Source organism: Pinus tabuliformis, chromosome 3_2 (genome assembly GCF_031772625.1).
Source record: "Pinus tabuliformis cultivar Carrire ecotype Pingquan chromosome 3_2, CPIR1, whole genome shotgun sequence".
Classification (NCBI taxonomy): domain Eukaryota; kingdom Viridiplantae; phylum Streptophyta; class Pinopsida; order Pinales; family Pinaceae; genus Pinus; species Pinus tabuliformis.
Genome location: NC_142302.1, coordinates 1250124091 through 1250268269, shown reverse-complemented (window position 1 = coordinate 1250268269; position 144179 = coordinate 1250124091). Strand labels below are relative to the sequence as shown.

The 144179-nt window shown below is 40.1% G+C and overlaps 1 protein-coding gene across 1 annotated transcript; it reads right to left on the bottom strand.

The window, feature by feature from the left end:
* Positions 1-26373: 26373 nt before the first annotated feature.
* LOC149185266 (uncharacterized) lies at positions 26374-80348 on the bottom strand. The gene is made up of 6 exons (XM_089419068.1): positions 80179-80348; positions 80021-80076; positions 77323-77446; positions 77016-77122; positions 26884-26968; positions 26374-26788 (listed from the first exon to the last, which is right to left on the bottom strand). The coding sequence occupies exons 1-6, from the start codon at positions 80264-80266 to the stop codon at positions 26712-26714; spliced, it is 537 nt and encodes a 178-aa protein (XP_089275194.1). The 5' UTR covers positions 80267-80348; the 3' UTR covers positions 26374-26711.
* Positions 80349-144179: the final 63831 nt, after the last annotated feature.

Here is a 144179-nt window from a genome sequence, read left to right as displayed (position 1 = left end):
TGCGGATGCAACCTTCAGATCATGCTTCTCGTCTTTGTCCTTCTTCTTGAGAGGGCACTGCATAGCGTAGTGACCAAGTTCACCACACCGGAAGCACTTGATTTTTGAAACATCTTTCTTCTTCTTCTGCTGCTCCTTTTGCCCCTTAGATGCAAGGGTTGCATTCTCTTCCTCCTCCTTTGGCTTCTTCCCACTATTGTTACTGTTATCAAGTTTGCACTTGACTAAGTCTCTCCTCATCTCTTCCTGCTGAAGAGCGACCCACATTCCTTCCCAATCTGGCAATCTCTCTCTGCCCAGGACACTCTGGACAAACACTTGCCATTCTTCTGAGACTGAATTTAGGGTCAGCCTCACCATATCGGTAGGTTGAGGTGTTGACCCCACAACTTCCAACGAGTCTCGGATTTCCTAAAGCTTCGTTAGGAACAGATCAATGTGTTCCCCCTTCTGCATTTGCGTGGATCTCATCATCTGCTCCAAGTACATCTTCCGCTGCTAGAAGATCCTTCGTATAGCATGGCCAATGCTTCCCACATCTGCCGAGCAATATCCTTGCTGATGACATATACGTGATCTCTCACTCCATCGAGGATCAGTCGTTTGGCCTTCGCCATTTCAGCTTTGTACTTCTTGAGTGGATCTGGATCCGCGGGTACAACTACCACACTGTCGACATAGGTTTTGAAATCGTGCTCATCCAGAAGGCACGAAATCCTTGCCTTCCAGATCACATAGTTGGATGCACCTTCTAACCGATCCTGATCTCGCAACCCATTAGCTACCATCTCTGCCAATGAAATGTCAAATTACCTCCTCTCTCCTCTGCGTTGTTGCTGGGTTGGCCTACGCTCCTTGCTGGAGTTTATAGATCTATTGCTCCCTATTGTTGCTCAGCAAATGAGAAATCGAATTCCCTGGCTAGGAATTCTCTGAGGAAGAAATTCCCTCAAATAGTGTTTCCTTCCCTCTTCTGACGTTTTTTTGCCCTAGCAACTACTGCAGAAAACTACTTTGCACTGAATTTGTTGCTGCGCTGCTCCCTCTGCCGCTGACAAATCTCGATCTAGAAATCTTACTTCTCTGTTGACTCACTCAGAGAGAGATCTTCCTTGTGAATCTTACCCTCTTGGCTTAGACGGTGCAATCCCTCTTGGGATTCGATATGCTGCCTACGCAGCACTTCAATCTCCCTCCTTCTCTTCAGCGTTGGGCTCTTCTGATTTGCTCTCTTGCTTCACCTACCCTCTGATACCATGTGAAAATTTGAGAATCCCTGAATCACTACTACAACAACTAATTATATTTCTCCTACTGAATCAAGTTATTTACAATATTATAGAGCAAACATCGAAATAAATACAATTGCAGCCTTCACAACTTAAATAATATGCGAAAACAAGAATCTGAGAAAGAAAGAAATAACACACACAAGTGACACCGTTGTTTTTGGACCAGCGTCCCAGGAAAAACCCAATGTGGGAAAACTAGTGCAGCAGCTAAGGGTTTGTATTATTATGCAGTAATTTCTGAGTACAATTCTTTGGATGCCCAAACTGGCAATCACATACATAGAGCTAACTGGACAAAAAGATAGTGAGATGGTCTCACCCTGTCACTAGAAAATCTGGCACTGATCTGCGTTGCCTCTGTGCAACACTGTCACACCCATGTAATCACTATTATTGGGACTGCATTGCACATCCTTTGATCCTTTGTTTGGCTGGAAACTTCGACCCTCTGTCCTCCTGGTCTCACACCCCGACTCTAGCACTTGATCTTGATTGTTCCTCAGTAGAATTTCAAACTCCCTCTGAAGCTCTGCGCTACCACAACGTAGCTCTGCGTGGTCCTGCGCCAGCCTCTCTGTACGTCTTTTTGTCCTCTCTGTCTTGCACTCTCCGGATCAGCAAAACTTCCTCCGGAAAATTATCTCTGCCCCTCACTACAAGAAATCACCTCAATCACTTCTCCGACAACTGCTGCACTGTGCTCTTCAGAAATCGATCTCTTGATCTCTCACTCGATGTGTCTTCCAAATGTCCATCAAGCCTCTTCTCATAATCTTCTCGTTGAGAACCAACGACCCAGATTAGATTCTAATCAATGGCTCAGATCATTTTGGCTTGATCCTCGTCTTCTTCTAGAAGTTTAACCCCCAGTTTAATTAATAGCCTTTAATTATTTTAATTTCCTAAGTTTGGACTTAGGCATCCATTAAAAATAATTATTTATTTTAATAAAACCTTCTCCGGGTTGAATTTCCCAAAACGATTTATGGGTATTCCGGAATACATGTGTCCTAGCCTCCTTGCAAATTTTGAGGCTTAGAGCACATCCGATGCTACAAGATATCAACCGGCTACAGTGAAAACTCAAAGGCATATACAATCTATGTGTCTGGTCAACGAGATGTGGAAGAAAGCCATGATGTTACATTCAATGAAGACACTGCTCTTGGGAAAGCCAAAGATCTCCCCATTCCAGGAAAAGAAAATGATGATGCTACAGGAAAGCAAGAAGAACCTCCGTCCAATGAGCCTATGCCCGATGTTGAAGGTTCGATGGATCCCATTGATCCACCTTCTAGTGATCCCTCTACCCCTAAAGGAAAAGACAATTGTGGCTCAAAGACACTCTCAAAGATGTTGAGAAGCACATTGCTCCAAGAGGAGCATTTCGTGAAAGTAAGAAACCCACCAGGTATCAAGGATACCTTGTTGCCATGAGTACCATTGTTCAATCTGAGACTTGTACATCCAAAGAAGCCGTGAAACATCAAGTATGGAAGGATGCGATGAATGAGGAGTATGAATCCTTCATGAAGAATGATGTCTGGGATGTGGTTCTTAGACCCAAGGACAAGTCCGTGGTCACATCTAAATGACTTTACAAAATCAAACATGGAACTGATGGGAGTGTTGAAAAATACAAGGCCAGGTTCGTTGCTCGAGGCTTCTTTGCACCAATTTCCCAATATACCACTATTTGTTCGATTATAGCTCTTGCTCCCTCTAAAGGATGGAGCCTACACCAAATGGATGTTAAGACTACTTTCTTGCATGGCTCTCTTAAGGAGGAAGTCTACTTGGAACACGTATGCAGGTTGAAGAAAGCCCTCTATGGGTTGAAGCAAGCCCCTGAGGCTTGGTGTGAGAGGATTGATAGCTATCTTATGGAGTTGGGATTTACAAGGAGCGACATTGACCCTAATCTATATTTCAAGGTTAAGAATGATAGGCCTCTCATTCTGGTCCTTTATGTGGATGATCTCTTTCTGACAAGTGCAGACCCTCTCATTTATCAATGCAAGAGAGAGTTGGCTTACGAGTTCGAGATGAAGAACCTAAGACTGATGCACTACTTCCTAGGCATGTAGATCTGGCAAAAGCCAAGTGAGATTTTCCTTTCTCAAGGAAAATACATTGTGAAGTTGCTTGAGAGATATGGGATGGTGGATTGCAAGTCTGTGTCTACTCCAATGGAACTCAACTTCAAGAAGCTACGTGGAAGTTCTGTTGGACCCGAATTGGCAAACCCTTCCGAATATAGACAACTTGTGGGGGCCCTGATGTTCTTGGTAAACTCTCGTCCTGACATATGCTTTGTTGTGAACACGTTGAGTCAATTTATGGTCAAGCCTTATCACATACAGTGGATTGTCGCTAAGAATCTCCTGAGATATCTCCAGGGAAAAATCTATTATGGACTGAGATACACTGTCGGGAATTTGAGGCTACATGGATATACAGATGCTAATTGGGCTGGCAGTGTGGTGGATCGTAAGAGCACATCTGGATGTTGCTTCTCATTAGGGTCTACTTCAATTTCTTGGATGAAACGGAAGCAGAAATCGGTTGCACTAAGCACAACCAAGGTTGAATACACTGCAGCTAGTATGGTCTATTGTGAAGCTATTTGGTTGAAGAAGCTCTTCACTAAGCTATTTGAGCATGTCCTAGATACCACCATGATCTTTTGCGACAAACAAAGTGGGATTTGCCTTTCAGAGAATCCCGTGTTCCACAACCGCTTCAAGCACATTGATATCAGGTACCACTTTATTCGGGATATGGTACAACGGGGAGCAATAAGGCTTCAACACATTAGGACTGATGAGCAGGTCACATATATCCTCATGAAGCCCTTGGGGAAGGCCAAATTCTTAACCTTCCAAGAGAGAATTGGAGTCGTGGAAAGACCCTCCCATGACGGTCCCGCTTGAGTTGCACACTGAGCTCTGGGAGCTTCTAGGGGCTTGGGGTACTTCTTGGAGCTATGAGCAACAAAAGGGTGAGTGGTTCACCTTCCCCTGTGACACCTCATGGTAACATGTATGTCCGGTGAGTGGTTCACCTTCCCCTACGATTGACATATGCATAGGACGAGTGGTTCACCTTCTTCTATGGCATATGAGCAGGATGAGTGGACCACCTTCTCATGATGATGCCCCATCATACATCCTACCCATGTAGTCCGAGACTCATGGGAAGTACCTCTCATCTCACCAATGAGTTGGGAAACGTGAATAGGGACCATAGCAATACCAATGGACATCATCATGTACTGTCGTACTCCCTATGTCTAGGATGCATGGTGTTCAACAACTTGATCTAGGATCATTTGAGGTACTACCTTTGCACTGACTTTTGTCAGTGGAAAGTGGTAAGGTCTTGTGACTCACTCTCAATTAATTCTTCTTCATTATTACTTCATGGTTCAGCAGAGCAGAGATGAGATGACAGAGACGGTACATGACGATAGGATGACATGATGACGGCAGATGGATTGGCAGATGGGACTCTCCCTAGTTGAGAGGGAGTGTTAAAATTGGAAAATAGGGCCAAATTCCACCTTGGGACAGCTCATTTGATGGAGATGATGATTGCATTGCATTCCTCTTTTCGAGAGGTCCAAGATTGATATAAATTATCATCTCATTCGAACAAGCAAAAGTGTGATTTTCAATTTATGACCACACATATGCAAATTGTTTAGGTCAGCTTCATCATTATGTAGGCTCAAGAAGCCCAACGGATGTGTCTCTTCACCCACAATGAATGGTATAAATACAAGAGACCTCACTCCTCATTTGGCACATTCTTCACTCACACATTCTTCTCTCTCTTCATCAGATTGGTCCATACAGCTATTGGGAAACATTTCTCTCTCTCATACGTGTGACAGAGGACGATTTTCTAGGCAGAAATTACAAGCTGAATTTCAAACTTCAGGGATAGGTTTGACCAGCATTGACCGAGGCTTTTTTTACTGAGTTTGACTTCGGTTTTTTGGCCAAAAGTTCGATTTTCTCACGCTGCATTGTTGTGCACAAAAATCGAGGATTTGTAGGTTGGTTAACCTGCATTGTCTTCAGGGTTGATTGTTGTTTGATCGCAAAAAAATTACAGCAGTCTTCTATCTCCTTTGACAGAGTTGTTTTGGGCTAAACTTAACCTCCTGATCAGGCCAAGTTTTGTTGAAGAAAAGAGTAACTAGGTTCAGTATTTGTCAAATGTAATCTTGATCTTTGTATTTGTCAAGAAAAAGAAATATTATTTTTATAAAATTATATGATTGAGTTTCTTGCTCATTCCAAAGTTCTAGGAAAGTCAGAGTCAAGATTATGTTAAAGAGCTCTTTATGAGCATTCATGTAATGTACATAGGTCAACCTAGTTTCAAGAAGCCCTCCAAGACAAGCACTAATCCTCAACAAAGAAGTATGCCAGATAAACGATGTACAAACACAGTCATGTCAGCCTGCAAATTAAAAATAAGTCATGTCGGTCTGCATCAACGAACACACCTCTTCACAATATCATGTCGGCTAATTATTGTTAAAATTGGTAACTAGGGCCAAACTCCATGTGGGTCATCTTATCAATGGAAGCTGATATTTTTCTTGGATCCCTCTCATCGAGAGGTGTAGGATTGATCTAAAGATCATCCGATCCCGATAAGTATTCATGGAGATATGAATTTATTTGTATTATGGGACAATTCGTCAAGGTTGGCCAGCAACCAAATAAACCCCACTTGTGCTCAACGTTTTAGTATAAATAAAGGTGGTCTTCAAGTCATTTCAACACACTTGGGATCTCTTCCTCTCTACTTGTCTTTGGGTTTTAGTAGGAAAAGAGATCCTAAGGGATAACGCTGCCCTAATCCACAGGGCAGAAGTTGGAACTGCCGGAATTGCCGGAACTACCGAAACTGTCGGAAAAGTTGGAACTGTCGGGAATAGCCGGAACTACCGGAATTGCCAGAACTGTCGGAATTGACAGAACTGCCAGGAACTGCCATAACTGCCGGAATTGTCGGAATTGTCGGAACTGCCGAAACTGTCGGAACTGCCGGAATTGCCGGAACTGCCGGCACTGCCAGGAATAGCCGGGAAAAGCCGGAACTGCCGGGAAAAGCCGGAACTGCCGGAATTGCCAGGACTGCCGGGAATAGCCGAAATTGCTTGAACTGCCGGGAACTGCCGGAACAGCCAGAGCATCTGTCTCCGAAGGAGAGCAGCATGCAAGGGACAACTAACTAACATTGGGATAGTTGTATGGTACTTAGCAGCAAATACACCAAGCATGCAATGTTACAGCTAGCATGCAAGGGACAGCAAGCATGCTAAGGACAGTATGTTAAGCAAGGTGCAGCAAGCACATGGTGGCAAGCATGGTGCAACAAGCACATTGGGACAGCAAAGGTACATGATGCAGTACAATGATGGGTACAGTCATGATTGGTAAAGCATGATGAGATGCAGCATAGTAATGATGGGTGCAGCATGGTGAGGTGCAGCACATGGACGAGATGTAGCACAATGATAGGTGAAGGAGTCACCTTGGAGAATCAATTGAAGCAGCATGTCTTCAACTAATCTCATTTAGAGATGATCTATTCTCTTATCTAGAAAGTCAAATTGTTGACTTCTGATGTAAATGTACTATCTCTCTCTCTCTCTCTCTCTCTCTCTCTCTCTCTCTCTCTCCTGAACTATTGAAGAACATAAAAGAAGAATTGATCAAGGGTTTCCCCACATTGGGGTTTGTCCCTGGCTAGCGCCACATCTTGTGTCCTCTTGTCTTGGCGTGTCTTCTTCGATTTATTTTTATGTTCTCTCTGCAGTTTACTTTAACGCTAATGTGATTGCTAATCTGGAAAAGATATTGAGCTAACTGTGAAAATTGAAATAAATTTCTCTAAGCATAGAACATACCTAAAATTAACATGGTCTTAGAGCTAAGGTGAAGGCAATGCCCAAGCAAGACTGAAAGAGCAATCACCGAAGACAGTTGGGAAAGGAAAAAAGGATCAGTGGATTCCTCATCCCTCTTCAAATTCACCAAGGGTGAAGTCAAAGTAGAGAATATTATCAAAATGGCGCAACGGAAGTTTCTGATGGCCTACCTAAAGATCACTTCATTGGGAAGTCTGGATCTAAGGGTGGAAGGAAAGGCAGATGCCTTGGTTGCAACAAGTTCGGCCATTATGCGAAGGAGTGTCCGAATGGCAGAGACACGTCTCTTGATGAAGATAAAAATCATTCTAGGGACATCTTCAATGATCAAAGGAATGACAGGTAATGCAGGTCATCAAGGAAATGGCCGACTCTTCAAAGAAAGCAAGGAACCCTAGGTATGAAGAATCAAATGTTGTTTTTGATAAGATAAAGAAGCATTATCTTGTATTGGCCCTCTCCTTCAGATTCTTTGGGAATCTGGCTTATTGATTGTAGTCTAAGTCACCTGACATGGGGATTCGGGATTCGTAGGATTCGAGATTCGTAGTGTTGGATTCGAACACGTTGACCCCCCGGAACAGGACACGTAGGATTCGTTATATATTATTTTATTAAAAATATATATATATATATATATATATATTTAAAAATATATATATATATATATATATATATTAAAAATTAGATATTTCTTACACAAATTTTAATTAATGATACAAATTTATTGATTTCAAACATAGATCTTCATCTATAGCATGCATAGTACATACAAAATCATCAATGCTGGAGTTAATGTGGCTTGGTAAGATCATCAAGTCAAAAGGTCAAAGGAAAATTGAATAAGAAAAGTTTAATATAAATTTAATATAAGCTTAATATAGTCAAAAGTTAAAAGAAATATTATTAAAATTATATGTCCTTTTATCTTTTATATAGAAAGGACCGAGAATAATTTTATTAATATATCCAAATGTGGTTCATATCCTAATGTCAAAATCATATCCCGAGGCTTCAACCTTTTTAAATATTCAAAATAGGATTTTTTTCCTCCTCAAAAACATTAAGTCGGTTCCTTAATCCATGGCTTCAAAAGATTATATAAAGACATCATTCCTAATCTTCTAAAGCAATATGAAATGAATATCATTTTAAGTAATTGCGAGTTCTGAAATTTCACTTCGGACTTGTGGAGCATCGTAATATCAGACAAGAGATCTTTGGATTGGAGTTTCGCTTTTCTATAGGATCAAGGGTTAGTTCCTTTTATTTTTCTCTTGATACGGGACGGTTGCAAAGTCATTCAGGATTCGGGATTGGTGACCAAACCGTTATCTCCTTGCAAACAGCTCAAACAATGCAAATACAAATGACAAACAGCGTGAAAGACTAAAGGAAATGCGTGTTTTTTAACCCGCGGGAGGCACTTTTCTGGGATACGAATCCTAAAATCGGGATTCATACAAGATTCGTACAAATCCTAGTCGAACTCGTCAAATCCGGTTTTGGGATACGATTTTCCAGCGAATCGTATCGGATACGCGGGATTCAAATTCGCCGGGGTATATCAACAAATCCGGTTACTTAGATTGTAGTGCTTTGGTGCAAGGTAAGACCCGCACATACCCACAGTATGCATCAATGTGCACAAACACAACTGTCCCAGTGTTTAACTATGCAATGGAGTCAAATCTTCAAAACCTTTACATGGTTAAGGCCCTTCTACCATAGTTCCTTTGCTGTCGGAACCAATCACCCCGCCTAAACCTCCTATCGGGACTATATCAACCCTCTGTAACCTTCATATAAGACTTTATTAAAGCCTTCCTTTTAATTCCTTCTATCAAGATTTCCAAACTCCCATAAACCTTAGTCTAAGCCTATCGGCCGCATATATATATATATATATATATATATATATATATATATATATATATATATATATACCACCCTCTTGAAACATCAATTAATATATATTTAACACAGGAAACCCTTTATCGGCACTATTTTCCTTAAAACCCTTTTACAAAGGAAAATGCCCGCAACATACCTTTTTCCGCCTTCCATACGGCTTCAGCACAGATTCCAAGGCTGTACCTCTATTGCAATCGGCAATCAGCACTTCCACATTCTTACCACATATGTGTCGTATCACCCATTCCCCTCCGATATGCGACTATCGGGAGCGTTCATATAACGCATAAGCCTTAAAAGGCTCGCGCAACACTTTTGCGAAATACAAAGAATACGTGGAATTACATGAAATCCCGCTCTGAACACAGATAGCGGATTTCAAATTCTATGCACCCGCATATATAATTATCGTCGGGTCCGCTCATCACTGGACTCTCCGCCGCGCCACTCCTCCGATCTCCAATTCGCCGACACTTCCGAACTCCGATTGGCTATTGCTATATTGGGGGTTCGCGATATCGCAATATCGCTATCAGCCCTTCGCTATGCACCGTCGCCAACCTTTTACCTCCTCCGAAATGCGATTGCGATTTAAATCATGACCATTGATCTGGTCCCGATCCAACGGTCCATGATCAATCGGCAGTCGCTCGCCGATTTCAATGCCTCCAAAAGGATTCTGCCAATGTGATACGATCTGGACCATTGATCTCACAGATCTAATGGCTCCTGAGTGATTAACACTTCACTTCTCCACTCGTCCCTTTACTTAGTTTTTACGCCATTTTCAATGGTTTCTACGGTTCTTTTGGGTTCTTCAGAGGTTCTTCCTCCTTCGTTGTTTCGTTGTGACTCTTCCTCCTGGCTTCACTTCGCATGCTCCTCTAATTGTTGTCACTTCAAAGCAACTCTTGATCCTTCAAGTGGATCAATACGATTTCTCCGAATCGTTCTTCTTCTCTGCATGTCCTTCAAACTCTGCCTTCTGCTTCCACTGCTCAGCTTCCTCTGAGCTGGACTCCTTAGCAAATTCTTGCTTCGCAACTCCTCTCCAAAGCTAACTCTGTCTCTTCACTTGGATTCAATGATCCCTTTATGATTCCTCTGAATCATTTTGCTCCTCCGCGTGTTCTGCTGAACTCTGTCTGCAACCCCCTGTTACAAAACCTACAAGTTCACATAAAATCCAACACTCGAAACACGCATTCCACTCAGAATTGAGATGATTATATTAATAATATAAACAATGGTTACAGAATGAGGTCTCTGTGCCTCACACACAGGCCTGTTCTTCAATATTGTGGCCTCCCCCTTTTGACTCTGCCCGTAGGCTTACATATATGCCAGGAGTTCTGTTGAACTATCCTGGTTTGACTCCTATATCTACTGAACCGACTCCTAAATCCTCTGTCCATTATGTCCACTTCTAATTAATTCCTAAAGTCTCTCTCTTGTCCCTCGAATCATGGAATGTTTAAAGAGTTACATTTGATTTTGAACTCTTTTGTCATTACTCCCACTCATGTCCTCATTTATTCGAGAGCACTTACAATTTCTCTCACACATCTAATTAAATCACTTAAAGGCCTAAATTACATTAATTTATCATTTAGGAAAACTACTTCCTAAAAATACATGACCCCCTATGTCTACTTAATTACAATGATTTCCTCTTGGGTTTAATGCTCCTGCATCAGACTCCCAAAGTAGAAAATATTCATGATCTCCTGATCATGTGTCTTCTGGTCTTTGTCTTCCTGGATCCCACACTTTGTTCTGTAATTGTCCACATGCTTTGTTCCCTTGTTGTTGCTGCACTTCTGTTGTCTTTTGCTCCATTTTCTTCTTCTTGTCAATCAGATTCAAGTTCTAATTGATCTTTCTTCTTGTTTCTATCATTTTCCTCCATTTGGACTGCTTCATCATCAGCTCCCACATTTCTTCAATCTCTATCTCCAGTACATCTTTGGACTGGTTCATATTCTGCTTCATATTTCTGCCTCCTTCTCTTTGCTTCAGGTTGTTGTTGTTGTCCACTAGTTCTTCAATCTGTTGTTGGTTACTTTCTCTTTGTAGCTGCTGGTTTATTTTACTTACTTCATCTTTTGCCTTGGTTGCTTTGCTGACTCTTATGCTGAATTTTTCTTTGCTTGCTCCAACTTTTGGTTTGCTTTCTGCCTCCCTATCATCCTTACCCTCTTGCACTGAATCATGACTGTTCAGCACTCTCTCCAGCAATTTAACATCCCTGCTCCATGGATTGAATTCTTCCACAAAATCTCCTTCTTTCATCTTTAAGTGGCTTAGTTGTGCCAAATCTCCTCCAGCATTTGCAACAAAACCTGCACTCACAAAACACTTGTTAAAATTAAAAACACAAGGTTGTTGTGCCTTGTTTTCCTTTGGCAACAATTCAGTTTGCTGCACTATTTCTTTCTCCTCTGTCAGCACATCAGTATGCTGATTGGAACTCTCAAAAGAATTCATGAGACTGTCCATTAGTCTCTCTTCCACACCATCTGTCCTAATGATGCCTTTCTGCTCTTGTTCACCATAGTGAACTCTTTCTTTTGCAGTGTCAATCTGCTGAACTTTCATATCCATCTCCTTTTTCTTATGATTGTCATTCATGACAATTCTTTTGTCTTCCTTTTTCAGCAATCTATCTTGAACATCTATCCTTTGTCTTTCCAACTTCCTTCTTTGAAAATCTAATTTCCTATATAACTCAATAATTTCAATTGGAGTAGATTTTGGAAATTTCACATAGTTCTCCATACCTTCCTTTGTTATGGATAGATCATCAGATGTCCTTTCTCCCTTTGCTAAGTCTTTCCCATAGACTTCTTCTTCCTTAACATCTTTCAGTAGATGCTCTTCTTCTTCAGTACATTTTGCCTTATTGTCCCTCTATAACTCTTCTCCTAGAGTTATCCTTGTTTCAACATCTTCATTAACATTCTCCTGCATTTTTTTTTCATCAATAACATTAATCAAACTCATTTGATTACCGTTCTAAGACAATATTTCTTCATTCTTCATCAGAATAAGATCCTGATTCCTCATCTACATGACAGCTTCATCTCCTCTGAAAATATCTTCAAAAGGTTGCTTTTCTTCTGCGATACCTGCCATTATACAAAAACTATCAGTTTTAAAAGCATAAGACCCTGTGGTCTCACTGTATGCTTTAGCCATCATATCTCCTTGTTGTTCCAAGTTCTCCTTTTGACTCAAAAATTCTTTGATGGTCTACTCTTCAATCTCTTCAAGCCCTTCACTTGGTTGCTTGATATCTTTCTCCAACTGCATATGAGACCTATCTATCTCATCTTCTTCCAGAACAGAATTTAGATTCTGCTGGTCTTCTTCCTCCTTCATGGCAATATCAGCCAATTGTCCTTCTTTATATGTTTCACCTGCATACACACACAAATTGTCAGTTTTAAAACCATGTGACCCTTGGGCCTCACTTGAAGTTTCAGTCTTCAAGTCTTCATCTTTGCTTTCTCCCATAATTTCTCCCTGTTCGGGTTCACAAATGTACTCTTCCATTTCCAACTCAGCTTCCTTGAGTTTTCCCATCATCCACTTCACTTGCCTCTGCTGTAGCTTTTTCTACATCTCATGCCATTTTACTAGCTTCTTCCTCAAGACCCAACCTAGTCTCTGGCCTTCTTCACGTATCCTCCTTAATGCATCGAGTTGTTCTTTTAACTCTGCAACCTCTTTGTTAATCTCCTCTTGACTCTTGCCATTTTCTTTGGCATCCTTCTTCTCATATCCTGTGCTGTGGCTTCTCTTTGAACCTCTGTTGTGGCTTCTCTCTGAACCTCTGCTATGACTATCAGTAGTCATCTTCTTCTCCTCTTTCTTCATGAGCTCCTCTGCAACAGCTAGTCCTCCTCGCTGTAATCTTACCTCACTAAGCTCTCCTCACTCAGTCTTTTGGTAAGCACAGATCCTCTATCTGGAACCTCCTCTTGAGCAACACCTTTGCTCCTTCTAGGCTTCTGCAATCTCTTGAGAACACTTCAGCTGTCCTCTCTCTCTATCCAACCTCTTCTTGGATTCTTCAGGTTCACTGCCACTTTTCCTTCAGAGTGTTTTCCTTATTCCGTCTTTAAGAACACATCTGGGACTCCTCTCACAGCTTCTCTTGCTGTCACCTGTGCATTAGTATAAAAACACATATTCTCAATTTAAAACAGAACATATTACCTCACCTTCAAGATCTCATCATGATCTTGTTTCATCATTCCACCTGTGCTTTGAATGGATTGCCTCTGTCTTGTCTCTAAGTCCTCTTTCCTTCAAAACTTGCATTAAGCAATCTTGCTTTCTCTTTCCTTCAAGGAATCCTCTATTCCTGTCTACTCCAAGCCTCTGTTGGAATGCTACAATCTTCTAGAACTTCAAAAGTTCCCCTTACAGTCTTCTATTGTAGCCTTATGCACATTACCTTCTTCTGTGTGCAACCTCCCTTTCACAAAAATCTTTCCTCACTCTGATTCCAATTCTGCTCTGATACCAATAATGGTGCAAGGTAAGACCCGCACATACCCACAGCATCAATGTGCACAAACACAATTGTCCCAAGTATTTAACTCTGCAATGGAGTCAAATCTTCAAAACCTTTACATGGTTAAGGCCCTTCTGCCATAGTTCCTTTGTTGTCGAAACCAATCACCCCGCCTAAACCTCCTATTGGGACTATATCAACCCTCCATAACCTTCATATAAGACTTTATTAAAGCCTTCCTTTTAATTCCTTTTATCAGGATTTCCAAACTCCCATAAACCTTAGTTGAAGCCTTTTCTAAGCCCATCGAACGCATATATATACACCACCCACTTGAAACATCGGTTAATATATATTTAACACAGGAAACCCTTTATCGGCGCTATTTTCCTTAAAACCCTTTTACAAAGGAAAATGCCCACGGCTTCAGCACAAATTCTGAGGCTATACCTCTATTGCAATCGGTGATCGACACTTCCACGATCTTACCACATATGTGTCGTATCACCCCTTCCCCTCCGATATGTGACTATCGGGAGCGTTTATATAACGCATAAGCCTTAAAAGGCTCGCACAACACTTTTGCGAAATACAAAGAATACGTGGAATTACACGAAACCCGCTCCAAACACAGATAGTGGATTTCAAATTCTATGCACCCGCATATATAATTATCGTCGGGTCCGCTGATCACTGGACTCTCCGCCACGCCACTCCTCCGATCTTCGATTCGCCGACACTTCCAAACTCCAATCAACTATTGCTATATGGGGGTTCGCGATATCACAATATCACTATCGGCCCTTCGCTATGCACTGTCGCCAACCTTTTACCTCCTCCGAAATGCGATTGCGATTTAAATTGTGACCGTTGATCTAGTCCCGATCCAACGGTCCACGATCAATCGGCAGTCGCTTGTCGATTTCGATGCCTCCAAAAGGATTTCGTCGATGCGATACGATCTGGACCGTTGATCTCACAGATCTAACGGCTCTTGAGTGATTAACACTTCACTTCTCCGCTCGTCCCTTTACTTAGTTTTTACGCCATTTTCAATGGTTTCTACGGTTCTTTTGGGTTCTTAAGAGGTCCTTCCTCCTTCGTTGTTTCGTTGCAACTCTTCCTCCTGGCTTCACTTCGCATGCTCCTCTAATTGCTGTCACTTCAAAGCAACTCTTGATCCTTCAAGTGGATCAATACGATTTCTCCGAATCGTTCTTCTTCTCTACGCGTCCTTCAAACTCTGCCTTCTGCTTCCACTACTCAACTTCCTCTGAGCTGGACTCCTTAGCAAATTCTTGCTTCGCAACTCCTCTCCAAAGCTAACTCTGTCTCTTCACTTGGATTCAATGATCCCTTTATGATTCCTCTGAATCATTTTGCTCCTCCGCGTGTTTTGCTGAACTCTATCTGCAACCCCCTATTACAAAACCTACAAGTTCACATAAAATCCAACACTCGAAACACACATTCCACTCAGAATCGAGATGATTATAGAATGAGGTCTCTGTGCCTCACACACAGGCGTGTTCTTCAATATTGTGGCCTCCCCCTTTTGACTCTGCCCATAGGCTTACAAATATGCCAGGAGTTCTGTTGAACCATCCTGGTTCAAGTCCTATATCTACTAAACCAACTCCTAAATCCTCTGTCCAATATGTCCACTTCTAATTAATTCCTAAAGTCTCTCTCTTGTCCCTCGAATCATGGATTGTTTAAAGAGTTACATTTGATTTTGAACTCTTTTGTCATTACTCCCACTCATGTCCTCAATTATTCGAGAGCACTTACAATTTCTCTCACACATCTAATTAAATCACTTAAAGGCCTAAATTACATTAATTTATCATTTAGGAAAACTACTTCCCAAAAATACATGACCCCCTATGTCTACTTAATTACAATGATTTCCTCCTAGGTTTAATGCTCCTGCATCATGCTTCAAGGCACTTCATCGGATAGAAGGGTGAACTCTCTAATTTGGTAGAGATGGAAACATTTGTGGGATTATACTTAGAGCCGATGCCACCTATCCCGAAAAGGGTGTAGGGAATGTTACCCCTCAATTGAATGAGGGTAACTCTATTCATTTACAAGAATCTGTTTTATGTACCTAATCGCAAGAAGAACCTGGTGTCCATCTCAGAAATGGAAGTCAAAGGTTTCAAGGTGGCATTCATCGATGGAAAGGTACGTGTTAAAAAATAGAATTTTCAAAGATGCTTTTTCTCATGGGTTTAGGGTTGGCAATTTGTATCAAGTTGCAGGATGGTCCATTGGGGATCATGTCAATTGACATATGGCATCTACACCGGAGGTCTACCTATGGGGCTCTACCCGATGTGAGTCGGATGGTGATAGGGATGCCTAAATTCAAGAAGAGCATGAAGGTACATGTCTGAGATGCACTGAATGAAAATCTTATAAGGGGACCATTCCCCTCATGCAGCAGGTCCACAGGTTTGGAACAATCCAAGGAGTTTGAGATTCATGATCAGGAACCTCATGTATACAAGTGGAAGCAAGCCCTCTATGGCTTGAAGCAAAACACCTTGGGTGTAGTATGAGAGGATTGATAGCTGTCTGATGAAGCTAAGATTCACTAGGAGTGAAACCGATCCAAACCATTACCCAAAGGTTGTGGATGATAGACCTCTCATACCGACACCTTATGAGGACGACCTATTTATGACAGGTGCAGACCCTCTCATTTGCATAAGTAAGAGGGAGTTGGATTTAGGATGTGGAATGATAAACTGCAAGCCTGTGACTACCTCGAGGATCTTAACTTTCAGAAGTTATATGGTAGTGATGTCGAACCAGATTTGGAAAATGCCTTTGAGTTTCATAAACTCATTCGCGTTAATGTTCTTGGTGAACTTCCGTCCAGACATATGTTTTTCAGTTAGCATGATGAGCTCATATTTGGTTGAGCCTCACTGGATTGGTGCCAAGAATCTTCTAAGATATCTTTGGGGCACAATCTCTCATGGATTGAGGTACACTGCCAGAAATATGAAACTGCATGATTATTCGAATGCTCACTGGGCAGGCAGTGTGGAGGATCACTAGAGCCCTTCTCAGTGCTAGTTCTCTTTAGATTCTGCTTTGATATGATGGATGAGCAGGAAGCAGAAGTCTGTTGCTATAAGCACCGCCGAGACCAAATACATAGCTACGAGTATGATCTCGTGTGAAGTTGCATGGTTGCAGAAGCTCTTAAGTGAGCTGTTTGTACACATGATGAATACCACTGTGATTCTCTGTGACAACCAGAGGGGGGATTCGATTATTGAGGAATCCTGTATTCGATGATTGCTCCAGCAGATAGACATCAAATATTGCCTTATCTAGGATATGGTAAGTCGATGAGCGAGGAGGCTCCATCGCATTGACACTGATGTACAGGTCGCAGACATTTTGTCAAAGCCCTGGGGAAAGGTCAAATCTGTGACTTTCCCGAACGACTTGGAGTCGTTGAGAGACCTTATAAGGGTCCTGCATGTTGCATGCATTGAGCTCTGGGAGCTCTAGGGGGCTTGGGATACTTACTGGAGCAACATACGACCACAGGGCGACTCACCCTCCCCTGGTGGTGCGCTATGTACAAGATGATAGGTTCAACCTTCCCCTGTGATACCCCGTGGCGACTATGGAACAGGATGATTAGTTCTCTTGTGGGTCGGGATGATTAGTTCTCCCATGGCAACTGTGGAACGGGATGATTAGTTCTCCCGTGGCATAGAGTAAGGAGGATTGTCATAATCCTCATAGAAAAGAGAAATCATTGATATCTATGAAGAGGTCTATGAAAGTCAAGCATTGTTTGAATCCATCAAGAAATTCATAGGATTCATATGATATCACTCAAAAGTCCTTTCATACCTAAATAGCAAAAGATGAGACATAATGGGAGAAATATGGAATGCTAGATATACTCTCGGAAATTAAAGTAAAGAAAGTCACTTAGACCTACTCAATAGTAAAGGTATCAAGAATGAAGGAACAACTTCATGAGGATCTAGAAAAGATGATAAGAAGGTAGTCATCATTGATAAGAAAGGTAACAAATGTCAACGAACAAGAAGGTTACCTCATCTGGCAATTTGTGGTCTCTATGCTAAATAGAGAAAGACAAGTTGCAGTCTATAGGATAAAGGAATTCAACCATGTGCAAAAAGGAAAAACAAGGTTGGTCCTCAAGAAAAGGCAAAATAAGTATAATGAAGATTCAATGCTATAGAAATATTTTGGAAGCTCATATCACTGAAAGATGGAGGAAGCTAAAGAAAATGGCCAAGGAAAGAGGGAGTATCAAATCTCTCCTATGAGTAAGATGGTATCCCAAACAAAAGGGTCCTATCATAAGCTCTAAATCTTGTGTTATAAGATATGACAATGATAATAAGATGCATCATGGCATCATGGAAGCATTAGAAACAAGAGATCATGACATCACCATGGGAATCATGAAGGACAAAATCCATGGCAGACAAACATGTAGGATATATAGCTCTTGGGAACCTCAGTGGGCACTAAAGAAAAGAAAGGAGTCATCCAAGGCTCATCATACATCAAGTCAAAAAGGAAACATCTGCCAATTGGGAATATACAAGATCCTCAAAAATTCTCTGATAGAATCCTCATCGTAGGGTTCTCTAATCTAGAGAGGAAGCAAGTGTTTCAACAAGAACTCCAACTTATGGAATCCATGAGATAATGGTATGATGACATGAAGCAAATAAAGGGATTGAAGATCTCTTCAATCAAGGAAGCTGCTAGAAGAAGCCTAGATGACCTAAAGGTAAAATGATGTATGTATGCATGTATTCAATTTTATAATGTCATGTCGTATGGTTGTAGGTAATATAGATCATCACTTCTATCTTAAGAAGCGTGATCAAGAGAAAAGGTTTTCCTCCTCTGAAAAGATGCAGAAAGGCATAAGTCACACTAGATGAAATCAACAGAATATGTCCTCATATGAAGTGTGAGGCGGTTGACTATAATTAAGAAACTCTAATTGAAAGATCCTGGGAATGGAATGTGTGAGGAAGGAAGAGATCGATATGCAACCTTGATGAAGGCAATCAACATCCAAAAGATCAAGAAGACTTGACTAAGAAATCTCCCGGAAAGATATGAAGACTCTTATGAAAGTCTGAAAAAGAAGAAGACCCTTGACAATGAATAACTTTGGGAGATGCATCAACATGTATGCAAGATGTTGATACCCACAGGAAGATGTCTAGATGAAGAGCCATCCCGTAAGGTACTATTTGATTTAATGTTATACTTTGATTTCTTGAATAATATCTGGATGAGTTCATGCAAGGCTACTGGAACAAGAGTTGTAAGTACAAGTACAACTAGAATTCATGTGGTGGATGAAAATCCTTGAAAGAAACAATGATGAAGAAGTAGTCATATGACGAAGGTTCCAGATATGTATCAAGAAGGCCACTTTCCATAAAGAAAGGAATGACGTGACGAACCAAGAAGGAAAGTGATGGATGGCCTATGCCCTACAAGAAAGAAGCTCAACTGAATTTTATGACATCAAGGAAAGAAGTTGATCAAGCAGCTGAAGGACCCACGAAGAAGAAGATGCTGATGAAAAGGAGAATCCCTTGGTAAGAGGGAGCTCTGACAAGTCCCTGATCAAGAGGGAGTTTGAATTAAGATCACCCTTGATTACAAAGGAGTGACAATTGTGTTTTTCCATGTCATGTGTCATGCACTAGACCAGGACTAACAGTTGTAAGTCTAGATGAAGGCCATGAATGGAAATGTAGACACATGGTAGACACAACATTCTTGTCTTCACTTGGGAAGAAAGAATGGGAGGATTGGGTAATCATCTGGCATCCGATACTCTTTGAGGATGTGTATGGCATCCACGACAAGAGTAGGCAAAAGGACCAATATTCTTTGAGGGCTAGGAACCCAAGATAAGAATAGTCCTAGAAGGTCATACTCAATGAACACCCAACTGTGTATGTACCTTGAGAGACAATGATAAAGGTGTCTATAAATCATTGGTCTCGCCAGCATTGTAGCTCATGGTCTCATGGAGAGATGGAGTTGTTAGTCAAGGCCTTGCACTATGACAATGTTGATTGATATATACAGATGGGATTACCAATCCAATTCTTCTTATGAGAAATTCTTCAGATTGAGAATAATCAAGTACCATTGTAAATACCCCCCTAGTTAAGAGGGAGTGTTGAAGAAAAGAGTAAGTAGGTTCGGTATTTATCAAATGTAATCTTGATCTTTGTACTTGTCAAGAAAAAGAAATATTATTTTTATAAAATTATATGAATGAGTTTCTTGCTCATTCCATAGTTCTAGGAAAGTCAAAGAGTCAAGATTATGTTAAAGAGCTCTTTATGAGCATTTATGTAATGTACATAGGTCAACCTAGTGTCAAGAAGCCCTCCAAGACAAGCACCAATCTTCAACAAAGAAGTCTACAAGATAAACGATGTACAAACACAGTCATGTTGGCTTGCAAATTAAATATAAGTCATGTCATCTTGCATCAACGGACACACCTCTTCACACTATCATGTCGGCTAATTATGGAGGACGAACCACTATAAATACCCAGCTAGGGTATCCGCAAAAGTGTAAAGAAGAACTCAGACTTGTCTGATATTTTCGAAGGTCTGTGACAGGGTGACCTTCGCATGGGTGCAGGACAGGATCTCAGATATCTCTGATTTCGGATGAAGGTACAGGAGCTCTGAAATCTCAGACAAGTGCAGTAAGAAACTCGGATCTTCCTGAAGTTTAAAAGAACAGTCACATAAGGAACTTCGTAGGTCATAGTGAAGAAGTGATGGAAGTCTGTCCATCTCTCTGTTTTTGGATAGGCCTACTGAAGCAGCCTCGGATGTCACAGGGAAAGACTCGGATTTGTCTCCTTGCAGTCACAGCATATCTATGAGGAAAGGAATCTCGGTGTTCTCACAGTAAGTCTCAGATCTATCTCCTTACTGTCTCGGCATACTTGTGATAAGCTATGGTGCAACAATGATTTAAATGAAGGAGCAACTATGGTGTAGTAACAATAATCTCGTTGTGGTGAAGTCCTCAATGGAAGTAAAGCAATGGTGTTGCAGTAGTAATGAAGACCTCGTTGGTGCAGTAGTGATGGCCTCAGTGGTGCAACAATAACGATGATCTCAGCAGTAACAAAGAAGAGGATTGGTGTCTTGGTCTTGGAGAGGCATAATAGTTCAAGGGTCATGGTTTTGGTATTCGTCAATTGGAATCTCTATAAGAAGAATTACGTGCGGGTTTTCCTCTCCAAGAGGGAGAGGTTTTGGCCCTGGCAGAATGCCAACTCCTTGTGTTCTTGTCTCTTTGTTTTGGTAGCATTTTGATGAAGCAAACATACACATTAATAATAAGAAGAAGATCAAGCTAAGATAAATTGCAAAAGCACTTCACAAATTGTTATCAAGTCTAGAAGAATCACATTAATCCCACTTGCCCTAGATTCTTCAACAAGTTTGACCAAAGAAGATCGAGCTGCTTTGAGGAAGATTTGTTGTTGATTTGACTAGCATTCACTTTCTGGTTAGGGCTGAAGTTTGACCGCAGTTGACTGCATAAATTTACAAGCTTGTTTTGACTTTGTATTGGGCAAGTCAATTTGACTTTTGTACTCTCTCTCTAGCTAAACTTTTGATTTAATAATAAGAAGAATTGATCAAAGGGTTTTCCCCACATTGGGGTTTTTCCCTGGCATCTGCCAAATCTGTATCCTCTTGTCTTGGCTTGTCTTTTGCAGTTTGTTTTATGTTCTATCTGTTTTTACTGTCAATATGATTATTGTAATTGCTATTGGATATTGGAAATTGTTATTGGGCTGCTAAGGAACATTGAAGTACATTGTGCTAAGCATAGAACATACCATTGTTAACTAAAATTAACAGAGTTACTGTGCAAGTTTCGCCCCCTTCTCGATCAGTGTTAAGGTTGGTTGTTGAGGCCCTGGGGTAGGGAAATACTCGGTAAATTTTGTATGATTTGAAACCTAGACGTCCAAGGCATAGTTCTAAGGAGGCTTAGCATTATACACAAGGCATCATACATTTTGTAATGTAATTCTGTGGCCAATCTCTATGGTGAAGAAACAGGGTTGTGCATGCCATCGTACACAAATACCAGTGGCTGAGAACTTGTAGCAAAGGCATTAATATATAGTATTCGTTGCAGAGTTTCGGATTGCCATGCACTGCAAAGGACGAATGTTTCCATAACTAACGATACATCGCTTTATCATTAGACAGGTTATTGTTGCCAAAATCTGGTGTTGAATGCAACATGGATTGATGTAATAAGCACAAACCATCAGACATGGAGTAACTTGTAAGTGTAGGATTGAACCACACTCTCGCCCTTTTGGAATCAACTACGTGAATCAATCTCTCGTGCAGAGATTGAATATAATATATTATTATTGTTGCTAAAATAATCTCTACAATCGGCCAAAGGAGGAGATGTGAGTCTCACAAACGTAGAGAGATGTGATAATCAATGATGCAAAGAGCGACCTCAATAATTGTAATCAAAACATATGACTGAAAATGTTGTGCGATGTGGTGAGCTTGTGAATGGATGTATGAGGGAAACCCGTGTTTGTGAAAGGAAATGTGTACAACCTGTAATTTGGAATCGATGTGAGAGCCAAATATCGTCCTATACAATACATATAATGTTCTACGATTAAAGGTAAATACCCGCATGGGTTTGACAGTGTTGTGTAGTTGTTGCAGTAATTTATGTATATGATTCTCTGTGAGATGTATCAGTTGTCCATCAATGGCATGAGCTCTGTTTAGTGAACCTGAAGCAGCTCTCTATGGACATCTCTCTCCCTTACCTTATAATGTTTTAAAAACTTCTCCTTTGTTATCGTTTTGTGAGGGGTAGAACATTGAAGACAAGTCTGAGGCAAACATAAGGCTTATACAAATAGTGAAAACTATTTTCTCTGGACAGACTTCAGATCATTATTCAAAAGGCTTTTTTTGAAGGAAAACACTTGAGATGCATCTTAAGGTTGGAGTGATATCCACAACATAGATGAAGTTTGGTCTTGGCCTGTGAAGACAACTATTACATCATCACACATTGCAAACAGTGATTTGAGGGCATCATCAATGGCACTTCTTCACTTCAGCAAACTTGAGGTATGATACATAATGAATCAGTTGTGGTTGAGTTAATATTGAAACTTGTCAGTATACAAGAAGTTGTTCAGAAGATATAGTTGGCATCTCATTGTATATTTGGGACATACATCAGCTGAGATACAGTTGTGTAAGTCTGAGATCTAGTGACATACATGAATCTACATGTTGACATATGGATGACCAAGAATTATACAACCATGGTTTGGTGCATTGATAAGCAGTAAGAGTATCTTCATTTATGAACTGACGCTAGGGTTTGACAATGTCATTATTAAGCAGTTGTTTGATGAGTACTAGTAGAGGTTATATTATCTGATGACTACTTATGAGCCTAGATATGACAGCTACTGGGAGTTTGTCAGTTATGTATGATGCTTGAGCAAGGCGTGTTGTGACAGGGTTTTGGCAGGATTATTTTATGCAGAGACTGCCAGTGAAAATTAGTAGATTGTTGATATTTTGATATTGAGCACAGGTGGATCCAGTCTGAAAACTGTAAAACGTGGTCCGCTTGCTGAGAAGGGTGGCAGGGTGGTGCAAGGCAGGAGCTTGGAGTCTACTTCAGGGTGGCAGGGTGGTGTTAGGGCAGGTTGGAGCCTGTGCAGGGTGTTGGAGCATCCTTTCAGTCGAAGCTGATAAAACCAGGGCATTAGAGTGTCCTTCCAGTTAGAGTTAGTAAACCAGGGCATTGGAGTGTCCTTCCAGTTGGAGTTGGTTAAACCAGGGCATTGGAGCGTCCTTCCAGTTGGAGCTAATAAACCAAGGAGTTGAAAAGTCCTTCAAGTTGTAGCCTCCTTCAGTTGATGCTGGAAATCTTGGAAGTTAGAGCTTCCTATTGATGTAAATTTTTGAAGACCTATATTAAGAAGGGTTCATTGGTTTTTCTCCCAGAAGGGTTTCCACCTAAAAGTCTCATGTTTACTGTCTTGGATGTTGTGCATTGTTGAATGGTGTTGCTAATTTATGTTTTGATTTAATGCTAAGGATAATTAATGCTCTGTGTAGTTAAAATTCACTAATTGCAGAAAAAAAACAGATTCACCCCCCTCTCAGTGTTTCCAGCAGCTGCTACAAGTCAAGGATTGCTTACACTTCAACTCAGATACTTCAACAAACTTTATTAACTTCAAACTCAAGCAGCCTTAATCACCTTTTAAACTGCATCAATCTTGTCATTAATCAATCTGAATTGTGCCTTAAGAGTTCGGATCAGAGATCAGTCTTGAAAGGAGGCCACAGATAACCTTAAGTTCGGACCTGTCACAAAAAGCCCTAAGTTCGGTCTGCCTCAAGTGACCTTTATCTCAGATCAGCAGCTTAGAAAAGTTTTGGACCAGTCTCAGGATGACTACCTTAGATCAGCAGAAATAGGGCTCAGATTTGTCCTCTTGATTAGCGAGTTATCCTTCAAGAATCTGTCTTTAAATAGGTCTGTTTTATACTCAGAAAATGCCACAAATGATCTTGGTTAGGGTCTGTATTTCTCCCACCAGATAGGTCGAATGAGGTCACGAATATTCTGCCTCGGAGAGGCTGCAAGTCTACCTCAGGGATGCACAGGTCTGCCTCAGGGAGGTCAAATAGACACCCGAGGACCAGCAAAAAACCACCACAAAAAAATATAAAAAACAACTTGAATGCCCTTCTTGAATTTTGGCCTTCTTCAGATATTCAATATGACTCGAGCCTCAAATCAACTTCAGCGAGTTACTTGATTAAATCATGCCACAGGTACATGTCATTTGTGCTCCACGTTTGGGCTGTAAATATGTTGGAGGGATGCCTATTATTTTAGGGCTGAACTGAAACAAATAAGAATTTTCTTGAAAGATCACATCTATACTAGAGCCATCCTGAACCATAAAAAACAAAAAATGCCCCTTGAAGAGCCACGTCAATTTAAGAACTGACCTGAACAAGGAGGTTTACGTACATTAAAAAAATAATTCGTCTCTCATAATGTCTTCGTTCAAGGCTGACTTGGACATATGGATTTAGAAAAAATTTAATTCCAATTTTGACCTCCTTCTAGGGCAGCAATGACCTTCTTTTTGCCATGAACATGTGGGGCAAGATGTTGGTGCTAAACCCATCCATTTGGGGCATCAGACTTCAAAAATCAATATCTCCAACCAGGAGGACCCACAAAATGTGCCACCTATCAAACGAAATTGTATGACAAGGGCTATCAATCTAGGAGTTTCTTGTGTCCAAATTCATTGTTTCTCGCATGCATATCATCAAACAAATGCTGGCCCATTCACCCTTTGACATCAATGGCAAATTTTCCAACACAGGTTTTTCATTAATGACCAAACTGGATACTCCATATTAAACAAAAGGAGAAGACTCCCCTCTTTGACCAATAGTCATTTGAGGCATTGACTAAAGAGTGCCAAATGGCTTTATTTGTGATGTAGTGAGTGTGCCCTTGCCACAATTTCTGGGCCTACCTTCATACCTAATGTCACAAAACTCCTGAAAGTTTAGGGCTGCTCGAGTGGCCTGTGCGGAAGTACCTATCTGAGCTACAAACATCAACATGACAAACTGGAAAAGGTCAAAAACATAGAATGTTTAGCCTCCTTCATAGGCTAAATACAGCTGGGTAGAGACAACAATTTTCTGGCACCATTATAATGCCAACTTATGAAACTTATAGTTAGGTTGCCACCTTCCAAAATGCAAGGTGATCCTTCCAGGAAGATTCGCTAATGCATTGCAATAATGCTGCAACAAATGTGAGATCCCTATAAATCATGTTTCATACAAGCTGTTCCAACTTAACATGTTGGATTACCTTTCCAAAAAATAAAGGCTACTATAGAGAATGCTATTAATCATTAGTGGAGATCAACTTAGAAAATAAAGGAATGTAAAAAAGAAATAAACGAGTCATCAATATATAGGAATTGCACCACTGCCAATGCTTTATTAACAATTATGTCATCAGAAAATTACGCAGGATAATGCAAAAGACAAGAATATGTTTCTAAAGGTTATTAAATCAAAAGTCTCTTTGATTGGCATAATACGAAGACCTATGTTGCACGAAACTTCTAAGAACCTGACGTTTCGGGCCGTACCCGTACCTGAAACTCCGAAACTTGGCCGAAATTCGATCATCATGTAATCATCTATGAGAGTTAATATAGGCTCGTTTTTCCTTCTAAATTGTCATTTATGGGTCTTATTCCCTTTTTTCTTGTAAGATAATGTGTTATTCACTTATTTATTTATATATGTATTTTTATATATACATATATGACGTTTCGGCTGACGTTTCCATTTTTGGGAAGTGACGTTTCTAAACATACCCGTTTCGGAAACTCCGAAACATTTCGGCGTTTCGTGCAACTTAGACGAAGACTCAATTTAGTCTGTCTTCATCCATTTGCAGGGATGAAAGACAAACAAAAGATTTTTTTACTGAAGAATACCACCTTGGGTGCAACGTTCAATAAAAGAAGAATCCTCAAAATTACCTTATCAGGAAACATCACCAACTTCTATTTTCAAAAGCACAAAAACAATTTCAGTATAGCAACAGTAAAATTTCAAGAATCCCTCTTTCAAAATGTTTCAGCACAAAAAACATTGCAAGTTTTTGCAATAATTTGTGTCACCTTTGAGATGAAAATGTAGTGTCCATAAAAGTACCAGTCAAAAGAAGTCATCAGAAATAATACTTTCAAGAAGTCATCTTTGAGGACATGTCTTTCAATAAAGACATGGTTGCAAGGATTGCAAAAATTTGTACCAGCACCCCAGAGACGGAAATGAGCGCCAATAAAAATCCAGTCAAAAGAAGTCATACTACTCTTTCAAGAAGTCCTTTTTGTGGACATGTTTTTCAATAAAGAAATGGTCACAGGCACTGCAATAATTTGCACCAGCACCCCTGAGATGGAAATCAGTGCCAAAAAAACACTGGTCAAAAGAACTACTAGTACACTCAAGATATAACCATCCAAAAACCCAACTAGATGAACCTACCTGCTAAGACTCTGCATCCCTCCAACACGCCAAACGAAACCAGTAGAGTATCTGTATCTTGGTCCTGATTTGAATTGCTAAAGAACTGTTTAACATAGAAACACAAAAATAATATTTTAATGCAAAGGGTTGAAGCTCAATTCCAAACAAATTTCTAGTACAAATCATTACTGCCAGTGTCCCTGACATACAGTTAACATTCAGCCCACCAAACAATATATATGGTACGTAACATATGAAATAAAATGTTAATCAGTAATAAAAATTATGACTGTCTCTAGGTTATAACTTATATACATTGTAAGTAAAGGTCTTCTTGTTCCTCATTCCAGGATTTTCCTGACGGACTTGAGTATGTGCCCTTCATATCTCCACTATGAATTTCTAACAAGCAGCAAATCATTGCATTAGAGCTGATACCAGATGTCAAGTTCTCTTTATACAGTTGAGAAAAATTGTCAGTTATTTGCAAATTAAGCTTGAACTGACTTTTCCAGGTAGCATGCTAGTAAACCATACAGCTTGTACGGATTCGGTGAGCATTGTTTATTATTAAATTCATCAAACTAAATGCTTGCACTACATTCTTTATGATCCCCTAGAAAATGACTACATTTAAGCATGGGTAGCAAATTTTAAAAATAATACCTTATCTCACATTTTATCTGATCACTAGAGCACATTTATTGCCATAGTAACCAGATACAAGAGATATATGGACTCAGACAATAAAGGCTATGTACATATGCATAAATAAATACAGGATGTTATAAAAATGTTGAATAAGTAACATGAAGTTGTGCCCTGCCCGGAAATGACTCGATAAATGATTGAATATCCACAAAGCAGCGACACATCTATAAATCACTCTGGATTGTTAGAAATCCACACACCCCAGGTCTAATCTATGACCTAGCTAGAAACATAAACACACTGAAAGTGCCTAACTACAAACTTCTGCATAGCGGAAATATACCAGCTATCAGATCAATGGATCTCGTACACAATAATTAATGCCCAAAACTTGTTTCTTATAATTCCATTAATAAGAAAACTCATAGGGCTCCCATACCAGCAATAATGGTCTTTTATATCCCAGTACAATACCAAATACAAAGTGAATCCTTTGACCAAACTCCTAGGGCTGAGGCTTTGTCCACTAAGCCCTCTCTACCCAAACAAACACACCTACAGCACTCAAATTATACAACTGTAACAATTAGGCCTTTTATCAGCCCACATTAATTCACTCAAACGCAAAACTGTATACATGGGCCTGTTCCTTTAGCCCTCTGCCAGTCCTTAGCTGAAGCCAACCTTCTGTCCTAGCTCTGGATCACATTCAGGCTGCCCTTTAACCCCTTGGCCAGCTGTTGTAGCCTCTGTTCAGCCTGCAGTTCTTCTTTCTAGCCCTCAGACTGCTCTTACAGGCTGCTGTTCAGCCACAGCTTGCTGTTCACATCTGCGGCCAGCTTCTTCTAGGTCAGCGGCCCCTCCAACTGTCCCTTGCTGCCCCTTTTTAGGCCTGCAGCCACTTCAGACATTTCTTTAATCCTTCGCGCTGCTCCAGCAGCCCTAACCAACTTCGGCCTTTTTGTTCTAGCCTGCAGCAGGCCTTAACAGACCTTCCTTTGCCCATGGCTAGCTTCCTTTCAGCCTCAACCTGCCTTGCAGTTCCAATACTGGCTAGCGATACCTTCCTAAGCCCAGTGAGCTGCTACAGCAGCCCTGCAGCCCTCCTTTGCAGACTTGTGGCCTCCTTTTGCAAACCAAAACCACAGAAAACTCAATATTTTAGCTGTCCTACTTAAACCTGCAGCTAAATCATTTTTAGCCTTCCACACAAGAAGAAAATCCTTTATCTCCCTGTATTTATACTTTTCCAAGGGGTATCAAACCCCAAGGGCTGTGTCTCTTGGCCTTGCTAGCTGACTAGAGCTGACTTGACCCTTAAGCCGACCTATAATTAAATTAAAATTATAAATGTTTTCCTTGCATTCAAATCCCATGCACTTTAGGTCCTATTACCCACCAAAAGTGGGCGATCCCATATAAGAAATTTTTCTCCTACCATCTCTTCTAGCCGGCAGTCAGCAGCCCCTGACAGCCACTAGTAGCCAATGATGATGTGCCATTCATTTCTCTACCACCTGCATCAGTGGTATGTTTCCTCGCCCATTTGGCAGAAGCACACATTGGAAGGTGGGCTTTCGATCAAAAGGTACTTTATTAATTTTGCAATCAGGTGCTTATGGTTGTTTGTATTTTGAGCATTTGACATGGATTATGGGGTAACCTGGAAGGAAGAGGGGTTTTGACCGTCATCTTGTTCCGTCACCTTAAAATGGGCGGGGGGGAGGGGGTTAATTTTTCATTCTAGTCCAGTGGGACCTCCCCTAATGGCCTAATGGGTATAGCAGGGGCACTACTTGGGAAACCCTGATTGAGATAGCGTGGTCCCATCTCTCCCTATTCCATAATTACCACTTTTCATCTCACATTACAATCCCCATATTCCACCTCCCTTCTTCGGGTTTAACAGACCATTGGTCCTCTGGGATTTGGCACCATACATCCTCATACCTAGCTAAGGCCTAGAACTTGGCCCTGGGAGGTTGATGCAGCTAAAAGGATAAGTAAAAGCATATGATGGCCACAAGCAAAAACAAAAGAAGATAAAAATGCAAAAGATGGCCAAGACATACACATTAGCACATGGGCAAAACCCTAGCATGAGCTCTACCTCACTCATTATGGCCATCACCTAGTTCCTAAGCACATGTTGCTCTTCATATTATGAGAAGGAACCTTTGCATGTCCCAACCCCTCGTGGGTAATGAGCCGCCTCACCCTTAAGGGGTAATCACTGCTATACATCATACAAAGCAAGCTCTAACCCTTTGAGCTACGAGCAGTAATACAAAGAAAAATAAAATAAAAAAGTAAAAGGCACACAAGAGGGGTGGAAAGACAAAAGCCAAGTTGGTAACTCATGCATCCACGATTTCTCCTTCTCCACATCTATACGCTTAGGATGAGGAGCCCACCATAGTTGGGCCCTTTTGTTGAAATATGTAACTAGGTTCGGTCTTCATAATGACATGTGTAATCATGATTTTATGTAATTGATGAAAAGAAGAAAAATAAAATTATTTTGTAATGCTTGAGTCATGGGTTTCATGCTCAAGGAATTTTATTTTTAGTTGAAGCTCCCATTGTGAGCTATTAGGTTTGGTCATCAAGTCATAAAGTCTAGTGAGTCAATGTCAAGAAATGAAGACCCATTTTGGGCATGTTATACATTGTAAAAAGAAAATTTGTTTGAGTCATTAACCCTCCAAGACCTTGTCACAAGCACCCCTTGAAGTCAGCATACTAAAGGAAATTAGGATGATTCTAGAATGGCATGTCAGCCTAGGCACAAGATCAAGTCGGCCTATATCACATGGACAGACCACTATATATTGGAGCACTAGGCATCACTTCGAGGACAATTGGGTCAAGCAATCTGCAATAAGATGAAGTGCGAAAATCACAAGGAGCAGTCTCATAACCAGCAAAGTGAAAGGCAAGAAGAGCGAAAAGGTCAAACACTGTTTTTGGGTAATTTCTCTTCACACGTGTGGCATAAATTAGGGTTTCTGCAGTAGGGTCATAACAGTCCCTAGAGAAACCTTTGAGGAAGTCACCAATCATCATTCTTGCTAGCCGAAGCCTTAAGAAAAAGTCTCCAAACTAAGCGAAGGAGAAAAGCATCACAAATTTCCCTCTATCAGCTCACACGTGAGAATTTGTAGAGGTACAAATAGGTCGAAGATTGCAGGTCTATCGAAAGGAGCCGAAATTTCAGGGTAGCCAAGATTAACAGTGTAAGAAGGCAGTTTGACTTGTGCAAGAAGAAGAAGCAGTGAAGAAGGGTCTTGTGACTTGGTCTTGGAAAGGTTGTTGTGTCAAGGGTCTTGGTCTTGGTATTCGTCACTTGAAGTTTCTATAAGAAGAAGAATTTGTTTGGGTTTTCCTCTCAAGTTGGAGAGGTTTTGGCCCTAGCTGATCGCCTACATTCTGTGTCTCTTGTCTCCTTATTGTTTATGATTTGGTAGTTGTTTGATGAAAAGGAACACTATAATAATCTAAGTCAAGAGAAGAACCTAATCTAAAGAAGTAAAAAGCATTCACAAGCAGTTATCATTACAAGAGAAATCACTTAACCCTAATGCCCTAGATTTCTCAACATGGTATCAAAGTTAAGGCAACAAATCAAGGAAGGGTAGCCCATCAAGGGACACTCAAGCATTCAAGGACCTAAACTCTAGAAAGGCATCAAAGTGTTGGATGGTGTTGTCATTGATGTCAACCCATGGAGTTGATTGGGTTTGACTTTGACTAAAACCACCAGCGATTGATGTCAAATGGTGTTAATGAACGCTTCTTAGTAATTGTCAGATTACATCAAGATGGCAGTTATACTATTGGATGGTTGAAAACCCAAGTCCTAGGGTTTGGGTTCCCTGGATTGAGGATGTACCCCAACCTTTTCAAGGGTTTTTGAAGCGTCAAACCATTGAGTTTGTGTTGAAGATCTAGGTCATTAGATTCTCCTTGAAGAGATGTTTCTGTTGATATGTGGTACACCCCTTGGCTCCTTCTGGTTTGAGAGAAAATTGAGTTTAAAGTTGAAGACCCAGTTTTGTGGGCTAAAACCTCAAGGGGTTGACACGACACCTTATTCACCAACAGTTGTAAATATATGATAGGAACTCTCACCGTAATCTCACCACGTATAAGTTGAATAACTTCAAGATCCAAAAGTAGCAAACCAGCCATTGACTTCACATTCAGGTAGGACCATATGCACTAAGCGGCAAGCCAATCATTGACTTCAAGTTTTAGTAGAGCTTAAGGCAAAGCATGTTATAAATAAAATAATAATAATAAAGGTAATTAAATAAATTAATATTATTAATAAGATCTAGTCTCCTCCACCATTAGGAAGCTCTTAGTAATTTATAATTTTACAAGCCTATTCTATACATCATAAAAGGTAGCACACATTTTCCTTAGGGCACAAGAAAACTTGTTCATAACACTTATTAACATATTAAGAAATTACTTAAGACTAAAGACTCCTCCAACGTCTATCTTTTATGAAGTTCCTCCTAAGCTAAGAATTAGACTATAAAATAACACCTATCCCACCTCTCAAAACATAAACTCAACTAACTGTCATATGACATTGGCTCTGAAAATTTTGGCAACCTCAGGCTAAGACAGCGAAGGATCTCTAGGGCAGGCCAGCAAATTTAATTGTTCAACTTCAAGCATTCTTCTCCTACTCGTCTTCCAAGGTAAGTTTTCCTTGTTAATTTGTGCACATTTTGGTTGATTTTCTTTGGCATTCATTCTCTTGTACAGACCCTGCAGCTAGGGTACCCTATTAGAGCTTGGTCATAGGTCTATGATTGTCTTAAAAAGCCTCGGATTTTCTTTCAAATTTCTCTACAACTTTCGGCCTCCTCCCTGAACATTTGTGTCTATCTAGTTGGTGTCTTTGTGGTGTGATTCAACCCTTAGGGCATACTTCAATACAAAATTTGTAGTCAAAGCCTGCGGTCTTGAAGGATGAGGATTCTTTATTTGTTGTAAATTTGTACATGTGCCTTCAGCCCATAATAAAAGAGATCAAGCCAACCTAATTGTGAGATCAATCAAGTGTTCTTAAGAACATCTACTTCTACAGTCTCAACAGCTCATGAAGGTATGTCTCATAATTGACTACAGTGGTCGTGTAGTACAAGTTGTAAGGGTTTGTTTCACTTACAGTAGTATGGTTTCAAACTTGAACGCCTTTCTAGTTTTGATAACAAGCCAAATAAGCATCTCTATGCACTAATTCTGAGCGAAATTTTTTCATGTATATGTTTTGAGTAATCTGGACAAGGGTACAGTACAAGAACATTTTTTTTATTCATTTGTCAAGGCTCACACTAAATTGCAGCAGAATTGCCACTGTCATCCTCAACAGTAAAGTTTTTTTTATGGAATTCACTATCACATAACTTACAACAATTTGGAAAGGATGTTGATAGCTAGGCAAAGACATTATGATGACAATATCCTTGACTTGACAAAGTTGTGAACAGGTCTTGTAATATGACCTTGAACAGTGAGTTGACAATTGTTAGTTGTATTCCCCTTAACACGTATTTGACATTAAATGACCATGACAGCGTTTTGGACATTGGTGCATTGACATGGCCTTGTGTTAATGTGATAACTAGAGTGTACTGTGACTTGAATGCAACAACCAAGCAAATGATAAACTTGACTAGTGATATAGACCTTGACTTCACTTGACTTGCCATAACTAGGCAGTGAGACATGGACAGCAAGGTAGTAGTGAACAAGTTATATTCTTTATCCTTTTGATGTGACTTTGATTTCTTATACAGAGAGGAGATAAGCTACAGTAAGACCTTGACAACAGTTGCTTGCTTTGATGACTTTAACCTATAATGGACAGCAAGTGAAATTGACTACCAGCGATTGACTTAGTGAGCATTCTATGATGTTTAACCTTGACTATTTGTGACATGATAGTAATACCTTGATAAAACTTTAAGTTGGCATCTTAACCTTGACATAATTCCTTGAATAAGACTTAAATTTGACATATGGTTTGGGACAGTGAGTTTACATCTAGTTGACAAATCTTTGACTATACTTGACAAAGATACTATATAACAATGTTGCAGTATTGTTGAAGACATTGAAATAGAGTTCGCCTTAACATTGGTATGGCTGATTGACTTGACCTATAGACTGAAGCACATAGACATATGACCTAGGGTTTCTAGGGATTTGTGTACGATGACTATTTGTGATCTTGCAAGGTAGCAAGCAGTGAAGTAAACATCCTTCAATTATACAACCTATTGGAGAAGGATGGATAGCAGGGCTTGAACAGTTAAACAACTTGCTTACATATATGTTCGTAGCTCTTTGGGAACAGAGTTTGACAGCATTGGTAGCAGGTCATAGGGATGACCTGAGGCACCTTGGATTGTGCCATTATTTGATAGCAATACCCGATGGTTGTAGCATCGAGTGCAGCGTGATACGATGATGACAGTGATTGTGCATTGATGACTATTCATTCATGAGCAGTGACATGCAGTGATAGCCAGCAATTGTGCAGTGATTTGTAGTGACAGTGATGTGTAGTTGAACAGTGATAGCTTGATGTGTAGCATTGTGCAGTGATCAGTTTGTGGGAACAATGATCAGTGGCTACCAAGATTCGACATTTATTCTACATCTTTCTTACAGCTATTCTACATTGATTCAGAGTACAGGGGATCCAGTCTGAAAATTGTGAAACGTGGTCTTCTGGCTCATCAGGGTGGCAAGGTGGTGCAAGGCAGGTGATTGGAGTCACCTTCAGGTTGTGGCCTAAGAACACTTCAGGGTGGCAGGGTGGTGCTAGGGCAAGTTGTGGCTTGCACAGGGCGTTGTGGCGTCCATTCAGTTGTGGTTGATAAACTAATAGGGCAGCGAAGCATCCTTTCCGACAACAACTGGTAAACAAAGTGTTGGGGCACTCATCAGGTTGTGGCCTGATCTACAGGGCGTTGGGGCATCCTTCTGGTTGTAGCAGGATATTAGGGTTTAGTAGCGTCCTACAAGTTGTGGCATGTGAATCAGGGGGTTGATGCCTCCCTTAGTTGTCGTTGAAATCTTGATGTAATCAATTTTCTATTAACAGAGAGAAGACAATGATCCGGATTTAAACAGGAACGCAATAGATTACAGAGATAACCATAAATACAAAGATGCGATAACCATAAAAATAGAGATGCAGCGGAAATAATACTTCATTTCATTAATGGAGAATACCGAAATATGCTTACAAATAGAAATAACCCAGCTAGGGCGATGGTAGCTTATCTCTGAGAAGAGATGTGCCCGCTACATGCCTCTGAACTGTTTCAAACTGTATTACAATGAGGCTCGAAGGCCTATTTATTGTTGAGAAACAATGGAAAACCCTTCACATCCCGAAACCTAATCCTAGAAGATGAAACGCCAAATTGTGGGCCCCGTTTGGGTAAATTGGTACATCAATTTCCCGGGGTCGTAACTTTGGTATACGATCTCCGTTTGACGTGTACGATAGCTTGTTAGAAAGATCTATCCGAGTACTACCACTTTGGGAGGCAACATCGGTCCATGGACCCATGTTGCCCCAGATTCCCAAAAAAACGTCATTTAGGGCCTCAAAACGGCTCCGGAAGTTCAGGACCCGAAAAAAACTGCTAAAAATAGTAAACTGTGCTACAATTTAGGAAACTAAAAAGACTGAAAGAGACAGTTGTGGGGGTCCAAATGGGATAGGTGAGTGGCCACCAACATCCACCTGGATCATTCCTCCCCCCTTAGGAAGCAACGGTCCCCATTGCGTTGAGTTCCTCCATTTGCTAAACTTGGTCCCTGGTGAGTTGTTCTGCAATCTCTGATGTGTCCAGAAATGGTGGGAAGCATGGTTGACGACGGTCCACATTGAACACTCGATGCAAGCCAAGGAATGGAGGAAGGCTCTGCTTCAAAGCATTGTTGCCCGTAGCCTTGGTACTAGTGTAAGGACCATGTCGGAGTTGCCTGAGTTTCTGATGGGTTCTGGTAAGGCGTTCTCTCTGCAGATGTAACCAAACTTTGTCGCCCACCTGAAACTTGTGTGGTACCCCTGTGGGTGAGGAGAAGTTATTCCTACATCTTGTCATGACTGTATCCCTTTGTTGCTGCTGCTGCATGGAGGAACCCTTTGCGGGGGTCATGGATGTAGCAACAATCTTCCCCTTACTTTGGGAGTGAGCCAGACAGATGAATTTCCTTATCTGTGAGATGAGCTTGCTGCCTTTCTTAGCAGTGATCAAAGAGGTGGCGGTAAGTGGGGCTACCTCCGGTATCCTGTATAATGAATCACCCAAAGAAATAATGACAGCGCGAGGCCTTGACTCATAATACACAGCATGTCGCCTCCACAAGTATGGCTGGCCTAATAGTACATCACAAACATCCAGAGGTGTAACATCACACAATACCTCGTCTGTGAAGGGCTTGATGCTGTAGGGAAGGCGGCACTGCTGGCGAACTTTCAGATCTCGTCCTTTGTGAAGCCACTCGATACTGTATGGCTGCGGGTGCGGTGTAGTCGGTAGGCCCAACCGCTTCACAACCTCTGCTGAAATGAGGTTCTTTTCACTGCCACTGTCGACAATGAATTGTAGCGGCGAACCCTTCACCCACATCTGTGAATGGAAAAGACGCTCCCCCTCTTCTGGATCTGCAGAGTCATTCTTCTGGATCTTGGCAGTGGCAACAGTGGCGCTGGGATCTGCATCAATGATCTGCTTCCCTTTGCCATTCCCCTTATCAGGTTCTGGCTCAGGGTCAGAACATGCATCTGATTCAGAAGCCTTCAACTCAGCGACCAGCAACTGCTTGGTCCAACACTCACTTGTGTTATGAGTGGGACTCTTGTGGAACTCACACCACTTTCCTGTGTCCTTCTTCGGCTTTGTGGTGTTGTTCTTTTCTTGCAGCTTCGACGAGTTGTCTTGGGTCACCCCGCCTTGGCTTTGTCCTTTGGGCTTCGGATTTGCAGATCCAAAGTCTCACTTCTTCTGTTTGAACTTTTGCTCGATTTTGACAGCGTATCGGTATGCTGTGCCGAGTGAGGAGATGTTCAAGAACACCATCTCTTCCTGGATGTACTTGTGCAGGCAGCCACGATATTTGAGTACCAGATGCAGCTCAGAATCTTTGATACCCAACTGTGTGCGAAGGGTATGAAAAATGTTTGTGAACTCCGGCACATCTTGGTCTCGTCCCTGCCGCAGTGTGGTCCATTTGATGTATTTGTCCTCATAGCTTCCGACAGGGTAGTACTGCTCCTTGATAGCATCCCGGAAGTCATTCCAAGTGGGTGTGGCTGAAAATAGCGAGCCTGTACTTTCATCCTTCTGCTCGCAGTAGGTTTCCCACCAGTCCTTGACGTGGGGGGCTGCTTTGAGAAGAGCGAAAACAATCTTTTCCCGATTTGAAAATTCATGAACAGAAAAATACCCATCTAGCAGATTTAACCATTTATCTACGGCATCTGCGTCTATTTGACCCTCGAAGATGGGGATTTCAAAATTAACTTGTACCTTAAATGGTGTGGCGTTTCCAGAGTCGCTGTTGGAAGCCGATGCGTCGCCTCTGGGTAGCTGCTGAAGGATCTGCGCAAAGCTATCCATCATCGCGTTCCTTTGCCGCTCGAGCGCTTCTTCGAGCAAGATTTTGATAGGATCTCCTGCCCCCTCGTCTTTCTTCTCATCCGCCATGGGAGGTCGTCTGGATTTGCGAGGCTGGTCTTGCAAAGGTTCGACCAGTTCAAGCCCTAACTCCTTATATCCTGACCTCGTTGGGGACATGCAAAGAAAAACAGAGAAAAAGCAGACCGCTCTGATACCACTGATCCGGATTTAAACAGGAACGCAATAGATTACAGAGATAACCATAAATACAAAGATGCGATAACCATAAAAATAGAGATGCAGCAGAAATAATACTTCATTTCATTAATGGAGAATACCGAAATATGCTTACAAATAGAAATAACCCAGCTAGGGCGATGGTAGCTTATCTCTGAGAAGAGATGTGCCCGCTACATGCCTCTCAACTGTTTCAAACTGTATTACAATGAGGCTCGAAGGCCTATTTATTGTTGAGAAACAATGGAAAACCCTTCACATCCCGAAACCTAACCCTAGAAGATGAAACGCCAAATTGTGGGCCCCGTTTGGGTAAATTGGTACATCAATTTCCCGGGGTCGTAACTTTGGCATACGATCTCCGTTTGACGGGTACGATAGTTTGTTAGAAAGATCTATCCGAGTACTACCACTTTGGGAGGCAACATCGGTCCATGGACCCATGTTGCCCCAGATTCCCAAAAAAACGTCGTTTAGGGCCTCAAAACGGCTCCGGAAGTTCAAGACCCGAAAAAAACTGCTAAAAATAGTAAACTGTGCTACAATTTAGGAAACTAAAAAGACTGAAAGAGACAGTTGTGGGGGTCCAAATGGGATAGGTGAGTGGCCACCAACATCCACCTGGATCAGACAATTACTAAAGTGTTTGGGGGTTTTTGACCCAGAGGGGGTTTTCCACCTAAAAAATTTTGTGTCTTTTGTTTTATCTTTATGCACTGTTGTATGGTGTTGTCTACTGTTGATTATTGTTTATGATCATCTGACGAAGAACAATAATAATAACTGAAGATTAACTAATGCTCTGAAAAAATATTAAAAAGTGTTAATTGCTAAGAAATATTGATTCACCCCCCTCTTAGTATTTCCAACACAAAGCAGATCTAGAAGATCATCTCATCCTAAAAGCATTTTGAAGTCAAGATCTACAAGGAAGTGTCAAAACCCTAGATTGAAGAAGAAGTCTACACCAGAAGAAGTCTTGAGATCCTTGCTCAAGTAGGAAAGAGACCACAAAAACCCTACCTCTACTCAAGTTGAAGAGATCTAAGTAACTTGAAACCTACTCATCCAAGAGAAGCAAAGATCAAGGACGTTGTCATCATCATCAACAAAGACATCATCATCTTCTAAGGTGATCTCCCTCTCTTTGGAGCCAAGGATCACTCTTGAAGAAAACTATCTTCATCAAGGAGAAGTTTTCCATTATCTATATCATCATCAAGTTCAAGGAGGCAGCAAGTGGAAAAAGCATCTTCACAAGTATATTTATGTCTACACCTGAATCTATCAAAATGTCTTTTTGCAAGGAAAGCAACAAGTTGGTTGGGGCTTCAAACTTTCTTGCATGGAAGAAGAGGACAAATCTAAATCTCATTGAGAATGAGGTCATGGAACATGTTAAGGGCTCAATCACCAAACCTCCAAAAGAAGATGCTCAAGCACTTGCAAGGTTTATGAAAGGGGAAGTAAGGGCTCAAAGGATTCTCATAGAATCCATCAAGGATCCCCTCATTCCATATGTATCTAAACTTGAAACTTCAAAAGAAAATAACTCTACAAGCTAAGGATATCAAAAGAAGAAGGAAGAGCCTCATACTTTATGAGGATATCTGAAATAAGGGACCAACTTCAAGGTCTGGGAGAAATAATCTCTGACAAAGAAATGACCGCCGTAGTATTAAATGCACTACCAAAGGAATGGGGTAACTTCACATCAAGCATTTATGGGAAGAAGGAAGCTACTCCATTCAAGGATCTATGGTCACTATGCAAGATTGAAGAAACCAGGCTGAAGGAAAAAACTGATGTAGGATCAAATGAGCAAAATTAAGCATATGCTACAATGACAAAAAGAAAAGGAAAATTTGGGAAATTTGGTTTGTTACCGCTCAAACAAGCAGGGGACCTAAGGGGGATCCCTAAAGTGCAAATGCTAGGCCAAGGGCAACAAATGGAGACTTAGCCCACTGTCACCTGAGCTAAGGCTCCCTTCGATTTACGGACTTTCACCGATGGGAGGAGACCCGATATATATGGAATCACCAATGAATGATAGTCAATGGATATGAGTAACTCAAATGAACCTTTTCCCAAACAAGTTTGAAGGATGGAGCTTGCTTGCTTTCTAAGCAAGGTACTATGTATTCTAGGGAAAGGAAGAGAGGATTTGAGGGTTAGGTTTATGGGATAAGACTTGTGAAGGAGTTCCCCAATCCCTAAAATCCTTGTTGGAATTGGTATCCCGGATGGTTCTTGAAGAATGATTTTTCAAAGGAGCAAGACCACACGGGGCCAAGTGGACCCGGTCTAGGGTATGAAGAGAGTATGTAGCAACCAATGATATTCTTACCCTAGACAAGGTGGGGGAAAGGATCAAAGAAAGAACTTCACTTGAATATGTTGTTTTGATCCTATGAGGTACTAGCCTTGGGGATGGTAGGGCAAGGAATGATCCCGGAGCTAGGGCTTGGATTTTCTCCCAACTCCGTCGTTGGAATGGCTTCAAAATTGGAGAAGAGCTTGCGGAAATGCCAGCGCAGGAGACCCTAGGAGATCGAATTTTTTGGATGGCTAGCTTGTCGAGAAATTGATGCCATAGGTACCCCAACTTGGCTAGACCTAGAAGGAGGTGAAAGAATATGAGTTTTAGTGACCACCCTTGGAAGATTAGTGCCTTAATCTTTGGGATAATGGAGTCTATGATGAGTATGAGTAGGATTTCTCGGTTCCCAGTCAAGGACGCCTCAAGATCACTTCGTTAGCCTTCTAGGTCAAGAAGAAGTAATCTTGCAACTTTTATACTTCGATGTGCAGAAGGGATGGCTTATCAAGGTCAAATTCTTTGATAGAATTACCCCTAGGAGATTTCGCTCATATTAAATAGAGACAAATTCCACAATTTTAAGCAGTAAATGCACGCAGAAATTAGCCCTAGAATAGGGAAAATCCCAGTCCAACATATATGACAAAAGTAAACAAGAATAAAATTAAAAGGCATGTACTTACATGTAACAGAGTATATCCAACCATTCACAATTGACAATAGAAAAGCTCCAAGAGAAGATAGGCCAATATCCACACATCAAAACTCATCCATAAAAGCTCCAATTCATCCTCTAGAAAAAGTGTGAAAATCTCAAAAGAGATGAGAGATCCAAACCAAAGTGATGATGAGCAAATGAGTTCATTTCACTTGTATTTATACACAACTTAGGAGTTCGAATTAGCCTCCTTGGCCTACATAAGCCCCAAAAATAAAATAATGTTCTAATAATTCAACTTTTGGTGACAAGCCCACCAAACTAGTTAATAAATGAACACGTAAGCCTCTCAAGAGGTCAAATAATAATCTATGCATGTCGTAGGGCCCTCTAAGAAGCCTAATGAGATCCATGCGTGCCATAATGAAGAATAGGACCCTCAAACGCAGTGGACAAGGGGTTGACCCCTTGTAATAACCTATGGTGCTTCAAATGACATGTGGGGGCACACGAGTGTCCTCATGGGTCTCCAAACAAATCGAAGATGCCTATAGATCACCTGCAAGGGCTAAGATGATTGTGTAGATGATGTTGCATCATCATGCAAGTCCTGGATCATTTGCCAAGTGTATGGTGTAGATCTGGGGCCAACTGGGCATGATGGATCAGGTGCATCCTCCTTGTCCAATAAGTGGACCACGAGCAATCTCTGAACAGCTGTAGGAATCCATGGAGTGAAATCTGTTGTTGTGGAGGCCCATGGCTCTCTACGCTCACCCTACATGTGCCAATGTAGCCCTCTAGAGGATTAGGACCCCATATAGGGAGAGCAAACCCAAGATGGAAACCATCTGCAATCCTGCATAAGATCCAATGTGTCCCCTAGCCTTCCAGTACAATAAGTCATTAGAGAAATTGAGTAAACGAGCTTACTTAATCATGGCCCACAGATGGGGACTTCATAATGGCCTGCCCTTCCATAATGGCCTTTGGGATGTGCCAATGTCTCTTGAACTCCAAATGGGTTTAAACAATAAATCCTATTAGGTGGTTTTTGCTTCTAAAGGGGGTAATATAGTCAAGGTACATCCTTCAAAAGGTGGTGGCATGTGACAGATTGGTGAATGAAGCGGGGGATGAAAAGGGGTAGCCATGGGTCACATGCTAGGGTACAAGGGTAGCTAATAAGAGGGAAGCCCACATTTGGGTTTATAATGTATAGGAGGGAGAAATGGTGGTACATGAGGTGCCCTGGCCTTGATTTTTCCACCCTTATTTTTAATCCTTTTGCCTTTTTATGATTTTCTTTGATTAACTGCTTGGGGCTTAAGGGATTTAGAGCACGATGTATAAGATATAGCAGTGAATTCCCCTTTTTAAGGTGAGGCAATTCATCGCCCACCAGGGGTTGGGACAATCATGCACTCCTATATGATGAAGAAGGCTCATAAAACTTGTAGGAACTAGTGTGATGACCATGATGATGGGGTAAAGCTCATGTATTAGCTTTTACCCACGTGCTTAATGTATTCGTCACGGCTATCTTTTGCATTTTGTAGTACATTTTCCTGTTGAATGTGGCCATATATGCTTTTATCTTTCTTTTCAGCTGCATCAACCTCCGGCCTTCATTCCCAGCCATGACCCAAGGTGTGGGCAAGGGGAAGGGGCAAGCTAACCCCACGTGGACCCAATAGAGGAATGTGGACCCAGGCAAGAGAAATGATGAACAGGGTAATAATGAATGGATAGTGGGTAATATAAGCGGATAAGGGAGCGGGACAACGCAACCAAAATCGGGGTTTCCTGTGAAATACCATCCCTGGAACCAAATGGTCAGTAAAAGAGATCCCACGAGACTAGAATCCAAGGTTAATTCCTAAAAGGGGTCTACCAGACAAAAGCACAGACCTAGCCCATTATTTCCGCTAAATCCCCCCATTAATCCATGCCCAGCAGTGTCCATGATAAGCAAACTCCAATGCTCCATTTCCAAATGACAAGGCATACCTTTAGATTCAGGAGGCCCACCTTCAAACATATGATCATGGCAGATGGGCGAGGGACCACATGGCTGGCTTAGGTAGCAGAGAAATGGCATAATGAGCTAACTAGTGGCTACAAAGGGTTGTTGGCTGCCAGCTAAAGACCATCTTGGAGAAAAAAAATCTCCTAGGTATATTACCCACAAAATGGTGGGTAGCATGGTCCTCAGAAAAAGAAGAAGAATATGGCTAAGGTTCAATGCTATGGATGTCAAGAATATGGGCATTATAAGAGAGATTGTCCCAAGCTCAAGAAGGACAATAACAAAAGGGGAAGAGAAGAAGCCCATATCACCGAAGAAGTGGAGGAAGCTGAAAAGAAGAAATCCAAGAAAGAGGAAGTAAAAGATCTCTACTATGATTGAGATAGTCTTCCTCACCTAGTTCTTTTCAAGTTTCTGTTTTTCAAGTTTTCTGTTGTAAGATATGGCCATCATGAGTCACTAAGGAGCATGATAGGATGCATCATGGCATCATAGAAGCATTGAAAACAAGAGCTCATGACATCATCATAGAGAAGCATGAAAGATAGCTGAAATAAAAGTCTATGGCAGTCACCTATGGAAGGATATAGCTCTTGGTAACCTCATTAGAAGCATAAGTGGTACTTATGAGAAAAGGGAAAAGTCATCTAGTACAAAGCACATCATACATCAGTCAAAAGGAAACATTTGTTGAATGAGGATACTCAAGATCCTCTGTTGGAATCTTCATTGGAAGGTTCACCGATTAAAAGGAAGCAAGTGTTTCATCAAGAATTCCAACTTGTGGGAATTCATGGGATGGTGGAATGATGTCAAAAGAAGTGAAGCAGATCAAGGAATTGAAGTTCTTTCAATCAAGGAAGCTACTGAAGGAAGTCTAGATGACCTAAAGGAAAATGAGGTATGTATGCTTGTATTTGATAAAATAGAGTCATGTCATATGGTTGCAGGTAACATGGATAAATGCTCTATCTCGAGAGCATTATCAAAAGAAAGGATCTCCTCCTTTGAAAGGATGCAGGAAGGCATGGTTCACATATTGACTAGATGAAATCAACATAATATGTCCTCATATGAAATATGAGGTGGTTGACAAAAATTGGAGGAACTCTGATTGGAAGTTCCTAGAAAGGAAATGTGTGAAGAAAGAAAGAAAGAGATCATGAAATATGCAACTATGGAAAAGCAATCAACATCCAAGATCTGAAATATTTGACTATTATATCTCCATGAAAGATATGAAGACATTGATGAAGTCTGAAAAAGAAAGAGACCCTTGTGTTGAGAAATCTAGGGCATCAATAGATACGTGATTTCTCTATTATGATAATTTCTTGTGAGTGTCTTTTGCTTCTTGATTATGATCTTCTCTTTCTTATGTTATTATAATATTTTTTCATCAAAACAATTACCAATTCATGAACAATAAAGAGAAAAGAGACACAATGTATAGGCTGTCAGTCGAGTCCAAAACCTCTCTCTTTGAGAGGAAAACCCAAACAAATTCTTCTTATAGAACCTTCAATTGACGAATACCAAGACCATGACAAAGACCCTTGACACTAGAGCCCTTCCAAGACCAAGTCACAAGCCTCCTCTTCACCCTTAGATCAATGTTGCTCTTCCTCTTCCTCTTCTCGGCTTCCTTCGGAATTTTGGCCTCTTCTTGTAGGTCTACAGTCCCCCTTCTTGACAACAAAAACCCTAGATCTGTTTTGGCTTCTCAAATAGTCTCCTCCTTGAGAGAGACTCTTCTCTTTCTAACTCGGCTTCCTTTAGCGAAGACTTCACCCAAACAAGATCACCTTTTGTGACTGCAATCTTTCGACCTCCTCTTGACAACTTCGGATCTGCCACTTCAGCACATGTGAGGGTAAAATTAACCCAATATGTCACTTATTTCGCTATCCTTCCTTCTTCCTTCATTGCCTTTAAGGGTCCTTCTAAGATGATTTGCACACTTGAGATAGAGACTTGCTTCATTGAATTAATGTCCTCCAAATGAGGCTGATCACTGCTATATAAAGTGGTTGGTTCATCATTGTTAGGCCAACATGGTCCCTTGGAGTAGGCCGACTTCACCTTTCTAGAATTACCCTTTCATTGTAGGCCGACTTGAGTGAGGGCTAGTGACAAGGTCTTGGAGGGTGACTTACAAAGACAAATTTGACTTCTTACAAGGTGTAACATGCCTTCAATACATGACAATGACTCTTTAGACTTTTATGACTAGATGACAATATCCCTAAGGGCTCACAATCGGAGCCTTAACTAAAAATAAAATCTCTTTCTCATGAAACCCATGATGCAAGCATTACAATAATTTTATTTTTTCTTCTTTACATCTTTTACATAAAATCACAATTACATGTCATTATGAAGACCGAACCTAGTTACGCTTTTCAATACCTTGGCAATATACATCTTTTGGAGATGTGTCAATATGTATGCAGGATGCTGATGCAAACAGAAAGATGTCATGATGAAAGACCATCACAAAGGTAATTTTGATTTAATGTTCATTTCTTATTTTTGAATAATATCTGGATGGGCTTATGCAGGGCTGCCAAGGGAAGAACTGTGGATGTCTTTCGCAACTGATGCCCATGTAGCAAGATGAAAGATCCTTAAGGAGACATGGCATGAAGAAGGCAACATGGCATGAAGAAAGACCAGATATGGACTAATAGATCACTTTCCAATGAAAGGAATGATGACATGACTGACATGACTCATGAATGAAAGTGATGGATGGTTTGTGCCCTACAAAGAAGTCTTGAAAGATGTAGACTCTATGACAAAGAAGAAATTCATGACATCAAAGGAAGGAGTTCTACAAGTAGCCAATCATCCCATGATCTCCACTTGAGGAGCTGCTGGAAGCAAGTCCCTGGTCAAGAGGGAGCTTGGGTACATTCCTTTTAAAAGGAATGGGTACATTCCTTCAGTGGAATGGGTATGTCCTCCCTAAGTTGAGAAGGAGAGATAGACACATCATTCTTGTCTTCACTTGGGAAGACAAAATGGAGGATTGGGTAAACATCTGGCATCTGATACTCTTTGAGGATGAGTTAGGGAATCCAAGATAAGAGTAGTCGCAGTCTACAAAGGACCAATATTCTTTAAGCACTAGGAATCCAAGATAAGAATAGTCTTGGTAGAACACACTCTAAGAACCCGGGTAGGGTATGTTCCGAGAGAGATAATGATGAGGGTGTATACACATCATTGGTCTCGCCAGCATTGAGCTCTAAATCTTGTGGATTGATAGAGTTGTTAGTCAAGGCCTTGCTATGAAACAATGTTGGATGATATGACACTATACAGATGGGTTACCAATCCGACTCTTCTTATGAGAATTCTTCAGATTGAGAATGTCCAAGTACCTTGTATAGATTATGAATAACTCCCTAGTTAAGAGGAAGTGTTGAAATATGTAACTAGGTTCGGTCTTCATAATGACATGTGTAATCATGATTTTATGTAATTGATGAAAAGAAGAAGAAAAAAATTATTTTGTAATGCTCGAGTCATGGGTTTCATGCACAAGGAATTTTATTTTTAGTTGAGGCTCCCATTGTGAGCTATTAAGTTTGGTCATCAAGTCATCAAGTCTAGTGAGTCAATATCAAGAAATGAAGACACATTTTGGGCATGTTATACATTGTAAAAAGAAAATTTGCTTGAGTCATTAACGCTCCAAGAGCTTGTCACAAGCACCCCTTGAAGTTGGCCTACAAAAGGAAATTAAGATGATTCCAGAATGGCATGTCGACTTAGGCACAAGGTCAAGTCGGCCCATATCACATGGACAGACCACTATATATAAGACCACTCACCATCATTTGGAGGACAATTTGGTCAAGCAATCTGCAATAAGATGAAGTGTGAAAATCACAAGGAGCAGTCTCATAAGCAGCGAAGTGAAAGACAAGAAGAACAAAAAGGTACAAAATTGTTTTTGGGTAATTTCTCTTCACACATGGCAGAAATTAGGGTTTTTGCAGTAGGGTCATAACAATCCCTAGAGAAACCTTTGAGGAAGTCACCAATCATCATTCTTGCTAGCCGAAGCCTTAAGAAGAAGTCTCCAAACTAAGCGAAGGAGAAAAGCATCACAAATTTCCCTCTATCAGCTCACACGTGCGAAATTGTAGAGGTACAAACAAGTCGAAGATTGCAAGTTTGTGGAAAGGAGCAGAAATTTCAGCGTAGCCAAGATTAACAGTGCAAGAAGGCAGTTTGATTGTGCAAGAAGAAGTAGTGAAGAAGGGGTCTTGTGACTTGGTCTTGGAAAGGTTGTTGTGTCAAGGGTCTTGGTCTTGGTATTCACCACTTGAAGTTTCTATAAGAAGAATTTGTTTGGGTTTTCCTCTCAAGTTGGAGAGGTTTTGGCCCTGGTTGATTGCCTACATTTTGTGTCTCTTGTCTCCCTATTGTTTATGATTTGGTAGTTGTTTGATGAAAAGGAATACTATAATTATCTAAGTCAAGAGAAGAACATAATCTAAACAAGTAAAAAACATTCACAAGAAGTTATCATTACAAGAGAAATCACTTAGTCCTAATGCCCTAGATTTCTCAACACCTTTGACCATGGCACTTGGCCATGAAGTCTTCTCCCCTCCGTTCCACCATTATTCACATGACACCTATCAATTGAAGGGTGGATATAGGACATATCATTTCCCCTTAGGGCCTGGAAACACCTAATAGGGTGGTCTATTAACCACCCCTACCTAGGGAGGTAACATTCTTTCGAGTTCAAAGCCTTGATTTTGGAAGGGAATCCTCATTTGTGTTGAAGAATGCAACTAGGTTCACTCTTCATATCTATATTTGAGTCAAAGAAGAGAACAACAACAACAACAAAAAATTGTATTATTATTACAATGACTTATTAAAGCATGGGTTTCATGTTTGGGTCATCATTTTATAGGTCAAAGTCCCCATTGAGGACTTCTAGGTTTTATACTAAGTCATTGTCCATTTAATGAGACCCTTCTTGGGCTTTTGAATCATGTAAAAAGAATTATTATTGAGTCAAAAATGTAATTTGTCACCTCCACACCAAGTCGGCCCTTGCCTGATGAAGTCGGCCTACAAGAGGACAATTCGACCCACAGAAGAGGCTATATATACAAGAGCAGTTCGATCTATTTGGACATCAACTCAACAAGTTCGATACACATCAAGGAAGTGCAGAAAAAGTGCGAAGTTCAAGGAGAAGAAGGAAGAATTGCAAGTCGAAGTTTTTGGGCTATCTCTCTCTCTCTTTTATGCGAAGTTACTGGGCTATTTGTTGGATCGAAGTTCTGCTGGGAAGATCGAAATTTTGAATGTGTTGGGTCGAAGTTCTACTGCTGGGAAGGCCAAAGTTCTAGATTTGTTGTGTCAAACAGCTGTTGTTGCAAGGTCGAAGATCTAGATCAAAGTTGTTGGAAGGAAGTGCTGACTTGGCGGTCAGAGAAGGTTTGTGTCTAGGTTGACAAGTCTTGGATTATCTCGTCTTAACTACTGAAGGAAGAAGTTTGACTGGGTTTTCCCCTAGATAGGGATTTTTCCCTGGTAGAGTGCCTACATATTGTGTCTCTTGTTCTTATGATCTTCATATGCACATAATTTGGTAATTTCTTGATCAAAGATAATATAATAAATAAATAAAAGAAGCCAACATAATTCACAAGTAATTATCAAGGAAGAGAAATCTAACCCTAATTCTACTAGCATTGATTTCTCAACATGGTATCAAAGCTAAGGTCAAGGAAGATTGGAGATCACTCTATTGGCTTGAAAGAAAGGACTACTCCCTCTATGATAAGATACTTGAAAATGGGATTCAATATTGCAGGAAGCTGGATCAAAAGAATCATCTACAACTTATTCAACAAGGTCAAAAGCAAAGGGTTTTTGGTTGCACTCACAGGTTCACTCAATGATGACAATGCATGGATTATTGATAGTGGAGCATCAAGACACATGACAGGAGATAGCAAACAACTTCACACTCTATCAAAGGAACAATCTTCTCATGCAGTGGAATTAGGAGACAACAAAAGCTATGTTGTTAAAGGCCTGGGATCAACTTCTTTGAAGCTGGACAATTGAGCAAAGCTACATCTCAACAATATAATTTATGTTCCATGTTTGAAAAAGAATTTACTTTCAATTTCTTGCTTAGAAGATAAAGGTGATAGAACTGCTTTTGTAAATGGAAAAGTTTTGGCTTGGGCTAAAGATTCAAGCATTAATAAAGCTAGGGTTATTGGAATACCTAAAGGAAGTCTATATAGATTCATAACACCATCTCCTCAAGCCCTAGTTCACATGGAAATCAATCCCATTGAACCATGGCATAGAAGATATGGGCAACATTTACGTCATAAGGTTATTCTCTCTCTCAATAAATTGGTAAATGGCATTCCCAATATCAAAGAAGATCGTGAAGGAATATGCAAGGGATGTGCCTTGGGAAAGAATACAAGGAAACCATTTACAAGCAATGAAACAAGGTCTAAAGAAATATTGGACCTCATTCATTCAGATGTGTGTGGGCCTATGTTTGACAAATCACTTGGAGGTCATCTTTATTATGTAACCTTCATTGATGATCACTCTAGAAAGACATGGCTCTATCTACTCAAATCAAAGGACGAAGTATTTGAAAAGTTCAAGGAATTTAGGTCTGAAGTAGAGACCTTAACCGAAAGAAGAATAAAAACTTTGAGATCCGATAATGGTGGAGAATACACTTCAAAAGAAATAATTTCATATTGCAAAGAAGCAGGAATTAAGAGGGAGCTTATTGTTCCCTACAATCCCGAACAGAATGGAGTTGTAGAAAGGAAAAATAGAACACTTGAAGAATGTATACGAACAATGATTTTTTATCAAGATATACCAAAATTTCTATGGGGAGAAGCAGCAATGATCGTTGTATATATACAAAATAGAAGTCCTCATAGAATCCTCGATAATATGACACCCGAAGAAGCATTCACAGGAAGGAAGCCATGTGTGGACCATCTTCGAATCTTTGGATGTCCCGCCTATATCCACGTTCCAAAGGACAAACAAAAGAAGCTAGATTCTACAAGCATTAAAGGGATTTTTGTTGGCTACAGTCTTTCTTCAAAGGCATATAGAAGTAAGCAGGGACGTTATATTTGATGAAAATCATGCCTACAAAAGATCCAAAGATATTCCTATAGATTCTGATGATGAAGACATACCACTATTCGAAGAAGAAGAGCATCACGACAATCCTACTACAAATCAAGAAGAAGAAGAAGAATAAGGACCAAGTGAACCGATTCAACCTGTGATCATACCCGACACAAGGAAGAGGCCAAATTGGTTAAAAGCTACTCTTGAAGATGTTGAAGGACATGGAGTTGTGAAAGGAACTTTTAGAGAAAGAAAAAGACCAAAAAGATATTATGGATATGTTGCATACATGACAAAACCTAAGTTGCACGAAACGCCGAAATGTTTCAGAGTTTCTGAAACGGGTACGTTTAGAAATGTCACCTCCCAAAAATGGAAACATCGGCCAAAACGTTAGTTGAAATGCAATATATGTTTATATATATAAAAATAACTTTATAAATAAGTGAATAACACATTATCTTGCAAGAAAAAAGGTAATAAGACCCATAGATGACAATTTAGAAGGAAAACCAAGTCTATATTAACTCTCATAGATGATTACATAATGGTCGAGTTTCGGTCAAGTTTCCGCCGAGTTTCGGAGTTTCGGGTACGGGTACATCCCGAAACGTCGGGTTCCTAGAAGTTTCATGCAACATAGGACAAAACTAATAGAAGCCGAACCAACTACATTTAAGGAAGTTGCTCATCAAGAAGTATGGAAGAAGGCTATGCAGGAAGAATATCAATCCATCTTGAAGAATGGGGTTTGGGAAATCGTTCCTAGACCAAGTGACAAATCGGTTGTTACTTCTAAATGGATCTACAAGATCAAGCACGCTGTTGATGGAAGCATAGACAAGTTCAAAGCTAGATTCGTTGCAAGGGGTTTCTCTCAAAAGGAAGGCATAGACTATGAAGAAACCTTTGCACCTATCGCAAGATATACTACTATAAGATCTTTGGTTTCGTTAGTTGCAACAATGGGATGGAATATCCATCAAATGGATGTAAAAACAACATTTCTGAATGGAACCATCGATGAAGAAGTATACATTGAACAACCTGAAGGCTTTGAAATAAATGGCAAAGACACTCATGTTTGTAGACTCAAGAAGGCCCTATATGGTTTGAAGCAAGCTCCTAGGGCATGGTATGCAAGAATGGATGCATACCTTCTAAGAATCGGGTTCATCAAAAGTTTTGTTGATCCAAATCTCTATATCAAGGTTGTGGATAATGAGCCAGTCATTATTCTACTATATGTGGATGATCTATTTATTACAGGTGTAGAGCGAAGGATACAAGAATGCAAGAAGATGTTGGCAATCGAGTTTGAGATGAAGGATCTGGGACTGATGCATTATTACCTAGGTTTGGAAGTATGGCAGAAACCTGGGGAGATATATTTGGGGCAAGGAAAGTATATAATTAAGTTGTTGCAGAAATTCGATATGATGGATTCCAAGCCCATGACTACTCCCATGATCACCAATCTCAAGAAGTTGAGAAGCTCTGACTCAAGTCTCGTAGCTCTACCACCTATCGAAAGTTGGTGGGTTCTCTAATGTATCTGGTAAACACTAGACCGAATATATGTTTTGTTGTGAACATTCTTAGTCAATTTTAGTTGGAGCCTCGTCATGATCATTGGATAGCTTCCAAGCATATATTAAGATATCTACATGGTACTATTCATCACTGCCTAAAGTATGATAGCAAGGAAGTCAAGCTAACAGGTTTTACAGATTCTGATTGGGGTGGCAGTGAGACTGATGGAAGAAGCACTATTGGTGGATGTTTTAGTTTGGGATCTGCGATGATTTCATGGATGAGTAGAAAGCAAGATCATGTTGCTTTAAGTAGTGTTGAAGTTGAGTATGTGGTTGCATGTGAAGTAGGAAAGGAGGTTGTATGGTTGAGGAAACTTCTATCAGATTTGTTTGAGAAACCTCTAAGTCCTACTGTGATAAATTGTGATAATCAAAGCAGCATTAAGATGTCTGAAGATCCTGTGTTCCATGCAAGGACGAAGCATATCAACAATAAGTACCACTATATTAGAAGTTTGGTACAAGATGGGATCGTGAAGCTACAGTATGTTCCGACCGACGAACATGTAGTTGATGTGTTAACAAAGTCTCTTCCTAATAAGAAGTTTGAATATTTGAGAAGCATGCTTGGTTTGATTTCGTTAACGAAAAGTGTTTGGAAGAGACTTGAGGAGGCATCTTGTGTGATACAAAATTCCTAGGAGGACATCTGGCCGACATATGTGTTGATGTCTAGTTCCCAAAGTAGGGAGGGTGGCGTTGGTCATAGAGCTCTGACCTTGCATTATGCACCTAGTTCCCTGGGTTGATGGTTAGCAAGTAAGCCTAATGGTACCTAGAGAGGCTGAAAGCTTTAGTCCATCTTAGTCCCACCCGGATAGATTGCCCTAGTCAGGAATCTAGTCTATGGCACCATGTGTGCCTAAGTTCTTCATAGTTCTTGTGTTTTGAGATCTTCCTTGTACTTGTATATACGTGTGTAAATTATGAATACCTCCCTAGTTAAGAGGGAGTGTTGAAGAATGTAACTAGGTTCGGTCTTCATATCTATATTTGAGTCAAAAAATAAAAAATAATATATATATATATTATTACAATGATTTATGAAAGTTGTTGATTTGGGGTAGCATCGGATGTGCTCTATCCATGAAAATTGGTGGAGAGGCTAAAGCACATGAGATCTCCAAGACCCAAAAATGGTTTGGAAGATATTAAAATAATTAATATTTTTAATGGAGTTCCTAAGTCTAAACTTAGGAAAAATAAAATATTAATGGGTATTAATATAAAACTAGGTTAGAAGGGTCCAAAGTCATGGATCAAGCCAAATCTAATCTTAGCCGTTGATTAGAGATTTAATCTCGGTCGTTGATGGACCAATGAAAAAGGTATAAGAAGAGGCTTGAGGATCAGTTGGAGGACACACAAGAGAGATGAAGAATTCGATTTTTTGGGGCAAGGTTTGCTGAGGAAATCGAGTGAGTGATCTGAGTTACAACTGAGGGGCAGTGAATACATAGCAGAGAGGCAAAGTTAGTATCGGGAGGATCAGCGCAGAAGTCAGGAGAGGTTGACGCAGAGCCATCTAGAGGCCACATAGAGGCAGCCAGAGGCCATGCAGAGGGAGCGAGGAGCTGCGTAGAGCTAGAGAGGGCCAGTGTGTGAGACGCAGAAGCTCCAGAGGCTAACGCAGAGCCCCGAGAAGCTAACGCTAGACCAGATAGGCTGACGTTGGGCCAGAGAGGCTGATGCGGGCCCTGGAGGCAATGCTGGGAGATTTTCGTGGGATAGATTGGAGCTGGAGAGCTAGATAGGGTGACGCAATCCCTATCAAAGTGACGCGGAGCAGCAAAAGCAACAATTGTTGCTATGGGATCGTTCATTTGGTGATTAATCAGCTGGAATATCTGTCTCCGAGGAGAGGTACTACTGCTAAGGGCATTCTCTGTTGGGTGAGCCATTTCTAGCACCCTAGTTGTATTCTGAAAATTGCATAATAATAAAACCCTCTAAATAGCTGCACTGGGTTTCCCGCATTGGGTTTTTCCGGGGACATTAGTCCAAAAATAACGGTGTCACTTGTGTACTTGTTTACTTTCAGTTGATGATTTGTAGATGTTGATATTGTACTTGTATTTATTTTCAGTATTTACATAGTAAATAACTTGTTAAGTAATTGAACAAGTAGGAAGAAATAAATCAGATAGTACAAGAAGAATTTCTAACCGGTTAAACTTCAAAATTCCAACAAAAGCATGGGTTTCATGCTTGGGTCATCATTTTATAGGTCAAAGTCCCCATTGAGGACTTATAGGTTTTATATTAAGTCATTAGAGTCATTGTCCATTTAATGAGACCTTTCTTGGGCTTTGAATCATGTAAAAAGAATTATTATTGAGTCAAAAATGTAATTTGTCACCTCCACACCAAGTCAGCCCTTGCCTGATGAAGTCGGCCTACAAGAGGACAATTCGACCCGCAAAAGAGGCTCTATATATACAAGAGCAGTTTGATCTATTTGGACATCAACTCAACAAGTTTGATACACATCAAAGAAGTGCAAAAAAAGTGTGAAGTTCAAGGAGAAGAAGGAAGAATTGCAAGTCAAAGTTTTTGGGCTCTATCTCTCTGTCTTTTATGCAAAGTTATTGGGTTATTTGTTGGATCAAAGTTCTGCTGGGAAGTTCGAAATTCTTAATGTTCTGGGTCGAAGTTCTGCTGCTGGGAAGGTCGAAGTTTTGGATTTGTTGGGTCTAAGTGTTGTTGCAGCAAGGTCGAAGATCTAGATCGAAGTTGCTAGAAGGAAGGGCTAACTTGGTGGTTGGAGGAGTTTCCTCTCTAGGTTGAAGAGTCTTGGATTATATCGTCTTAACTACCGAAGGAAGAAGTTTGGCTGGGTTTTCCCCTAGATAGGGGTTTTGCCCTGGCAGAGTGCCTACACCTTGTGTCTCTTGTTCTTATGATCCTGATATACAGATAATTTGGTAATTGATTGATGAAAGATAATATAATAAGGAAATAAAAGAAGCCAACATAATTCACAAGTAATTATCAAGGAAGAGAAATCTAACCCTAATTCTACTAGCATTGATTTCTCAACAGTTTGAAGTGTCAAATTGCCCATTACTTACAAGCTTGGTTCACTTAGACGCAAAAATGATTAAATGTTCTTGATGATGTAGATGCTAGCACTAGATATTGTGTAATTGTCAGGTGGTTTCACAACATAGCTTGGGCAACTTAACTGGGGCTCAAATCCTTAAAAGGAGCATGTTGACACACACAAGTGAGGTGTTGAGAGCCATGGGTCTCCATGTTGTAGCAAAGCATCACACATATCCATGGGTAACTCCAATGCCCACAATGTTCCAACACTTTGCCCTACATTGATGACTTTTATGGGACGATCCACCTTGAGCCAGCATGCCCCCAATCAAATTAGCACTTCATGAGCGATTGGTAGTTGATCTAGGGCCTAGAGGAGGATGGCCTCACACTTTGAGACATGGGAGGGCTAGCACCACCTTGAGAGCCCTTGGAATTGGTGTAGAGACAGGCATTTTGACCACTTGGAGACCCATGAGACCACTTTTGTGCCCCAAAATGAAAATTGGGGTCCACAGAGGGAGATTGACGGACACCTAGGGGCCAACCACTAGAAGATGATTTTAGATGGCCTCTACTCACATCAAGCACCTTAAGCCATCAATGCTTGCCCAAAGCAAGCCTACGCATGGATGACAGCAGCTTTATCTCTCTTACGGCTCACATGTGGGCTAATTTGAGTTTTACTCATTGGCTACTAGGTCGACTTATGACCTAGCACATAAGTTTTTGATTTTAGGGGTTAGTAGGCTCAAATTAGAGTTCAAAATCCTCATATAAGTAGAGGAATCATTCATTGTAACATTCACCATCACACACTTGAGAATTTCGGCCTACTTGAGTAATTCGACCCTCTTTTCTTTGGAGAATTTGGATCTATTGATGCATTTTGACATTTGGAGCTAAAACGTTTGCCTTTGGAGCTATTATTTGGATCAATGGATGGGGTCTTTTGCATGTTATCTTGTAAGTGTACTTGTAGTTCAATATTTACTTTTATACATGTCTAATGTATGGAATAATGTTGATTCTAGGTTATGCTAATTGTGCCCTAATTTGTTGAAGATATATTGAATGTTATCTAGATGATCTATTGCATGCATTACTCATACATAACATGTGAATTGAATGTCCTAGTGGTGAACCTTGATTAAGCTCTCCCATGAAAAGTCTATTTTTCCATTGCATAGTCTTATTGATATGGCATCAAGATTTTGGCATCCTTAGAAAACCTTTGGTTGATCAAACGAATCATAGACTCCATAATCCCAAGGAATAAGGGACTAGCCTACTTTGTTGGTGATCAATCTCTTTACTCATCCATAAATTTTTCTCCTAATTTCAGCCTCTTCAAGGATAAGCTCATAATCTAGGGCTTAGTGTGAATCCCTAGGGAAGGGTCATTTTGGGGAATGGAGAACCTAAACATCAAGGGGAACATATTTGCGATAAAATCTCTCCTTTTGGTGGGCATCCACTTCAATCTTATCCATAAACTTTTTTGCCCTAGTTTGTAGCCCTAAGGTTAAACCCTTGTTTGTGTTGCTTCAACTTAGAGGCTTGTTCGAGGATTCATGCACCTTGGCTACATTGAAAATCAATATTGGAAACCCTTTCCTTGCATCTTGGCCTTGGGTCTCTCCATGTTAAAATTGGCAACTAGGGCCAAACTCCATGTGGGTCACCTTATTTATGGCAGCTGATATTTTTCTTGGATTCCTCTCGTCGAGAGGTGTAGGATTGATCTAAAGATCATCCGATTCTGACATGTATTCATGGAGATATGAATTTATTTGTGTTATGTGACAATTCGTCAAGGTCGGCCAGCAACCTAATTAACCCCACTCAACCTCAACATTGCACTATAAATAGAGGTGGCTTGCAAGTCATTTTAGACACACCTCTTGTGATCTCTTCCTCTCCACTCGTTTGGGTTTTGGTGGAAGAAGTCACCAAGAGTATACGCTGCCCTAGAGGAGATGCCCTAGCTCCTTAACGTTGTCATGGAGGACAACCCTTAACTCAGTCATGAAGAAGCCCTAACGTAACCATGGAAGAAGCTTTAACGTTGTCATGGAGATGACCTTAAACGCTGTCATGGAAAAGCCTTAACGCTGTCATGGAAAAGGCTTAAACGTTGTCATGGAAACAGCTTAACACAGTCATGGAGGAGAAGACCTAGACATTATCTAAAGAGACCTATTCACTGCCTTAAGACATCTAGACGTAGGCCCTATGGACGTTGTCTTGGAGGAGGATTATCTCATTGAAGAGAAGCACCTACGCTGCCCTAAAGGAGGCTCCTACGCAGTCCTAGGAGAGGCTTTAACGCAGGTAAGGAGATGCCCTAGGTGCAGTCATAAACTCGGATATGTGGAGTAGAAATACCCTCGGATAAGGACGCAGCAGGGAGTGAAGTCTGGGCTCAATACATTCTTGGAATGGATCTAACTTCTTGTTGACAACATCGGCATCAATGATACGTTAGCCTCGCATGACAGGAGCAGTATCCTGTCTCGACATACCTGTGATCTGAAGATGGTGTTCTCAGACGAATGGAGCAAAGAAGGTTGGTAATCTCGACATTTGTCTAGGCAGCATACCTGTAGGTATTGCCTTGTCTCAACATCAAACGGATGGAGCAGAAAGGCCTTAAGACCTATAACAGTAATCCCCTAAAGATGTTATTACAATCTCGGCATAGCTACAGACTTGGGTGTAGGATCTCGGTGACTAGGTGCAGTCATGGAAGGAGCTGAGATCCGTATTATAAAGGACAGTTTAGGATGTCCTTCTCGGAGGTTGGAAATCTCGGATGAGGTACAGTAAGGTACCTCTGTTACAGCATAGTGATGAAGTACAGCGTAGTGATGACCAGTGCAGCATAGTGATGAAGTGCAACATAGTGATGAAGTGCAGCACAATGACAAAGTGCAGCATAGTGATGATAAGTGCAGCATAGTGATGAAGTGCAGCATAGTGATAAAGTGCAGCACAGTGATGAAGTGCGGCACAGTAATGAAGTGCAGCATAGTGATGAAGTGCATCATAGTGATGAAGTGCAGCACAGTGATGAAGCGCAGCACAGTGATGAAGCGCAGCATAGTGATGATGAGTGTAGCATAGTGATGAAGTGCAACACAATGATGAAGTGCAGCATAGTGATGATGGGTGCAGCATAGTGATGATGGATGCAGCAAGGTGATGGAATCACCTTGGAGAATATGTTGAAGAATGAGATCTGATAAGTGTGCCTTCACTTGAGTTCAGAACTGCAGTCCTTGTTATCAAAACTATTGTGTCATCTTCATGGTGAAGATCTCAGATGTCTGATCTTCTATCTTGTCAAGTCAAAGTGTTGACTTCTGATATATATGTACTATCTCTCTCTCTTTGCTGAACTATTGGCAATATAAGAAGATTTGATCAAGGGTTTCCCCACATTGGGGTTTGTCCCTGGCACATCTTGTGTCCTCTTGTCTTGGCTTGTTTTCTGATGTTTATGTTTATGTTCTATCTACACTTTACTATCATGCTGATGTGATTGCTAATCTGGAATTGATATTGAGCTAAATGAAAAATTGAAGTAAATTGCTCTAAGCATAGAACATACCTAAAATTAACATGGTATCAGAGGTGAGGTGAAGACAAAGCCCAAGCAAGAGTGAAAGAGCAATCACCGAAGACAGTTGGACAAGGTCAAAGGCTCAATGGGTTCCTCATCCCTCTTCCCGGCTGAAGTCAAGCTCCGTAAAAAGGCTATCATGGATGGAAGATGTCTCTGAATCTGACATTGGAAGAGCAAGAAGTACTGGATTACGTGAAGGGTAAAATCCTTGAGCCTCCATCAAATGCACCAGCTGCTACAAAGAACAAGTACACTAAGGGTGGAAAGAAAGGCAGATGCCTTGCTTGCAATGAGTTTGGCCATTATGCGAAGGAGTGTCCGAATAGAAGGGACACATCACTTGATGATGATAACAATCATTCCAGGGGCATCTTCAATGATCAAAGGAAAGACAGGTACAATGGTATAAAGGAAAAAGGAATGCAGGTCATCAAGGAAAGCAAGGAACTCCAGGGATGAAGAATCAAATGTTGCTTCTGATAAGCAAAAGGAGTATTATCTTATACTGACCCTATCCACTACCTCTCCTCCGAACTCTTTGGGAAATTGGTTGATTGATAGTGGTGCCTCAAAGCACTTCAACGGATACAAGGAAGCACTTTCTAATTTGATAGAGAAGGAGACAATCGTGAAGATTATTCTTGGAGACGATGCCACCTATCCCAGAAAGGGTGTAGGGAATGTTACCCTTCAATTGAATCAGGGTAGCAGTTCTTTATGTACCTGATCTCAAGAAGAACCTCGTGCCTATGGAAGACAAAGGTTACAAGGTGGCATTCATCGATGGAAAGGTACATGTTTGAAAAAGGAATTTTCCAGATGCTTTTACTCTTGGGTTCAGGGTTGGCAATTTGTATCAAGTTGCAGGAAGTCCATTGGGGACCATGTCGTGTGACTCATCTCTTCTATGGCACCGGAGGTCTGCCCATCTTCATTATGGGGCCCTACCCGATGTGAGACAGATGGTGACAAGGATGCCTAAATTCAAAGAAGAGCATGAAGGTACATGTCCGAGATGTACCGAAGGAAAATTTACAAGGGGACCATTCCCCTCATGTAATAGCAAGACCACAAATGTGGAACAACCCAAGGGGTTTGAGATTCATGATCGGGAATCTCATGTATGCAGGTGGAAGAAAGCTCTCTATGATTTAAAGCAAGCACCCCGGGCTTGGTATGAGAGGATTAACAAGCTATCTGATGAAGTTGAGATTCACTAGGAGTGAAGCCGATCCAAACCATTGCCTTAAGGTTGTGGATGATAGACCTCTCATTCTGGTACCTTATGAGGATGACCTCTTTCTGACAGGTGCAAACCCTCTCATTTGCAAAAGTAAGAGGGAATTGGATTTCGGATTTGGAATGGTGAACTGCAAGCCCGTGACTACCCCGATGGAGCTTAACTTTAAGAAGTTATGCAGTAGTGTTGCCGGACCTGACTTGGGAAATGCCTCTGAGTTCCGTCAACTCATAATAGCATTGATGTTCTTGGTGAACTCTCGTCCGGATATATGTTTTGCAGTTAGCATGTTGAGCCATCATATGGCTGAGCCTCATTGGATTGGTGCCAAGAATCTTCTGAGATATCTTCGGGGCACAATCTCTCATGGACTGAGATACACTGTTGGAGTTGTGAGGCTGCATCCGATGTTGATCGGACAAGCAGTGTGGAGGATCGCAAGAGCACTTATGGGTGTTGGTTCTGCTTCGATATCTTAGATGAGCAGGAAGCAGAAGTCGGTTGTTTTGAGCACCGATGAGGCCAGATACATAGTTGTGAGTATGGCCTCCTATGAAGCTGTATGGTTGTGGAAGCTCTTCTATGAGTTGTTTGGACACGTGTTGGATACCATCGTGATCTTCTGTGACAATTAGAGGGGGCTTCAATTGTTGAGGAATCTCGTGTTCTATGATCGCTCCAAGCATATAGACATCAAGTACCACTTTATCTAGGATATGGTACAACGGGGAGCAAGAAGGCTCCATCACTCTGGGACTGATGTGCAGGTCGCCGATATTCAGATGAAGCCCCTGGGAAAGGTCTAATTCTTGACTTTTCGAGAACGACTAGGAGTCGTGGAGAGACTCTCTCTTGAAAGTCCAGTATAATATGGACATTGAGCTCTGGGAGCTCCTAGGGGCTTGGGGGTACTTCTTGGAGCGATGAACAACCATAAGGTGAGTGGTTCAGCCTTCCCCTAGTGGTCTGCTATGTAGGCAGGATGAGTGGTTCATCCTTCTCCTACCGAGACACAATCATAGGGTGAGTGGTTCAGCCTTCCCCTAGTGATCTGTTGTGTACAGGGTGAGTGGTTCAGCCTTCCCCTAGGATACCCCTGGCGACATATAGGTAGGATGAGTGGTTCATCCTTCTCCTATTGAGACATCCTACCCATGCAGTCTGGGACTCATGGGAAGTACCTCTCATCTGGCCAATGAATAGGGAAATGAGGATAGGGACCATAGTAGTAACAATGGACGCATCGTGTTACTACCGTACTCCCTATGCTAGGATGACATTGATCTGGGATCAATTGGAACTGACTTTGGGTTAGTAAGAGTGTTTTGACACACTCTCTTTATTTGGAACTGATTTCGGATCAGTAAGAGTGGTATGAGACACTCTCTTTATATGGGACTGACTTTGGGTCAGTAGAGAATGGTATGATACATTCTCGATCACTTCTTCTTCTTCATAGTTCAACAGAGCAGAGCAAAGCACTGCGGGGCACTAATGGCAGAGATAGTACGAATTGACAGATGAATTAGCAGATGGAGTTCTCCCTAGTTGAGAGGGAGTGTTAAAATTGGCAACTATGGCCAAACTCCATGTGGGTCACCTTATTTATGGCAGCTGATATTTTTCTTGGATTCCTCTCATCGAGAGGTGTAGGATTGATCTAAAGATCATCCGATTCCGACATGTATTCATGGAGATATGAATTTATTTGTGTTATGTGACAATTCGTCAAGGTCGGCCAACAACCTAATTACCCCCACTCAACCTCAACGTTGCACTATAAATAGAGGTGGCTTGCAAGTCATTTTAGACACACCTCTCGTGATCTCCTCCTCTCCACTCGTTTGGGTTTTGGTGGAAGGAGAAGTCACCAAGAGTATACACTGCCCTAGAGGAGATGCCCTAGCTCCTTAACGCTGTCATGGAGGACAGCCCTTAACTCAGTCATGAAGAAGCCCTAACGCAGCCATGGAAGAAGCCTTAACGTTGTCATGGAAATGACTTTAAACGTTGTCATGGAAAAGGCTTAACGCAGTCATGGAGGAGAAGACCTAGACGTTATCTAAAGAGACCTATTCACTGCCCTAAGACATCTAGACGAAGGCCCTATGGACGTTGTCTTGGAGGAGGATTATCTCATTGAAAAGAAGCACCTACGCTGCCCTAAAGGAGGCTCCTACGTAGTCCTAGGAGAGGCTTTAATGCAGGTAAGGAGATGCCCTAGGTGCAATCATAAACTCAGATGTGTAGAGCAGAACTACCCTCAAATAAGGACGCAGCAGGGAGTGAAGTCTAGGCTCAATACATTCTTGGAATGGATCTGACTTCTTGTTGACAACCTCGGCATCAATGATACGTTAACATCGCATGACAAGGAGCAGTATCCTCTCTCGGCATACCTGTGATCTGAAGATGGTGTTCTCGGACGAATGGAGCAAAGAAGGCTAATGATAATCTCAGCATATGTCTAGGCAACATACCTGTAGGTGTTGTCTTGTCTCAACATCAAACGGATGGAGTAGAAAGGCCTTAAGCCTTGTAACAGTAATCCCCTGAAGATGTTAGTACAGTCTCGGCATAGCTACAAACTCGGGTGTAGGATCTCGGTGACTAGGTGCAGTCATGGATGGAGCAGAGATCCGTATTATAGAGGACAGTTTAGGATGTCCTTCTCGGAGGTTGGAAATCTCATATGAGGTATAGTAAGGTACCTCTATTACAGCATAGTAATGATGAGTGCAACATAGTGATGAAGTGCAGCATAGTGATGATGAGTGCGGCATAGTGATGAAGTGCAGCATAGTGATTAGTGATGATGAGTGTAACATAGTGATGAAGTGCAGCATAGTGATGATGAGCGCAACATAGTGATGAAGTGCAGCACAGTGATGAAGTGCAGCATAGTTATGATGAGTGCAGCATAGTGATGAAGTGTTGCACAGTGATGAAGTGTTGCACAGTGATGAAGTGTTGCACAGTGACGAAGTGCTGCATAGTGATGATGGATGCAGCACAGTGATGGAATCACCTTGGAGAATTCGTTGAAGAATGAGATCTGATAAGTGTGTCTTCACCTGAGTTCAGATATGCAGTGCTTGTCATCAGAACTATTGTGTTATCTTCATGGTGAAGATCTCAGATGTCTAATCTTCTATCTTGTCAAGTCAAAGTGTTGACTTCTGATATATATGTACTATCTCTCTCTCTCTCTGTGCTGAACTATTAACAATATAAGAAGATTTGATCATGGGTTTCCCCACATTGGGGTTTGTCCTTGCCTGGCGCTACATCTTGTGTCCTCTTGTCTTGGCTTGTTTTCTGATGTTTATGTTTATGTTCTATCTGCACTTTACTATCATGCTGATGTGATTGCTAATTTGGAATTGATATTGAGCTAAATGAAAAATTGAAGTAAATTGCTCTAAGCATAGAACATACCTAAAATTAACACTCCAACACTCAACCAATTAATCAAACCCTAGGTCATAGATTGCCTTCCCTAGGTCTCTACATAGAAAGTGAATTGCCTCTAATTGGAGTCGTGTGCCATTGTTGTGTCTTTCTTGTAGAGTGCCTATTCAGGTCACCTTGTGCGCTAACACTTGAATATTTCTTAGGTGACCATATCACGTATCGGGACTCCCATCGGTGAAAATCCATAAAGAGCAGGGGGTTTTGACTGTGGTGGCAGTGGGCCATCACCCCACTATTGTCACTTGGTCTAGTTTTAACCTTGTTGAGTACACCTCTTCAAGCCCTGCTAGATTTTGAGGCAACATTTTTGGCATCGTTGTTGGGGAGGAGGAAAATCTACCTTCCCATATGCATCTTGCTTATTTGAAGAATTCTTTGACAACAAGATAGATCCTCTTCCGGCGACTCCTAAACTGACTGGTTCTAAATCTCCAGAGAGTGCTCCTGAAAGAACCATAGCTCCAAGAACTAGATCTGCTATTAGGAAGGGTGAGGTTAGCCTTTCTCCTACTAGACAACCAACCCCCACAACTAGGCAACTCTTTCCTAATAATCCTCCTCCTCCAACCATGAATAAGCCTTGGGAGCTTGCATCCTTCAAGCCTCTAGACTTTAGTAGATTCCTTGATGCCCCTCATCCTCTGCCTAACAAATACCATGAATGGATACCTAAATTTAGTGGCAATGACGTCACCACCACAGAAAGACATGTTCACAACTTCTATTAGGTGGTGGGTCCCAAGCGTATTGGCCATGAGGATGTTATCATGATGCTCTTTTCTCTATCATTAGATGGTGATGCTAGGGATTGGTAGTTTAGCCTTCCACAAGGAAGCATCACTAATTGGGATCAATTTCACGATGCATTCAAGAAGAGATGGGCATCTAAGTTGGATGGGAGTATGGCTCTTGATAGATTCCTAGCTATGGCTAAGACTGACAAAGAGAATGTTAAAGAGTACATTCAAAGGTTTGACAATCACCTTAGGGAAATTCCTGAGGGGCTTATGGCTTTTGATGTCATTATCCTTGGAGATTCACTAAAGGCTATTGAGGGCATTTAACTTATGTCCTTAGAGACAAGGCCCTTAACTCCTTGACTGAGGCCAAGAAGATAGTGATGTCGGTTGAACAAAACTTAAATGTAGCTCAAATTGACATGTTCATCTATCCTAGGGTCAAATTTGAGTCTAAGCCAAAGTCGAAATCTTATCCCGGTGAGCTTATACAAGCCTTTGCTCAAAAAATAGAAAAATTCACCAATGAAGGCCAAAAGACTTTCATGAATAGAATGACCGTTATAGAGAAAAAGCAAAAGTCTAGGTCAAATTTCCCTCCTAGAAATCAATTCAACAAAGACAAATCATTCCCTAACAAGGGCGCCGAAGGAGACCACACCGTGCAGCAGAATGTGCCCAACACTCTTGCTCCAACCAACTTGGTAGAGCAAGGAGGGTCACCTGGCGAGCAACCTTCTAAGGATCCTCATGAGGATAGTCCTTCTGAGCAAGAAGAAGAGGAGGAAGATACTAAGCATTTGAATGTTGTTGGTGAAACTCACCCCTTCAATATCCTAGTTGGAGACTCCTATGTTCACCCATGGGCCACAACCTAGCCAAACCCAAATCAACACTAATCATACTGAGCTTATTCTAGTTGTGGAAAGTAGTGGGAGGTTTAAGGGTCTACAATACTCAAGGAAAAACAATGACCAATCTAATTCAGGAAATCCATCTCAAGGGAAGAACACTTCCCAAGGGTCATCTCAAAGTAAGTCAAAGCCCAAGCGTAGGAATGATGAAATCAAGTTGGATGTGAATGCAGGTAATGTAGTGGTTAAACTCACTATGCAGGTCCCCATCAAAGAGATGACCAAACTCCCTCCTCATAGGAGGAAAACCAAAAAGTCTTTTTAGTCTCAATGATGAGCCTGATGACCCTCCCATTATATTACAAAACAAGAACTTTGACAAAGGAAACGGAGGTCATGAACCATTCTTATTGTCCCCGGTGATCGATAGACTTATACTTCATAATTGTATGCTTGACTCAAGAGCTTCATTAATGTCATGCCATTAAAAGTAATTCATCAATTGGAATTGGAAATCACTAGACCATATAAGAATGAGTGTGGTTTTGATTCTAGGTTGATCCCTGTATATTGTCTTATTAAAGATCTTAAGGTCTTTCTAGTTGTTAATAAGGACATTTTGGTGCTAATGGATGTGGTTGTCATTAATGTGCCTGATGAGTGGGGGATGTTACTATCAAGGAAATGGAGTGCCTCGGTGGGTGGCCAATTACAAATGGACATATCATATGTCACTATTCTCGAGCCCGATGGGACCCCCTTTATTCTCTATAGGGGAACCCCAACTCCCAAATCATGTGGAGGACATCAACCCCTTTCCATTTCCTAATCATCAACATGAGACCATGAACCAAAACCATTCAAGCAAGTCATCTAAGTTGGCCAAGCCTCCCCCTTCTCAGGAAGTCTGCCATATCAAGAAGTCAAACCTAAGGCCAACCATTCCTAAGAAACAATGGGTCCAAAAACCAAAGAAGGATTTCCAAATAGGAGATCTTGTCTTGGTTGACAAGGACCTCGTCCCCATCAAGATCCATGGGAAAGTGGGTGTGGGATACTTTTATATTTCCAAGCTTGATGGTGAACTTTTACGTTCACCGGTGAAAGGGAGTCGCCTCACCTCATTCATGTCACTTGACATTCACATGTTATGCATGGTAGTGTAGATGCATTGGATACTCGTTTTGCATGCTAATATCACCCATCTCATGTTCTCATATAGATTAGAATGCATTTAGAATAAGTATTGCACCTAGATTAGACTATACTTTTTGTATGAATTTATTACTTCTATGAAAAACATGGGCAATATCATATGCCCAGTGCACATGCTCCCAAATGGTTTGATTGTAATGTGTAGGTTATAGGTTTGCGGTCCCAGGAGATAGTTCGAGTTCTCATGAACTCCCCATTCAAGTACATGGATCATGCGCTCTACGGTGAGCTCATCTCCCAATTGGAGACAGATGTTACCCACCAAAAGTGGGTGATCCCACAACGAGAATTTTTTCTCCTACCATCTCTTCCAGCCAACATGCAACAGCGTCTGCCAACCACTAGTAGCCGATAATGATGTGTCATTCATTTCTCTGCCACCAACATCAATGATATGTTTCCTTGCCCTTTTGACAATAGTGCACATTGGAAGGTGGGCTTCCGATCAAAAGGTACTTTATTCATTTTGCAATCGGGTGTTTATGCTTGTAACTCACGTTACAAGCCCCATATTCTGTTGAAAAATGCAACTAGTTTCGGTCTTCATAATTGTTGTTGTACTCATTTCAATATGTATCCTATGCAACAAACAAGAGAAGAAAAGAAAAATTTATTATTATTAAAGTATGGGTTTCATGTTCTTTATTGATGGTCTTCTAGGTAAAAGAATGGTCTCCATGCTTCTAGGGTTTATTAGGTCTTAGGATTTATTTTCATGAGTCAAAGGAGTCAACATTATGTTTATAAGCCCCTTCCAGTCAAAACGTAACTGTAAAAAAAAAAAAAAATTGAGTCTAGAAAGTCCTGGAAACTCCAAAAGTACTAGTCAGACCTAACAGTTACAAGTCGACCTAAAGGAGGGAATTCGACCCCTTGAGAAGGCTATATAATGAAGCAGTTCAACCTCATTTAGCACTCACTCATCAAGAAGTTCGATCTACAAAGAAAGAGTTCGATCTATAGCTAGGAGAAGTAGAAGAAGAAGAGCGAAGGTCTAAGAGAAGAAAGAAGGACGAAATATCTTGTATTTGGGCTCTATCTCTCTCACACTTGCAAAGTTCTAGGGTTTTTGGTGTTGCAAAAGGACATTGAAGTTGCAAGTCCAAGTTGCAGTAGCATGAAGTACAAAATCTTGTAGCTGGAAGGAATAAAGCCCTGCCTTGACCTCATTGACCTTGGGAGGAGTTGTCTTGCTCTAGGAAGGTCTCAGGAGGAAGTCGAATTAGGGTTTTTGTGGAAGCTGCAAAGCTGAAATTGCAGGGTTGAAGTTGCAGGACGAGTTGCAGTATTGAAGCTGGCAGTCGAAGTTGCAGTATTGAAGCTAGTTGTTGCAAGATTAGGGAAAGACTTGTTGGAGGGTTGACTTGGTACTTTGAGTAGGACTTGGCCTAGGGTTTGGGTCTTTGTGTCTCAATTGAAGCAGATTCTATAAGAAGAGAAGAGTTTTTCGGGGCTTTCCCTTTGGAGAGGTTTTGCCCTGGCTTGGAGCCTAATTTTCCTGTCCTCTGTTGTTTCTATTTCATTTTGATATTTGTTTGATGAAAAGATCTAACTAAAGAACACAAGAAGATTAACTAAGCTCACAAGCAAATATTAAGGTTAAGGAAAATAAGATTTAATAAGTTGCCACTATGCATCTTCCAACATGGGATCAAAGCTAAGGTGAACAAGGAAGATAGTTGAGAGAACACTAGAAGGAATTACTTGTCAAGGGGAAGGAAAAAGGAAATTGTCAAGGAAAGAAGGATTGTCTCTTGAAGGATCTAGTTAAAAGAATGTTGAATGAATTAATTTCGAATGAGCCAACAGCTCAATCATAATACAGAGATATTTACAATAATAGAAACATCAGGTTTCTATGTAGAATATAGAAACACTCAGTTTCATCAAAGAAACTGCTAAAAGAATATAAATAGCAACAGCTAAAAGGAATGAGCATTAAATGCTAAATAGGAATATTCTAATATATTCTAATACTAGTTAAAAACTCATTGATAGAAGACCTATTAATCTAGAAGGAGGGTTTCTACACTAAAGAAGATCAAAACTACATTAAAGGAAAAACTACAAGAAGGTTAGAAGATCTATTTGGAAGGCATCTTTGAAGGAAGCATCAAGGATCTTGGAAGTTGTTATTAGAGGCATCCCAGGAAACATATTTCAAAGACATTATTGAAGAATCTTCAAGGATCTTGAAGGCATCAAGAAGGTTGAAGACATCAACAAGAAGAATATTGGTCATCAAGTAAGTATCATATTATTACATCATGTCTAAATCTATAGGTCATATGGGTTCTTTTTGCAAGGAGAGCAATAAGTTTGTTGGAGAATCAAATTATCTAGAATGGAAGAAAAGTGTTGACCTTATTCTCACAGAGCAAGAAGTAATCGAATATGTTACTAGGAAAATTACTGAACCTAGCAAAGAAAAGACACAAGAACTAGCAGAGTACAAGAAAGGGAAGTAAGGGCTCAAAGGATAATAGTTAAATCCATTAAAGATTCTCTTGTTCCATTTGTTGCAAACTTGAAAACCTCCAAAGCTATGTATGACAAGCTAGTGTGTTAGTTTTTGTAGCATCGGATGTGTTCTAGCCATGAAATTTGGTGGAGAGGGTAGAATACATGTATTCTCCAAAACCCAGAGATCGTTTCTCGAAATTCCACCTAGAGATGACTTAATTAAAATAATTAATCTTTTTTTAATGATGCCTAAGTCTAAACTTAGGAAAATTGATTAATTAAAGGGTATTAATTACGTCATGGTGAGAATCTTCTAGAAGAAAACATAGATTGAGTTCTAGTTAATCTTAGCCATCGATTATGTTTTAATATTGGTCGTTGATGTCTCAATGAGAGATTATAAGAAGAAATTCGATGGGGGTTGGAGAACACACTTGAGACACTAAGGAATTCGATTTTGCTGGGAAATCGATCTTCAGGGTAGCAGCTGTGAGTTGTCAGAGGTGATTCAGTAAGATTGAAGCAATGAGAGAGGGGCAGGGATAGTAAGGTCGGAAGGAAGATTTTCCAATCCGGTAAGTTCGTAGCAGAGAGACATAGAGTTTCACAGAGAGGCAGCACAGTGCTTCAGAGGGGAAGCCGTATTTTGCTGGGGAGAAGCAGTGATTCAGTGCCAGAAGCCGGAGTGGGAGCTCGGAGGCCAGGAGAGTCCATTTCCCATACAGCAGCTAATCAGTTAGTGAGAGAGACGCTGGTCCAAGTTGTGTGACGCAAAACTGTGTAGGTTGACACAGGGACTATGCAAAGGCAACAAAGAGCAGCTCATCTTGAGCCAAGGTCAGTGTTGGATCACCGGTGGAAGTGAGATTTTTCTCACTAGATCTTTTGTCAGTCATTTCTCTGTATGGATTGCTAGATTTGAGCATCCATAGTCTTGTACTCAGATTTACTACTGCATAATAATAAAACCCTCAGCTACTGCACCAGTTTTCCCAAGTTGGGTTTTTTGGGGACATTGGTCCAAAAATAACAGTGTTATTTGTGTGTGTGTGTTATTCTTCCAACATTATTTTTCTTCCGCAGTATTTTATTTGTGAAGGTTGCAGTGTATTAGTTTCAATTTTACCGTAGAATGTAGTAAATAATTTGTTCAAATTATTTAACAAATAGAAGAAACTAATCAGTTGTTGCAATAGGATTCGGGTTTTTGAATTTTCACATGGTATCAGAGCATAGATCGTAAGTCAGAGAGCTCAGTAGCATAAAGGAGGAGGAATTTTGAATCTCTGCAGAGGCAGAAGTTCGAAACCCTTAGAGGCGACGCAGTCCCTTGGGCCAGGAGGGTCAGTTTCTGAGGAAAATTTATTTCTTTGAGAGAGTCGATAGAGAATAGATTTTCCAGATCATAGGTTACTAGAGGCAAAGGGAGCAACAGCGTTTTCCTTGCAGAGCAAATCTTCAGTTGGGACGTAGTTATTTTGCAGCAGCTTACTAGTGCAAAATAACGTCAGGAGGAAGGAAGAGCACACACTGAGGGAATTCTTTCCTCAGGGAACTTCTAGCACAAGGATACTTGAAGGCAACATTGGTATATGGACCATGGACATTGATGGCTCTTGAAGATTGGTTCAAGAGGGAGATGATCACCTCTCATTGAAGATAAGTATTTCTTGACTTATGATGTTTCTTACTAGTTAGACTTATAGATCTAATGATTATGTTTATTGCTTGTACTTCCTACATATGTATTTGAGTATATGGATGTTTCTAACCTCCTTGATGAGATGTGATGAGTAGATCCTTCTTGAGGATCATTTTGAGATGTAGATTTGGAAAGAGATAAAGAGGTACTTGATGAAAAGATGACAAAATGCTTCAAGCGGCCTATGTCTAATAAGAAGGTGCACAGGTATTTGAATACCACAAGGTATTCTTGGTATGTTGTGTTTCAACTATTGGCTCAGTAAGCCCTAAGGTATGATGAGAATGTCTCTTTCTTTAATGGCTCATACATGCATATGAAAGTGACTTGGATCTATGTTTCCTATGATAAAATGATGCACCTGGTGTTGAACACTTTGATCTTCTTGAATTCTATGAGGCTATCTAATGTTGATACATTGATACACTTGATGTTTGGCTAACATCTATGATCTATCTATTGGATATCTTAATCCTATAAAGAAGGCTAGCACCTTGACTCTAGTAAATGATACTCTTGATACTTGTCATGATGGATTTCATATAGAAGGATAGCTCATTGACTCCTATACATGAGTCTGCTGATAATGCTTGCAATAAGCATGATGAAAGCATATGAGAGATTGACATGACCTAATTTGATCTCATTGGTCATGAAGAGCATGGTAACCTTGATGTGAGAGGTATAAGTGTAATATTGATAAGTAGATCTCTTACTAACTATGGTCATGTCTTGATGGCATATGGTTAAGTTGAATGTCCTAACTTGATGGAGTGACTTGATAGAAAGTGTTATTGTGTTCATAAACTCTGAAATATGATGTTACATCTATCTGCTGCTTTGAGTCTAAACCTTTGATGAAAGATTGATGTCATGATGTTGATAGCCATGATAGATATATGTTTATGATCTAACAAATCTATTGTTGCTTGACTCTAGTAGAGACAGGTTGATGACATGAATAAAGATGAATGAAGTAGATCCCCAGTGAGAGGGAGAATCTCTTCTCAAGACTCATACTCATATTACTATTTGCATTCTGTGTTGCTGAAGTATGATTTATATGCATCTGACAGTATTGATCTGCAGCAGTCACAGATCTGAAGCCCGTACAGAAATTAGGGTTTATGCTCTGGACACAATCACAAATCTGGGAGATCTCGTCCCTAGACACATGCATGCTAGGGCCCAGAGAGCGTCGAGGCAGCTAAAGATGCTCCCATGCTAACTTGAAGGAAGCGTCCAGAGGTTTGACTATAGTTGACCATAATCTGAAGATGTCTGAACTCTCAATCAAGATGTTTCTGACATACCTTGCCACTGTAATCTGATTTCTGAAATTGTTGGGTTAAATTGCTAATCACATTGTGCAATGAAATCAGATGTTCACCTGGAAGATGTCAGTACCACAGATGTGTTGCAGATAACAGCAAGATCTACAAGCAGGAAAAGCTTGAATGTTTGCCATAACATGAACATGCAGATTGAACTTGTGTTTGTAGGTGATCAGGACATACATATAGATAAGTCACTATGTTTGTGCTACAAGAGGTTGGCATGATTTCGCTGATTGATATAGATGAACAATGTTTTGTCATGATGCTTGACAATAACTTTGAATTGATGATTGAGATATGCTTTTACTATAGATCTCTCTATGATAGAAAATTTGGACTTGACCTGATGATCTAATGCTATGTGGGCATAACGACTTATGTGAATATTTGAAAAAATGATTTTGTATTGGCCTCCTTATTCCTAGCACAATGGTTGAAGTGATGACAGTTGTGATTCAACATAAAATTGAAGCCTGCATGACTCATCCTTGGTGTATGCATTTGCACCTAGTGACAAAAATGACTTGTATTATGATTATGAGAATGATTTGATCAAGTTCAGATTGATAATGCAAGGTTGATGACAACTTGTTGGCATTAAGTCAAGATTTGATATGAGCACCACGTGTCTCCTAGTTGAAAGAATTGATACTGTGATGTTGATGACTTTGATAATGGTTGTGATCCAACTTCTAAACTTTGATAAGCTGACTTTGTTGTTGTGATGGTACAACATTGATTTATGTAAGGCCGATTATGCTGGATTATGCAAGGCATTATTCTTAGAGCATTGCATGAAGCAAGCTCCCCGATCCAGATATGTCTATATTTGACAGTTATCTGATGAAGCCAGGATGATGAGTTCCGAGGTATGGCTTTGATATTGATTATGGTTTTGGTTTTATATACTGATGGTCTACTCTTGACAGATGATGAGCCTCTGATGATCTAAATCAGAGGGAGATGGCTTCTGAAGCCTAAAATGATGTAATATGGCATGATGAATCGATTTCTGGAATTTGGGGAAGAAATTCCATATTGCAAAGCTATTGGAAAATGTTTTTGAATAATAGAAATGCAAATCCTTGGACACTCCTATTTGAAGTTCAAAATATTGTTGAACTTGACATGACATCTGACAGTTGTTTGAAGCATTGATGTTCCATTTTGAACATCCATTTGTATATATATATACATGATGTGCATAGAACCTGAATGAATTCATGAGTGAGTTGCTTCACTCACATAGAGTTGTCGCCAAGCATCCTTTGAAATATCTACATGAGGTGTTCTATTTTTGAGAATGAGATATTTCTCCTATGATATGTGACTACATAGATGTATTGCTGACATTTGAGATTATTGTTGATAAGCACATTTGGATGTTGCTTTAGTATGAGATCTGCCATGATATCTTGGATGAGAGGTCCATAGCATGACCGAGGTTGATCATGATGCTACTAGCATGGCTAGCTGTGAGGCAGGATACAGAAGCTCCTTAGAGAGTTGTTTGAGCATGATCTGGATATGACATGGGTACATTGCGATGACAGAGAATCCCATATATATATATATATATATATATAGATAGATAGATAGTTGGGACCAGGATACTCTCATATATTGAGACAGTGCAGTTGTTCGAAACAAGCTTAGGCTTGTGGTTGGCACCTCCTTGAGAGGGAGGATGATTATGGTATCCTTTTGTGATTTATATGATTATTTATGTTCTGATATGATATTTGATTTGATGTTCTATATGAACAGGAAACAGTTGCTATTGAGACAAGCTGATACCAGATATGAGTATGATGAGAGCATCACTAATCGAGGACACTGAGACAACCCCCCGTTTGAGCTCCCAGGGTGAGGAATTGAGGGAGAAGGGCTCCTGGGGTTGAGGGAACTCTGGACAATAGGGCATGACCCCTATCTGTTACCCATAGGGTTGAGGGTGCTACTCCCTTGTCTGGTCTTTGCAGAGTATACCCCAGTTGGCATCATACCCACAAGCAGGGCTTGTTGGGAATACCGCTCCTCATCTGGCCAATGAGTTGAGAGTGTACTTGGGGTGTACAATCCAAGGCGATTATGATGCAGGTGTTCTACCACATGACTACAAGAGTCATTGTTGGGAAGATTAGTAGGCAATAGGATTCTGGGTTGAGGGTAAGATCCCCAATGAAATTCTGGGTTGAGGGTAAGCTTCCCAATGAGATTCCAGGGTCGAGGATGTACTTCCTTGTATGATGAGTTATCCTATTGCTCGATATGGGATCGTAGATGTATATCTCCCCCATGAGATTCTAGGTCAATATGTGCTCCCCGATGTGGTTCCAAGTTGAGATGTGCTCCTTGATGATACACTCTCCTATGACAATTGATGATATTCTGGGTAGCAGCCCACTGACAGAGATTCCAAGTAGCAGCCTGATTAATGGAGGGTGGTAGCTTAAGCTCCCCTCCAGTAAAAAATTCTTTTTCTTCTATATTCGAGAATGTTCAGCATACGAGCAGGAATAATCAAGAGATAAGCAAGAATAAGCAAAGGATAGATCGAGATGTACAATGATGATTTGTGATGATGAGACACTTGAGATGGACATGACATGATGTCTACATGACAAGATGATCCGTGATGATACATGATGACACTTGAAGATTCCAGAATGACATATTGATCGATGGACAGATATTGGTAGGTGGAATTCTCCCTAGTTGAGAGGGAGTGTTAATTTTTGCAACTGCGGTCAAATTCCACCTTGGACAGCTCAAATGACCGAGATAATGATTGCATTAGATTCCTCTTTTCGAGAGGACCAAAATCGACCTAAAGATCACCCAATTTGGTCAAGTGGAAGTTGAGTTATGAATTATTTTATTCATACATGTATTATGGAATGGGTCAACCCTAACCACATGGGTAACTGCTTAACCCCAAGTGGACCCTCATGAAAGCCTATAAATAGAAGAGACCTCAAGCTCATTTAGACACATTCGATCAAGCCATCTTCTCTTCTCTTATTGTCTTGGTTCACACAGGTCTGTCGGAGGAAAGTTCACACAAGGGTCCGCAATCTCAGGGTCAAAGCTCGCACTGATCTAGGGCTTTCTAGCCTTGGATGCTGGCACAGAATTGGGCATTTTAGTCCCTAGACGTTGGCACACAAGCCTATGAGAGCATCCAGAGACCCATAGACGCTGGCACAGAAGCTTATGAGAGCGTCCAGGGTTCCAGAGGCAGATCTGGAGGTGTCGGTCGAGGTCTCCAGACGCTCGCATAGAGTGGACCTGAGAGCATCTGGGAGGTCTTAGACGCATGCACAATAACTATAAGAGAGCATCCAAGGGTTTTTGAGCAGATTTGGTGAGTTGGTCACCAGACGCATGCACAAAATGGTCTGGGAGCATCCGGGCTGCCACAGACGCTGGCATACAGTTCACAGAGAGCATCCAGGTCTGCTATAGACGCTCGCACAACTCCTCCTCCCTGCGTCCAAGACTCAAAGATGAGATTTCAGTATTCCGAAGTTTCCGCTCAGTGTTCAGCAGTGTTTGACACAGTGACAGCAGTATCCAGCAGTCGTCTACAGTCAGTGACAGCATATTACAATCATCAGAATCAGGGTTTTGTTTTCAAAAATGATTAGATCTGTTTCATGGATATCATAGTTGTTTTGCTGCATTGATAAAGTTATGGATCCTTGTACTCTCTTTTGCTGAATCATTTGATGACGATCTAAGAGAAGAAGATTTGCAAGGGTTTTCCCCATAGTGGATTTTGCCCTGGTCTCGGACCAATCCTGGTGTCTCTATGTGTGTGCATGCTTTTCTGCTACTGTTCCTTTTATGTTCCACTGCATTGATGATGATGATGATGTTCTTCTTTCTATATAATTGCATATGCTGATGTATAATGTTGTAGATCTGAATAATTTAATGATGATCTGGGGTGAATTTAATGTATTAATGATGAAATGCAATTATCAAAGTAAAGAACAATGTAGCCCTATGAAAAAATTAACAGGAGGCAGTGAATTAGGCACACAGCACAGTCCAACACCAAATCTGAGTGGTATCAGTGACCTAAAGTTAGTGAAGTTTGTGTGATCAGTTGTTGAGTAACAGAACAGCAAGTAGTTTCATTTGTAATCATAGAAACTAATTGGTGTTGTAGCCCTATTGGGGAATCTGTGGAACTTGTGCTGCATAATGGGACTAGTGTTTACTGATCAAATTAGCCCTAAATTACAGTGATTGCTCATGGTTGTTTGAGAATCCTATTATACTATTTGTGCATTTAATTAAAGATCACTACTGTCTTATAGATTGATGGATATGATTATGCTGTTATGAAACACAATTCTGTCATATGCTCATTGAAGCCCTAATAGAATTGCATCCCCAAGGGAGATTCCAAGAAAGGGACATTACAAGTTAGGGAGAGCCAAGAGGAATATTTTTCATTGGGGCTTCCCCTTCAATATCTCTAATTCGAAATTCGAAAGTCAGATTAGAGGCTACCTCTTCTTCTGCCACAATGATCTCGGGGAATTCTGGTATCTCCACAACTCTTAACTCTTTGAATCCTACAGAATTGGTTGGTTCATCAACTAGGTTGTCTTGAGATTTGACCTCAGAGTTAGATTAACCGCCAATTAATTCTCCTGTCTCTCCTTGTCCTTTGCAAGGAGGAATATATTATGCTTCTGCCTCGGAAGATGAGTTGAAAGGAGAAAGTGTTACAGGTTTCTTCTTCCGGGGGTCTTCTTGTCCTCTTGGTCACTGTGTGTGAGGTAGGCTTGGTGGTTTCCCTGGTATTTTAATTTAACCCCTTTTCCATAGTGGCTTTCCTGTGTTTCTTTGACCTACCATGAAGTGCTCATGTGGAGGAACTTTTAGTGTTGGTGTGCAACATAACCATGGGTTCACTAAGGTTTTTTACAATTTTGTTCTTCTTTGCTGGTCGATGTTGGCATTTAGGACAGTTGCACTATTTATAGACCTGTTGTACTATTCATTTTTGTGACACTAGCTTTGTTTAGGGTTTCAGTAGCTGTTACCCAAGGTTTGCTGGTCAGTCTCCTATAGCCACTAATGGTCTTATTGCAACATTCATTGCCACTAATAGTTTGCCTGGTATTTAACCCCTTTTTCATAGTGGCTTTCCTGTGTTTCTTTGACCTAACATGAAGTGCTCATGTGGAGGAACTTTTAGTGTTGGTCTGCAACATAACCATGAGTTCACCAAGGTTTTTTTAATTTTGTCCTTTGCTGGTCGATGTTGGAATTTAGGTCAGTTGTGCTATTTATAGGCCTGTTGTGCTATTCGTTTTTGTGACACTAGCTTTTTTTAGGGTTTCAGTAGCTGTTACCTGAGGTGTGCTGGTCAGTCTCCTATATCCACTAATGGTCTCATTGCAACATTCATCGACACAATGTATGTTTTGTGTTGCCTAGTCAACTTCTACTTCAGATATCTTGTTTAGGGATTTCTAAGCTTTTACCGCAGCATCTAGCAGCTAGTCAATAAGTTCATCTGCTTACCCTCTGGTCTTTTTCTGATTGAGGACATGCATGTGGCAAGTAATACGGAATCCTAGCTCACCCCAGCTAGAGGTACCAGATATCAGGTAAGTCTGAATTTTATATGTTCTTTGCCACTCTAGGTAGTCAAAACCTGACAAACAGGCGTGTGCCTATTGCAACCTGTTTTTCATTCTAAGAATGGCAGCAAAATTTTGGACCCAATATGAATAGAGAGCTATTTTTCATATTAAAAATGTAAAATTAGTATTGGCCAATGTTTAAAGGCATTTTCTTGATGTAAAAATGCAAATAAATATAGATGATATAATTAAATTTATTTAATATTTTATATAATGTTGTAGTTAGAGCCTAGCACAATGGGTCAAACATAGCATCTCAATACACATCAATTCCTAACAAAAAAATAATTAGGGATAGACACCATATCATAGTTCATTGTATATCCCTTGGGCTGTGCATCTCAACTCATTCAGTGTATTAAATTTTAACTTGAATGAAGAATCACTCCATTTATGACACCATATTTAGCTCGAAGCTTGAAAAACCATACAAGCAGGGAAATTTTAAGCAAAATGCTGCTTACCTGAGCTGAGAAGTGGCCCAAATCGCAATGTATAAGTGATAGTGTCGTTGCAATAGATGATGCAAGCATGTAAAGGTTCAGAAGTTTAGGATTACTCCATCTTCGACCTTGAAACACAAATAATGGTTTCAAGTCATATAAATATGTATTTGATTGGAAGTAAAAGGAAAAGAAAAGACTAAGCAACATACTTAGTCCATAAACTAAGTAGAACCTATTAAACACAAGTAAAACACAGATATTCAATATAATATTTAAAAATTCTCCATAGAATAATTAGCATCTCATGTGCAATGCTCTCAATCACCAGTTTCTCCAGCAGATAGTGCAATAATTCCAATGGCACTTGAAAGCATTGCAATTCTGTTGACCTCTCTTCCTTTCAATATTGCCAAGGCTACCCACAGTATGCCCAACACTTGACAAGCGGCCTGTAACTCACAAAATTGAGAAATAAAAGACGGAAGAGGTCAATAAATAACCTTTTAAACCTATACATGGAATGTATTTCTGTGCTCTAAGAACTTAGTCATCAAGAATAAACAGAAAGTCAATGTAAAGTGATAAGATTAACTAATATGCAAAGTTGGCACTATCTTCCTCATATAAATCTCTTCAGCATTGACTGGAATCCCTCCAAATTCAAATTTCAGTGCACACATTCTTTCTATGTTAGGGACCCAAATGCGTATTACATCTAAAACAAAACATGCTTACTGAGTGATAGCATGTAGACTTCAAAAATTACACAGAATGTCAAGCAGTGCAGTAAACAAATAAACATAATATCTAAGTTGCAGGATACTCAATACTGGTTTCCCATTCCTATATCTAATAATCTATGAAGATACTCCTAGGCAAATGCCATCCACAATCAATGCCTAATGCCCTTGCACTAACCAAAATCTACCAAAAAATTTCCCAATTACTCCTAAAGTATCCTAAATAGTAAGGCGTCCTACTTAAAGTAGAGAGTAGCATGTTATGTTCAAACTTGATGTACAGAACCTAAGAGCTAACTTTGTAAAGTAGACCTTCGATGTTCCTTAAGGTTTATAGGTATCGTCACTGTCAAGCACATAAGAAAACTATAAATGAAAAGTCTAGACAAACTTTTGAAAGCTTACTTAGGAGTGAAGAATTAAATAAGGGACTGCCAAAACTATGAGCATAGGAAAAATTAAGTGTATTACCTTCTACACGGCAAAGTAGGAGGCAATAGCATATTAAAATAAAGCTGCAAAAATCAAGAAAATTCAAAGATCTTTATCCTATCCACTGAAGATTAAAAATAAAACCCATAATCTATGCATCTCGGGGTTTTGAAGCTAAATTTACCCTTTTAGACACATTCAACTTGGTTGATTTTGGTTTTCAATTGTCCGAGAATACTTTCAGGTCAAGAGTTTAGAGTGATAAACAGTGTTTTTTGAGTGTTTTTTCCAGGTTCTACAACTGTCTGGATACTAGAATTTCTTTGCCATGTATAAAGGCTATATTTACGGACCAGAACTTCACTTAAGAAGTGTTTCTTTAGGAGGCAAATCGGGTAACAGGTTTAGCAGCAGAGGAGATAGGGCACAAAATATTGTGGGTATTCTGAAGAATTTTATTCTCACCTATTTTTCGAGCTTTCTTTTTTACAAAAAACATAATCAACGCATTTTACTCTTTCTCATGAATCAGTGACCACATTTTTTCTAATTTCATACTCATAAAACGCTATAATATTTAAAAACTGCTAAAGGAAAGAAACTTATGTTGTGCATATTGCAACAAACATGGTGTGAGAAGGGTCCAATGAACGTTTTGCAATAGAACAATGGGTAGGGCAGTGAACTATTTAAATAACACCTTGCCAAAATCATTGGCCATGATGTTCTTCCTTATATAAAAGTATGCACAGATGTAACCTGTCAATGCCAAGTCAATTTAAATCCCATAGCTAAGAGTAATGCCAAGAGAAACAAAAATGTGGGTTCGAATAAGGCAACCACCTTTTTTTCTGCTGTTGAAAGCATTATTACCCCTACGTCTAGTAATAGTGCTTTATCTCCTCCACATTCGCATTCCCCTTCCATTCCCCCTCCTAGTTCTACAGGTAATTTTTTACTCACTCTACCTAACCCGATTCTCGAGTCAGCTTGGAGTGTAAAATGGGGGCAAAACCTTATGATCCCCATGAAATCCCTGGATAATGTTGCTAGATCCCCATGCTAACAGACTGCGGTAGATGCCACTTTTGTCTGTGGCGTAGGTTTCAACTTTCAAAGACCCTTCTTCTACGGCTCTTAGCCTTTCATGGTGGAGTTTCGATTACGGCTATTTAGTATGTAGATAAAATCCTTTCTGAGCATTGTGCTTCCTAGGCAAGGATAGTTTGTACTATTATGTCTGATGGGTGGATTGATACAAAGAACGAAGCTATATTAAATGTCCTTATTTCTTGTCTTGGATGCACGGTTTTTCTTAAATTTGTCTGTGCTCCTAACCAAATAAAGAATGCCTCATTACTGTATGACCAGCTGTAGTCAGTTGTGTTCAATGTGTGAGAGGGGACTGTTGTTCGAATTGTCACTAGCAATGCCTCTAACTATGTGGTTGCTGGTACATTATTAGTAAATAGGTATTCCACTCCTTCTTGGACCCCTAATCAGTCAAAACAATATGAAAATACAGTTACAATCATACACGGATCATCCACTTGATGAGGAAACACACTGAAAAAGCTTGTTCACTCTACTATGACCCAATTTGCGAGAAATTTGATATCTTTGCAATCCTTTTTTGTCCAATATATAAAACTTCGAAGAACAACAAATTTGATATCCTTGCACTCCACCTATCCTTCTGTCGGTGTAATCAGAATAAAATACACATACGTATGTGATCCAGTAAAAAGCTTGATATGGTAGAAACTCTGAACCAATAAAAGTCCACAATAGTTCATTTTTTTTTGGGAAGGAAACTATGGGTATAATTGAGAAGGAAAGCATGGACATTACCTGGCATAGTAACGCTCTGTAAAGCTGGCCCCTTCTTTGAGCTACCTTCTGGTACCCTGAACAACAAAATCCATGAGAGAAGAAACAATACTGGGGCAAAACAATGGAAAGATTTACACGGATAAATAAAACTGCGTGCAAATGTAAACAAAACTTACTTTGATCGACGGTCATGCGATAGGAGTAGTCAAAGCCATCAGTCCCCGATGGTCTCACCCCACCTCTGCTCTGATTTCGCTGCTGCATTTCTCAACCAAGTCCCAGGACTGATCAATGAAATGGATGTGAGAAGGTCAATTGGATCAATGGAAGGAGTGTGCGAGATATTTCATTTGAGAGAGAATTATGCAATTTTTTTATATTTAATTTTAAAGAGGTTAATACAATTATTTATAAAAAAAAAAAAATTGGAAGAGCGATAAATATATTATATTTAAATTAAGAAATCATTGTTCTAGTAAAAAGATTATTTTACCATTGCATCTCTAGTATAATTATGAATGAAAGAAAGAAAGAAATTATTTTAACATCCATGAGGCTAAAGATAGCTTATGCTTCTTCATCTACTTGATGTATTCAGCCCTTTTTCTATGAAGCTTCAAAATAAATGCTCCCAACTTTTGGACAAACCCCTCGCTAAATAGATTATCCCAAGAGCTTACTGCCAGCATATTTGCATAACTTTCCATGTTGTCTTTGAAGGTCTCACATTCTAAAATGAAATGTTTTTTTGTTTCCACTTTTCTAGAAGAACAAAAAATGCATACCCTTTCCTCCCACACTTCCTTTGGCCTTTTCCAGCGCCCTGTTTCACAACGGAGTTGATGAGAATTAGTCCTTAACTAAGCAATAAGAATTTTGGCTCTCCAAGCAATATTGGTCTCTATGTATGCTTTTGGTTGATGATTATGAGTGGGATTAAACACTTCAATATAGTAATTTTTCTTTCTTCCTAGCTCCTTATCCCAACTACGTTTGTGGAACTTTTCCATAACAAAAGCTTTTATCTCTTTGTTGTTTATGGGACACGCGTTCAAGCAAATACCCCATTTATTAAACCATTTGTTATTTTGCTGCATCCAAGTTTTTTTGCTCTTGCACAATCTATCATTAAATACAACCTTAGGCCATCTACCCTCTTCCATTTGCTCAATTTTTTTTAAATACCTTATGACTCGCACCATAGCAATTGTTTCAATAGGAGCAGTCCTTGTTTCACTTAACAAGATATCATAGGGAACTGTACTTTTAATCTTAAATTTGTTTGTAATCAAACGCTTCTGAATTTTCTCAATTTGTCTCCACTACATGTCGGAGGTACTGCTAGCCCACAGTTCACAACCATAGAGAATCACGGGAATCACTAGAAGCCCAAAAAGAGTTTGAGTGGTTTTCTAGTCCCATAACTCTGCTTCTCTACACCTATTTTGAAAAGCATAAAATGCTTTCCAACCCCCCAAAGTTCTTTTCTTTCTACAACCATTCCAGCTTAGATTTGTGTTGAAGTCAATTCCGAGGTATTTGTAATCCGCAACTTCTTCTAGAATGTTGCCTTCAAAGTAGAACTTATGTTGGTTATGTTTTCTTTTCTTAGAGAAGACCACTACTTTTGTTTTGTTGATATTGACTTGCATCACCACACTTTCACAAAAATGCTCAAGGGATAGTAAGTGCTCTTGCAAACCAAGAGCCGATTTAGCAATCAAAATAAGGCCATCTGCATACAAAAGAAGCCTTATAACAAACTTGCGCAAATAGATACCATCACCCCCTTGCGAATTTAACCACTCCTCAAGCTTGTCGATATATAAACCAAAAAGGGTAGGAGACAGTGGGAAACCTTGCTTGACCCCGATATTGTTTCCAAAACTTTCAGAAATGCTTGCTGAAGTTCTAATTTTGAATTTCACCTCTTCATACAGCCTATGCACAGCTGCTCTCAAATGTTTAGGAACCCCAAGTTCCTCCATTCTGTGCCAAAGTTTATCCCTAGGAACCGAGTCAAATGCTTTTCTGAAATCAACAAAGCAACAAAAGACTTCTTCTTTTTTCTCCCAAACTTTTTCAATGATGTGCCTTAAAGTTATGCAATGATCAACTGTTGAATGTTTAGGTCTAAAACCTACTTGCCCTTTAGCACGCTTATCTCTTTCTTTTGCCCACTTGCTAATTTTGTTTTCTAGCATGCTTCCAAATAGCTTTGCAAACAAAGGGTTACCATGATGGTCCTATAATTGGAGGGATTATTGACGTCACTACTCTTGAAAAGAGGTATTGCCAAACTATTTGTCCAATCTGTGGGGAGCCCTTGTTGTATGATGTTGTTGAAGATTTTTGTAATGTGAGGTGTGAGAATCTTTGAGCCCCACTTTAGATATTCTGCTTGGAGTTCAGCTACGTCTTTTCCAACACCCAACTTCTTGATACCCATGTCTACCTCTTGTACCGTGAAGAGTTCCATATCAGTATTAACCAAGGGGGGAGGGTCAACCTTGGGAACCTGCTCATAGAGTTGTCTTGCATAGTCAAACCATTTAGAATCTGTAATATTATTTCCAATTTGTATCTTTTTCGGTTGGAGCTCCTTCCAAAATTATTTGGGATTATTTTTCCCAAGGAAGATTAGTTCTTCCCTCCTTGAAACCATGAAATCGGCCTTTTTCTTGCTTAATAACTGCTTGTAAGATTTGAGCTTTATGTTATCCTTGTTTGACTCTTTCCACATTCTCCTTGCCTTTTTGCATTCCTTATCAAACCAAGCATTAACCAAAAAGCAATTTGTTTCAGACTTCTTAATTTTGTTCTTTTGCACTTTGCAAGTGCGCATTGAATTAAATGTGTTAATTCATGACTATGAAGGCTGTGAATTGTAATTTTCTCCTTCTCGAAGAGCCTCTCTAACGACATTTTGAAGGTATTACAATTTTCTGGGGTCAAAAGAATTCTGCCCCGTGGGAGATTTTGTTGGACATGCTGAATTTTTTACTCTAATTGTTTCTTTCCAAACAAAGAGAAACATAAATAAATTGGCTTGTGATCTGATTTCAAATCCCACAGCTGACCTCCAACCAAAACTTCTTCCATTTTCTCACACAAACCATGCGAACAAATTACATAATCTACCACACTTACTCCATTGTAAGTATTGCAAGTGAAATTACCGGACTTTGCCCATCTAGTCAAGCCATTACAAATGACTAAATCAAAGGCCCCACATAGAGTAAGCAATTATTCACCAAAGAGATTGCAGCCCTTGTCCTCTGAAATTCTTTCCCACTGATGATTACTTTCTTCTATAAGCCAAATAGGGTCACAATCATCTTTACAACAAAGAAAGCTAGCTTGCTCACTTGCAATCCTAGCATTGAAATCACCCACTATAAGGACTTCACCTAGCTGTGAATATGTTGCAATATCTGCTTTTAAAGCTACAAATGGATCTTTGTGGTCAAGCCCTCTACCTTTGTAGATTTTTGGAACCTGCGGCGCAAAATAGCGTGCTGCAATTCTGATGTGGTTTCCATTTTCTAATATTTTAAACCAAATGAATTGTTTATTTGAGTCTTCTTTTTCTAACTGAATGAGACGACCTTCTTTCTCCCTTACTAAAACCATGATACCTCCGTGCCCTTTGCCATTCCCTGCTGCCTTGTTCCGCACTGCCATCTTCCAGTATCCTTCAAACAAAGGTGTCTTACACCCTTCACGCTCATGTGTTTCTATGAGGCAAATTATGTCTCTATTTTCTGCAATAGGCCCTAACCCAGGTCCTCGTCTCCATGGGTAACCTCTGCAGTTCCAACAAACTAATCTTAAGGAAACCTAGGTATGACTTGATCGCTATTTATTTTGACATGCAAGACTCACGTTTGAGTCTTTGTCCCTGTTTTCCCATACTGACCTTGCTTTCTGATTTCCTGTTGAAGAGTTTGTTGCCTCTTCTTTATTACCATCTTGCTGCTCTGTTTTGGAAGGAGGTCCAAATCGCACTATCACAGCTTTGCCTTTATAAATCCATGCTCTCTTTCCTTCATCTCTTGCTGCTCTAACCTTTAAAATTTCCTCCCTTCTTTCTTCCTGTTGTTTTACAGTTAAATCTTCTTCTAGGAAAAAACGAGAACCCCTCAAGAGATGTTTCTTGCTTCGAATGATATATTTATCACGCAAGCTAGGCATAATGACGTTTATGGGCCTGGCTCTCTCCCCATTAAACTTACCCACCCTCCATGCTTGGCACATTTGTCCTTGCCATAGCAACTTGTCTTTCAAGAAGTCTCTTGCAAGGTCAAGAGTACATTCATTTTTCCCATAGTCTTTCACCCCTTTAATAATCATGTTTCCTACCCTATTTTGTCTTTCCTTGCCTTCACTATCTTGCATGTTGTCAACCTAAATATTTGTTTCTCCTTCCTTATTAGCAGAATTGCTAATAACTTGAGCCCAAGTTTTGGAAACTTTGGTGGAATCTCCTTTCGTTTCTTCTCTTGTGTTCTCTTCATGGTTGTTTATTTGGGCAATCATTTTCCTTTTATCCTGGGATGATTTCACATTCACCACCTCTGTACTTTCCACTACAAATTTCTTTATGTTTTGCACATCCGCCTTCATGCGTTGCCATTTTGTCTTCCCTATCAGGAGAGCTTCCTGTAGCAATGCCACTTGTTCTTTTAAAATTTTATTGCTTTCTGCTAATGCCTTGTTCTCAACCGTTATTATATGAATTTTATGATCTCTTTCCTACCCTTTAGCTTCTAAAACGTCCAACCTTTTTTTTGCATTTAACAATTCTTTCACATAAAGGTTAGATGACGAGGTGAGAGGTGTGGATGTGGGACTATATAAGGCAGAATCATCAATGACTTTTCCTTTGGACTTCTTGTTGCCACGTGATTTTACTATCTATCTTTTTCCTATGATGAACTTCAATAGGGTGGAAATTGCGGACCTTAAAACTTCAATGTGATTTATCTGGAAAAATTTTGCTTAAGATTATTATAGTATCAAAATTGAAAATTAGTTGTTATTTGTTTTTATAGTGAGAAAACTTATCATAACTTAGTGGTCAAAGTAGTACTAAGGATAGCAATCTCTTGTTGCTATTCACGAATGCAGGTTGACTCAACACCATTATTCAAGGAAAATCGCGCCACTTGGAATGACATGTTGGTGGTTCGCAAGGGAGCAGGCTTTCGCTCTTTCCAGATGCCTTTAGGTCTTGGGCCATTAGCCTATTTCCTCACATCTGAGGAAGATGAGCTCTTAGCCAAGCAGAAGCAGTTTTAGGGTAGATTAGATGTTATTTAAAAGTAAATAATTTTATTATTAAAACCTCAACAATGATAATGTATAATATATGAATGAAGACTTTTGTGAGTAGAAATGTTTAAACATATGTTTTTTGGATCCATCACATAAATGAGTTGATTATCAACGCATTTCGAACCAACTAATGTGGTTCATCATTAGGACGATTAGTTGGTCCAAAATATGTCAACAATCAACTCATTTGTGTGATGGATCCGGAAGACAGATGTTTAGATAATGTATAATTTTATTTTTTTAATATATTATTTAGTGAAAATTATTTTTTGATCTTAAAGCAAGATTTAATATTGTTTTTTATTAAATAAGAACTTGTCTTTTTTTTTACATAAGAAAATAGGTTAACAACACAAGTTTTAAAGGCATTCCATATGAGTGAAAGTTGACCCCCTTATGAGCCATTAGATGTCATTTCAAATGCCACGGCCTTCTTTAAATAATGATGATGAGTTAACTTGCTTGTAACATGCCCCTTTCACTACCCAAAGCCCATACTAAATGTAGAAGAGTGCATTACTATCAAAACCCCGGCCTCCATAGTTCTGTTATAGAAATGGGGTCATAAAATTTCTCGTTTTTCAACTCCTCCAAAACCAGAAATGCATATTATCGTAGCATTCATCTCATCGAGACCTTTTTGGTGATATAGATTTGGCCCCAATCTGACTTATGGGTCACAAGATATGGCCATTTAAAGTTAGACCCACTAAACTTGCCACATCAGTATTAACTCCCACATGTCACCCACATGGCATCTTGCATGGCACCTATGTGACTACTTTACCACCATGGACAAGTCCATGTGGAACAAGCGCACTTGTGTATAGTCGGTAGTCAGTGTATTTCGCTGAAAACACAAGGCAGAACATTACTCAGAGACCCAACCCTAACTTAGCTCATTAGTTAACGATCTCGGCTAATTACTAGCCCACCCTACTCCCAGGCTCAACCAACGTGACCCCGACCAATAGGTCCCACCAAACTAGTTGGTGAATCCAATTTACTTCCAGTCCCAGCATGCCTAGCCTAGCTGACTAACCCGGCGGGTCCCAAAGGCGATTATCGAACTGTTTGTAAGGCTTTTCACGTAAAAGGATTTACCAGATTCTTCTTGATTTTACACAGGAATTTTGCCTAGGCCCAAAGTCTTCGCGAATCGATTGCATGTTGAAGATTGACTTGCTTTCAATGAGATTGAGGATGAAGATCCAAGATCTTTCAAACTCCCTTCCACTGTGCCATGCCTATGGAAGCCATGAATTCAACGTTTTTAAGCATCACCTAAACTTTGCTTAAGCACACAAAAATCTTACTCCCAGAATTTGTTGTGACGAAAATAAAACTCAAACCATTAACTTGCTCAGTAAAATATACAGAGAATGTGCATATAAGTGCACTTCACAACATCATAGGGAATTCAATCAATCTTCCCAACTATAACATAATCATGCATTTCTTTCCATTCAACAGAATTCACATACATGGAACAAATAATGAAATAACAATAATACATGTAAGTTTTGTGTTGTAGGCTTGTAATGTTTGCCTCAACATTATAAGGGGGAGCACACGGTCGGAACCTTAGAGTAGATCCTTTTCCGTTTGGAATGGTGGTTCCAACTAGTTAAACTAGATCCAGTTACCTTCTCTCTACCTCTATTGGCTTAAAGTACGATTTTCAGCTACCAATAGAGAAGAAACATTAGTTCGACTCTTTTTGTTGATCAGGCAAGAAAGTGATCCTTAAGCTGATCTAGAGCTTAGCCAAGACACAACTCAAATTTGCCTCTTTGGTAAGAGTACTTCTAGAAATGTAATGATTAATCTAAATGCAAACTAATCCTAGAATGCAAGCAAAAGGAAAGAAATCATAAGCCTATCTCGATTAAGAAGATGTAGATCTAACCCAACCAAAAGCAAAGTAATTAAATGATTGAGATTTCAAGCATGTCTGGTTTATGATGAATATCTGGCTAATGAAATAATTCTACTAGTTGATATTATAATTACCAAAACATGTTCTGTTTGCAGATCATTTAACAATGAATAATTGACTATCAAAACCAAGAAATAGTTCTCATAATTCCAATAGTAATTAAATTGTTTTTTGATGACATATTTCTAAGTAAATAGTTACTTAGAAATCTGATTTAAATATTTGAGCAAAGAGAAATTAATAATAGATCTATGTGACTATGAATCAGATAGCTAATCAAAAAGACATTTTCCTCAAATCAAACTTGAATGCATAACATGAGCAAATTTTATACAGATCCACCATTACATAAATGAAATTTGCAATTAAATAAAAGTATTCAAATTACAAACTAATGAAACTTGGTCTCTTGCTCTGTTCCTTGAATTGATCTCCAACAATCTTTCTCAAATCATAAACTTTGTTGTTAAAAGAAAGAGTTGCAATAGTGAAAATTACGCTTCCAATACAAAGTATAGAATTGAAAAAGACCAATCCCAATTACTCAGATCTGAGTTTTCTCCTCCTTCTTCTACAACTTGAAAATCCCTTACAATAGTGCTTTAAGAATTACAAAATTGCAGAAGAGAGGAGTCACTCAAGCATTCTCTAAAAGTCATATTTATAATTACAAGTGAAAATCAAAATAGGAGAATTGTTTGGAGAATAAGTTTGCTCCCACAAATTTGATCGGCCGGAATTATTTTTTCTCTCTTGCTGGAGCAATTCCATTGATCCAAATCTTTTCTTCGTCATCTCCTCAACTACTTTCCTGCCACAACCAATCAAAAGTAAATTAAAACAGATTTCATGAACAAAATAGAAAAATCAAAATCAATTCTCAACAAGTTGTTAGATAAAATAATAAATTAAAATCCAAATAAATTTCAAGATGTGATTACTTCTGTTGGGTTTGATTGGCTTTTGAGAAACGCTGGAAGAAGAATCAGTAACAACCATTTTCCAAAACTAATAACATTTGCCCAAATCAACAAAAAAAAAAATGATTGAAATTCGTCAATTTTCTTTCCACTAGATTTCTGGGTCAATAAATGATGAGATTTTCTAAAATTAACCATCTCAGATTGTGTTCATTTGTCTTAACTTTCCAACGAGCTATTGTGGGCTTCATTTGGTTGAGTAAATCTCCAGATATGTCTCTCCAAAGATGAAGTACCAAAATAATGTGAATTCTAGAAAATGTCATGTGTGGGCTAAAATTCAGAAATTATAATAAAAAAATATAATTCTAATTAAATATACAATTAAAATTAATTAATAGCTAATTAATTACAATTTGTTAATTAATTATATACATTCTATTTAAAAACATTAAATTAAATTACAAACTAAAAAAAGTTGAGCTAATTACAAAATCCAATATAATTATCTAATTATTAATATAAAATTTGAATTAATTAAATCAATTACAATAATTGCCCACGGGGCTTTTGATTGACGGTGAATGGGTGCACTGTTAAGGCACTCCTTGCGATAGGTCACTGGTTCAAATCCCCCATGGATGCTTACCTACCAAAAAAAACATATTAACTAAAAATTGCACTAATTAGAATTAATTTAATAAACCATAAATTAAATATTGTTAAAATAATATCAAATATTATATACAAAACCTTAAAATAAATCACAAACGTTAATGAACAAACTTTATACAAATGTTATTAAACAAAAGTTAGACCAAGCTCATCTAAGTTATGAGGGACATCGGAGGTGAAGTGAAACATCGAAGATCGAAGGAATGGAGCCATCGGATATCATAAGTATTAGAGAGTAAGTTATATTGTAAGTGACATATCGGGGGAATCATACCGAGAGTTTTAGGAACAAGCTTCCAATAAAAAAAAGTTTCGATAAAGAGCTTTAATGGAAATATCAGAGGTGTCACATAATACAACTTACGATAATGCAAATGTTGATATAATAAATGATGGTTATGGGTCCAATGGATTATTATATTCATTTATATTAAGGCGCACGAGACTTGTAATAAACCTTGGTTAAAGCCCCTTTAATGTGATTATATTAGTTAAGTGGTCATCAGGGAAGTAATATCAGAGATGAGTTTTATCATAACTTTCTCAAAAGAAAAGTTATGATATAATAAAGTTCTGATGGATTTTTGACTATATGAGTGATGGCTTTATCACGGTTTATGTTTATCGTAATTTTTTAAAGGTGCAACTTCGATATATGGGTTCCGATATTGTGATGTGTGCTAAGGAATGTTGGAGTGGGGGGTATAAGGCGAAGTGGAGCCTACATGGAGTGGGTCCCATCCATAAACTACAACCACTTGGTAATAAAAGTCCTAACCTTAAAAATTATAGCCACTTTGGAGAATGAATCATTTCGGGATTTCGGGAGTATTACAAATTGAAATTTATATTAACTTCCGAGATCTTAAGCACATCACTTTAATTGTTCTACAATTTTGTTGTGGTAATTCCGTAGGATTGTTAGAAAAAATTAATAAAAAATCAATATTTACAATCAATTACTAATTTATTTACAAGAATTAAAATAATATACACTTTGTACATTTTTTAGCCTTCGCAGTAAAAATCATCAAACTTTGGTGAAGCGCCATTTGCAAACCATGTAACCAAATGGGATGAAACGAGGTCCAATGGAAAGTTTGCGAAAATTCGAACTCAATAAAGCAATCAAAATAGAAATTCGAAGAAAATAGGAATCTGGCAAAATTGTAGGACACTTAACTAAATGAAAAAATATTAAAAGGTGATTTAGCCAAAAAATTATGGAATGGGTCCCCGTTATTTGAAATAAATAAGTAAAAAATGGGGGTGTTGAGTTTCACTTCAACATGTTGGAATAAGGAATCACTGAGAGGGGGGTAGGTGAATCAGTAATAGAGAGTTTATGATAATTTGAAACACAAGTATTTCATTCTTTTCACTAATGTCAGTTACTTGAGAGTGCATCCATAATATATTACGAATTATCAACAAGATAATCCATTCACATGTACACACATTCCATCAAATGATCAACACACACATATTGACACAGGGATTTTTACGTGGAAACCCAAAGGGAGAAAACCACCAATCTATTTATTGTTATGATGTAAATTAAGCACCTTCTCAATTACATTAGTTTATTTCTGAACACCCACTCACAAGAGGCATCAACCCCCTTCAGCTAGCAAACCCCAACTTGCCTAGAGGCACCAACCTCTTTTGAATGTAGGCCACTACCTACTCTAGCCAATGTTCTCTTTTTCATACAATTTTCAAACTAAAAAACAGAGGCTAATACATTTACAAAAAATACAAATTTGATCTAACTCAATACCAGCTCCTTTCCTTCAACGGTGCAGTTCTCCTTTGAATTGTGCTCCCTACTGCTCAGCCAGCTCTGGTCACTACCCTCTGCTTCATTGTATCTCTATTACACACTTGGCCGAATCACCTTCTCCCTTACACATTCACAATGTTGCACTCATCAGAGCTCTCCTCTTCACACCACAATGCTCCATTGCAATCCTTGGTTTTGTTTTTCTTGTCACAAAAAATCGATGTTGTCTTTGTAGTCAATCTCATTCTACTAAAGAGCATACTCATCATGGCTCTCCATGCCACTGTTACATAAAATTACCTAACCATTACAACTGCATTAAATATAAGAATGGGCACCTATGTGTTTCTCCCATACCATAAATTAATTCTCAGTCAGACTATGAAAGGACAACATTATCTCTCTGTTCTATACTACTTCTCAGCCACTGCAACTGAATTAAATCTAAGAATGGGCACCTGTGTGATTTTTTCATACTAAGAATTAAATCCAAGTCAATATGTAGTCTCAAAGAGCTCCTCCCTTAATATGTGCCTCTACTCAGAACATGGATCTCCTTTGTTACTCTTGAGGGTTCATAGGACTAGAGGATAACACTACAACACACCATATTTTTCATTTAATTCAAACTAACTTGCAATAAAGCTCAGGGATGGCTAGCTATGTATCACAATAGGCTCCATTAAATTGCTCCTGCGTGTTGTGGTCCTTGCTGCCTTGAACCAGAGCTCTTGGCAATTGTATTGACTCAAATTCTCAAGTCACAGTTGTCGACTCATCCATCCAAAGCCCAAAGGCTTTCCATTGACAATGTTTCCAAACTTGATGACTTCGGCCTTTAGCTCCTTTTGCTGACACCTTTACTTGTTTTCCCTCCATGGGACTAGGTGATGTGACCACTGGCTCAAACTTTCAGGCGCTTAGCCTATTTAAGCCCTTTGTGGGCCAAACTTCTTTATTAATGGCTCCCTATCATTTATCATGCCTCTACACGAGGCAACCACCCATCAACCCAAAGGTCTAAGCTCCTTTATTTCTATGTGAAACAATAAAAAAGGGTTGGTGCTTACCCTCTCCTAGCGCCTCTACGACTCTTTATTTACTCTGTGCCCTTGGTTTCTACCTGTGGCATAGATCCATGTGTGGGCACTTAGCCCATAATGCCCTTCCTCCCAATGTATTGAGTTTGTGCATCTTTGTGAATCCACTGGGGTCATGCCGCCGGGTCGACGTGTCCTATGGGGACCACCCGACCTCATTCTCATTCAATGTCGCTCTACCGTAATGCTACCTGTCAGTCCTCCATGTCTCGGCGATTTATCTTCTGGTTGATTCCTTAGTGCCTGTTTATTAACTGACATAGTCATACCTCCGAGACGACATCACTCTTGCCACGTGTTGACCTATGAGTGGTGACATGTGTCACCTAGAAAAGGGCCATTCGGGTCACCGAAAATGCTGAATCCACCTACCACATGTCCATGCTAAGTTCATCCTCTGACATCATCTAGGCTAATCAATTTTTGCCACTTGTCCTCTCAGAGGATAGAGAAAGGGTCCTTCGAGGCCTTGTTTTGCGACCAACCTCCGTTATAATATAAAACCACCAAGTTCAAAAATCTAGCTCTTACACCACTCCTAAGTGGATTGTGGTTTTGGAAGGGGTGCCCTCATAGTAGCTCCCCATCGTTGATCTGTGTGATCAATTATGCGGGAAACCACTTCCAGGACCTCTAGGCCTGACAAGACTTCCCTCTATCGGGAAGTCAGAATGTCGTCGCATGGCCCAATGCCTATCTCCCAACACTTCCATTGTGTTCCCCTTTGCAATTTATGGGCTCACCTTCAGTGGGATGAGTTGTCAAAATGGGGACCTCCTGCTCTACTCCTCATTGGTCTTCACAATGTTGTCGTGTCCTGTCGTCCGCCACCCGACACTGACGCTTTGTGCTCCCTTTACACTCCTTTGGGCAAGCCTTTGCAGGCTTTGTTGTCACTGTGCGGACCTCCTAGCACCTTTATCATTGACTATCACTACCACCCTTACCACCACTGTCATCCCACTCACTTAGACTTGGGCACTAAAATAATTCTACCACATTGAACCCTCCAGGCCAACCTATAATGTGGGCTCCTCCAACCCAATCTGTTGCTTCCACATTTTCCCGATGCTCTCGCTTAGAGATTCTGCAAGAATTTTCGCTAAGTTTGGCATTTATACCAACTTTGGCTACACGCCAAAGGCTCACCAACCACCTTTAGCTCTACTATGGATACCTTGGGGTCACCATACTTTGACTGGATCTATCTTTGATCCAAGATGCATGTTGAAGACTTCCATATTCCTTTGGAAAGATCCATCATAGCTATATCCATATAGGTTGTCTTACACTTGCACATGAGATGATCTAATTCTCCAAAACTGGCTCGAAAGCCTCTACACCATACCTTTACCACCAGTGATTGTCTTTGCTATCAATGACAACACATTTCCAACAAATAGTAAATCATAATCAACAGATTTAATGAAACAAACACACTGATTCACCATCTCCTTATGACTAAAAGTCACAGAGGTTCAATATCTCAACATATATAGGAATTTAACCATTTTTCATAAACTTATACAGGGAATCAACATCCCTACTTCTCACAGGAATTCCACATTCCTCATTAATAGTATAAGCATGCAACCAATACAATAAACATGTACATATCATTAAATGCAAGGAGCTCAAGTGAGCACTTATCTTGTGTAGCAACATAGCTTTGCAACTGAGAGTGAGACTTCAACTCTCCACCCAACCATAGGCAAGTTGCAACTAGTTCTTTCTTGCGGTTGTCACCCCCAAGCCATATTTTAGATCTTGAGGATGAGTGATTTCAAAGAAAATATCAATAGCATCAGTTGAATTAGGGTGTACCAAGGCTACACCACCTCACCCACCAATTATACAAACAATCACGTCAAAGATAAGGAACATATCCATTTGCACACGGTAGGCATCAACACAGGAAACAACTAGTCATATCAGCTAAAACAGGGTGTCTCAAGGCTACACTAGCTTCACTCACTAGATTTTAAAGTAATTTAGAGTACAACCAGCATCAGTACCAGGATTCTAACACAGAGTGTTAAACTCACTTTCAGGAAAAGAAATTCCACTTTATTATGGGAAGACTCGTTAGCTGGACAAACTATCATGAGAGTGCAGAGATCACATTTTCTAGACACTTCCTAAGTGATTCAAGCACCAATTCATCAGGCCTAAGGCAACATCTGCCATTTCATCAACCCTCACAAATACCCAAGTGTCTATGTCTCCTAGTCAGTAGCTTCATCAATCCACAAGCTTCCTAGTGGGTTCCTCAACCTTACATAAGCCACTAATATGTGATATTCACCTAGAAAGCCCTTTGGGTTCCCCAGATGGTTATCAACAAAGTGTTCCACTTTGAATAATATTTTCACAATTGATCCTCTCAATCCCATGATGCTCTGTTTCTTACTACTATGTTCTGCTTGAGTGATTGAATCCTCTGTGCTTTTCACAAACCTCCCCAGGTCTCCACTTATCATCGTTGTTCTAACTGACTAAGGACATTTTCTCCTCACCATTTTCACAGAAAAATCGTCTCCCCTACGTGGTCTACGCAGACCCCCTTTTTTGGACAACATAGCCCATACCTTTACTAATTTTTGTCCTCTTCTTGCTCGTAGTTTTGCCCAACAGGAATCTGGGCACGCCCTTGTTTTTGGTTGAATTAATAACACAACTAGCTTCTTTAAACACAACATTCAGTTTCACTGGCTAGCATTTAAGATAACAACATTTCTCAAGCAATCTTCTTCCTCAAGCTACTAAAATTTGTATCCCTTTTTCTCGGCCAAATAATTGTGGCTAAATAATTATAAGGAATATTTACAGTGTTTAGAAGTGGGAATTTGTAAAATGCATATGTCATATACCCCACCCCTTTATAGGAACACAATCCTTGGTGTTTTATATTCAAACACATTTACAACAGTGCTTTAACCCAGCACAAACAACAATGAACTTTATATTAAAAGCTTTGCACAATTATATATATATATATATATAGCAAACATAATTGGAGACGTCGCCCGCATTTGATCAACCATTTCCCATGTGGCTTCCTCAGGCCCAAAGTGCCTCCACTGCACCTTGACTTGCTTGATAACTCGATTCTAGAGTGCAATTTGTCTCCAATCTAGGATGCATAAAGGTTCTAGCTGGAATTCTCCTTTTGGTTCCACATGTAGCACAAACCAATAATCACATTATTTGCATCTTGTAGATAATTTTTAAGCAAAAAAACATGAAAAAATCATAAACTTTTACAATAGGGGTAAGGCCAATCTATATGCCACCAGCCCCACTCTCTCTAACATCTGAAATGGACCACAAAACCATGGTGCCAACTTGGCACAAGACCCAATTTTTAGGGAACTCCTCTTGGGTTTAACTCGTAGGTAGACATGCTCTCCCACTCCGAATTATTTATAAACTCTATGTTGGTTTGCATAGCTTTTATGCCTGCCTTGAGCCACTTTTAAATTATTCTTGATGGTTACCATTTCTTATTCCATCTCTTTTAACATGTCAGGTTTAACATGAACCATGTTCACTGGATCACTCTATTTGATAGGAGTATTACATTTTCTCCCATATATAGCCTCAAACAGACTCATCCTCAATGATTCTTGGTGCCCATTATTATAGGAAAACTCCACCAGTTGAAGGTGCTCTTCCCACTTCCTTGGTTGGTGCATTATATACATTATCAACATATCTTCAAGGATTCTATTTGTTCTCTTTGTTTTCCCACCAGTTTATGGATGATATGTTGTGCTAAAGGCCAAATCTCTTTATAGACTAGTAAACAATTATTTCAAAAATTTAGAAGTGAATTTGGCATCTCTATCTGAGGTAATTCTTTTGCGTACTCCATTCAATCTTATCACCTCCTTCATGAAAACTTTGGTCATGTCACTAGTTGTATAAGTTGATTTAACAGCTACAAAGTGAACAAACTTGCCCAAATTTTCCACCATAACCTGATGGAATCATGTTGCTTGGTTTTTCATGGTAATTATGTGATAAAATACATTAAGATTACTTCCCACTTCCATTCTAAAATAGGGATATGCTGTAATAAACCAGGTAGGTGGTTTCACTTAGCCTTTACTTGATGGAAATCAATACATTTTAAAATGAAATCAGCCACCCCATTTTTCAAGTTGGGCCAATAATAAAATTTCTTAATGGTTGTTAATGTCTTTTGGTAGCCTGGGTGGTATGAATATGGCTTTGCATGAAATTATTTCAACATGATCCTTTTCAAGCCATTTTCATTTGGCACATAAACTATGTTCATAAATATGATCAAACCATCTTATGTGAGATGAAATCTTTTGTCTTTCTCACCATCAGACTCTTGTTGTAACTTTTCCCTTTAAATGTTGGTACTTTTCATCTTGTTGTCCAACTCTTTTAATTATTTCTCTAATATCATTTCCACAAGAACTAATGGATGTTATATGAACCAATTGAACTCGTTTGTTGAGTACATCAACGACTCGGTTCTCCTTCCCTTTAATGTATTTGATTTCAAAATTGATTCACTAATTGAGGCTAACTGTCGAGCCTACCTGACATTCAATTTTGGTTGGTCAAACAAGTATTTTAGGCCTTCGTGGTCTGACATTAATATAAGTCTTCTTCCTAGGAGATATTGTATCTGCATTTTTAAGGGTGAACAATCGTAATAAGCTCCAAGTCATGAGTCACATAATTCTATACATGCTCATTTAATTTCTAAGATTCAAAGAGAACAACCTACCCTTCTTGCATGAGAATATCGCCCAACCCTTATTTGCATGCAGCTGACACACCACAAATTCTTTTTTTGGATCAACAATTTGAAGAACTGATGTGTGGGTGAGTAAATACTTCAACTGCTCAAAGCAGCACACTAAGATGTCCAAATATTTTTCTTTCCCTTTCTCTGCAATGTTGTGATTGGGTGACCAATCTGGAGAAATTTCTAATAAATCTCCTATAGTAACATGCGAGACCATGAATGATCTAACCTCAACTACGTCCTTTAGTGTTGGCCATTCCATAATGGCTTTAATATTTTTTGGGTCAGTAACTACTTCCTCCTTTAAGACAATCTGTCGCAAATAATAGATTTTTGACTAGAAGAACTCACATTTATTTATATTTGCATATATCTTATGCTCTATCAATAATTGTAATACCATAGATAAGTGTTGCTCATGCTCCTCCTTGGTCTTTTAGTATACCAATATATCATCAACAAATAATACCATAATATTATCTAAGGACACAATACATTGTTCATAATGCACATAAAGGTAGTAGGCTCATTAGTCAGTCCAAATGGTACTACCACAAATTCCTAATGGCCATACCTTGTCTGAAATGTTTTCTTATGGATTTGTTCATCCTTGATCCACACTTGATGATAACCGAATCCCAAATCGTTTTTTGAGAACATTGCTACTCCTCGCAATTGGTCGAATAAGTCATTAATTCATGGTAATGGGTATCTATTCTTTATGTTAGATTTATTAAGTTGTATGTAATCTATACACAGTTTAAGTTTTCCATCTTTATTTTTCACAAATAATATTGTTGCACCCTGTTGACAGTGTTGGAAGCCATCAACATGCAAGGGGGTCTCCCCGATGAAAAGTCCCAAATAGACTTCGCAACGTTTGGTATAAGAGCCCTTTCGGAAATAAGGCTCGACTACCATTTTACTTAGAGATTTATCTTGGTGATCCAGATTGGATCATTATATTGTTTTCCATCCATCTTGATGCATTCATAGTGGAAAAAGTGGATGAATAAGCTCAAGGGACCATTTTTATCGATAGGACCCGGTTTGCGAAACAGGTTTTGAAACCTTATGGGAGCATTTTGAGGCATCAAACCATGCTTTTTGGGAGTAAAAAATTACCACTTTAGCATGCACCTTTCCATGCTATTCTACACACATAATCTTTCCAACAACGCAAGAATCGCGTCAATCAGAGTCTGTATGCAAAAGTTATGCCACTCAGAAATCGACATTCCTGTTTTCACACATATAGTTCGGGAGGATGCCACATTAGCCCCCATTATTCATGGAAAATGGGCTAGCCACATGATTGTGATGTAAAAGACTCTAGAATATTCTATATTGTAACTCTAGTAAAGAGTTGATGTAGTCAATCTTAACCACTAGTAGGCTACCACATTGTGTTATAACCGAGCCACTAGGAGGAAGAGGCATTCCATTCTTTCGAGAGCATTTTGTTCCATAGCTGAGCAAAGATAGCCAGGGGAGATTGGAGGTAGAGCACATAGAGAGGATTTGTGCACTGTACTAGCCCATGAGTCATGGATATTACTTCTTTGTACCTACAACCATATTTTCCAGACAGAGAAAGAGAGCGGAGCAACCTCACCTTCCAGTTGGGTTTTCTCCCAAAAGGGTTTCTTAGAGCATATATCACATCTTATGTGTGTTTGTGAGCTTATTTTTTTGTTCTCTATTTTTCTGCATTATTTCCATTCGCATGCATATAGTAATTACGGTTAAATTTACAGATCTAGAGTTTTAATAAAATTGTAATAGTGTATTAGAATTTTAATATATTATTATCAGATATGTTGTGATGAACTGTCCAGTGGAATATCGATGACAATTTATGAATCACTTGGCTGCGATGGTTAGCTCGAGAGAGTAATGTGCATGTACTTTTGAATGAACAAGTGAGTATGACTTGTGAAATTGTATAATGTAGCACAACTCTTTCACCGAAGGGAGACAAAAATGAGCCTTTAAAGAAGAGTAACAATACTAATCTAGTAAAGACACATGAGCATATAAGAATCGTTAAATAACTAGCGAAATAGTTCACATAGATGTAACAATCGTTAAAGCAAATACAACACACCTTCAACAAGATAAGCACTAAAGCCACCAAAATAGTTCAATTTATTTAGTACAAATGAAACAACATATATAAAAACAATCAAAGAATAGTCTTACAATGTTTACGACATATGCATGAAAGTGTCTTGGCTCAATGAGCTTCAAGTATTAAGCAAAAACTCCAAGATACATTGTTACAATGAACATCACTTTCTCCAATAGTGGAGCGTTAAAGCTACCACTTGCTCCTCAAAAGAACTATCTTCCTCTCTAATGCCTTGTTAGAGCATCCAAGCAGAAAAGTCCCTTGCTTGAGCTATGAGGGTGTATATATAACAAAATGAGGTGACTCTCCACCTCCAGTGTGACCCTTTAACTACCCTCATGGCTCTTGAACTTCAATCTAACTTTTTGAATTTACATGAGACTCTTTGAATTCTATTGACTTTTCACATTCCATAGGTGACCCTTGGACTTCCACTTTACATTACATTTCTCATATTATTGGAAATTACATATTTACACCCACAAATGATGTGGCAAATGATGACTCATATGACACCTTCCTTCACATGAGTCCAAAAATCTCCTAGTCTAGTTTGCTTCATGAAAATGATGATTGAGCTGGAACTGGGTGTTGGACTGAGAGGCAAACTCAAGGATTGCACAGTGCACAATTCCAGGGGCCAGGAGTGATAGGCTGAAGCTTGAGACTACACAATGCGTAGTTCTGGAGGCCTAGGCAATATGATTGCGTAGTTGAGGAGCTCAATGAGGCAAGATTGATCCTTCAGACTTCCCAATGTGCAACATAATAGAGAGAGAGGTTATGGGATTGCAAAATTACATAGCTCAAGGAGCCAGGGAGGCAACTTGTTGCTTGTCACTACGCAGAAGAAGGCTGGCTGGGAGGTTGAACTGCACAGTTGTGGAGGTCAAGAGGGCATGGTTGAGCATTGTGACTGTGCAATGCACAGTCCTTGGAGGTAGGAACTGCGCATTACATAGTTCCAGGAGGGAAGGGGGGAGATTGAGCCTTACTACTACGCAATGTGTAGTTCAAGGAGGCTGAGTTGGGTCAAGTTGGTTGGGTAGGGAGCTTTCCATAATTTAGCTTAGTGTGGGATCGATGAAGCAGATATGAAACCAAGGTTGGACTTGAACATGATCACACACTTAGAATAGTTGACGACACAACATCGAACACTCAACACTTAGAAACAACATGGTCCCCTTAGTGCGACAACAAAACAAGTTACTCCTCAAAGTGCGACACTTACGATACACTTGCGACAACAGTGACGACACTTGTGCGATAGTGCATGAAACTTTGGGAATGGGTCTAACACATGTCTATATGATAAATATGACCCATCGACATCAAAGTTTCCCCTTGAAATGAAACATAACTATGCTTTTGCGATGTGTGACACTTCCCATGCTAAAACACGACACTTGAGTTTCGTTAGAAAGGGACTAGAAAAGTTAGAGAATATACATGGAATGATTCTTACAACTAGAAATGACAACATGCAAGGCTAAAGTTAGCTCCAAAATTTGAATGTAAGCCAAAATTTTGCAAAGTGTTGTATCAGCGACGACACTTGGCGACACACTGGCAGAATTCCAGCTTCTCTGCCTTGGTTTAATCTTTTGTGAAAGCTCTAGTTCTTCAGGAAGTATTGATTTAAGGTGCAGATTACTCTGATTTTTCCACTTAACCCGGTTATATATATATATATATATCTATATATATATATATATATATATATATATATATATATATATATATATATATATATATATATATATGTATATATATATATGTATATGTATATATATATATATATATATATTCTCCTCCATTCCTTTCTCGGTTAAAACACATTCATAATGCTAGCCATATCACAATTGTTTTGACTCAAGAGAAGGGTAATATAGTTCACGAGCTTTAAGATATTCAAAGTACGAGTTTTCATCTCTAGTGTTGCTCTGCTGCTAGCAGGCCTATTCAGTATCGTGGCAGAGTCATTACAGGAACGCAAGCATTTCTTCACTACTAGCGAGCCTAATTAGTACCCCGATGATGTTGCTTACTTCACCTCTCTGTGCAGGAAGCCTTTCTCTTCTTTCAACCTTTATTTATTTTATTTATAGCACTGTTCTTTGAAATTTATTATTTCATGGGGTGGAAGAAGGATATCGACTTATTGAGAACATAAGAGGTTGTTCCTTCAGAGAATGATATATATACATATGATATTAGCATCCATGTTATATATTTTCCCCTCGTCCTTCTCTACATGATTGGATTAGCATGCAAAACACTGAAACATAAAGAACTGAGCATAGGGATGAGGTTCCTAGAACAGATATGGGTGTCATGGTTCTACATAGAGTTCTCCTTACACAAGGATCATATTTTCCATCGAAACATCATTGACCAAAATATATGGACCAAAAAGAATAAGAAGGACTAATTGTTATCCAAATGTTGAGTGTCACAAGCCCTTTTCGTTTCACCACATACATTGGAACCAAACACAACACTTCCACACATGGTTTTATTTACAAGAACAAAAACATGGGAAAGACTCAATGCGACAAACAAATAGAGAAACTCAAGACAAGGAAAGAAATATATACAAAGGGTAGGGCCATATCCCTTGACTACTATTGAAAATATTGTTTAAAATATTGGCCATTGATAGGAAGAGAGTCCATCTTCCCATCCAAAGATTGGAGATGATAAGTGTGGTGGCCAAGCTAGTCATGAACTAGATAAGGTTTGATCCACAGGGATTGGAACTTACTGTGATTCCTATTCTCTTTGTGGTCTTTATCACACTTCAATACCAGGTCTTCCACACTTAATTCCTTCTTCCCCACATAATTCTTGTCAAACCATCTCTTGATACGGTTTCGATGAAGAGAAATTTTTTCTTTGGATTTATTCCTTTCTTCTTATAACTTCAAGAGAGTGTCTATCCTACTCTAAACCAAAATACAAAAGTTACCCTAAGACCCTTTTGAAAGTTGAAGGGCAGGAAGGTAGATGTTCAGAGGTAGGATGAATTATTTTCCATATACCATAAAGTAAGGAGAGGGTTTGAGAGAAGGTTTAGGCGTGACATAGTCAACCCATAGACAATTCACCAAAGCATTGTGCTAATTCCTCTATTCAGAGTAAATGATCTTCTTGATAATGCAGATAAGGTTTTTATTAGTTGACTCAGCAAGATTGTTACCCTACGGATAATAGATAGAAGAATGTTTCAATACGATGGCATTTTCTAATGCAAAGTCATAAAGTTTAAGCGATGAGAAATAAGTTGCATTATAAAAAACAAGTGATTTCAGAACGCCAAACCTGGTGATGATATTCAATTTTAGGAAATTGATGACTTCCTAGTCATTCACTTGCTTAAGAGTAACCACTTGTATCCACCATTTGAAGTAATATGTAGAAGTGAGGATGTAACAGTGTTTCTTCGATGAGTGTGGAAAGATTTCACTGGTGACGTCCAATCCCCATTGTTGGAAAGGATATTCTACAACAATAGATTGTAATGGGGGACAATATAAACTGGTCTGCATAATCTTGAGTGCAGCAGTGTCACCTGTATATTTTCCACTGGCTAGTCCATCGTGAAGATTATGAAAAACCTTTTATGAATAAGGTGCTTCCATATATCTGAGCAGGACCCCATTATTGTGCTTCCATATATCTGAGCAGGACCCCATTATGGTTCTTCCAGATATCTGACCAGGACCCCATTATGGTGCTTCCTAAAAAGCACTCCATGTACTAACTGATATAATAAAGCTTTAAGTCTAATAGCCCTCTTTAAGTCTACATACCAAGAGGTGGATGCGTTAGTGGGGGTAGCTTGTTCAATGTTATACATTTTAATTTCCTACTCCCATCCAGAAGAGTCATCTTCTGGTGTATTGACCGCCTCTACTGCTAGTTGTCATAGATCATGGCCTTTTATCATGTGAACTAGCTTGAGCTTGAGATTTTACCATTGTAAGCTTGTCATCTAGTTCGATCTTCTTTCACCCAATTCTTGTTTAACAAACAATCATCTAACTGTTGGGTGTAACACAAAGATGATAACATAATTTTTTAGAAGATAAGGTCTGAAGTGTTTCACCACCTTATAGACTAAATAAGGTTTTTTGTCGATGGCAGAATAGTTTAATTCAGGTCCCTCCATGTCAACACTCATGAATGATATAGGACATTCATTACCTTGATCACCCTTTTGCGTGAGTACGATAACAAGAGAAGAATCATAAGTGAAAGTATACCACAAGAAATATTTGCCAAAATTTGGACTATATAGTGTTTGAGCTTTTGCGATTGCTTGCTTGAAATGGGAAAATGCATCCTTTTCCATTTTATCCCACCTGTAGATTGTATCCTTCTTTATCATCTCCTGTAACGGTTTCACTATTTGTGCATAGTTTCAGATAAACTTACAAAGGAAATTGATTTTCCCCAAGAAGGACTGCATAGTTTTTTTTTTTTTTTTCGGAAAGGGAATCTAAGCGATAGTTTTAACCCATTTTAGGTCCACATTAATCCCACTCTTCACGATGATGTGGGCCAAGATATTTCCCTTAGACACTATGAAAATGCTCTTCTTAGGATTAAGAGATATCCCGTATTTGTGACATCGCTCGAAAATTTTCTTTAGATGACACAAGTGGTCATATCTCTTCTTCAGAAGCACTATCACATCATATAAGAAAACCACAACGCTCTGTCCAATTACACCGCAGAATGTGATGTCCATAGTGCATTGGAAAGTAGCACCCATGTTGACAAGTGGAAAAGGAATTCTTTTGAAGGAAAACATACCCCCATTTTGTTCTAAACATGGTTTTGTGTCTATCGGATTCTACTACGAGACCTTCATTGTATCTGGAAAAACCGTCCAACAACGAAAACATTTCAAACCCCGATACTGTTTGCAAAATTTGCTCCATAGACGACACTAGGTAATTGTCTTTGTTTGAACCATGATTCAAATTGCAAAAATCAACACACATGTGTATCTCCTTGGACTTCTTCCTTACGGGAATTAGATTGGAGACCCATGTTGAATGATGAACTTTAAATATGATCCGAGTGTCCAACAATTTCCTTAATTCTTTCTAAAAGAGGTGTTCAAGTGTGGGATGAAATTTTCTCAGTTTTTACTGGAAAGGCTTGCCGCCTTCCTTGATGGGAATTACATGCTAGATATCTGCGTGTTGTACATTTAAAGATCATCGTACGTCCATGTAAAGACATCTTCGTACTACTTAAAAATCTAGATAAAAACTTGTCACTCTTGAGGTGTACAACGAGTACCAAGATTTACATTCTTCGGATCTTCTTCCATGTCAAAATTTACTTGTTTGTGCGAAAGTGAAGAGTTGTGAGTCTTTGCGTTGTCTAACCCCTTAAACCAATTTTATAGGTCGTACAACTTTTGAAGTAATAGCACACCCTTGGGCATGGAATTTCCTTTGCTTGCTAGTGCTGACCCGTGCAACGCCTTCTAGTGATTGTCTTCATCAATAACTACATCCTTAAATACATCAACGTTCATCATGAAATCCAGTATCTACTGGTCATCTTCAAAAACGTGAAAATTAGTAATATTATCAGGAACATATGGTATACAAATAATTTCAATAGAAAAACCATCCTTTAAAGGTGGCAATATAACAACAACATTTGCTAATGTATCAACAATGACATTACAAATACGAGGAACAAAAATAATATTAAAAGCTTGGATTGAGAAATCAAATGCCATACCTCTTGTTGATAATTTCTGAGATTAGGTGACACACAATTTATCGTATTCCGTACTTGTTATGTGACAATTTCTAAGTCACATGTTACTTTGAGCGCTTCAACTTTGAGGTCAATGGCTTTTTTCAAACCCAGAATGAGTGCTTCATATTCGAAAATGTTATTGGTGCACTCAAATTCCAAGTGGCAAGAGATCAAATGTTTTCTCTATTGCGTGTCTATTACAATGCAACCAACTCCAAATCCCTCCTATGTTTTGAACCATTGAAATACAATATCCAAGTGTTAGCAATATTAGAGCTATGTCCTACACTATTATTATTTACATCTATTGTACAAAGGTCATTTGCACCAGTTGGATTTTGAGGAAGGATTTCCAACTGTGTATTTGGTGGGACGGGTGAAGGATGAGCTAGATAACATCTATGATCTACTTCCAAAAAGCAATTTTCAAAAATGATGTTTGCAAAACCTACCGACTTGTTATGTACCTCAAGTGGTGTCACGATATTTTTCATATATGGTTCGCTTTCCACTTGAATCTTGTTTTTTTTAACCTTATATGAAAACCATGAATGTGTCCAATCAGTTTAAAAATATCCTTGTAATTTGTTGGGACCAATCTCTACTCAACAGTAAACAATAGGCTTTGGGAATGTCCACAATCACAATGTTTATGCACTAGTGAACACTATGATCTGATGACAAACAAATGATAACATTGTTGAGTTCACCAATAGCTTGGACAAACGATATGTCCAACTGTATGATTTGTGCATGAATTTTATCCCATTTAGCATTATTTTTCTTGGCAACAGAATATGGCACGACGTTCACGAATGCACCAGAATTAACTAAACAATTATGGAAATTATAATTAACGATTTCAAAAGTTAAAAGAAATGGAGGGCAGAGAGTGTTGGAATTCAAATTTCTAGCGTTGACTACATATTCGATAATATCTCAAGAGTTACTGGACATTACTTGAGAATCAAAAAAGTATTTACCTGTCGAAGAGTGCAATGAGAGTGCCTACATAATAAATTCTTGTTGTCCCATTATCTTTGCGAGCTCAAAGATTGAAATGTTGGATCAAGCTCTTTTCATGCCATAAAAAATATTGTAATAAAGACTTTCCATCTTAACGGGTTGTGCTGACGGATCAAGTGGCATAGATTTACTTGATGCTTTAGGAGTGATGGACTTGTTTTTCCTATTGGTGGAAGTGTTCTTGGAAGGAGTACATCAAGACTTGTTTTGTGAATTTTGAGCTGGATTAAAAGGTGGTAAAATCGTTCATAACAATTGCTTCTTAAGTTCCTGCTAATAAACAAGTCCCTTGCTCCTCAAATTGTAATGACTAGTTGACTACTCGGGAGGAGCTTCTCTCACTGACGGTTCAATAACACTCTGCTTATCAGTGTTGTATATAACATTAAACATATTCACTGAGTGTCCAACATCCACTTCTTCGATCACAACAGGTTCATTGGCTTCTTCACTCTACTCGGATTGTTCCTCCACTAATAAGGTGTCAACCAGATTAGCCATCATAGTGTCATGTTGACGGTGTTGGAAATCCATCAACCAAGGGGGTCTCCCTGATGTGAAGTCCCAATTAGACCTCACACCATTTGGAATAGGAGCCCCATCTGGGGTATCGACCCGACTACCATATATTCTTACAAATTTTCCCTAGCTCTAACTTTCAGCCAAAGAGGGGAGTGCAAATGTGCCCGCCTGGTGTGTGTTCGGTCCTATGTGTGTCAAAGTTATTTTATTATGGAGGGGGAAGAGAAGAATTTGTTCAACATCCAGCAAAATAGTCCAACGATGTGATGGCCATTGCAACCAATACAACAAGAAAGATATGTCTAATATCCAACATAACAATCCATGAGGATGTGTCAATGATAATAACCATTACAACACATTCTCAATATGATAAGTACCAAAATAACTAAAATAGTTCAACTACTTTAGCTCAAATGAAGGCAAACATGAATTACAAACATTCGCAAAATGATCTTACAAGTATCCATAATCCATGCATGAAGAACGTGCTGGCCATAAGGCTTTTGATATTAAGTAAAAATTCTAAGACACATGTATACAATGAACACCACTAGCTCTAGTAGTGGAGCATTGGAGCCACTCCTTGCTCCCCAAAAGAATTAGTCCATCTCTCTAATGGCTTGCGGGAGGAGCCAATGCGAAAAGTCCTTTGCTCGTACAATGAAGTTGTATAGATAACCAAGAGGTGATGCTTCACCTTCCTTGTGACTCTTTGACTACCCACATGATTGTTTAGCTTCCTATGACTTTTTGACTTTACATGACTCTTCATATTCTGAATGTGTCCTTTGGACTCTCACTTTACAATACACTTTTCCAATATAGAATTACATCATCCACAAATGATGTGGCACATGATGACTCATGACAAGATGAGACATGACACTGATGACATGGACTGCATGATGATGTGGCAATGCCAAGCCATTCTTTGTTGTTTCCTTCTTTATGTCTTCTCGAAAATGGTGCATGGTGTTCTTCTTCCTCCTCCTTATTACTTGAAAATGAGGAGTCTTCCATGTGATCTTGATCTTTCATCTTCCGTTATAATCTGGTGTTCCTTCGCCTTCTCGCTTGATGATCATCTTATCTCTTCAGCTCCATATGTGTCTTCTAGCATGTCCTCATTCTCCATCTCCTTCTTCATCATCTTTCCATAGCATGATAGAGTACCTGCATTTGCAATCTACTCATGACAAGACAACATCAGTTTGATAATGCCTTAGTCTAAGATGTTGCATGATAATCCACTAACTGAGCCGAAACTGGGTGGAAGGCTAAGGTAGAGGCTCAGTGATTTCGCAATTGCACAGCTTGGGAATTCAAGGGTTAGGATTGAGCCTTGAGACTGCGAAATGCGCATTTCAGGCTGGACTAAGGAAGAAAATTGCACAATTTGGGAGCTCAATGTGACAGGATTAGGGGATGGGTATTGGAACAACCTATTATGCAGTTATGGAGGATAGATGAGCCCAAATGACTGTGCATTTGCACATTTCAAGAGCTTAGGGCTGAGGCTTGAGCCTTGAGTCAGTGAGCCAGGCTTAGGGATTTTGCACCGCTTCAGCCAACTGCATAGTTATGGGAGGTAGAGTAGGCCTGGTGATTGCACATTTGCGCAGTTCAAGAGTTCAGGGTTTGATCTTGAGCTTAGAGATTGCGCAATGCATAGTTGGGGCCAGGCAAGAGGGTTGAATTGCACAATTTTGGAGGCCAAGGCTTGGGCTTGAGCACTGAAACTACGTAGTTCACAGTATTGGGAGGAAGGAAACTTGCATTGCATAGTGTCAAGATTTAAGGTTGCGGCTTGAGGGCTGGGACTGAACAATGCGCACCTCAAGAAGACCAGATGAGGCTAAGTTGTTGGGAATTTTCAGAAATTTAGCCTAGTGTGGGATCAATGAAACTGATGTGAACAGTGATAGGACTTCACTGTGATCACAAACTTAGACATTTGATGACACAACATAGATCATATAGAACACATGAGCACATACTTCCCTTAGTGCGACAACTTATGACAAGTGTGACACCAAAGATACACTTTGCGACGACAATGGCGACACTTATGCGACAATGCTTAAAACTTTGGAAATGAGTGTGATGGATATATACATGGTAAGATCAACTCATTTTCACAAAGATAATGATCCGGATTTAAACAGGAACACAACAAATTACAGATATAACCATACATACAGAGATGCAACAGAAATAATACTTCATTTCATTACTGTAAAATACTAAAATATGCTTATAAACAGAAATGGAAATACACTAGCTAGGGCGATGGTAGCTTATCTGTGAGAAGAGATGTGGCGGCTACATGCCTCTGAACTGTCTCAAAATGAGGCTCGAAGGCCTATTTATTTTTGAGAAACAATGGAAAAACCCTAAACATCCAAAAACTTAACCCTAGGAGATGAAGCGCCAAACTCTGGGCCTAGTTTTGGGTAAATTGGTACATCAACTTCTCGGGGTTGTAACTTTGGCATATGGTCTCCGTTTGACGCGCACAATACCGCGTTAGAAATATCTATCCGAGGACTAGAACTTTGGGAAGAGCAACATCGATGATAAACATCGGTCTATCACCGATGTTGCTCCCAATTTTCCCAAAAAACATCGTTTAGGGCCTCAAAACGGCTTCGGAAGTTTAGGACCCAAAAAACAAATAAAAATAGTAAACTGTGCTACAATTAAGGAAACTAAAAAAATGAAAGAGACAATGGTGGGGGTCCAAGTGGAATTGGTTGGTGGCCACCAATATCCACCTGGATCATTCATCCCCCCTTAGGAAGCAATGGTCCCCATTGCATTGAGTTCCTCCATGAGATGAGGAAACTTCTGCTAAACTTGGTTCCCGGTGAGCCACTTGCCCTGGTGAAGGAGTTGGCCTGCTTTGAGAACTTGATACAATTGGATTTTCTAGATCAGTTGCAACTTGTTCCATGCAATATGGATTTAACTCTGTGGGTGTGAGCTGTTCTGCTATGTTAGATGTGTATAGTAATGGTGGGAAGTATGGTCGAAGGCAGTCCACATTGAACACTGGGTGCAGGTCAAGGAATGGGGGAATGTTGAGCTCAAATGCATTGTCTCCCACAGCCTTCGTAATGGTGTAAGGACCATATCGGAGTGGTCTGAGTTTCCGATAGGCTTCGGTAAGTCGTTCCTTTTGCAAATGCAACCAGAATTTGTCACCCACCTAAAACTTGTGTGGCACCCGATGTTGATCATGTCGTTGCTTGTACTTGGCATTTGATTTCTCCAGAATGTCATGGACCTACTAGCGAATATGTTGGATGTGCTCAATGAAGTTGTTTGCTTTATCTATTTCGGACTGAACATGAGCTAAATTTGCCTAAGTAGATAGAAATGGCATGGCCACATCAATGGGACATAGTGGATGGAATCCCAAGCCCACTTGAAAAGGGTTGTGGCTAGTCAAGCTGTGGAGAGCCCGGTTATAGCTATGCTGAACATAGGGGAGGCTCTCATCCCATGTGTGTGGATGCTTTGAGTTGTACATGCACAAAATGTGTACGACCATCTTGTTGACAACCTTTGTCTGGCCATCAGTTTGGGGATGGAAGGTTGTGGACTTAGTGAGTTTTGTGTCTAGCATCGACCAAAGATTGTACCAAAATGTGCTAAGGAAAATATTGTCCCGATCTGAGATGATAGACTAGGGGATCCCAAAGTGTACCCACACTCGTTCAAAGAAGAGTTTAGCAGTGGCTTCTGCTGTGATATTCTTCTTATAGGCCGCCATAATGGCCATCTTCGAGAACCTGTTGACGACCACAAAAACACAGTCGTTTCCATGCTTAGTAGAAGGAAGGCTCGACATGTAATACATGGAGATGGATTCCCAAGGTTGACTAGGGGTAAGCAACGGGGTATAGAGGACTTGCTTCTTGATGGTCGGTTTGGCAATGGCGCAAGCAGTGCATGATCTGATGTACTTCCCAGCATCCTATCGAAGATTCGGCCAATAGAAATACTTCTGCAGTACTGCCACCATTTTCTCGACCCCAAAATGCCCAGCAGCCCGACTACAGTGTGCTCCCCAAATCATCTTGGCACGCTCGCTTGAAGGAACACAAAGGTGACTCAGGTGGAATAAGAGGGAATCCTGGAGATGAAAAGCTGGAACATGCTGACCCTCCAAGAGTGTCTGGTATGTGTGGCCGAATTCTAGGTCACTTTTGTAGAGAAGTGGCCAATCAGAAGTCTCGTGCCCACAAGAGTTGAACACGGTGGTTAACGTCGTGATCGTTGGTCGACTGAGGCAATTTGCAACATTATTGGTGATGTCCTTCTTATACTTGATATTCAAATGGAACTATTGCAGGTATGCGGACCACTTCTGATGGTGACCATTCTGCAATTTTCCTTGGGTCTGTATGAACTGTAGGGGTCGGTGGTCTTTGTGGATGACCGTTTCCTTCCCCAAAATGTAATGCTTCCATTGTCGGCGGGCCTGCACAATGGAATACATCTCTTTGTCATAAGTGGGATACTTCCGGACTATGTCTGAAAGTGTCTCACTGTGATATGCCACTAGATGCTCGTGTTGAGTAAGGATTGCCCCAATAGCATAGCCAAAGGCATCTGTCTCGACCTCAAACAGTTGTTGCAAGTCTGGTAATGTGAGCACTGGTGCTGAGAAGAGGTGATGTTTCAACTCTATGAATGCCTTCTGTTGAGATTCATACCAAAATAATTTTGCTTTCGCTCATCCCTTGGTGACTTGACTAAAGGGCCAAGTGATATGAGAAAATCCCAACACGAACCTGTGGTAGAAGTTGGAAAGACCCAGAAAGTTGCAGAGCTCTATCAGAGTGGTTGGACATGGCAAATCCCAAATGACTTGGATCTTGGATAGATCCAGAGGCACCCCCTATTCATCAATAATGTATCCCAGATACTGAACCTAGGTCATGCCAAAAGTGCATTTCTCCAAACTGGCACATAACTTGTGTTGCCGCAGTGTTTGGAGAACCTGTCAGATGTGGTGGAGGTGCTCTTCCCAACTTTGGCTAAAGATCAGGATGTCATCCAAGTATACCACTAAAAATTCATTGGTGAATGGATGCAAGATGTCATCCATTATCCTCATGAAGGTTGCAGGAGCATTCGTCAACCCGAAAGGCATAACCAACCATTCGAAAAGGCCCTCCTTGGCTTTGAAAGCAATCTTCCACACATCAGAGGGTTCGATTGGTACCTAGTGATATCTTGACTTCAAATCAATCTTGTTGAAATATTTTTCCGCTGTCAGTTGGTCCAGGAGGTCATCAATCCGTGGGATCAGGTACCTATTACGGACATTGATCTTGTTTAGCACCCGATAGTTAATATAGAGTCTCCAAGTCCCATCCTTCTTCTGTACCAACCTGATCGGGCTCCCACAGGGTGATGAACTCAGACGATGTGACCTTTCTATAGCAGCGCTTGAATCTGCCTCTTGTTTCATCATTCTCCAAAACGGAGTGCCGATAGATTGGTCCATTGGGCAGCGACGCACCTCAGGTCAGATCGATGGAGTGCTTGACCTGATAGTGCAGAGGAACCCCTGTGGGGGAGGTGAAGATGTCCTCGTACTCCTCCACGACCTTGTCCATCTGTAGTTGTCATGCGGAGGGGCCTTGTTTGGAGGTCGTGGCCACCGTCTTCTTCTTTCCTTGAGGGCATATCATCAGGAAAACAAATTTGCCGATTTTGGAAATTAGCTTACTACATTGTTTGGCAGTAACCAAAGAGATGGTGGTAGGCAGTGCTACCTCTGGTATCTTGTACAACTTATTTCCCAAAGTAACAATAACAGCACAAGGCCTTGATTCATACACAGCATGTCGCTTCCACAAGTATGGTTGGCCTAATAATACATCACAAACATCAAGGGGAGCAACGTCACACAATACCTCATCTGTGAGGGGCTTGATGTTGTATGGAAGGCGACACTGTTGGCTCATGCGAAGATCCTGTCCTTGGTGAGGCCACCCAATGGTGTACGGTTGTGGATGTGCTGTGGTCGGTAAGCCTAGCTGCTTCACGACCTTTGCCAAAATTAGTTTCTTTTGGCTCCCGCTATCGACAATGAACTATAGCGGCGAGCCATTTACCCACATCTGGGAGTGGAAGAGGTGCTCCTCCTCCTCTGGATCTTCAGGTTCCTCGTTCTGGATCTTCGTGGTGGCAACGGTGGTGTTGGGCTCCGCATCGATAATCTGCTTCCCATTGTCATTCCGCTTGTCGGGTTCTGAATCAGAGTCGAAACATGCATCTGATTCTGAAACATTTAGCTCGGACACTAGTGACTGCTTAGCCCGACACTCACTTGTGTTGTGAGTGGGGCTCTTATGGAACTCACACCACTTTCCTGTGTCCTTTTTCGGCTTCACAACGTTGTTCTTTGCTTGCAGCTTTGGTGGGTTGTCTTGGGCCACCCCGCCTTGGCTTTGTCCTTTGTTTTGCGGTTTGGGGGCACCTTTCCCTTGTTTCGGATTTGCAGATCCAAATTCTTGCTTCTTCTATTTAAACTTTTACTCGATCTTAATAGCATATCAGTATGCCGTGCCGAGCGAGGAGATGTTCAAGAATTCTATTTCGTCCTGGATGTACCTGTGCAGGTAGCCACGATATTTGAATACCAAATGCTGCTCTGAATCCTTGATACCCAACTTTGTGCGAAGGGTATGGAAAATATTGGTAAATTCTGGCATGTCTTGGTCCCTTCCCTGCCGCAGCGTGGTCCACTTTATGTATTGATCCTCATAGCTTCCGACAAGGTAGTACTGCTCCTTGATGGCAGCCCAGAATGAATTCCAAGTGGGTGCGGTTGAAAACAATGAGGCTGTACTTTCATCCTTTTGCTCGCAGTAGGTTTCCCACCAGTCCTTGACATGGGGGGCGGCTTTGAGAAGAGTGAAAGTAATCTTTTCTCGGCCGGAAAAATAATGAACAGAAAAATACCCTTCTAGCATATTTAACCTTTTATCTACAACGTCTGCATCTATCTGACCCTCAAATATGGGAATGTCAAAGTTAACTTGTACCTTAAAAGGTGTGGCGCTTCCAGAGTAGCTGCTAGAAGTAGATGTGTCGCGCCTGGGTAGCCGCTGAAGGATTTGGGCAAAGTTGTCCATCATCGCGTTCCTTTGTTGCTCAAGGGCCTCTTCGAGAAATATTTTGATAGGATCTCCTGTCCCCTCGTCTTTCTTTTCATTCGCCATGGGAGGTCATCGGGATTTGCGAGGTTGGTCTTGCAAAGGTTCGACCAGTTCAAGCCCTAACTCCTTATATCCCGACCCCGTTAGGGACATGCAAAGAAAGACAAAGAAAGAGAAGACCGCTCTGATACCACTAATCCAGATTTAAACAGGAACGCAAAAAAATTACAGATATAACCATACATACAGAGATGCAGCAGAAATAATACTTCATTTCATTACTGTAAAATACTGAAATATGCTTACAAATAAAAATGGAAATACACTAGCTAGGGCAAGGTAGCTTATCTCTGAGAAGAGATGTGGTGGCTACATGCCTCTGAACTATCTTACAATGAGGCTCGAAGGCCTATTTATTGTTGAGAAACAATGGAAAAACTATAAACATTCAAAAACCTAACCCTAGGAGATGAAGCGCGAAACTATGGGCCCCGTTTTGGGTAAATTGGTACATCAACTTCCCGGGGTCGTAACTTTGGCATATGATCTCCTCTTGACGCGCACAATACCTTATTAGAAAGATCTATCCGAGGACTACAACTATGGGAAGAGCAACATTACTCTATGGACCCACGTAACTCCCAGTTTTCCCAAAAAATGTCGTTTAGGGCCTCAAAACAGCTCTGGAAGTTCAAGGCTCGAAAAACTACTAAAAATAGTAAACTGTGCTACAATTAAGGAAACTGAAAAACTAAAAGAAACAATGGTGGGGGTCCAAGTGGAATTGGCGGGTGGCCACCAATATCCACCTGGATCAGATAACCTCTTGAAACCACCAAAACAAGCTCATGTACAATCATCTGACACTTAACATGCGAAAAGTTGATGATTGCTACAATGCGAACGACACTTGTGATATGTGAACGACAGTGAAAGTAACACATTTCAAAGTAAATATATCATGAAAACAACACTAATTAGAGTGAAATCAAGTGAAAATGACAACAAAAACATGAAAATGACACTCATGAAAAAAAAGGTGCGTAGAAGCGACAATTTGCAAAACTCACCGAAATATAAATACAAACGTAGTAGAAGTGAGAAACTGTCGATGTCAGTGCGCACTAACTGTCGACATGGATTGGACATCACATGGGCACAATCTTGATGGATCGTGCTATGCTCGTTCAAGCTTGTGTAAAATAATGCGCTCATGCACTTGTTGCAGACTGAGCATGTGTGAGCAAGTGACTTCGACACTTCCAATCCAAGAAGGGAGCCCAAAAACATCACTCACCAAGTAGTGACAACATAATTACCAATCGCAAGATCCACAGTAGGCTCCAAAATTTGAGTGTATGCAAACTTTTCAGGGTGTTTGTCGTAGCGACAACACTTGGAGACGCACTGGTAGAACTCCAACTTCTTTGCCTTGGTCAATTCTTTCATGCAGGCTAGTTCTTCAGGATGTATTGATTCATCATTCAGATTACCATGGATTTCCCAATTACCTCGTGCATAAACATAGTCCCCTTCATTCCTTTACTCAGTCTAAAACAAACATGAGATTAGTGATCACACAATGTTTCGATTCAGGATAGGGTAATGGAGTTTGCGAGCTTTAGATTTTCAAAGTATAATTTTTCATCTTTGATGTTGCTCCACTGCCGGGAAGCCTGGATAGTACCCTGACGGAGTCGCTTTAGTAACAAAAACATTGCTCTGCTTCTAGTGAACTTGAACAGTACCCCGGTGGAGTTTCTTGTTTCACCTCTCTGCGCAGGAATCCTTTCTCTTCTTTCTCCTTTATTTATTTATAAAGCATTGCGCATTCGCACTTATTTATTTATGGACAGAAGAGGGACCCTGAATTATTGAGAGCACGAGAGGTTGTTCCTTCAGAGAAGCATATAGAGACCTCTTATTTAAGTTTTCTTGTTTAGATTTTTCCCTTGTCCTTCTCTACTTGATTGGATCAACCCGAAAACACTGAAACATAAAAACCCAAGCGTAGGGATGAGGTTTCTAGAATAGACATGGAGGTCATGGTTCGACGCAAGGATTTCTTAATGCAAGGATCATATTTTCCATTGGAACATAATCTATCGAAATATGTAACCAAGACAAGGAAGAAGGAGTCACAAAGTCCTTTTCTATTCTGCCACATTCATTTTTGAGCCAACATGGCATCTTCATGCAAGGTCTCACAAAACAAAAGGAAAGACAACACACAACAAGGAAACAAAACCAAAAGACAAGACAGAAAGTGGTTAAACCAAAACATGATGTGAAACCAAAACAAGAAAATATAAGACAAACCATAAGAAACGAATGCAGGATGAATGTGTAGGTAAACTAAAATGCAACTATACCTACTCCTAACCTAATCATCTAGAAGGTTGGGGTCATGTATAATGGAATTTCTAATGTAGCCACCGTAATTGTTCCCGACCTACAATCACAAGGATGGAGTCGATTATAACAAATATAAAACAACGTGTAACAGGAAAGATAAGAACTTGAATAACTTGCACAAAAATTTGAAGGTCTTGCCTATCAGTAGAAACATAGGCCATAGCCACCACTTCTAACCAGTTTATATTCTTACCTTTTCGATGAGAACCATTATTTAACAAACCTCGGAAGCTTCCCGTGAATGTGTCTCCATCTACACTGAACTCCTTAGCAAGCGTGAGGAACAATCGAAACTTGTTATTTGCGACAGAGCTTGCCATGCAAGATTGCTCCAACCATTCAGCGATTGGATCGTAAAATTCATGATAATATTCTTAAAAACCATGAAATTTTTGAAAAGATGAATTTTCAATTAGAGGCACAGGCTTATGATGAGAATATTGTGAGGAAAAATAGATCTGATCATATTCAACAGGTGTGTAAATACAGTGAGGACTTGGCATAACCATTGGCGAGTGCGGAAGTGCCTCAACCACTTGACAAGTACCTGGATAGTGAGATGTCGAACCATAAAAATCAAAGGATTTAAGACGACTATCATTGGATGTGTTGATGGGAAAATAGTAAGTGGAATGATAGTCATCAGAAACATAATCACGATCAGATGGGTTGATTAAAGCATCAAATTCCCAGTTTGTAATTACGAAAGATAAATCAATTTAAATAGCTTCGCAAATGCTTTGCATAATATATCTTCCTCATGTGACAAGTGTAACAAACCATTTTCTTGTGACTGGTTACACACTATACTAGCATCCTAATCGTCGAAAGAAGTAAAAATGAATATTAGTATAAAAAACACATGAAACCAGTTAGGGTAAAACAAGTGAAGAAGAATTTTATTCGTCAAATAACCATGCATTCATTGACGCTGAAGAGGATTTCAGGTGCAATGAAGAAAAAAATTTGTTGGGTGTGGAGCCTGATTATCTTCTATATTCAAAGGTATCGCCACATAGGACAGCCAGGTCCAAAGAGGAGTCATTGTCCAGCAAATGGAGCAGCGGTGGAGTTGCTACAATCAGTCTCCAAGTGGGAGATTGTTGGGTGTGGAGCCTGATTATCTTCTATATTCAAAGGTATCACCACATAGGACCCCAGTTCGAAATTGCCGCCCGTAAAATATTCGCTGCAGGGGGGGTCTTTGGGAGCCCCCCCCTGGCGGGGGGTTTCGGGGGTAGCGCCCCCGAAGCTAAAAACAACTGTAAAATTGCCTTGTAAAAGTATAGTAATTTCTAGTCAATCTAGGCCGTTCATTAGGCGGATGATCTGACGGTAGAACTTATGTTTAGTTTAGGGTTTTTTGCCCTAGAAGGCAACCCCTCTCTTTGTATGAGGGCATTGTATTTGAGGCTGTGTGATAGATGTGTATTCTATGAGCGAGAAACAAAGAGGTGAGACTGTGAGAGAAAACAGATGATATTACAGCGGATTTGTTGTAGGTTGTGTCCCTTCATTTTGCTGGATAATAGAAAGGAAGGACTGGCTGTTCGGGGTGGACGTAGCCCAAACTGGGTGAACCACGTATATCTGTGTCTCTCTTGTTTTGTGCGTTTTCTGTGTTTATATTTCTGCAATATTTTATGTGTTCCATTGCTCCGTAATATATAATTTTCTAACAACTGGTATCAGAGCCGAAGGTCTATTTGGCTGATAAACTCGCAGGAAAGAAGGGTTCCTGGTTTGAGTGGGAGCAATGGTGGAAGAAGGTAAGTTTAGGGTCGAGAAATTTAACGGCCAAAACTTCTCGCTGTGGAAGATGCAGATGGAAGATTATCTGTATCAGAAAGATCTATACCTACCATTGGGCGGAAAAACAAAGATGCCGACGGGTATGAAAGAAGAAGAATGTAACCTTCTCGATAGAAAGGCACTCGGAACAATACGGTTGTGCCTTGCTGCGTCAGTTGCCTTCAACATTTCGAAGGAAACCACGACAGAGGGTTTGATGTAGACGTTGTCGAAACTATATGAAAAACCCTCAGCCTCAAACAAGGTATTTCTTATGAAACGGTTATTTAATATGAATATGTCGGAAGGCGGATCTGTTGCAAACCATTTAAATGACTTTAATACAGTTACAAGTCAGTTAAGTTCTGTAGGGGTAAACTTTGATGATGAAGTTAGAGCTCTGTTATTCTTGTGCTCATTACCAGAAAGTTGGAATGGTTTGGTAATGGCCATTAGTAACTCTGTTTCTGGATCTAGTACTTTAAAGTTTGATGATGTTGTTGGTGCTATCCTTAGCGAGGAAATGCGACGGAAAAGCTCCAGTGAGACATCAGGAAATGCTTTGAGTGCAGAGTCTAGAGGAAGAAAAATGGAAAGAGGAAAGAGCTCAGGATATCGCAGTAAATCAAGGAAAGGCAGATCCTAGTCCAGATCGGGGATAGTGTGCTGGAAATGTGGAAAGAAAGGACACCTAAAGAAAGACTGTAGATCTCGGAAGGGAAAAGAAGGAGATGCACAGCAAGAAAACAATCATGAAGCAAATGTGACAGGTGAGGTGTTACAAGATGCTTTGACTCTTTCTTTCGAAAATATTACTGATTCCTGGGTGGTAGATTCAGGGGCTTCATTCCATGCCACACCTGATAAGAAATACTTTCATGACTATGTTCAAGGAGATTTTGGACAAGTTCGTCTGGGTGATTGAATGGGTAAGGTTCTTGTAAAACAGCAGAATGGAAACCAATGGCTATTAAAGGAGGTAAGGCATGTTCCAGATCTAAAGAAAAATCTGATTTCAATAGGACAATTAGGCGGTGAAGGTTGTGTGACAACTTTCACAGATAAAGCTTGGAAGGTCACCAAAGGAGCCCTGGTAATAGCAAAAGGCGAAAAGGTTGGTACATTGTATTTATGCAATGGTATTTCTAACTTTGTTAATGCTTTAACTTCCAAAGGAGCAGATGCAGCATTATGACATCATAGGCTCGGACACATGAGTGAAAAGGGGATGAAGATTCTTCACTCAAGGAATCTGTTGCTGGGTTTGAAGAATGTTGATTTGGACTTTTGTGAGAATTGCATTTATGGAAAACAGAAGAGAGTCAAATTTCTCAGAGTTGGGAAAGAAAAGAAGAATGAAAAATTAGAGCTTGTGCATACAAATGTATGGGGACCTGCTCAGGTATCATCTCTCGGTGGCTCTCATTATTATGTTACTTTTATTGATGATGCAACTAGAAAAACTTGGATTTATTGTATTAAGAATAAATCTGATGTATTTGATACTTTCAAGAAATGGAAAGCTTTGGTTGAGATTGAGACAGAAAAGAAATTGAAGTGTCTTAGATCAGATAATGGAGGTGAATATTGCAGCAAAGAGTTTGATAGGTACTGTTCAGAGCATGGAATTCGTAGAGAGAAGACAGTTCCAAGAACACCACAAGAAAATGGTGTGTCATAAAGGATGAACAGAACAATCATGGAGCGTGCAAGGTGCATGAGATTGCATGCAGGATTGCCTTTACAGTTTTGGGCAAATGCTGTAGATACTGTTGTTTATCTAATAAACAGATGGCCTTCAAGTTCCTTGGATGGTGGTGTTCCAGAGGAAGCATGGACAGGTAAAAAGGTAAACTACTCATTTTTAAAGCCTTTTGGTTGTGAGGCCTTTGTCCATATTGATAAAGAAAATAGAACAAAGCTTGAGGCAAAGTCAAAGAAATGTACCTTTGTTGGATATGGTGTTAATGATTTTGGTTATCGCTTATATGATTACGAAAATCACAAAATCATTAGGAGCAAAGATGTAATATTCAATGAAAAGGTCTTGTATAAGAATCAGTTGCAGGAAAAGAAACAGGAAAAGGAAAATAAGGAATACGCAGTTCTTGATGAAATCACTGAAAAAGGAAAGGTGCCTGAAAATAATAATAATCAACAACCACAACAACAGCAACCACCACAACAACAACAGGCACCCCAAACACCTGAAAGTGGTGTTAGAAGATCTACCAGGATAAGTAGACCCCCTGAACGATACTCTCCTTCATTATATTATTTATTGTTGACTGATTTCGGTGAACCCGAATGTTACGAAGAAGCAATGCAGGTTGAAAGCAGGAAGAAGTGGGAGGTAGCCATGGAAGAAGAGATGGAATCCTTAATGCATAACCAGACTTGGGATTTAGTCAGGTTGCCTGTAGGAAAAACTACATTGAAGAATAAATGGGTTTACAGGCTGAAGGAAGAAGATGGAGGAAAACAGAGGTATAAAGCTAGACTTGTGGTGAAGGGGTTTGCACAGAAGAAAGGTATCGATTTTGATGAAATATTTTCTCTTGTTGTTAAAATGACTTCAATCAGAACTATTTTAAGTCTTGTAGCAGCTGAAGATTTGCATCTTGAGCAGTTAGATGTAAAGACAGCCTTTCTCCATGGGGATTTGGAGGAAGAGATATATATGCAGCAGCCACAAGGATATGAGGTGAAAGGGAAGGAGAAACTAGTGTGCAGGTTGAAGAAGAGCTTGTATGGCTTAAAACAGGCTCCAAGGCAGTGGTATCTAAAATTTGACAAGTTTATGTCTGAACAAGGTTATACTAGATGTCACTCTGATCATTGTGTTTATTTGAAAAAGCAAAATGATGGCAGCTATATTATATTGTTATTGTATGTAGATGACATGCTTGTTGCAGGATCTAACATGCAGGAAATAAATGTGCTCAAAAGAAAATTGGAAAATTCATTTGCAATGAAGGATTTGGGAGCTGCAAAACAAATCCTTGGTATGAGAATAACTAGAGACAGGAAAAATCGTAAATTAACATTGTCTCAGAATGAGTACATACAAAAGGTGTTGAAAATATTTAACATGCTCAATGCAAAACCAATTAGTACACCTTTTGCTAGCCATTTCAAACTTAGCAAGGAAATGTGCCCAAAGACCCAAGAAGACATGGATTATATGTCTAAAGTTCCATATGCATCAGCGGTTGGAAGCTTAATGTATGCAATGGTCTGTACAAGGCCTGACATTGCACATGCAGTGGGAGTTGTAAGCAGGTACATGAACAATCCAGGAAAGGAACATTGGATGGCAGTGAAATGGATTCTCAGATATTTGAAAGGTACCACAAATCAAGCATTATGCTTTGGTGGTTCAAACATCTCCCTACAAGGATATGTTGATGCAGATATGGCAGGTGACAGAGATAACAGGAGGAGCACTACAGGATATGTATTTACTGTTGGAGGAACAACTGTCAGTTGGGTTTCAAAAATCCAAAGTGTTGTTGCACTTTCAACAACAGAAGCAGAGTATGTTGCTGCTACAGAGGCTAGTAAAGAAATGATTTGGTTACAAAGGTTTATGGGTGAATTGGGTAAGGAGCATGATATGGGCACGTTATACAGTGATAGTCAAAGTGCCATTCATCTTGCAAAGAACTCAGCATTTCATTCCAGGACTAAACACATACAACTCAAGTACCATTTCATACGATCAGTGTTGGAAGATGGAGAGTTGAAGCTGGAAAAGATACACACTAGCCAGAATCCTGCAGATATGCTAACAAAAGTTGTAACCAGGGAGAAACTGAGAATATACTCAGTTTCAGTTGGTCTTCAAGGATGACGATGAAGATGAGAAACAGCCAGGTCCAAAGAGGAGTCATTGTCCAGCAAATGGAGCAGCGGTGGAGTTGCTACAATCAGTCTCCAAGTGGGAGATTGTTGGGTGTGGAGCCTGATTATCTTCTATATTCAAAGGTATCGCCACATAGGACCCTAGTTCGAAACGTTGCCGCCCGTAAAATATTCGTTGTAGGGGAGGTCTTTGGGAGCCCCCCCTTGGCGGGGGGTTTCGGGGGCAGCGCCCCCGAAGCTAAAAACAACTGTAAAATTGCCTTGTGAAAGTTTAGTAATTTCTAGTTAATCTGGGCCGTTCATTAGGCAGATGATCTGACGGTAGAACTTATGTTTAGTTTAGGGTTTTTTTGCCCTAGAAGGCAACCCCTCTCTTTGTATGAGGGCATTGTATTTGAGGCTGTGTGATAGATGTGTATTCTGTGAGCGAGAAACAAAGAGGTGAGACTGTGAGAGAAAACAGAGGATATTACATCGGATTTGCTGTAGGTTGTGTCCCTTCATTTTGCTGGATAATAGAAAGGAAGGACTGGCTGTTCGGGGTGGACGTAGCCCAAACTGGGTGAACCACGTATATCTGTGTCTCTCTTGTTTTGTGCGTTTTCTGTGTTTATATTTCTGCAATATTTTATGTGTTCCATTGCTCCGTAATATATAATTTTCTAACAAAATTAACATTAGAATATTCACAAAAGAGATTAGGCGCTAGTTGCTTTCAAAAGAGTGTGATAGGTAAGACTTCTTTGACCAAAGATAATCTTTAGAATAATCAACTTCGCAATTCCATGATTCTATGAGAGATACACATCCCAAACTCGAGTTTGATACATGAGATTCGCATGAAGATTAGTCATCTTGAATATGATCAGAAATAAAATCTTGAAAGTTTGAAATATCATATCCACAATGACAAATATATTTCAAGAAAGAATTTACATGAAGTGAAACCATGTAGAAAGAAGTGTTTTGCAAAGAACATCAGACCTGAATTAGTTCGGGGGTCTCACCAGAGTTGCGAGATCCTAACATAACCATCAACGAAAGTTGGAGTGCCTTGACTCTCTGCCAAGTCTCGGAACTTTCAAGGATTGTAAAATCACGTTTCGAATATTGAACCAAATCATGCATGTTGCGAGGATAGTTGCTTTCATGGATTTCGATGAGATCTCTATTAACCGGATGCAACCATCTCTGTCACTGATTTGATCATATTTTACAAAATTGACAACCAGATTACTCAAGTCGAAAGATTATTCTGATCGCAAATATATAGATGGATAAATTTGATGAGCAAGTTGATTTGAAGATTTGTCTTCATGAAAAACAACAGAAGATACAAGATGGAAAGGATACTCAATGATGTGATTATTTTCTCTTTCATCATGGACAACCTCAGTGCCTTGTGTCAATTGATAAGTGAGATTATGTGATGAAGAACTTGAAGAGCATGGAGTATCTTAATTGCATGTAGATGCATCATAAGCAAGAGAGCACAAGGGATAATGGGACAAAGAGGAAGTTTTGATAATAACATTTTCTTCGACAGAAAAATATTCCATATCTAAATCTTTAAAATTAAAATTTTCATGAGAAACTGAAAAATCAACTGCTGCACTTGGGCATTCATCATCACATACATCAACAAAATAATCGTCATCATTAGAATGATTATTTCCCAATACTACAGATCTAAACAAAATGATTTCATTTGATTCTGTTGACGGTGTTGGACCCGCCAACATTTAGGGGATCTCCCCGGTACGAAGTCCCAACTAGACCTCACACTGTTTGGTGTAGGAGTCCCATCTGGTACGATGGCCTAGTTGCCATTATCTTAAGGATATGACTTAGCTCTTGCTTGTCAACACATGAGAGTGGTATACTTAGTCTTCAAACGATGAGGCTCATGTGCCTCGTGAGTGCTTAGTGTAACTTGTGTCTAAGTTCTTTCAGTACATAGGGAGAGGGTGAGAGTGAGTCTCAACTCAAAAGGGAATAGTTGCAACTCTGTTACAGACACACCACACAGTAGGATCTGCGCAACTTCCGGCAGAGTAGTCCACACAGATGTAGCATTCACAAACACAAAGGTGAACAAATAGCAAGTACAACACCCAATGGAGTAGTCCACATGAGCGAGACAATGTTAACGATTGATACAACACATTTCCAGCAACATATTCACTAAAACAACCGAAATAGTTCAACTATCTTAGTACAGGTTAAAGAAACATGCATTACAAGCGTCCAAAGAACAGTCTTACAAACGAATATAATACATGTGTGAAAGTGTGATGGCCTGTTAGCAGGGTTCTAAATTAAGCGAAAATTCCAAGACACATCTGTACACCATACATCACTAACCCTGATAGCGGGGCGTTGGAGCCATTGCTCATTCCTTAAAGAAAATAATATAGACTCTCAAGGCTATGTGGCAGGAGCCAAGGTGAAAATTCATTTGCATGTACAAATGAGGGGTATATATAGCCAAGGGTGAAACTGAACCTTGTGACTGCTCGACTTCCCTCATGGATGTTTGACTTACATGACTCTTTGACTTCATCCGTGGGTGATCTCTTGGAGCTCCACGTTACATTACATTGATTACAAATTTATGACCCTAAATAGTGATGTGGCCGAGGTGAATCATGACACAACTCGACATGACACTGCTGGTAGGCACATGCTGGATGTGTTGTTTGTGTCGAGCTATTGCGCTGCTGAGTGATGAGTGTGCTCGTGGTGTACCATAGCTTCACCTTCGCATGAAAAAGTGTGGAGAGTCTTCAATGGTCTTGGTGTTTGCCTAATGGTTCATGCATGCACATTTGTCTCCTTCACTTTCTACTTAGTATGGTTCGTGTGTTTGTCCAATCACGAGCAAGTCTTCTAGCATGCACTGCTTGTTCATCCCGTTCATCATTGTTCCATGTCACATCCATGTACCTATTTCTGCAATCACTCATGACAAGACGACATCAAATCCGGAAATATCCTAATCTACCATGATGCATTATCTTTCGTTTCCAGGTGCAGGTGACCAGGAGAGAGGACAAGGCTCTGAAATAGCGCATAGCCCATGTTAGGATGGGATGTGAGGCTCCAGGACTCTGTCGGGAAAAACTGCGCAGAGGTCACTAAGAGGCTAGGTTGAGCAGTCTAGGACAACAGTGACATCTACGGGACCTGGCTTAGTTGGGAGACAGAAATGTGCGGTTTTTCTGGGGAAGGCAGTGTGAGCAGCAGGAGGCACTAGCAGTGAAAACTGCACATATTTTAAGAGGAGGTTGGGATCGGGCAGCGAGAGCTTAATGGCTATAACTGCGCAGATCTGGGAGGAAATCATGCAGGACATGTCTACGTAGTTTCCAAACTGAGCGAGGTGTCAGGCAGCAGGTGGACTATCCATGAAAACTGTACAATTTTAAGGAGTAGTAGTAAGCAAGCTGATAGGGGGATTGACTGACAGAGCTGCGCAATTTCTAGAGACAGTGCAGTGACAGGCAGTGGGTGCCTGTCCCTCTTGTCTATGAATTTTCTTTAGGCATGCTAGTAGCTTCTGCGCAATTTTGGGGATGAGTGCAGCCCTAGGTCACTGCCCAAGTCAAATTCTCTGGTTGACCAACAAGAGGCTTGATGGATAGGCTTGTGGGAAGCACAGACTGAGATGGATTCTTGGGAAAATTTTGTGTTGTCAGGGGTGACAGTCAACCAGGTTGATTCCAAGATTGTGCAGTGCAGAATGCCTGGAGGGCAACCTCAAGCTTTACACAGTTCTGGGCAACAGTGCTTAATCACTGAGGGCTGAGACTACGCAGTGAAGCTTAGTGGAGGTCCGACTGATGGAGGGTGGCCCGATTGACAGATTTTTGGGAAAATTGGCTCAGTGTGTGAGCGAGTGAAATCGTGTATAAATGACCTTGTGAACACACACTCAACATGACTCAACAACAAGACACCTCAAACCACAAGATAACATATGCTCAAGTGACTGACTACGAGACTATCTAATGGTGGAAGTGACAAGTGCGACACTTCGAATAGACCTTTGGATGACTGCAACGACATTTGCGCGATAGTGCTTACAACATTGTGTGTGAGTGCGACGAGTGTTTTCATAGTCGAAACAACTCATGCACACGAAGACAAACCTTCGATATTGCCAGAAAAAGGTCACAAACATGACATGGCTATCAACATGCAGAAGACGACAGTTGGTCAAACAAGAGAAAAGGAACCAAGACGTGTGGAGGAAACACATGAAATGAATTTTGTGTTTGCACACATGCATGTTACTGAAGACATGATGATATGACAATGACAAGCAGTCCTGCAAACTCAACTAAGAGGTGTACTTTGAAAGGTGTTCTTTACTTACCATACTTACCCTCGAGATGATCATGCATCCGACGAAGTTTGCATGCGGTCCTGATCTTTTTCCATCACTCGATCTCTTGGTCCTTCTCTTCAACTCCTTGGGAGTGATCTTAGCATGTCACCTTTTCTTGTAGTCACTGAGAGATAGATCAACACAGCTTCAACGGATAGTGACTACTGTCGGAATGAGGCCCTGGGAGGCCCATCTATGCAGTTTCTAAATGCAAGACAGATAGGGCAGCTTGGACAACACTGCACAGTTTTGAGGCACAAGACACTGCTGTGGGATGGGGGTCTTGGGAGGACACCTTTGTGCAATTTTTGAGCGTAGTGAAACTTGGGCAGCTAAGAGGCAATATTGCGCAATTTCTAGATGCAAGGCACTGCTACAAGATGGGTTCCAGGATGAAACATCTACACAGTTTCAGGTTGCAAGGTAGACTGAGCAGTTGAGAGACAATACTGTGCAATCTATGGAGACAACGGGTTCCGGCTAGCGAAAGACACTGGGGGAAACCACTGCATAGTTTTGGATGCCAAGGGATGTTGGGGTCTCTGTGCATTGTGGAGTTCCAACAGGCAAGGGAGGAAGCTTGATGGTTGCAGAAGTAAAGTGCACAATTCCGGGACGATGAATGAGGCTAAGTTGCTTGGGAAATTGGCTAAGTGTGAGATCCATGAAACATATGTAAACATCGATAAGACTTGACTGTGATCGCACACAAACACTTAGTGATGCAATATAGACCATCCATAATGTATAAAACATACTCTGCTTGATGCAAAAACCTTTTGACAAGAGTACGTGAAGTGAGTGTGAAACATGTCTATGTGATGATAACAACTCATGCGTGCATGCTCCCCCTTGAAGAAAAACAACATCCCCTATGCCCAAAGATGACACATGCTGCATAAAGATGAGAACATGAACAACTCTTAAAATCAAGGAGGGGAAACTTGAGATCATCATCTTACCAACAAGTGACCAAGGACAATCGATTGCAGGATCCAAGGTATGCTCCGAAATTTGCATGTGAGCCAAAATTTTGGATGGTGGTTGTAGCTGCTACAACAGATTCATTGCTGAGATTAATAGAGTCAATATCAGTCAAGAATGAGGACACATCATCTTTACACAGAGGATTTTGAAAAAGAGGAGAAGATTGAAAGAATCTTGACCTTCGACATGCTCCTCTACTTGTGTAATGTGGCTATCTTGAACCTGATTGCAATTTGGAACAACAACTTGAAAATTAGGAGAGTGGAAAACTAGTTGAGGCAGCAGATTGATCAAGTGAATCACGGTACAAAGAGTCACATCATGTAGATGATAGAGGACGATAAAAACCTGAACCAGATTCAAGACTAGAGTTATGAGTGTTAATACCATCTTGAGGAATAAGGAAATTGGTTTTCACCGTAGTCTTCATGAGCCATTCCAAGATTTCCTATATTGGATTTGAATCATGAAAAGAGGAAGGAGGATGAGAAGATGAATTAGGAATTTGATGTGTAGATTTCCCAACTTTACGATCATTACAAGGAGGCACTCACATAGGAATTGAAAAAGGAGGAGGACAGGGAACAAAGGGAATAACAGGTTCCTCCTCTAAAATTAGGGGTGTCTCTTGGTTTACAAGAGTTGGGGATGAAGAAACATCAGGGGGACTGGATTCACCACACAAAGAGATATGAACCAAACTCTCAAACTTTTATTTTAAGAAATCCCTATCTATATCTTCTTCAAGAAATTCATAGCAAAGGTTAAGGAATCGATTAGAGAAATCCTTAACTAATTCATTAGGCTCCATTCTAAGCTAATCGATTGTTTTATAAGCGTCTCGGTAATCATACATATCAAATGATAAATGAAGCTCCTCGATGAGATGGTTAAGAGAGTGAATAGAGGCAGGTGGTATAATGTGACGCCATCGGCTAACTTGACCTTCAAGGGTGAGGCATAAAACAATACAAGCCACATCTTCACAATTAGTTTCATAATATTCATAGAACTTAAGAAAAAGAGATGCATGCTCGGCAAAGGACGCATCACCCCCATCATCAAACTTGAGTTGAGACGAGTCATGGAGAGACTCACCAAGGATTGAAAGTTCACCAGGGGAAAGGTAAGAGAAACACCTTGAGAGTATGATTTGAGGATGAGTAATTTACAATAAGAGATTCAAAATAGACTCAAAGGGCTCAACTTGTCATGTGGCCCTCCTTCTAGTGCCATTTTGTTGATGGTGCTGGAAATCTATTAACAAATGGGGTCTCCCTGATGTGAAGTCCCAATTAGACCTCACACTATTTGGAATAGGAGCCCCATTCGGAGTATCGACCTGACTACCTATATTCTTACAGATTTTCCTTGGCTCTAACTGCCGACCAGAAAGGGGAGTGCAAATGTGCCTTTGAAAAGCAAGGGCGTGTGTCTAGTGTGTGTTCGGTCATATATGTGTTACAGTTCTTTTATTGCAGAGGGGGTGAGAGAAGTGAGCCTTTAAGAGAGAGGTAATAGTACCACCCTAGTAGAGAGACACATAAATAGGAAGAATCCATTCAACATCCACCAGAATAGTCCACAACGATGCGACGGTCATTGCAACGAATACAACAAGAAAGATATGTCCAATATCTAGCAGAAAAGTCCACGGGGATGCGACAATGATAATAACAATTAAAACACACTCTCAATATGATAAGTACCCAAATAACTGAAATAGATCAACTACTTTAGCACAAATGAAGGAAAACATGAATTACAAACATTCAGAGAATAATATTACAAATATCCATAATCCATGCATGAAGAATGTGCTAGCCATAAGGCTTTTGATATTAATTAAAAGTTCCAAGACACATGTATACAATGAACACCACTAGCTCTAGTAGTGGAGAGTTGGAGCCACTCCCTGCTCCCCAAAAGAACTAGTCTGTCTCTGTAATGCCTTGCGGGAGGAGCCAAGGTGAAAATACCTTTGCTCATATAATGAGGGTGTATATATAACCAAGAGGTGATGCTTCACCTTCCTTGTGACTCTGTGACTACCCCCATGACTGTTTGATTTCCTATGAATTTTCGACTTTACATGACTCTTCATATTCTGAATGTGTCCTTTAGACTTCCACTTTACAATACATTTTCCGATATAGAATTACATAATCCACAAATGATGTGGCACATGATGACTCATGATAGGACATGACATGACATTGATGACATGGATTGCATGATTATGTGGTAGTGCCAAGCCATTATGTGTTGTTGCTTTATTTGTGTCTTCTCGAAAATATCGTGCATGTTCTTCTTCTTCCTCCTCCTTATGACTTAAAATAAGGAGTCTTCCGTGTGATCTTGCTCTTTCATCTTTTGTTATAGTTCAGTGTTCCTTTTCCTTCTCGCCTGATGATAATCTTAGCTCTTCAGCTTCATACGTGTCTTCTACCATGTCCTCCATCTCCATCTCCTTCTTCATCATCTTTCCATAACATGATAGAGTAGATGCATCTGTGATCCACTCATGACAAGACGACATCAGTCTGATAAACCTTTATTCTAAGATGTTGCATGATGATCCACTGAATGAGTGAGAACTGGGTGGAAAGCTGAGGGACAGGCTTAGTGACTATGCAATTGCACAACTCAAGTAGTGAAGGGTTAGGCTTGAGCCTTGAGACTTCGAAATGCGCAATTCACGCTAGACTGAGGAAGAAAACTGCTCAATTTGGGAGCTCAATGTGATAGGTTAAGGGGATGGGCACTAGATCAAACTATTGCACAATTCTGGAGGATAGAGGAGCCCAAATGATTGCGCAATTACACAGCTCAAGAGATCAGGGTTGAGGCTTGAGCCTTGAGATTGCGCAATGTGCAATACAAACTGAGCAGGAGAGATAAATTTCACAGTTTTGGGAGTCAGTGAGCCAGGCTGAGGAATTTTGCACTACTTCAGCCAACTATGTAGTTTTGGAAGGTAGGGAAGGCCCGGTGATTACGTAGTTGCATAGTTCAAGAGGTCAAGGTTTGATCTTGAGCTCAGAGATCACACAATGCATAGTTGGGGCCAGCATGGAGTGCTGAATTGCGCAATTTTGGAGGCCAAGACATAAGATTGAGCACTAAAACTGCGCATTGAACAATCCTGGGAGGTAGGAACTATGAATTTTGTAGTGTCAAGAGGAAAGGTTGCAGCTTGAGGGTTGGGACTACGCAATGCGTAGTTCAGGAAGACTGCATGAGCATCAGTTGCTAGGAATTTCCATAAATTTGGCCCAAGTGTGGGATCATTGAAACTGATGTGAACAGTGATAAGACTTGACTATGATCACACACTTAGACATTTGATGAAACAACATAGATCATCTAGAACACATGAGCACATACTTCCCTTAGTGTGACAACCTTTGCGACAACTTACGACAAGTGTGACACTAAAGATACACTTTGCGACGACAATGACGACACTTGTGCGACAATGCTTAAAACTTTGGAAATGAGTGTGACAGATGTATACATGGTAAGATCAACTCATTTTCACAAATATAACCTCTTGAAACCACCAAAACAAGCTCATGTACATCATGTGACACTTAACATGCAAAAATATGACGATTGCTACAGTGTGAACGACACTTGCGATATGTGAATGACAATGAAAGTAACACATGCTAGAGCAAAGATAACATGAAAACGATAATAATTAGAGTGAAAGCAAGCGAAAGTGAACGCTGAAAACATGAAAATGACACTCGCGAATGCAAAGGTGCACGGAAGCGACAATTTGAAAAACTCACTGAAAGAGAAATACAAATGCAACTAGAAGTGAGAAATTATCGATGTCACTGCGCACTGACTATCGACATGGATTAGACATCGCACAATCTCAATCTTGATTGAATGTGCTATGATTGTTCAAGCTTATGTAAAATAATGTTCTCATCCACATGTTGAAGACTGAGCATGTGTGAGCAAGTGACTTCGACACTTTCAATCCAAGAAGGGAGCCCAAAAGCATCAATGACCAAGAAGTGACAACAAAATGACCAATCACAAGATCCACAGTAGGCTCCAAAATTCGAGTGTAGGAAAATTTTGGAGGGTGTTTGTCGCAATGACAACATGTCTGTATTATGGTTCCACCATGGGCATGTTTTTTCTGAATGCTTCTCTTGGTGAAAAGTACAAAAGTTGTCCATGCCCAAAATTTTGACATTGAACACCATGTTAGAACTTTGAGATGATTTAGCTGGTTGAGAATTATTATTATTTTTAAAGAAATATGACCTAAAAGACTTGTTTCTGGTAGTGGATGCCTCACTTGACCTCCTCTTTAACTCCAATACTTCATTTGTGAGCAACTTCAAAGACTTGGTCAAGCCTTCCATATTGAAAAAATATTTCTCCTTAGCTTTACTGGAAGAGGCTTGGGTATTCTTACCAGTTTCCTTAGAGTCTTTAGGATCATCGATGTCTTCAATGACTCCAATAGAACACAATTTTTTTCAATAATAATAGATTCTGCAAAGTTTAAGGCTAGAGTATCCTTTGCAGCTCTTTTGACAAACACAAAAATATTAGTTGGCAAGGAAACTGTATAATAATATTTAGTAACATCATTGTGTGGTTGTACATGAACAGGGAACTTGTTCAACAAATGAGTAAATATTTGGTTGAAATATTTAACTCTTTCTTTGTCCCCCATTTTCAAGTTCCCAATTTCTTTTAATAACATGGAAAGAGTTTTATCATCAACATTTTTTTCCAAAAACAACTTCTTAAACTCCCTCCAACTATGGATTGAATTGGCCGGAAGACTGTGATACCATACATACGCTCTACCTTCTAAAGTCTGTGGAAAAAGTCTATAGGCAACATCATCAAAATGTACCTTAAGCATTCGTAAATGCATGTAGAAGTCATTAATATGGTCTTCTGCTTTGGTCTTCTTATCGGGATTGAACTTTGACAACAATGTTTCTGAATGTTTTGGCATTTTATGAAGGTTATCAGGAAGGGCGAGTGGCCCTTGGGCCATCCAATCCAAATTTGCATCTGCCGTGTCTTCTTCTCCTTCCTCCTCCTCTGCTTGTGACTTTGAAGAGGCCTCTCCTTCACCGTTAAAATCTATGTTATAATCAAGATGTTGTGAAAAAATTGAAATTCTTCCCCTTCACTATCTAAATTCTCCTTAACAGGTGGAAGTTCGCCTGGGTGATTTGTTCCTTATGTAGGATTGGCCAACTCCTCAAGGGTTGCAATAACCAAATCTTCCACCGAAGAAATAAATATGCCACTGAGAGTTGTTTATTTCTTTATAGGCTTATGAAGTGGAATACCAACAACAAGGAGTAGACCAAGAGGTCTCACAAACTGATGAGTAATAGGTCGGATTGTCTGGATCTGGTCGTAAGTAACCTCAAATGCTTGTCCTGAACTAGGATGAGAAGTTTCCTCTCTCTCAAGAGTATGAGTTGGAGTGGAAAAGGGAACATTATTTCCTTGTGCGGAAGTTTGCTTGTTAATATGTGGTGAGTTATCAACCATAAAAAGGTGGTTTCCCTCATTCTAGCGTCAGGACGGTGCTGGAATTCGCCAACATGCAAGGGGGTCTCCCCTATGAAAAGTCCCAATTAGACTTCACGCTGTTTGGTATAGGAGCCCTTCCGGAAATAAGGACTGAATGCCATTTTTCTTAGAGATTTGCCTTGGCTATGATGGTTAGCAAGAGAGAGTAATATGCATGTACTTTTGAATGAACAAGTGAGTATGCATTGTGAAATATTCAATTGTAGAATGTAACAAGGTTATTTCATCGAAGGGAGATGAAAGTAAGCCTTTAAAGAAGAGTAACAATACTAATCTAGTAAAGACACACGAGAATTATATATATATAGGAATTGTTAAACAACTAGCGAAATAATTCACATAGTAGTAATGATCTTTAAAGTAAATACAATACACCTTCAACAAGATAAGCACCAAAGCCACTGAAATAGTTAATTTTCTTTAGCACAAATGGAACAACATATATCACAAAAATTCAAACGATAGTCTTACAATATTTACGACATACACTTCAAAGTGTGTTGGCTCAATGAGCTTTAAGTATTAAGCAAAAGTTCCAAGATACATCGATATGTTGAACATCACTAGCTTCAATAGTGGAGCGTTAAAGCTCCCACTTGCTCCTCAAAATAACTATCTTCCTCTCTAATGCCTGGTTAGAGCAGCCAAAGTGAAAAGTCCCTTGCTTGAATTATGAGGGTGTATATGTAAAAAAATGAGGTGACTCTCCACCTCCCTTGTGACCCTTGGACTAACCTCATGACTCTTGAAATTCCATCTAACTTTCAAATTTACATGAGACTCCTTGACTTCTACTTCACTTTTCACATTCCATAGGTGACCCTTCGACTTCCACTTTACATTGCATTTCTCATATTATTAGAAATTACATAATTACAACCACAAGTGATGACTCATATGACACCTTGAAGTAACACCTTGACAAGACATGACATGACATTGATGACATGGACTAGATGATGATGTGGTAATGTCAAGCCACTCTTTCTGAAACTAACTTTGTTTCTTCTAAAAATATGTTACATGGTCTTCCTCTTCCTCCTCCATAAGGCTTTAAGGTAGGGAGTGTTCACTATGATCTTAATCTTCAACTTTTGTCGCAATATGGTGTCCCTTCATCTTCTCATTCAATGATTTACTTGTCCTTGCGGCTTCAAAAGTGTCCTCTAGCATGGACTCCTTCTTCTTCTCCTTAATCATCATCTTGTCATGACAAAGTACAATACCTACAACTGGAAATCACTATTGAAAAAATGACATCAGTCTGGAAATATCCTAGTCTAGCTTGCTTGATGAAAATGTTGATTGAGCTAGAAGTAGGTGTTGGAATGAGAGGAAAGCTCAGGGATTGCACAATGCATAGTTCTAGGGGCCAATAGTGATGGACTAAAGCTCGAGACTAAATAATGTGTAGTTCTTGAGGCGTGGGAAAGATGACTACGTAGTTGAGGAGTGTAGTGAGGCAAGCTTCAACCTTAGGGTTGCCCAATGTGCAACATAAGAGAGAGAGAGAGGCTAGGGGATTACACAATTCCATAGTTCAAGGAGCCATGGAGGCATCTTGTTGCTTGTCACTATGTAATGTGCAAAAGGAGGTTGACAAGGAAGGTGAACTGCACAATTGTGGAGGTTAAGAGGGCATGGTTGAGCATTGTGACTGCGTAATGCATAGTCCTTGGAGGCAGTAAATGTGCATTACACAGTTCCAGGAGGTAAGGGGGAGCTTGAGCCTTACTACTATGCAATGTGAAGTTCAAGGAGGCCGAGTTTGGTCAAGTTGCTTGGGCAAGGAGCTTTCGAGAATTTGGTTGTGTGGGGAATTAATGAAGCAAATATGAAACCTAGGTTGGACTTGAACACGATCACACACTCAAAACAATTGACGACACAACATCAAACAATAAACACTTAGAAACAACATGGTCCCCTTAGTGTGACGATAGAACAACATACTCCTCCAAGTGTGACACTTACGATATAGTTGTGACGACACTTCTGCGATAGTGCATGAAACTTTTGGATGGGTATAACACATGTATATATGATAAATAGGACCCATCGACATCAAATTTTCCCCTTGAAATTAAACATAACTCTACTTTTGTGATGTGCGATAGTTCCCATGCCCAAAGATGACACTTGATTTTCTTTACAGAGGGACTAGAAAACTTAGAGAATGTACATGGAATGACTCTTACTACTAGAAATGACAACATGCAAGGCTAAAATAGGCTGTGAAATTTGAATGTAAGCCAAAATTTTGGAGGGTGTTACAACAACGACAACACACCCCACGACAACACACTTGGCCTGATGTATCCCTTGTCTAACATTTCTTTTAGTTATAGCTTCAGTTCCATGAGTTTTGGGGTACTCATCTAGTACAAAACTTTAGATGTTGGTGCAATTCCTGAGAAAAATTCTATGGAGAAATCCACTTCCCTATGTGGAGGTAATCCAAGGATCTCTTCTGGAAATACATCAACATAATGTTTTTGAATTGGGTGTTCTAGCCAGTTACTGCTACTATCATTCTCACAATTGTTGGTTATTTTCACAACAAATAATTTACATCCTTTTTGACAATTTCATTTGGCTTGCATCATTGTGATTTGCCTTACTGATATGGGCTTCATTTTTCCTTGCAACACCCTTCATTCTCCATTCTCATCAATGCACTCGACCCTATTTTCATAACCGTCCACCTTATTGCGATGCGGGGATAACCAGTCCATCCCCAATAGACAACCAGTCCATCCCTAATAATGCATCATATGCACCCAAAAGCAACAAGTTAAAATCAGTTGATGTAGCCACATCCTTAAGCCTAAAAGGACATGATCTAATAATATACTCCATGCTTATTTTGGTCTCGGTGGCAACTTGAACTAGCCATGACTCCTGGTGTGCTTCTTTGCTCAAATTTCATTTTTATACCTTCGTTGGGTTGATATAACTATAATTTGAACCAGGTTCAATTAAAATTGAAATGACTTGATCAGAGAGCATACATTCCATTTCGATAATTATTGCTTGATGGCCCACTTGGAGATTATCCACAACTTTATAAATTCTTGGCACGTTTGGGACCACGTCCCTAACTGTTTCTGCCCCTTATGCATTATATAGTCTTCGGTCAAAATTGTTGCGTTGGAAATATTTCCTCAGGTGCCTCTCTCCACATGTCCAACATTTATAGGGTCCTCCCCCATGGCCTTTGTCCTCTTATCTTGTGGTCTGGGCAAGTCAAACTTCTTTGTTGGCAATGGTGAAGCTCTGTTGATTTTCTTGTTCTACAGGGACTGGTTTAATCCCCTTGACTATTCTCTGCCCTTTTCCATTAAATTTGTTGTTTCTTTTTTTATTTCTAATCTACTATATATCCGAGTCTATGCATAGACTTCTCATAACATTGCTTCAATTTCCTGATTGCATCTTCAAGAGTTTCATCAAACTCAATTCGATCCTTAAACACCTGTGGTCGCCACTGATATACCTCTAATTGTTTTCCTTTTCATCCTTGTGATAGGGAACATATCTCGACAACTCCAAAAATTTAGTGGTATATTCTTCATCTGAAATTTTCCCCATCTTGAGTTCAGAGAACTCATTAGATTTGTTGTTAAAATACCTTTCAGATGAATACTTTGCTCTAAAATAATTCTCAAACTCATTCTAGGACAACTCCTCATCCATTATGTTCTTCACATTTTTTAAATCTTCCACCAAATATCGGCCCTGCCTTTCAAACTAAAGGTAGACACCTTTGCCTTCATGTTCTCATAGTAGTTGTGGACTTTGAATAACTTCTTCATCCCAAGCAACCATGCCTCAACACCTTTTTCTCTCTTTACCTCACCATCAAATGTAGGAGGTTTGGCCTTCTTGAATTATTCTAGTACATATTCATTTTCCCTCCTTTTGTTATGCTGATGATGATGATGATATATTCTATGTGTATCATCATATCGCTACTCATGAGTGCTAGTTCTTCCCTCCGGAGTACTCAATGGAGTACCTCCCTTTACTGTGTCTTCACTTGGTAGTCTGTGCCTTTTCCTGGATCTACTTCCATCTACTCCATTACTTCTTTCCTCTTGCTTTCTTTGTCCAGATGAGCTTTTCCTGATCCTATAACTAACTCCTAACTCATGATATCTTTACCTCTCCAAATCCGAGAAACTTTTCAATATCACTGCATTCACTTCAACTTTCTCCCCTTATGTTTTCACCAACCTTTCTTGTGCCCTGAAAAACTTCTCATTATCATATTTGCAGCTCCTTATCTCAACCTTTAAACTTTTGAAGGTTTCCCTTAAGTCAGGAGAGTTTGCTTCTCCTCTCTTCTTAATTGATTCTTCCTTAGGTTCATACTAAGACTTGTCAGTGATATGTTGCACCATCATGTTGTTCACCCCTTTTTATTCCATAATTTCTTCTTATGTGCTATCATATACACATAATTGTTAGATTAAACAAAATATAGATGCACTATGTAAAATCATCACCTTAGCTTGTTAATGTGAGTTTGATAGGGCAAATCTAGTCGAAGCATTACACCTCTGTTGATGGTGCTGGACCTGCCAACATGTTAGGGGATCTCCCCGGTAAGAAATACCAATTAGACCTCAAACTGTTTGGTGTAGGAGTCCCAACAGTGGGTCGTATGGTAATGCCTTGACTATGATTTCGCACAGACGCAAGTAAGATAACTCTGTTGGTAGCAAGGGCGTGACAACTGCAACGAGGCAAGGAAGGTGCATGAGAGGTTCTAACACACGGGGGTTTAGATGTGTGCGCCCCTCAGAAACCTATGATAGCACGCAGTTAAGAAGGGAACACACAAGCAAAGATGCATCACAACATGGAAGGAAAGTTAGCTAGAAATCCAAAGTGATCGTTAAACCAACAACACATTTCAAAAATATTCATACATACATACACAGATGGATATACATGCATGCGTAAGTAAACAAATACATATATCATTTAGAGTAAACAAGGTAGCATAGAATACAATACAACATATGCATGAAATGTGTTAGCTCTTATTATATTAAGAAGTGTAAGTTCCAGTCATACAATACATCCATGTCCAACCACTAGTTCTGATAGAGAAACGTTACAGCCACAACCGCCTGCTCCTCCAAAGAGATGTACTAGCACTGTGCAGTGGAGAAGCCAAGGCTCGTTAAAATATTGTCCAAGCTCTCTCCAAGATAGTCTTATTGGAAGCTTGGCTGACCAAAAGCCTCTACAATGAGTTATGAGGGACTATTTATAACAAAGGGTGGGGTGGCCCTTGACATTCCCCTTTGTGATAGTTCAACTATCCTCATGACTCTTCATCTACTTTATAACTATTACATCCAACTATCAACACTTGACTTACAATTGATAAGACATTACATTACAATGCACATGTACCCATGTGAGAGAAATGGCTTGAGCAAGCCATGCTAGACATCACTATGACTTAGACAACCATGGAAGTCCAACTCCTCAACATCCTCGCGCTGATCAACAGTAACATACTAATGCCAAGATCGGTAGTCCGCGATGGTGTCCGTGTGCTCCAAGGTGACATCTTTCTGGAACTTGACTCTTGCCTCCATAGCAACCGGGTACACTGCTCGGGCTCCTATGTACAACTCGTTTGTAAGCATGCGCACCATTGTCTTCAATGCGGTTGGACCAACAACATACTTGTGCATGATGTTTGCGCTGATGGGCAAGTCTAGGCTGGTGGAAATGTGCATCAACTCGTCGAAGTATGAGTCAAGCTATATTCAAACCTATGCCTTTGCCTCCACCTGGGTGAGAGTCCCAATAGATGGAATCGCATGTGCGCACACCACAACATCCTTACTCTTGAATACTGTGCATGGGAAGCCTGTATACTAGTGATGAGCTGTGGGAGCTCTTCATAGTTCAGGATCTGACTCCAGATACGTGGCTTCAGATCGACTGCACTAGCTTTCATCATCTTAGGCAAGTGAAGTGGGCTCCCTTATATCTCATCGTCCATGTTTACATGTAATCAACAACAACATGCAAGTTTGTCAAGATACGTGCTCTTCTAGCACATCATTGTTGCCATCCGTTGAGATGGACGACTGCCTTATGCATGTACCTGTTATCACCCCAAGAAACTCACCTAGGTTGTAAACCAGTGATGCTCAGGAACATTAAAAATTCAATAGTTTTGTTGGATGAAATGATGGATAAATGGAAGATGTGCAGCACCTTTAAGCCAGATAACCACTCCTACTATGATTTTCCCCAGACATGGGTGAAGACCCCCACACTACAAGGCTTTTAACCACCAACTACTCACAACTTAAAGTAAAAGTGATGATGGAGAAGACCGACTGCACCAGTAGATGCACAAGGCTCTGTGATGGCTAGATGCAACCAGTTAGAAGGTCTGCAAGACTACTATTCTATATACAGCGAGGATGACAGTTCTCTGGTATTAGAATAATAGCAACCTGCAAGCAATTTTCAATGAACCACTAAATTTTAACATAGAGGTGGGATGACAGCCCCTCAAATGCCAAATATTCACATCACATCAACTAAATGCGAAGCAGGCAAAGCCTAGAACATAGAAGAACTGAAAAGCGAGCAGGTAATAGCAAAAGAAGCTTGTATTAGTGGAAATCAAGACCAGAAGCTGCAGGTCTCATAGTATTAACAGTCTCCAGAAGTTAAAAGGCTACAATAAGCTCTCATTCATCAAACACTCATCAATCCGATTACATTTCTCTTCTGAGTATATATGGTGTTACATTACAAAATATCTCCGCTAGACATGCGTGGAAGAGCCAATAAATGGCCACCAACCACATTTACACTTAGAAATGGGCCTCTGATACAAATCCGAATGTGTTTTAAATGGATTTGACCTTCTCTGGCGCTCTGAGGTCCTCCTTGGGCAGGTGGAGTGAAATAAGGGTGAAACCCAGTGGAGTGAAATAAGGGTGAAACCCATAACCGTTGAATGCTCTGACTTGATCGGCGGTGTCCTTCTTCCTCCTCGGCCATACTGTTGATTAAATGCAGTCGTCGAACGATAAAATGGCTCAATCATGACTGTCTGCTTATAATCAGTGAAAACGCTGCCAAACTGAGTATTCCCGCCCATTACTGCTTCAATTTGGACTTTAAAAGGTTCAGGCATGGTTCCCTTCACGGCTTCTGCTTCCACAAGCTCAATGCTGCTTCGCCTCTGCACATTTACGAATGCCATTGAACTTCATTTAATGTTTTTCTGGAACACTGGTCAACCAAACTTTTACTCCACGTAACATTTATTTGCTGCAGGTTGGTTGCTTTCCGTCAACTGTTGATCTGCCCTCAAGAAACCGAACGGTTGAGGTAAATATCGGAAACCCTTTCCTGACTGTCCTTTACGTCCCGATAGTAAGGCTGTTTTGGAAACGTACAAAGGCGCGTGGCAGAATTTTATTGCATCGGACTCGTTTGTACGAAAACCACTTGCTGAGCAAAAGCGGTCCGATAAGGTTGGCGGTTTTCTTTATATTTCATAATTCGTAGAGAATGCACCCAAAACCATTGAAAATGGCTCAAGCGCGGACCTGAAATATTATGAAATGGAGCGCTATATTGCTATCGGGTCCGGCCCATTGCATCGCAATATAACATATGTTAAAGCCCACCCCTTTGTAATCGCCAATAGCGATATCAGTGATCGCTCATCGCACAATAATAAAGCCTCTATTGTAAGTGCTCCATTGCGATACGCCGATGCGATATCGGCAATTGCTCATTGGCGATGTCTCATGTCGCTGCCGCTGCCTCCTCCGACTTGCGATATGCCGACGCGATCTGGACCGTTGATCGACCAAATCCCATGGCTGAGATTAATGCGGATCCTTAAGCCTTTGATTTGATTTTTACATGGTTTTTGGGGTACTTTCGCCTCCCGATAGTGTATTCCTGCCCTCCAAAGGGATTTCCTCTTGCAATTTTTTTTATCAGTGGAAGACTTTTAGCCAAAATTTGAGAATTTGAACAGCAACCATGGATCCTTTGGCATATTTATAAGTGTAATTGAAACCTTTGAAAGTGTTTGAATCCATTTTTGATGCCTTTGCACAGCAAAGCTAACACTGGCTCCTTTTGGGGATGAGAGCCTCCCTGTGAGGTCTCAAGAACCTGCAGATCAATGCCTTTCCAGCAACAAACAAATTAGCCCAAATTCCTAGTGTTCCATTGGGCATGGAGTCTACTACAGCTATACTAAAAACTGATAAAAGCAAAATATTTACAGCTTTTAAGGCCCAAAGGACTTAAATCACATAGTTTTTCAAAAACTGCCCATTAACTGGGCCATCAAAGACTGGTTCTCCTCCCATACTTTTCAGTATGAAGGTGTTGTTTCCTTGAATCTGTGAAATGATGAAAGGGCCTGTCCAGAGAGCATCAAACTTCCCATGATTTCCTTTCTTTTCTTTAAATGCATCCCATTTTAGAACCAAATCCCCAACCTGCAAATTATTCCTTTTTGCCTTCTTATCACAAGCTTCCTTGATCCTTTGTTGATGTGTTGTAGCTTTTTCAATCAACTGCTCTCTGATCTGATATAATTCTGTTAAATCAGTGATTCTATTGGCCATAACATCTTCTTCATTCTGCGCTGTTTGGAGCAACTTTGCCAAGGGTAAGTTGAGTTGGAAAAATAGCATCTGTACCATATACCAGCTTGAAAGGAGAGCAACCTGTAGATCTTTTGATGGTCACTCTGTTTGCCCAAAGCGCATATTTGAGCTTGGCATCCCAATTCTTCTTATTTTCCTCTAACAGCTTCTTAATAATCCTGATCAGACTTTTATTAGAGGATTCGGCTAGACCATTCCCTTGGGGGTAATAGGAGGTGGAATGAACAAGTTTAATGCCCATTGAATCACACATTTCCACCAACTCTTTTGCCTTGAAGGCTGCTGCATTATCTGTTATAAGCTTATGTGGGCAACCAAACCTGCTAAAAATGTTTTCTGACAAGAATTTCATGACCACATTATGATCAGCCTTCCTTGTTGGAATTGCTTCAATCCATTTTGTAAAATAATGAGTGGCAACTAATATCCACCTATGCTGGCCACTGGAGTGTGGGTTGATTTCACCAATGAAATCCAAGCCCCACTGCTGAAAAGGTCCTTTTGCAATTATTGGCTTTAGAGGCAGGGATTTTAATTGCTGCTTACCTTCAAACCTTTGGCACTTGTCACAAGATTTGACAAAAGCAAATTCATCAGAAAATAAAGAAGGCCAATAGTACCCAGCTCTGAGAATCTTTTGGGCTGTAGTCCTCCAATAATGATGTCCTCCACACATGCTGCTATGGAATTGCTGCATAACTTCTATTGCCTGTTCTTTGTCCAGGCATCTTAAAAGCACTCCAGATGGATCCCTCTAATAAAGCAAGCCTCCATTGATGCAATATTTCGTTGCCTTGAGCTTTAAAGTTCTTGCTTGACTTTGAGAAAATTCTAAAGGAACTTCTAGCTTTAGAAGGAAGTTAATTATCGCAGCATACCAGCTAGATGAAGCTAGGTTCTTGGCCACTGACTGTCCTCTCTGCGATTCATCTGTTTCATGTTCTTCCATTAGACCATTTTCTTCTACATTGAACAAGAAATCGATGTCCAAAGACCTGCAATTTTCTTCAGCCAATAGTTTAGCAAGCCCCTAGCCTCTTACCAGCTTGGTGGGCTTCAGTTCTATGTTAAATTCTATCATTTTTGCAATCCATTTCGCTCTCTTTCCATTAGCATCAGGCTGCGTTAAGACATCCTTTATTGCAGCAGAAGGCACATATGCAACTATTTTGGAATGCAAGATGTATACTCTGAAAGCTTTCAAAGATTTGATAAGAGCATAAGCCTGCTTTTCAATAATATCATACCTTAGTTCAGCATCCCTCAAATTCTTGCTGAAAAAGGCCACTGGATGCTCTTGACCTGCTTCATCTTGCTGCAACAGGACAACTGCAATGGTATCCTTAGAGGCAAATGAGAATAGATGAAACTCCTTGCTATAATCAGGGCTTATTAAAGTAGGAGCTTCCACAATAGCCATCTTAATGGACTCAAATGATTTTCTGGCCGCATCAGTCCACTTTACCTCTGCTCCCTTTTTCAACATGGAGGTTATGTGCTTAACCAACTCTGCAAAATTAGGAATGAACCTCCTTACAAAGTTAATTTTGCCCAGAAAAGACTGTATATCCTTCTTTGATCTTGGAAGAGTCAGGGCCTGAATCGCTTTGACTCTTTCTAGGTCAATTTGAAAACCTACAATAGACACTACATGCCCCAATAGTTTGCCTTCTTCCAAAGCAAATTGGGATTTTTTAGGATTGAGTGAAACTCCAAATTTCCTGCACTTTAAAAACATCTTCTTTAAATGCTGTAGATGATCATGATGGCTGCCAGAATAAACAGTTATGTCATCCAGATATATCAGCACGAATTTATCCTTTTCACCTACAAAAGCAATATCCATAGCACGCTGAAAGGTTGCTCCAGCATTCATCAGCCCAAATGGCATTTTTGCATACATGAACGTGCCCCAAGGAGTGGTAAATGCTGTCTTTTCTTGATCATCTGGATGCACAACGATTTGATTAAAGCCTGAAAATCCATCTATAAAGGACATTACTTTGGCCCTTGAGACTTGCTGCAACAAATGCTCCATTTTTGGCAGGGGATAATTATCCTTTTTAGAGCATTTATTTAGATTCCTGAAATCAACGCACAGTCTGATTTCTCCATTCTTCTTCCTCACAACAACCAGATTGGCCACCCATTTAGAATATCTGAGAGGCACTATAATCTTAACAGCCAACAACTTTTTAATTTCTTTCTCAACCAGAGGAAGGAGCATAGGATTCATTGGTCTCAGCTTCTGTTTGAACGGAATAGTGTCTTTCTAAAGTGGAATTTTATGCTGAATTATATTCCTGTCAAATGTTTTCAGATCACTGTACTCCCAGGTGAACAAATCAGCAAATTGCCTCATTAATTTGCAATATTTAGCACTCTGATCAGCAGATAAATTAGTGGACAGATTTATGAATTTGGGTTGACCTGGATTTCCTATATCATGCTTACAAACTGTAGACTGATCTTCTTTTTTGGCAACTTTGTAAAGCACATCATTGTGATCAAACAATCTCTCAAGAGGAATTAGACCCTTAGGGATATGGTTACTAGGAAGCTGGACTATGCTATTCTTGCCAATTTTAATTCTAAGTTGGGCCTTGGGATCCTCGAACAAAGCATCATTATTTTGGTCAATATGCATTTCAGAGAACTCATCAATGACTTGAAGGAACCTATTTAATTCATCATCATCATCAAAAACCTTCCAGTGGTGAACATTAACAGGCACAGAGGGTCTATACTTGATTTGTATCTCATAAAATAGTTTGGGAGGTGATGGAGGGATGAACAGACTAGCAGAGACAACAAGGGAATCAACAAGCTGATTTTGGGCTCTAGGAATATATGAAATGCAGAAAAAATCAAAGAACTCTCTGACTCTCCATACCTCATCTCTATAAGCTCTCAGCCTTGGATGCTTTGCTTGGAATGTTTTATTTACTTGCTGAATTATCAGATCAACATCTCCAAACACCTTCAGATTTTTTATTCCTCTATCTTTGGCTTCATGAAGGCCCAACAACAGTGCTTCATATTCTGCTATGTTGTTTGTCACCTGAAAAACCAGCTTTAGAGACAACTGAACTGTTTCTTGTTGTGGAGATACTAGCACCACCCCTGCTCCTGCAGTCTCCTTGGTACATGCTCCATCAAAGAACATCTCCCAAATCTGACCTGCTGTATCATGCTCAGCCTGAGCTGTTGGTTTCTTGATCTGTAATGCAGCCTTCTGAGATTCTTCTATTTGGAGAGTGCAAGCTC

What these genes read in the sequence shown, in the direction of transcription:
- LOC149185266 (XM_089419068.1), bottom strand. Translation starts at nt 80,266, where the DNA reads ATGCAGCAGCGAAATCAGAGCAGAGGTGGGGTGAGACCATCGGGGACT. An exon ending in TGGGCCACTTCTCAGCTCAG is followed by an intron (nt 26,969 to 77,015) that starts GTAAGCAGCATT and finishes TATGTTAAACAG; the next exon opens with TTCTTTAGCAATTCAAATCA. An exon ending in GGGATGCAGAGTCTTAGCAG is followed by an intron (nt 26,789 to 26,883) that starts GTAGGTTCATCT and finishes TTTCCATCTCAG; the next exon opens with GGGTGCTGGTGCAAATTATT.